This window comes from Dipodomys merriami, unplaced genomic scaffold, assembly GCF_024711535.1.
Source record: "Dipodomys merriami isolate MVZ:Mamm:240054 unplaced genomic scaffold, mDipMer1.0.p SCAF_6, whole genome shotgun sequence".
NCBI lineage: Eukaryota > Metazoa > Chordata > Mammalia > Rodentia > Heteromyidae > Dipodomys > Dipodomys merriami.
In genome coordinates, this window is record NW_027206179.1 from 50,434,623 (window position 1) to 50,578,801 (window position 144,179).

Genomic DNA, 144,179 nt, shown 5'->3' on the forward strand with positions numbered 1-144,179 from the left:
ACCCCAAATTTTTTTTCTAAGAAATTATAAATATATATTTTTCAGGAATACCATCTTTTTGGGGTGAACTTAGAGTAGCAACATATCTGCAGGCAATCAGAAGAGTACTTTGCATGATGATTGAGTCACAAAAGAACTCTATGCACCAATATAAAGCCTTTTTTCTGTTCATTTGGCAAATTCTGTGTATAAAGTTTTCTGGCTATTAATTATACTGGAAGTTAACACAGTCTGAAACATGACTCACTTGTCTTAGAAGACCACTTTCTAATAAAAATAAATGTCTGCAGCAGGCACTTGACTGGAAGTTGGCAAAGTCATAAAGATGAGCTTCTCTCTTCTTTTATGATTCCTGATGACTCTCCTTCCTGTTCGGGCACTTGCTTCTCTCTCATTCTAATGCTACAAATGTTATCTGTAATCAGGAGTGAAGGGATGGATGCACACCACAGGCTGTCACCTGAATAATTGCAGCATTTAGACAGAATAATAGTACTTGGAAGCAGTCAAAAGGGGAAAAAAAACCCTATAATATTTTCTTCCAAAATACATATATAATATACAAAATCATTAATGCATTGATTTTTCTTCACCCTCCATCAAAATATCCCTTTCGAAGGTCATCTTAGGTGAGCCATTTAATTCAGACAATCTTTTAACCTTCCATCGCTAGTAGACCATTTGGCGATGTAATTCTCAAGACTGTCATGTTCAGCAATTGGACTGGACAGAGCCTTATTAGAGACGGGCTTTTCCCTGATTAATCACAATCAGTTCCCAGGTTCTGAAGAGCACTAGAAATTCGTGGAACTAGTTTTCAGAGATACTCAAGCTAGATGTTCTTATCAGAAGTGCTGCTTTTTATACCTACAAAATTAGATCCTGAAATTCATTGCATTATTGTTCCATGAAACCAAGCTTTTATGCTATCAATTTAAAAGTCCCAAAGAAGCATAGTGAGTTGTTTTTTTTTCTGATTGACATCCTAAATAGTTACTTGTGACTTTATATACCTCCATAGTTTATACATCTGTGAGTCAGATTTTTTCTGAAAAATTGCTTCCTTGACTAATAAAACAATGCATTTTAAGAGAAAACATTTTAGTGAATGTGAATCTAATTTAGAATTATTTGGGAAACCACAATAATATTGAATTTTTATGCATATGTTTTTGTTTTATGTTGGAATGAATCTATAATACAAATTTGATATTATGTTGCTCCAATCTTTATAATGACCACTCAGCTTCATTCTAAAACAGCACTCAATGTCAACTGCAATATTTTTGTTTTTTGAAGCTATTAGGAATTTAGACAATTTATAATCACAGTTATTAGGTACCACCTAGAGTAGCACTTATGAAACATGAAATGCAAAATATACTGCAAATATTGATATCATTGTTTTCACTGGCCAAATTTAAGATGAAATCTAAAACCATAATAATATTTAAATACAAGAGATTTTTAAAAACTATTTTGTTAATTTATACATGTATAAATTTACTAATATTATATATATATATATATATAGTTTAAATATCTAATGTAAGTAGAAGTTCTCTTTTCTTTTTTGTCTCCATACATTTGGATGCTTTCCTTTCCCTCAAACTTAACTACTTTTGTTTGTTTGGAGATTCTTTCAGAGTTTACATATGGACAAATATATGCATACTTTTTGCATCCTTCATTCCATATTAAAGAAATTCAAGCTTCCTTCTCCATCTTCTGCTGCTCCCATTGTTTATTGTACAATATATCTCTGACCTTTTTACACACATAGACTTCTCAATTTTTATTGCTAATATTCTATTCCATTGATAGACTGAACATATACTTCATACATATGCATAATTAGTGTTTTATTTGTTATTATCTAGGCTATTTTACTTATTTGGCTTTAATTAACACTGCTACTCTTAGTAAAATATTCACATACAACTTCACTAATTAATATATCTATAGGACATATACACTGAGATGACTGATTTACAGTATGCATGTAATTGAAATTTAGTGATAATAACACCATAGAATTAGTTCCCTTGTAAAATCATACTAAAAGCATATGAAAGGTCTTATTGTATAAGTATAAATGGTGTATTTCTGGAGGTTTTGATTCAACATTATTCTAGACCTTATCCTCAAAAGTCAATTTGTCTTGCAAGCAAATGTGCATGATTTCCACCATGCACAAGATGAAAATCCAAGAAAAGCTTGGGGTCAATGCTAGGAAATAAAGTTATTATATCTTTTCTTTCTCTTTCTCCTTATCCTCCTCCTCTCCTCCTCTTCTTCATTCTCCTTCTTCTCTTTCCCTTTCTTCTCCCCCATAGTCGTTCCCCCTCCTCCTCACCTCCCTCCTGATTCCCCTTCTCACTCCTGTCCCTCCTCCTCCCCTTACCCTCTACCTCCTGCTTCCTCTCCTCTTCCTTCTTTCCCTCCTTTTCCCTCTCCTCTTTCTCTTCCCCTTCCCCTTCCTTCTTCTTCTTAGAGTACTGGGGCTTGAACTGGTGTCTGGAGCTCAAAAAGAAATTCATTTACCACTTGAGACAAAGTCTGTGGTTCCTTTGTGCATTACCTATTTTTATTTTTTTTTTAATTTTTAAGTAGAGTCTCACTTTATGTTTCAGTTGGCCTCAGCTTCATCCCTCCTAATTGTTGTTTGGGATGACAAGCCTGCACCAGCCTTTGGGCTGCCTCTGTAGTTGGGATAGCAACAGTGAACCCTGCCCTGTCCCTCCTCCCCTGTCACCTGGTGTCCATTGAGATGAAATCTCTTCAAAGGTTTAAGGTTGCCCTTAAGCCATGTTCTCAAAATTTCTGTCTCCTAAGTAGCTAGTGGTACAGGCTTGAGCCACCAGGCTGGACATTCTGAGATTTCTCTTCCCTAATGTATGTAGGGATAGGATAGTCTCCCATGAGTCACAGCTATCAGCTTCAGCAGTTATTCGTTAAGTACAGAAAGACAAAACAGCTGGCTGTAGGGGCCGCAGCTTGCTTTAGTGAAAGCACTTAGCAAACATGCAGTGTATCAACCAAGAATAGACATGCCCTTCCTTAACCTGTGAACTTATGTGACTATCTAATATGAATATCAATGCTTAGGGAAATATCTTTTAATATAGTAACCATTTGCCCATATTAACCTGGAAAGCACTGTAGTAAACAGTAACACATTTGAGAACCTTAACAGATCTGTTAATCAAATATTAAGACTATGAACCTCAACTAGTGGAAAACAACAACAACAACAACAACAAAACTACTTCTTTGAAATTTTCTTAAACCCAGGCACCTGTGGCTGACCTGCTAGGTCTTAGGAGGGTAAGATCTAAAAGACTGACCTCAAAAAAGTCCGTAAGACTCTTCCAATTTACTCCCAAAAAGCCAGACTGGTTCAAGTGACCGAGAACCAGTGAGAGAGAGAAAGCAAACTAAGTAAATGAATGAGACCCTGAGTTCAAGCTCTGGTATTGACACAGAAAGCCAGGTACACCAAACAATGCTGTCTCCTGCCATGTTAATTCAATCAGGTAAAAGCAAATGAGCAACATCAACACTAGTTTTCTTGTTTGTTTTTTTTTGGGGAAACAAATGAACCATTATTTGGGTTTACTACTTTTCTGAAAGGTTGTGGGACAGAGATTTACCTTCTTAACTGGTCTAGTGGTTTTCACATTAGTTTCCACTGTGTTTAACCTTCTGAGGTCTTCTTAACTATTTTTACATGTTGTAAGTCTTGGATACTCTTAGACACAAGAGGATACTGACTCAGATGTATTTTGGGAAAGAATCTTGATTTTCCTAGAAGTTCTGAGATGCTTTACAAATCCTAATCTTATCTCAAAAGTAAATACCACACATTTTTAAGCTTATTCCCAATCTCCCAAAGCTAAAGAAATTAAATATCAAAATTATATTTAACTGAGGTTAAGGCTTCAATACATATCAGTGCATGCTAGCAAATTTGCTTACTGACCTAACTCTTGCCTAAGTTTTTAAAAATCACATTTAAAATGCCTATAAATCTGAAATATTCCATCAGTTGTAATTTTCCCCTAAACTTAATATAGTTGATTTTACTATGTGAAACTTATAATTTTCTTTGTATAATTATATATAAGATGTTCAATAAAATTTTAGAGAGATTAGTGAGAAAGCACACAGAGAATGATAATAATAATAATAAAGTATCTTGGTAAGGAGAATATACACCAAAGTTAAACCAAGTAACTATGATAAATCTAGGTGCTTACCTGAGATACTCAAGCAAAAAGAAAGTAGGAGAACTAAAGATAATTATTTTTGTTTCAAGACATTTTCTGATTTGGCTCGGGAGATAGGATTTTAGACAATGTAAGAATGTAGACAAGGAAGTGATGCTGTGGCTCAAGTGGTAGAGTGCTCACCTTGAGCTGAAGAGCTCAGTGACAGCACCCAAGCCCAAAGTTCAAGCCCCATGACCAAAAAACAAAAAATAAGTTTCAAAAAAGAATATAGAAATGATATATGAAAGAATGAACACAAAAGTCTTTTGACTCTGTGTAGTATGCTTTATTCTCATTTTGTGTAAAGAAAAACAGATTTTTCATTGAAAGTTTTTAAAATGACAATCATGTGACTTATGAATAATAAGATACACAAGTCTATCCTTGTTCCATTTTCCTTGTTTGAAAACCCGTCTTCTGAGACCATCTCTAATTTTGAGTCAATTTTAAGTATCACTAGTGACTCAATCAATTAACAAAAATTTTCTGCTGTTTTGTTCCTGGCTGCTATCCCACAGAAAACTCTTCTTCTCCTTCTTCTCCTTTTGGATTCCCTCTTGATATGCACTTAATCAAATTAACTCTAAATAGAAAAAAACTGAATAGTGAGACCAAAGGAAAATGTTTAACTATAAATTACTTGCCTGTCTCATGAGAAAGAATTCTCTCTCTTTAGATTAGTAACGAAGTGTTGCCTTCCTTTATGCCCACTTTAACTCCATTCAGTGGCATTTTTTCAGAGAATATGGAAAAGATAATATAAAAAGTCCAGTCAGAAGGCTGTGTGCTTGTTACTGATTTTCTCCAGCATTAGTCATTAAGCTTCAGGAGCTCATTTGGGAAATAATAAAGAAAAAGAAAAAAGAAAAAGAAATATAATGCCTATGTTATAGTTTCAACAATAAACTCACAGACATGTCTGATGTTTATTTTTGATAGCTTTTATTAATGCAGACTAAAATATTTGTAAACAATGGATATTGTGAGATTACATTTCAGAATATATGTATTCATGACAATGCACATAATAAATTAATAAAACTATTAATGATGATTTGGGGTTGTTCTTATTTTCCTAGAAATGTGCTAATGCTTATGGAAAATATGCTTCTGGCTTAGATGCCCACATTCCCACATCATCATGTGGCAGACACTAATTTTCAAGTCTTCTGGCAGTTACATCAAGGAGGCAAATGACCACTGGACATGAAACCCATAGAACATCTTCCAGTCTGTGAGAATTAAAGGGCAGACAATCAGAGTCTATGTTACCATTACACCTCCTTCCATTCAGGGGTTTAGAAATGAGTATCTAGAACTTGTAGGCCTGTCAAGTTTTTCCATACATATTATTCAAAATACATGTTTATCAAATGGTAGCTTTCCTGTGAAGCAACTAGAACTAAGAGCATCAATTAAAATTCACAACATCATGACTATTATAAATACATGAAGTATATGAGTGCCACTGTCATGAATGTATCTCTTAGATATGCACTTGTAAGTAGGACAGATTGTTACTGTGGATGCTGTGGGTAGTTTCAAGAAGAAATATTCAGATAGTTTGTCTCTACAAGCTTAGGCATTTACTCCCTGGGAAGTGTTATAAAACTGAACTCTTGCAAATGATTAAAGAATATTCGTCCCCCTCACCTTGTGGTTTACCTTAAAGGCACTCTGGAAAAGTTAATATTAAAGTTGAAAAGACACAATATGCAAGCAAAGGAAAATAGAGATTTTGTTTGCATATATGAGGTATTTGAGTTTTTCTTCATTTGTAGTTTATCTGCTAGTCTTCATTTGTAAATATCATTCAGAATAAAATATTCTTGGTAGAATATGGTACCCCATGAAGCAGAAATACTAATGATGGAGATGAACACTGAAGTTAAAGGAAACCTAGTGCATCTTTGGGTTGATTCTTGAGATCTCTGTCTGGCTTGACTTATTTTTTTTCCAGAGAAACAGAATTGAAAATTCACTCCAGTAATCTCATTTCTGTGTAGAAAACCAGAGGAAATTAAACCAATATATTGAAGTCAAATGTGTAACTTCCTTGAAGTATTAATCACAGTAGGCAATACCTATAATTAGCCTACGTGTTCCTCAACAAATGAATGAATAAAGAAAATGTGGTAAACATACACATTGGAATCCCATTCAGCCTTCACATAGATGAAAAAGGCTAGAAAGTTCTGAAATTTTCACCAGCATAGATAAAATATAGATTACTATGTAAAGAAAATTTTTCCAGGCATAGAAATATTAATACTGCATTATTACTTTATAGGTAGAAACTATAATACATATACTAATTATGTAGATGTACTCATTCCATAATGTATATCCATTTTAAAATATCAAGTTACAATAATAAATGGATGCAATTGAATCAAGTTTGTATTTGGAAACGTAAACAGATATGGACAGGCTTTGTAAATATCTCAGCCACCTTAATGCTGAATTGAAATAAATAATGTACCAATTCCAAATTTTGAATTTTCAGGCTTGTATATAGTGGTAATGTCATCTCATGATTTTTATTAGGACAAAATAAGAAAGAGAACTAGTTGAAAAAAATAAAACCTGTTGTGTTGGAAATGATCAATAATTTGCAGTCAACTTTATTAATTAGAAAACTTTAAAAATGCATGTAGCATTCTTTTTCCTCACTACCATATTGCTCATGCCACATAAATGGTATGACTTCAGAACTGACACTTGAAGAAGGCTAGAAACACATAAGCCTTCTCACACTCCAGAAAAGTACAAAATTGCTATTAGAAATCCTTAGAGATGTACAATTTGTTCATCTCTTGCAGATTTTACATTTAATAAAAGTCATAAATCTTAATCTGATAAATTTATATTTAAATTATATATTCAAATAAGTGCAGATATTTGATTTATACGTATAATTTATAGGTTCAGGTTTATATTCACATATATACGTACATATATATATATATTTAACTAATAAAGCTTAACATAGGACAATAACATGATTGCTTTTCTACGAGCACATAATTTTTGAAGAACAATGTTGACCTTACAGAAGTTCAGTTTGAAAATGTACACACTGATATTCTAATGGTTTTGTCCTTCAAATTTTAAGATTGTTTATATATGGGGCAAAAATTCAACAAATTCATCTGACTAATTCATTTGCTATAGACTGTATTACAAAAATAAAACAAGAATGCTAGGGCAAAAAGAGAGACACATGAACAGGGATTTTTTTGGGGGGGGGGTTATACTGTTTTTGTATATACTTGAAATGTACTACAAAGTTTCCCAGACTATCGTTCTTTTAACCTTCTTCCTTTCCCTAAATAACTGGATTTTAAACAGAGTATTTCGTATAGTGTTTTATAATTCACAGACATTTTAAAAAATAATGTTTGATGGAACGATTTTGCTTCAAAACTATGCATCCTCACCCATTAACTATGTATCTTACTTAAATAAATTTGAGTTACTAACATTTTTATCAAGTAAACCAAATTAGCCTCTCATATATGTCTAATTGTTAATAAATTATGAATATATGCATTACACTGTATCAATAGATTATGTGTGTTTGTAAGATTTTGTAAAAAAAATACAAAGAAATGATAAGAAACTATAACTAAAAATGTCTGAGAAAGTACAAGTAGAAATTTTAATAATTGGGAGTGGCTCTGTGGCTCAAAATGGTAGAGCACTAGCCTTGAGCAGAAGAGCTCAAAGACAATACCCAGGCTCTGAGTTCTCAAGATCCAAGATCAACAATAAATAAATAAATAAACAAGAATTGTTAATAATCTCTTCAGTTTCCCCATTGTATCTTAACTGTGTATTTGGACACAATCATTTGTCAATAAGTTTGTATACTGTATGTTGGCTAGCTATATATGTTTCCCTAAGTTCAAAAATTCTTAATGTGGTTGTTTTTCCAAAATGCCTCTGCAGATAAATGACATTATTCAAGTAATATGAACTAAAAGATAATAAAATAATCAATTTGGAAGTCGCCTTAAGGACAAGTTTATATACTACACAGATATTGATGGTTTTATATGTGCTCTAATATAATGTTTAAAAATAAATATCAAAATACAGTCTTTATATTTTCTCTAAATGGTCATGAATACTCATTGATTTATGTAATTTAGTGGCTATAATTTATGAACAGGTATATTATACTTTGATTGCGAATGAATGTCAACAGTAGCCTTTACTAATTATTATTAATAATTACTTGTATTAATATTCTAATAAGTGTTGCAAATAGGTGAATAAGCACATGATTATATAATTATCTAAATATATTATTAATTAATACAATAATTTTATTAATTATACTAATAAAAATAACAGATAATATTTCTGTTAGAGCAATATCAAAAACTGCTCTATCATTGGACTATAGGGGCTTAGAAAAGCGAGAAATTAAATGACTTTTTACTATTGGGGAATAATCTGATTTAATTCTAATGGACTTTACACATTCACACAGTAGCCTGTACTTATCACATGATTTCTGCATGTTTCATATGTTGACAGTCAGGAATAAATGAAGACTAGAGCAGCCAATTCAGGAACTTGACTGACAAAGGTGATCTGCTTCTCAGAAAGACTTGATAGTGTTTAAATTTTAAATGGCTAACAAACTGTTAATATTTCAAGTATTATAGGAGCTTTTATTTCTACAGGCTGCTGATGCAGTATATTTGTAGTGTACAAAAAATTACCTCGCAGTTATTAGAAGGTCTTTTTGAGTTTCAGGAATGAGACTGTCTTGGCAAAGCACAACATAGCATGCTTGAATGTGTTTCTTTTTATGTTTTCTTTTCAATGCCTTTTATTAGGATGAAGAATGATGCTAGAAAACCAATGTTGCTTGTTTTGATCTGAACGTAATGCATTGCTCATTTTGCATGCTTTTTTTCTTTACATAATTTTATTTATTTCCAGATGAAATCATATTACTCTATGATAAAGAAAAGGAATGAAATCTTTCAATGTGTTAGACTTTTACTTGCTGGGAAATGCCATTGGGAACAAGATTGTTTAGAGCCGAAAATTGCACTTTGAGTTTTTCATACTGTCCATATTTAAGTGACATATCCAGTTCAATCACTTCCTTCCATGAATAACACTTCGGTAATAACAGTTGGAAATATCAGGCTAACCACAGGTCTGTGACCTATTTTCTCCCTTTTCAGTGACTTGTAGTAAATAAAGAGTACTACTCAATTTCCTTGTCTACAAAAGTCCTGGTAAATGCATGCATAATATTTACCCACCGAAACATGATGGCAAATTTTATCCCTTTAAAATACCATTTTCAGGATATAATTGGTCTATGATGTAAAAGAGCTTAGAGTTTATGGATTTAGGGAGCATGGCTCACTGATAAATGAATCATAAATTACAAATCTCAATATAAAGAAATATGCTCTGAAACTACTTGCCTCTCTTTCTGTCTCTACGTCTCTGTGTCTATCTGTAAGTCCATCTGTCTCTGCAAAAAATGACCTGCTTGTCATACTTACAACTCAAGCAATTTCTTTGTGGGAGATACATTATATTTGGGATATTACTCAATTATATTGGAGGTAAAATAATATCTCTCTATACATCAGTCTATACATACATTCACACACATTTGGACAAGGTCTTTATATAAAAATATATATTTCCCAATGGTTGACATTACAGGAATATAATCATGTCACTCATTTTAGTGGGGAAGTATTCCTTGCCAGTATGTTACTATGCTTCTGATGCCTCTGCCCTTGAGTCATTAGTAAATTAATTATGTGTACAATTTGTCATTTACAATAGGGATAATTGGGTAATTCATTTTTAGAAGTTAACAGGTAACATGATTTTCCTCGTCCTAATAATCTATAAAATTTATCTTTGGTGTGTGTGTGTGTGTGTGTGTGTGTGTGTGTGTGTGTGTGTGTGTGTGTGTGTGTGTGTGTGTGTGTGTGTGTACAATATATCCCCACTCTTAATGCTACTGATGCTATTTTAGCTTATCAACTATTTTATATTGATTTCCTGTTTCTTCACCCACACTGATATCTTTTCAGGCTGAAATTGAGCATGCATTAGAGATTGAAATATGACATAAGAAATTAATTAAATTTAGTTAATAAATATAGGAAATCCTATAAACCACTCTTTCAGAACTTAACTAAATTATATGAATTTTACATGAGCACATAGGAGCAACAGAAATGGGAAGTTAAATAGCTCTAGAAAACTTCATGCTCTTATCCCAGAGAATGGTAAATGTGATAATACAAAACACCCAGAATGAAATACCCTCCGCAGAACAGTGATTAATGTAAGGACCTCAATTTCTTCATCTAATCATTAGTTCCATTGTGGGTATCAAAATGAAAACATTGGTTGAATAAACATGGATATAATAAACACACAATAACTAGGAGGATCTACTGTGTGTCATTTAATGTAGGTGCAAGTAGTTCTATTTTTGCAGATTTTTAGAACATAATCAGTATGCAGAGTTTAAGTTCAAAATTTTGGTTCTGTTCAATAAATCAGCATTCAATTATCTTTCTTTTTGCTTTGTTGTGGGGCTTGAGGGCACTGCCCTTGAGCTATTTTTGATCAAGGCTAGTGCTTTACCATTTTGGGCCACGGTGCCAGTTCTGTTTTTTGAGTGGTGAATGGGAGATAAGAGTCTCATGGCCTAGCTGGATTTGAACCATGATCCTCAAGTCTCAGCTCCTGAGTAGGATTACAGATATGATATGAACCACTAGTGGCCAATATCAATTATCTTCTAATAAATATAAAGATGAAGCTTTTATACAACTCAGATAAAATAAGGGTAGTATATTTTGTTAAAAATTGAACAACAACTATTCTTACCATTTATTTTACTCCATTGCAATTTGTGATACAATTTTTTTGTGAAAATACTGTACAGAGGGATTACAATTACATGGGCAAGATACTGAGTACATTTCTTATCAAACATTGTAGCCTCCTCCTTTGTTTACCCTTCCCATCCCTTCCCATCCTCCTTCCCCCCTAGCCAATCCTCCCTCCTCCAAGTTGTAAAGTTCGTTTTCAACATGACAACTTGTACTTCTCATTGTTGCAACAGGTCCACCTGTATCCTTATTTAAATGACTTGTTTTTCCCCTTCCCCTCCACAAATTATACTGACATCAAATACAGTGAAAGCAGGGGTTATACTGTGGGGGAGGGACATACAAAGCAACGAAGAAATAATCTTATAATTGCGTTAGAAACAAATGCATGAAAGAAAAAAAAACCATTTAAAATACATATCTTAGGGTACATATTCCTAACATCACCTTTTCTGCTTCACTCATACATATACTAGATATTGCAAATAAGGGAAATCATGGGACCTTTGTTTCTTTGGGCTTGGCTTACTTCACTTAATATAATTTTTTCCAAGTCTTTCTATGTAATGTCATTCTTTCTGATGGAGACATAGAATTCCATTGGGTATATATACCACATTTTCTTGATCTATTCATCTACTGAGGGGCATCTGGGTTGGTTCCATATCTAGCTATGGTAAATAATGCTGCAATAAACATAGTTGTGCTGGTAGCTTTAGTGTGGTCTTGTTTGTAAACATTTGGATAAATGCCCAAAAGTGGGACTGCTGGGTCATAGGGGAGCTCTATGTGGAGTCTTTTGAGGAAACTCCATACTACTTTCCAAAGTGGTTGAACAAGTTTACACTCCCATCAACAATGAAGTAAGGTTCCCTTCTGTCAACATCCCCTCCAGCACCTGTTGTTATTAGAGTTCTTGATTTTTGCCATTCTAACAGGAGTGAGGTGGTATCTCAATGTTGTTTTGATTTTTATTTCTTTATGGCTAGGGATGTTGAGCATTTCTTCATGTGTCTATTGGCCATCCTTCTTTCCTCTTTAGAGAAGTTTCTCTTTAAGTCTTTAGCCTTAAGTCTCTTTAAGTCTTATTTATTGGGCAGTTGTTTCTTTGAGGATGTGTTGTTGGGGGATTTAATTTTTGAGTTCCAGGTATATTTTAGATATGAGACCCTTGTCCATTGTATGGCTAGTGAAGATCTTCTCCCAATCCATGGGCTTTCTATTGATCTTGCTAGCTCTGCAACTTCATGCAATCCCATTTGTCCAACCTTTCTTTGATTTGTTGTGTTTCCGGGTCTCTATTCAGAAAATTTTGGCCTGAGCCAAGGAGACCTAGGGTTTCTCCTATTCCATCATGTACTGTTTTCAGAGTGTCTGCTTTGACTCCGAGGTCTTTGATCCATTTGGAGTTGGTTCTGGTGCAGGGTGATACATAAGGATCTAGCTTTAGTTTTCTACAGGTAGTTAACCAATTTTGACAGCACCATTTACTGAAGAGGCTGTTTTTCTTCCATTCTATTTTTTAACTCCCTTATCAAAGATTAGATGGCTATAGGTTCATTTCTGTAGGTTCATTTCTGGGTTTTCAATTCTATTCCATTGGTCATGAAGTCTGTTCTTGTGCCAGTACCAAGCTGTTTTGATTACTATGCCTTTATAGTAGAGTTTGAAATTTGGTATTGATATTCCTCCAGTACTGTTCTTTCCATTGAGGAGCGTTTTTGCTATTCGGGGTCTTTTATTGTCCATACAAATTTTTGGATTGCCTCTTCTATTTCCTTTAAGAATAAGGTTGGAATTTTGATAGGTATCGCATTGAATTTGTAGAAAGCCTTAGGAAGTATTGCCATTTTCACGATGTTAATCTTTCCAATCCAGGAGCATGAGAGTTTTGTCCATTTTCTAAGTTCTGTTTTGATTTCTTTTTTCAAGTTTTTAAAGTTTTCATCATAGAGGTCCTTCACTTCTTTAGTTAAGTTAATTCCTAGGTATTTTATTTTTTGTGGGGCTATTACAAATGGAGTTGCTTGCCTAATTTCGGCCACACTTTTCCCATTGTTGGCATACAGAAAAACCATTGATTTGGGGCGATTAATTTTATACCCTGCTACTTTGCCAAAATTTTGAATCAGCTTGAGTAATTTAGGAGTGGAGTCTATGGGATTCTTTAAATACAAGATCATGTCATCTGCAAAGAGGGAGAGTTTTATTTCTTCTTTCCCTATTTGGATCCCCTTTATGTCTGCATCTTGTCTTATTGCTGTAGCTAGGCATTCTAATACTAGGTTGAAGAGAAGTGGAGAGAGTGGTCATCCTTGTCTTGTTCCTGAGTTAAGAGAAAATTGCTTTAGTTTTTCACCATTAAGTATAATGCTGGTGTAGGTTTGTCATATACAGCCTTTATTGTATTGAGGAATGTTCCATGGATTCCTAATTTTTCCAAAACCATCATAAAGGGGTATTGGATCTTGTCGAATGCTTTTTATGCATGTATTGAGATAACCATGTGGATATTATCCATGCTCCTGTTGATGTGATGAATAATATTAATTGATTTGCGTATATGGAACCAGATTTGCATCCCTGAAATGAATCCTGTTTGATCATGGTGTATGATTTTTGGTATGAATTGTTGAAGTCGGTTGGCCAAAATTTTGTTGAGAAGTTTTGCATCAATGTTCATCAAAGAAATGGGTCTATAGTTCTCTTTCTTTGATGAGTCCCTGCCTGATTTTGGGATGAGGGTTATGATGGTTTCATAGAATGTGTTCAGTAGTGAACTTTCTCTTTCAATTTCATTGAAGAATTGGAGGAGTATTGGTGTGAGCTCTGCTTTGAACGCATATTGAATTCTGCTGTAAAACCATCTGGTCCTGGACTTTTCTTAGCTGGGAGGTCTCTTATTGCTGTTTCTATTTCAGTGCTTGATATGGGCCTGTTAAGATGGTTTACCTCTTCTTGGTTTAATTTTGGAATATCAATATTTGCTAGGAAAAGGTCCATTTCTGCCAAGTTCTCAAACTTATTAGCATAAAGTTTTGAGAAGTATTCCCTTATAATGTTCTGAATCTTGGTTGTTTCTGTGGTGATGTTTCCATTCTCATCTCTGAGTTTATTAATTTGGGTGTGTTCTCTTCTTTTTCTGATAAGATTTGCTAAGGGTCTGTCAATTTTGTTAATTTTTTCGAAGAACCAACTCTTTGTTTTGTTGATTTTTTCCATGGTTTTTTTGGATTCTAAGTCATTTTATTCTGATTTAATTTTAATTATTTCTTTCTGTCTACTGGATTGGGGTTTATCTTGCTGCTCTTTTTCAAGGAGGTTCAGATGTCTCATTAAATTGTTGGTTTCAGATCTCTCCAATTTGTTGATGTAGGAATTCAGAGCTATAAACTTGCCTCTGACTACTGCCTTTGCTGTGTTCCAGAGGAGGTGGTAATTTGTGTGCTCATTTTTGTTGAATAGCATGAACATTTGAATTTCCTTTCTAATCTTTCCCTTGACCCACTCGTGATTCAGCAGTGTGTTGTTCAGGCTCCATGTGTTACTGGACTTTCTTTGGTGGCTTTTGGTGTTGAGTTCTAATTTTATTCTCTTGTGGTCAGAGAGAATGCAAGGCATAACTTCAATGTTTCTGAATTTGGACAAGTTTGCTTTGTGGCCTAAAATGTGGTCTATTTTAGAAAATGTTCCATGTGCTGCTGAGAAAAACGTGTATTCTGATGCTCTTGGGTGAAATATTCCATAGATGTCTATTAAATCTAGTTGATCTATGCAGTTGTTTAGATCTGTGGTTTCTCTGTTGAGTTTTTGCCGAGTTGATCTATCTAGTGGGGAGAGTGGTGTGTTAAAATCCCCAACAATTAATGTCTTTGGGTCTATGTGGGATTTGAGGGAAAGTAGTGTTTCTTGGATAAATTAGGGTGCTCCATTGTTTGGCGAATATATATTTAGAATTGTAATATCCTCCTGAAGGAGAGATCCTTTAATTAGTATGTAGCGACCTTCTTTATCTCTTCTCACGAATTTTAGTTTGAAGTCTATTTTATCTGATATTAGGATTGCAACTCCCGCCTGTTTATGGGGGCTGTTTGCTTAGTAGATTTTGTTCCAGCCTTTAACATTGAAAATGTGTTTGTTTTTACAGGCAAGATGTGACTCCTGGAGGCAGCAGATAGAAGGATCTTGTTTTTTAATCCAAGTAGACAGTGCATATCACTTAATTGGAGAGTTAAGTCCATTAATGTTAAGAGATAGTACTGAGAGGTATTTGGGAGTTCCTGCCATGTTATCCACCTTGTTGGGGGCTGTGAAAACTGGGTTCGTCCTATGGTTATTGGATTCTCAGTTTGGGTGCAGTTTGTTGGCCTTTATTGTGGTCTTGTTGGTTTTCTATGTGTGGGACATCTTTAAGAAACTTTTGTAGGGCTGGTTTGGTGGAGATGTATTGTTTCAATTTTTCTTTGCTATGGAAGGTTTTTATTTGGCCTTCAGTTATGAAGGAGAGTTTAGCTGGGTACAGTATTCTTGGTTGATAGTTGTTTGTTTTTAGGGCATGGCATACATCATTCCAGACTCTTCTTGATTTGATTGTCTCTGCTGAGAAATCTGAGGTGATTCTAATTGGTTCTCTTTATAAGTGATTAATCTTTTCTCCTTGACAGCTTTAAGGATCTTTTCCTTGGTCTGAATTGATCCTGTGCGGATTATAATGTGACAGTGGAATGTCCTATTCTGGTCTGGTCTATTTGGGGTTCTAAAAGCTTCTTGTATTTGAATAGGCCTATCTTTTTGCATGTTTGGGAAGTTCTCTGCTAGGATCTTGTTAAACAAATTTCCTAGACCATTAACTTCTGTTTCTTGATGCTCCTCTACACCCATTATCCTTAGATTAAGACTTCTGATGGTGTCTTCCAAGTGTTGGATAGATCTCTCATATTTCTTGGACTTGTCTTGGATGGTTGTATGTTCTTTCTCTGTAATATTTAGGCTGTCTTCAATCCCTGAGATTCGATCTTCTGCATGGTCTAACCTGCTGTCGAGAATTTCAACTTTGTTTTTTATTTCTTTTCCTTCTAATTGGTCATCTTTGATGGCTTCAAATTCTTTGTTGAAGCTTTGTTTTAGATCTTGTATGAACTTCTTTACTTCCTTAATTTGGTGTTCAGTGTTTATTCTCAATTGACTTAGTTTATTGGTTTTGGTTACCTTGGACTCCCATTCCTTCTGTTGGGTTCCATTCAGCATTCCCTTTGTGGTCTCCCTGACTTCCTTCAACTCTTTGTTAATGGATTCCATGAATGCCTTTAGTGATCTTTGTGTATTCTCTTCGTGCTCTCTCAATTCCTGTATTACTCTTTGATTAGCTTCCTCCCGCTCCGGTTCATGCCATTCCTGTAGTTCTCTTTGAGTTTTCTCAGCCTGCTCATGCCATTCCTTCCTTTTTCTTTGAGTATTCTCAAGCTGCTCACACAAATCCTGTATCAGTTTTTGAGTAGCTTCCTCACGCTCATGATATTCCTGTATAAACTTGGATCGCTTCCTCTCTCTCCCTATCACACTCATACAGAGTCTTTTGTATGTTTTCAATCTTTTCATTTATCATGTTTGCCAGCAGTGTTTGTAGAGCTATTTGGGATCTCTCCTCTGGATTATTCATTATCCGTTCTGTCCTCTGATTATCATGAGTTGGAGTTGAGATACCTGGACTTGCCATTTTTCTTGTGGTTTTCCCTCTTACTCTGCGCATTTGGGATGAAATTAACACCAGTTTTGTGCTAGAACACTATCTTAAGGCAAGCATCAACAAAAGTCTGTATTTTCACAGTCAATAGTCTGCAGATACAATCTAGTTCAACAGATACGTCTATTCAACATCAAACAACTATATATCAATGGGCTATCAACCGCAAAGAAGAATTTGGTAAACTAGAAATTATTAGGTTTAGGAAGAGCTGTGTGTAAAAAATAGTAATAGAGTGATTTGGGAAGGCACAGGGAGTGTTAACTTAACTAAGTCCTAATCTCAAATCAGGAAATAGGTTGGATAGGATGAAAGTAGAGAGAGAGAAAAAAAGTAGAAAGAGAAAGGGAACAAAAAGAGACTAGAAAAATAGAAAGGTAAAAATTAAAAATATAAAAATAAAAATACTTAAAATATTATATAGGTATAAAGAGGTAGTACTGCTATTAAGGAATTTAAGTCTCAGAGGTTTTGAATTGAGTAATAAATTTGTGGATTAAGTGTGTACACAATGGGGGATAATGTCTAATAATCGACTATAGGTTTATCTGAGGATGTGCAGAAGAGCAATTAAGTCACATAAAGAAGAACGAAAGAGAAGAAAAGGTGAAAAGGATAAGAAAGAAACAAGATCAGAAGTTCAGTAGAGGTAAACACAAAACAAAACAAAACAAAACAAAAACAAAGAAAAAAAAGAAAGAAAGAAAAGCGTAAACACACTTATACCCCTAAAATAAAATTCTAAGAGGAAAAAAATTGCTAAAAAACAATTTTTTTTCAAAAAAGGTAAAAATTAAAGATTAAAAAAATTTTAGAAAAAAAAATTTTTATATAAAAGGTACAGCAACAACAACAAAAAAGTTCTTTGATTTTTTTGGGAGGGGTGGGAAAAATCCTGTATCTCCCTTGTCCTTAACCAGCCTCTTGTTGGAGTCTCTGGTCTGCTTGTGTTCCTGTGGCCTGGTTGGTCACTTACGTCAGTTTCTTTGAACAGGCAGAAAAATGCTCTGCTTTCCCCAATGTTTTGTGATCCTCCTCCCAGGTTAGTTCAATTGGAGGCAGATCTAATTTGAGTATCACAAAAGAGGGAGATGGCTTTTTCCTGGAGTCTGGAGATGCTGTGATGAGGCTGGGTTCTGGGTAGAGTTGAGGCCTTTCAGTAAACAGTAGCTTTTCCCAGGGGGCTGGTTTGTGAGAAACTCACAGAGCCCAGCCTGGAGTCACTCTCAGGGTTTCTGTTTACTGAATTTCAGTTGATTGTCGAAGCTGCTCAAGGGAGGGGCAGTCTCTGGCTCTGATTACCTGGTGAAGAAAGCCACTCCTGGGGCTGGCCCCAAGCTGGGTGACTTTTCCCTGGGTGGAGCTGAGTCTGGCAGGTCAGATTAGTCACCTGTGACCTGCTAGATGACTCTAGATTTCTTCCTAGGCCTGAGTTGGAGATAGCAACTCTGCTGAGCTTTGTTGGTATCCAAGATGGAGATCTCCAGTACTGTTGGGTGAAGGGAGGGGTGGCCTTCCCTCCTCTGCTCCCTGAGAAGGAGTGAGGACGTCAGGCTTCTACTCATGCCGAGTCTTGGTTCCTGGGTCGTCTCTGGTCTGTGAACTGAAGGATGAAGATGTCTGCTCCTTGTTGGTTCTTGCTGGTGTTGAGTAGAATCCGCTCTCCCACTGTGTCTGGCTTCTTCGTCCTGGACTCTCTGTGATTCAGGTATGGTGGCTGCAGTGGCCGCTGCCACCGCTGCCGCCACTGTGGCAGCTCCTGGCAAGTGCTTAGGGCTGTCTCCTTGCCTGTATTTTCTCTCTCTTGTCTAACTCTCTGTCCTGTGAAGGCACACTTGGTGTGATTCTCTGGCTTAGGACTGTTCACTGGAACTCTAAAACTGCTTTCTATGGGAGAGCTTGTTTAGCCTCCAGCTTCTCCTCAGTCATCTTCAATCTCCTCAATTTTTATCTTGTGCGATACAATTTTTTTAACCTACATTGTCAACTGTTTTAGCCATATCATTCCAGTTGTTTATCTTCTCAATAGCAAAACTTCTTATTCACTATAGTCACTCAAATAACATTCAAAGTTCCTTTTTGTGAATGCAATAAAAATGAGTATTTTTTTAGTGTTTTGCAGTGCTATTTTTGAAGTTTGGTATTTACTGGAGTGGGTGGAATCAGTGTCAGAATCCAAGATTTTATTATAGCATTAGTAAAGTATTTAGAATAGAAACTAAATTAAACTGGTCACTCTAAATATACTTTAAGATATCTAATTATTTTTGGATATCACAGAAATCACTGCCCATCATGTACTTTCAGGAGTACAAATAGTTACAGCGTTTTGCTTTATTAGGCATAAACTTGTAGCTGTAGTTTGGGTGGTTATAGCTTGTTATAGTTTAGATTTTTACCTATCTCTAATAGGTTATGTGTTGAAGGTTTGGTTCTTATGTGGCATCTTTGGAGAGAAATTGGGCCATGGGAACTATGTCATCACAAATGGATTTTCTAGTTGTAGATCCATATTTTGAATGGCTTGTGAGAGAAGCTTTGTTTAAAAGAAAACAACACAACACGGAGTGTATGCTGCTTTTCCTAACTCCCCAAGGTGAATGGCTTTGCCCTCCCTACCCTCCTGAACCTGCCATAATGTTCTTTCTTATCATAGACTCAGAAATAACCAATACTAGTGCCTATTGACCGAATCCACTGAGACAAATTTCCTATTTTAAGGTGATTTTCTCAGCTATCTTGTTGTGGCAACAGAAAGCAAACTATCACACTACTGAATACCAAATTCACTTGTGTAAAATTTTCACTTTGTTTACAAATTGAAGCTTGTAATTTTTATTCACCTGCCATTTATTCTATTCACGACAACATGCAGGTTTCATAATTTATTTATTGTTATTTATTTTTGTTGATCCTGGTGCTTGAACTCTGGGCCTGGGTGCTGTTTCTAAGCTCTTCATCTCAAAGCAAGCGCTCTACCACTTGAGCCACAGCTCCACTTCCTGGTTTCAGAATTTAGTATCTGTGAATTTATTTATTTTTATGAAATCAGAGAAAAGGGAAACACGCTGGTTCACTCTTATAATCCTAGATACTCAGGAAACTATCTCAGGAAACTGAGATCTGAGGATCACTGTTTAAAGTTAGCCATGGCAGAAAAGTCCCCAGGAGACGCTTATCTCCAATTAGCCACTCAAAAACCGGAAGTGGCACTGTGGCTCAAGTTGGGAGAGCGCTAGCTAGCCTTGAGCACAAAGAGGCTCATGGACAGTGTCCAGGCCCTAAGTTCAAGCCCCACGACCCCCCCCCAAAAAAAGAAACAAATTCTACTTATCTTTTGGAGGTCCAAATTAGTAGGTGATTTAAGAGGATTAGAAATTTGGAGAGTAGAATTGGAGACAAGATGTAACAATGCTTTTCTTATTTCATACATTTCTCTTGTGCTAGTCTCTTTCCTGCTTCCAGCCCAATTCAAATGAACACTAGATTTTTAATATGATTGGGTATAATATATTCTAGCTTCTAAAAGTATATGAAAAGTAGTGAAGTTTTTACAGTGAAAAATTGTAATGGCCTCTTATAGAACATGCTGCTGAAGTTTAGGAATGAAAAAGAGCCTTAGGCATTGCCAGTTTTTTTAATTCTTTCATACTTTCCTATGGCAAACATAGTTATTGAGAATTGAGATTGCAGGCATCATCTAAAAAGTAAGCTGGAACAAGATCTCTGGCATGGGAGCACACCTCTTAGCTTGTACAGCAAATTGTTTATTCTACAATTGTTAAAAATGCATGTGCTAGGAAGAAAGTGGCTATGCATGAATGGCATTTGTTGCACATCGGTCCTAAAGCCAATGTGCAACAAGTGCACCAAATCAGCTACAAAATTTAGACACTTCTGATCTATCTAACACATGCAAAAACATTAAATAGTTGAACCTATTGTAAAATGCTCTCAGTGTCTTTAAACATAGAAGTCCTCATTTTAAAATACTCATGGAATAGTCAATAGGAAGCTAATAATGGAGCAATATTACTAAAGCATCTATGATAAGAAAGAGAAAGTTGAAATTTTTATTTGTCTTTATTTACTGTGGATTGGTTCATAACTAATAGGACTATCATAGAAAATTTTATCCTGCAAACCCTGGAAAATCTCATCTGCAACACAGTACTTATATTCATTGCTTATTTAATTCTACCACTGCTACTTGACATATAGTCAAGTGTTTTTTTTTTAATGTAAATTGCATTCAACTAATGAAGCAAGGTTTTTCTTTGCCAAGATGGTCTTCCAAAGGAATATTTTTTTCTTTAGAAATTTAATACTATTATATATACCAACTTGGGAAAACATGGAAAGGACTGAGACTTTTAGAGATAAGATTGTCATGGTTAATGAAATTTCTTGGGTAGATGTAAAGTTTTCTGGCCCTCTGTTGCTGAGTATACTGTGTACAATCTGCTTTGCTTCAAATCCCAAGTTATTCTTTCTGTCTTTTGATAGCCCCTTTGGGTTCACTTTTTGTTTCATGAGATTCTCTACTAGACACTAATTTTTCTTTTAACATCCTTTCAGTTCCAGAAACTATTGCTGTGGGGAAAAAATATACTCAAGGGAGACAGTCCTTGGATTAGTAACTTGTAGATGGAGCATGAGAAAGGAAGTAAGGAAAAGAAATAAAGTTAAAAGAAGAGAATTTTTTTGTTACTTGATTGAAATCGGCCAACATACACTTGCTAATTCTCCTTTTATTGACATGTTTGTGCGAAGCTTTTCAGAATTGTAGGAATTTCAGTTTAAGTAAATTTGTCTCAAAATTTGCATTCTTGCTTCCCATTTTATAAAGTGATTTTGTTTCATGATAAATGGTAATAATGACAATAATTTGCAACTTTATGCATAATTATATTGATATTTATAGGACTTTACAGTTCTTAAAGTAAATTAAAAAATAATTTTATTTGATATTTAGAAGTATTGCTTAGGACTAATTATTTGTAGAGAATAGGTCAGCATCACAAAAGGAATATCCTAAAATCTAAAGGACTTTATGCCTAGAAAAATAAACTGTATAGTTTTCTTCCAAACTGTGATTTTTTTTTCTCTTTCAATATTGGCCCATAGAACTGAAGCCAAGAGCGTTATCAAACTCTAACTGACAGAAAGATATCCCTTCACCTGCACAAGGAGATTATACTCAACACACTTAAACCATGGCTACTTCTGAATTCCACAGTATCTATAATTTAATCCATAGTCCTTACAGTTGAATTTTCACTTTTTGGTATGGAGATAGTTGTGAGAAATGAATAGTGAGAAATCCTGGTTAGTTCTACAAAAACCAAATTGATTTTTAGAGGCAAATGTAGTGAGCACTAGATTGGTTGACTTTATGTCAATTGTATGTTGAATTTCTGGATCCAGTGTGAAAGATCCTTCCCCATTCTCCTAGAGTAACCTAGCAAAATAACATAAGATCACTTAACTTCAGTAACTCAAATAACTTATAATTAATAGTTCAAAGTAATATAAGCCAACAGACATATTTTATAATTTAATTCCATGGGGATTGTGTTGGACCTACTGGGACTATTTTAATTTATTTTTTAAATTTTGGAGCAGATGGTGAAATGATTTTATTTTTAAAAATCATTTCCACAGCATTAATTCCGTAGGATTTGCTTTGAATTTGAAAGCATTTGACCCTGGAAGAACTACTCAGTAACGATTTCCTTTATAGGTTTAAGCATGTAGTGCAATTCTTAAAACATTTCAACTAAGAAAATTAAATAGCAGAAGGCGTGATTGGCTTCTTTTGAAGCCAAAATAAGTTCCCCAAACTTGGTCAAATATCAGTTTCATTACATTATTAAAGATCAACCAATTGTCATTATTACTCTCATTACTTTACCTTGCTAACTAAAAAAGGGAGGGAGGAGCTAATACATTTGTTTTCATTCTTTTTCACCTTTAAAGTGATCCAAGATGAAATGATACTTTACAAAGGAGAATTATCAATTCTCAGACTTTTGATTGAACTGTATCTTCTTAACATAGAATATTTTATCATTGTTCTTTCACCATTATACAATGCATTTCCACTACACTGCTTTCTTTTTTCTTTAATTGGTGTAGTCTAATAGAAAAAAAGTTGACATTTTTTTTTTGTTTGAAGAAGAGATGAAGCCATTGAATTTGTCTGACATATGATAGTTCTAAACTCTATATTTTAACAATTCTGAAATTTTTATAGTGAATCTATCATATCTAGATTAGACAGTCTTTGATCTAATAGTGTCATTTTAATCACTTTCTAATGAGTGAGATATTTTTCTAACTTAAGTAAATATTAAGGTACAAAAGTTATTTAAAGATATAACTAGTAATGGGTCAATAGTTATGTGCATCTGATCAGATAAAATGGTGCTTATCAAAATGAACTCCAAGAAATGGAAGCAAGAAGTTTTATTTTTTATTGTACTGTTTGTGGTTCTTTTTTAAAAAATTCTTCTTTCCTTTTTTCTTTGGTTTATTCCCTTCTGTCACTGTTTTTTTTTTTTCTGCATGCTTTGTCTTGTATGTAAGTTTACCTGTTTTGGGGTGGGGAAGCTGAAGCACAGAAATGGGTAGGGCAAATGATGAATCAATTCATCAGTGAAATGCATTAGACACTATGTTGCAAATGAACAACTCTGAGGTGTGTGTGGGTGAGTTAGGAGGGGGAAAACTGGGAGAGAATGAGGGAGGAGATGATTCTGTTCAAAAGGAAAGATACTCATTACCTGACTTAGGAACCTCTTTGTATATCCCCTTACAATAAAATTTGAAAATCAATCAGTTAGGTTTACTATAAACCTCACTTTACCTCAAAGCTACACAATCAAATATAGTCTCTAAGGATGATGAACACAGATATTTTACACAAGTTCCTGGGTAATTCTGGTACAAACCAGTGGTTTCAAAGATACCCCTTCAACTTTAGAGTAATCAGCTTCTTGGCACTAGAAAGTAGAGTAGTGGTAGGGAGAAGCTAGGGAGGAAGTAAAGGCATGGAGAGCTGAAAAAGAACAGTAGTGAGAGTTCTGCACAGCCATGCACATGCATAGTTACACACTTAAAAATAATAAAACTGAAGCCGTTGCTGGTGGCTCACGCCTGTAATCCTAGCTACTCAGGAGGCTGAGATCTGAGGATTGAAGTTCAAAGCTAACCCAGTTAGGAAAGTATGTGAAATTCTTATCTCCAATAAGCCATTAGAAAACCAGAAGTGGTGCTGTAGCTCAAGTGCTAGCCTTGAGCTGAAGAGTGCAGGGAGAACACCCAGGCCCAGAGTTCAAACCTCACCACCGACAAAAAAAAAAAAAAGAGTGGAATGATTTTTTTTCACAGTCTAAATCTCATTCCATTCATTTGCTATAGAGTATGTTCTCCAAATGGTCACAGGAACAGTGGCACTCAGAACAGCACCTTCAATCTGGTTAGAGAGATAAAATTAGCAAAAACTGTTGTTCACTTTTGTTTTGCAAGGGTAGAAAAGGAATTCTGATATAAATGTTTATTTCAATTTCCTTCAGCAGCCTTACGAACTCTTTCTTTAGGTCCCTCCCAATAAAAAAAAAGGATGTATCTAGAGTGGAAGGAAGGAAGGAAGGAAGGGAGGAAGGAAGGAAGGAAGGAAGGAAGGAAGGAAGGAAGCAAGAAAAGAAGGAAGGGAGGGAGGGAGGAAGGAAGGAAGAAAGGAAGAAAGAAAGAAAGAACAAAAGAAAGAAAAACTAATATGGAGATAAAAAGTATATCCATTTGGGTACCTGAAAGCATACATGAAAGTAGAAACTTGAATGGCAACTGTCCTGAAATATAGTCATCTCATGTTCTATCTTCAACTGTGTTCTTAAATGCTATTATATTTCCTTGAAGGGAGAATCTGTTGCATACAATAGTAGCTATGTCTGATGGTATCCTAAAGAGAGATTTTCTGTTTCATAGTCCGGGCAGTAAAAGTACAAAATTGAAACATCAAGGCTGATGGTATTTGAGTAATTGAATCAAATACTGAGAAACCAGGAAAATGTGACAGAATTGAAAAGTTGATAAGAAGTGATTCCAAGAATGTTCTGAGAAGACTATGCAGAGATACACTGAAGAATTTCTTCAAAACCTCTCCCAGTAGTAACCACTGTAAATCTACAGAGGAACCATCATACTCATGCTTAGAAGTTCCTTTGATCTAAAATGATAACATAACTATAACTATAAATTCTGGGCACTGAGAGCAGACAGTGTGTGTGTGAACCTGTGTGTGGGTGTGTGTGTGTGTGTGTGTACGTTTGTGTGTGTGTGTCTGTGACTGTGAATGTGCACATTTGCTATCTGAATACAGAATTATCTATCATACTTCATTTCATCTGTTATAAAGGATTCATCCACTTATTTATTTTGTATGGAACAAAATTTACTAAAAAATTCCTTGAATATAATGAAGCTCGGTACTCAAATACACTATCTTATAGGTGTAACAATATTTGCAGTCATTAATATTGAATCTGTTTTGAATTCCTGTTATTATGAAAATACCTTGGCTATTGCTTGAGCACATGTCTAACATGCATGTATATGCTGCTCTAAACCATCCTAGGCTGATCCTCTGGATAGGTCAAAGTTTTGACCATTTTTATGGTCCTTTAGGTAAATTGTTAAATGACCTAAAAGGATGGAAGGAATGCATGCTCCTGGTAGACTTTTATTGTGAATTGGAAACACAGTCTTAGAGAACAATCATTTGCCAACTAGATGGGTCAAAATGGATCATTCTCCATTGCGTTTACTTAATTAGGTCACCTCCTCTTGTCTCGCATCCTCAGTTCTTTCCTAAGGTTTTGCTCACATTCTTGTCCCCTTAATATCCATGACTTTTTAATGGAGTTGGGTAATTTTGTCTTTGAGTACGCACTTTTCCATTTACTATATAAAGTAGTGTTGTACCCCTGCTAGCCTCAGATTCATTTTAGATCCATAAACAAAGGAGATTAATGAGCAGCATTGACATTTTTGCTCTTTCCATTTTACCACAATAATTCTGGGAATAATCTGTCTTTAACCATAGGAAAAAAATCTCAAAGGAGCAAATGAGTAAAACAGTATCACAATAATATTTCTGGCTACCTCATTACAGCCTAATTTATTATTTAAGTATTTTCTTTTGTGAAGTATCTCTTTATCTCTCTTGTCCTTTATTTTTATTGGTGCAGACAAAGCCAGTTTTAAAGGGTCATTAGTTGGTTTTAACTGGGATTTCCTTTTTTTTTTTTTTTTTTTTTTTTGGTTTGGTCTTGGCAAGAATACCTGTATCCCAAAGAAGAGAAATATTGTTAATAAGTCCAAATTCTATGAAATATTACTGTTATCCATCAAGATCAGAACAGAAACAGAATTCCTGAAAGATTTTGAACAATTTATTTATTAATTGACAGATATTTTGTATACAAATGCCAAAAATTGTAGTAAATATAATTGCTTTGGTCAGCATAGTAAACAGTATTGGAAATAATCTTATGTGTTAAATCGTTGTTTGTTCTATGAACTTAACCTAAACTTATAAAGCAAGGGTAAATTAGTTAGATTACATTTAAAATTTCCAGAATACATTTCAAGGTGTATTTAAGAGCATTAAAAAGACATCTTAGACACAGGATATATTAATTTTTACTTTAGAGAATGTAGGTTTCTTGTGTGAAATAACAACAGAAAGTGCCTGAGGAAGAAATCATAATTTCTTTGTCATCCAGGTAATAATTAATAAATGGATTAGTTCCGTGGAGTGCTAATTTCATCACTAATGAGAAACAGTGAAACAAAACCTTGTAGGTGAAAGCAAGAAGTTGCAATTATAGTCCCAGAACATTAAGAACACTTGGAAAATGTGAAGAATAAAATGAAGAATAGGAAGAATAAAATAGGAAGAATAAAATTAGATTTATATCAACCTCTTGAGTTTGTGATTCTAGGCTATCTCTTATCAGTACAAATCTTAAGACAAAATTGAGTGAAAATAGTTTTATAGATGACATTATATTAGATTTATTCTTTTAATAATTAAATTCCTAATTTAGTAGGAACTAGATTTGGTTTTATGTCCTTGTAGTCCCAGCTTCATGGGTGCTAGAAGAGGATTACAAATTTAAAATAAAATTAGGAAGATCTAGTCAGACTTTATCTTGTAAACAGAAAAAAAGTAAAAGTGCTTGGGTTGTGGTTGAAATGAAAGAGTCCTTACTTGGCATATGTGTGACTCTGGCTTCAATCCTGAGTAAGGCAACTCACACACACACACACACACACACACACACACACACACACACACACACACACACACACACACACACACAGAATTCAAAATCAATTCAGAGACTGGTACAGTTATATATATATATATATATATATATATATATATATATATATATACATACATATATATACATATATATATAGTCTACATTTATATATTCAGAGTTTTCATTAACATTAAAACTCTTTCATTAACATGAAAACATTTCTGAATTTCCCAGGAAATATGATGAACATTACCAGAATGAATTCCGATAATAATTATAAGACAGTTGAATACTGGTGGCTCATGGTTCAAAGCCATCCAATGAAGTAAAGTCCATGATACTCTTATATCCAATAAATTGCCAAAATATCAGAAGTGGAGATGTGGCTCAAATTGTAGAGTGCTAGGCTTGAGAGAAAAAAAATCTCAAGGACAGTGCCCAGCTCCTGCTTTCAATCCCCAGGATTGGGAAACACACACACACACACACACACACACACACACACACACACACACACACACATTTTATATATTTATATATATATTTTACATATACATATACATACATATATATGTGTATATATACATATATATTATATATGTATGTGAAATTAAATTCGGATATTTATTTTATGCATATGTTATTTGGATAAACATAGGACCAAATTAAAACATTAGTCAATCAAGTAACATTTTGCATATTCAATGGCTTTCATCTTCCACAATTTTTGCAATATTCACATTACCCACTTATTTCCTAAATTCATTAGAAAATACTGTGAAGGGAAACTAAGGTGTTGCTACTGTGTTTGAATATAATGTGAAGAATATAATGCTGGAAAAACATGTTCTTTATTTTATCATTTATTAATCAAAAGTTTGACTGTCTCAAAAAGGCTAAATAAATTTATGTTGTTGAATTAGTCATCAGTGAAATCAAATTGTCAACCAAATTAGTGGGAGAAAGGTCAGCTGAGTTTGACTAGAATAGTGTTTTAATAGGGTTGGATATTTTTCCAATTAATCTACACATACTTAAATATAAAACTGGCATTGATATTAAAATAACTTATTTAATAAAATAGGAATCATTTTATACACAGAATATCTGTATTTTTTCTACATAAAATAAAATATATTTCAAATTCAATAGTTCCTATATCAGGTTTCTTTTCATATACAAGGAAAAACATTATTAATTTCATGAATAATTTCCATCTGATTTTATTTTGACTAATTTTTTTTTATCATTCTGCCTATTCCTTCACAGAATTCTGAACCGTGTGTCTTGCTGACTAGCTGCACTAGACTGATCAGTTGTAGGGAATGGTTGGTACTAAGATGCCTCAGAAGTTACCTAATAGAGGAAACTTGTTTCCAGTCAGGAAATGTGTTTCCAAGGCAAATAAGAGAACAATTTTTTAGAGTATTAACTTAAGAGTATTAATGCTAATGTTAGTACTGAGAAAACTGCAACCTGCAATACTTTCACTTATTTGGGGAAGCTGTCATGCTGACTGTGGGACCCAGTTATGGGATACTAATAATTGAATGCTTTGCAGGAAATAAACACTGACATGATTAAACACTGTTATCTATGATTGAAGAAACTTAATGATACAACAAATATGAAATGAGATATAAACCAAGCATATAACTTCTATTGTAATCCTGATATAACTACTTTTCAAACATGTGTATTATATCTAAGAACATGTGATTCAAAATATGTAAAATGAACATATAAGTGAGACAATAAAGTTCACTGTATAAAATTAGTTTCATAGTATTCTGTGGGGGGAACTTTGAGACTCGGCAAAGAGAATATCAAGAGAGTAAATGGTCAAAAAGTTCAAGAAAAATATTGATCCCAATTTACAGCTACAGATAAAATAGATGTTTATGCTAATTACATTATCAAGTTTTGCTTGCATAATGCCAGTTCTTAAGGCAAAACAAAAGAGCAAGAAATTGGTTAAAAGTAGGGATAGAATGAACCTGTAAAAGAAGGTTAATATTTCCAGAAGGAAGACATAAAGAAACTCACTAACTCCTCCTGAAGGATTCAAGGCCCACAATGATAAGAGACAAGTTATTTTTCCAGGGAAGTTACATGATACATCTCATTGCAATCATTTCTGACAATATATTTTCAAGTTTGCATTGTCAGATATTGTTGTTCATGCAGTCTTCTCAGTCAGAAATTCCCTGTATTCTGTCATTAGTTATTGAAATTCTTCCCAGATATGCAGGCAACATTTCTGTTTCACAAAGGCACATTTCAAAATATTTTAGTCTTCTTGATGCCACAAAGAGTAACTCATACAAAGATGATATAAAAAGTTGATTAAAATGGAAACTACCAAAAGAAACTAATACAAGAAAATGCAGTGAGGAAATATAAATATAATAACAAAGTCTTTGTAGTCTACTGATAATTATCTAGAAAAGAAAAATGAAAAATAAAACTTCATTCAACATATGAGTGTCTTTCAAGTATGATAATGACCAAAGATGTTGGTTAAAGAATAGAGCTTCAATAAGATAAAAGGTAAAGCCAAGAGATTTTTTTCTATAACATGGTAAATATAGTTAACAATTTTTTCCTGAAAAGAGCTAAGATAATGGATGATGTAAAGTTTTGCCACAAACAAACTACATAGGTGAAGTAGTACTTACACTGATTAGGTATATTTAATAATTTCAGAGTCAGTATATACTTTAAAAGCTATGTTTTTACATAATGAATTCATAAAGTTTCCCCTGCCAATGAAATATCTCTTTTCAAACAAGAACAACCAAACCAGATACACAATAGTCTATATTGTTGACTCCATTTAAATAAAACATAAAAATATGCAAGAGTTTAATTTCTTATTTACAGTGAGGGAGATTGAACCCATATGTTAGCCAAATAACCTACAATTTAGCTACACCTCCTGCACAAAAATGAGTATCAGTATTGGCATATACTGTAGGGTTGTGACTAAAACAAAGCAGAAAGGATTGATTGCCATTTTCATTCTATATTTACATATTGGTCAAAGGAAAATCATTGTGTAAAAGAAATTCATTCATTGAGTTATAATTTGAAGTGCTTTTCTGAATGCATCCTTTTTCCTCCGAACTTGTATATGTGTGTGTGTGTGCGTGTGTGTGTGTGTGTGTGTGTGTGTGTGTGTGTGTGTGTGTGTGTGTGTGTGTGTGTGTGTGTGTATACCTATCCTGGGGCTTGAACTTAGAATCTATGGGCCATCCTTGAGCTTTTGTGCTCAAGGCTGGCACTCTACCACTTGTGCCATAGCTCTATTTCTGACCTCCACATTTTTAAGTACCATCGTTTACTTGCATTAGGGGTTTTTATCTTGACATGTCAATCGATATATACAATTCATCTTAATAAGACTTAGCACCTCTGTGCATCTTGTATTCAGATAAAAATCTCTGAGAAAGGAAGCTCAGTCCAAAGTCTATGTGGGAAACTCATGTAGAAGCAATGATGACAGAAGATGAAGAAGAATCATGGATATGAAACTCAGTTCAAGATGTAATGAACCCGCTAGGTCTGGTGGTACATACCTATAACTCAGCATTTGGGATATGGAGGCAAGGAGGATAGTACTTTAATAAAAATGTGGACAACATGGGGAGGCCTTGTCTCAATTGAATACACGACCGCACAGGCAACTAGAGAAGGTGAAAGATGTAGAACTGAAATTGTGTGTGTGTGTTTTCTTTGCTATAGTAAAAGTTGTGTAATGTTATACACTGATGTATTCCTTAGGCCTTACACTAGGCATCCTCTACCATAAATGGTAATTAATGCAACAAGCTGCCATTGAACAACACAAAATAATTGTGATCAATTGTTGATCAATTTCCTAGCAAAGATTTGAAATAACTTTCAAGTTTGTCATAATTATGTAAGTAGCAATTAAAAATAAAACAAAAAAGTAATAATAACATCTTTCACAAAACACTAGAGTTAGTGACTCCAAGCAGACATGGATTGTGAGTTACCAGCAACATTCGTCATATTGATCCTTAAGATCAGATAGCATGTCATATGGGAGCTGAACACAGTATTTAAGCTTGTTTGCAATATACTGGAAATTTAATTTTATTTTCTCCATCTGTTGTTATTTTTTAATTTCTGAATCACAGTTTAAAGCTAAAATGTCATTTTGTGTGTGTGTGTGTGTGTGTGTGTGTGTATTCTAAACTAAAAAGATAATATGTGTGTTAAAATTCCCCAGTCTTGGCAGAGGATAGAGTAAGTCCAATGGCTTTCATTTGAACATTCCCTCCATTCAAATAAAAAACATTAGGTGAGCTGAAAAGGCACAACTCATCTCTGAGTACTTATGCTTGAAGTGGAAATGTATTTTTGAAGAATTGAATACGTCTCTAGCTAACTCCCTTGTGCATAGTTATTCTACTTCTATTTTTCTGAAATGAGAAACTGCTACCGTAGAATGCATCTGGAGGTCATTAAAATGAAAGTTAGTAATTTTGGGGCATGGTGCTGGTAATAAGATTTACTTTGTTTTATGGAGAAGTTTTGATATAATTGCCCTGTTATTTTAGATGAATTTTCCAAAAACTGACAATAAATGGTGGCCTTTGCCAGCCAGGCTAATATAGCATTGACAAAAGTGGTAATGTTTCCATCTCCAGTGTTGTGGCTATGAGAGAAAAGTAAGAGCTTTCCATCTGCAGTACATGTAGAACCACTGTGGATTATCAAGGAATACTTTATACAAATTTGCTTTATATTGGAATTCTCACTGAACCAGACAGTTTATCTGAACTTTTAATGACCTTCCAGAATTTATTAGTATGCGAACAATAATGACTATGATTTTCAGATCTGCAATTTGGAGATTTACTTGGCACACACCTTCACATATCTGGGGAGAAAAAAAAACAGGATTGAGAAATGTAATCATTTCAATCACCTGGTAATAGAAAAGGTAAAAGAGTTGAAAAGAGTGTTCAAGAACTTTTCGTCTCCTCATGTCTACTCAGTGATAGTACTCCAGGGATTGGGAAAGTTCTGTTAAGGGTGTGATGCTGAGTGTCACAGGCTTTGCTAGCTCTCGTCTCTGTCAAAACTCCTCACAGCTATGATCATTGTTCACAAGCAGCCACAGGAAGTAGATATATCAATAAGCTTATCTTTGTTCTAATAAGACTTTATTTGACAAATCAGGTGTTAGGCTGGATTTGGTTTGCAAGTAAGTTTGCTGATACGTGTGCTAGACAAATGAAAAAATTGAGAAGAGAGACATAAGGTTTCTTTGTTGATATTGATCTTTGTTACTTTTATATAATTCCTTTTTTATTCACTTTTTCAAAGAAGGAAGACAAAGAAGGAGGAGGAGGAAGAGGAGGAGGAGGAGGAGGAGGAGGAGGAGGAGGAGGAGGAGGAGGAGGAGAAGAAGAAGAAGAAGAAGAAGGAGAAGAAGAAGAAGGAGAAGGAGAAGAAGAAGGAGAAGAAGAAGAAGAAGAAGAAGAAGAAGAAGAAGAAGAAGAAGAAGAAGAAGAAGAAGAAGAAGAAGAAGAAGAAGAAGAAGAAGAAGAAGAAGAAAAGGAGGAAGAGGAGGATGTGGAGGAGGAGGAGGAGGAGGAGAATGTGGAGGAGAAGGAGGAGGAGGAAGGTGTTATATGAGGGGTTGGATACTTAGGTTGTTTCTGTAGTTAAACATATTTTCACAATAGGAAAAGTGGTAAACCTTAGAATTTTTGAGATTTTTTTGTCTTGGTTCTGGGGATTAAACTAAAAGACTCTACCCAGCCTTTTCTAGTTATTAGTAGAGATGTTTGAGATGGATTATTTTTCTCCAGATTTGCTTTGAACCTCAGTCCTCTAGATCACAAAACAGCTAGGAATATAGGCACAAACCACTGGTGCTTGACTTGAAATCACTAATATATATATATATATATATATATATATATATATATATATATATATATATATTGGCGGGGGTCCAGTTGTGGGGCCTGAACTCTGGGCCTGGGCACTGTCCCTCAGCTCTTCAGCTCAAGGCTAGTGCTCTACCCCTTGAGCCACAGCGCCACTTCCAGCTTTTTTCTTTTTGCTTATGTGGTGCTGAGGAATCGAACCCAGGGCCTCAAGCATGCAAAGCAAGCGCTCTACCACTGAGCCACCTTCCCAGCCCCTTAATCACTATTATTTTTTTAAACAAGGATTTTTTTTTCATTTTTGCACTAGTCCTACAAATGACATAATAAGCAGTCCTGGTATATAACACCCAGGTATAATTTGATGTGTGACTGCCATCATTAGGGTTTTTATAAAACTCTTCCTTGGAAAACTATTTTGTGTAGAATGCCAGTGTTTGAGATTTCCAAATCAAAATGCATGTTTTTGATTAGATCTAAACTTTCCATCTCTCTATACCACCAGTGGTATTAATACTAATTGTTGTCATTCTTTTATGAGGTATTCAATGTGCAACTCAACGTATCTCTCTAAAGAAGAAACTCTACACCTCATAATTCAAAATCTATCAAGCATTTGTTCTGATGGGGAATCTAGAGCCATTGTTGGGAGGATGTGATACCAAGAAGAAGTCAGACCATATTAGAGGACTGAAAAAGCAAAAACATGATGTGAAGGAATCACAAATATTAGTGACCCCAAAACGCAATGACCACCTTTAGGGATTGGAGAAGGAGGGGAGACACCAGAGCATGGGGAGTAATCAGATGGGTGCTGGTCCCTCTGATGTGGAAAGCATCAGGGCTGGGGGGTGGTGCTGGGATTCAGGAGGGTGCATGACAGCTGATCATGAGAATGGAAAGCAGGCTGGAGGCAGAAGCTCCACCTATCCTCCATTATTGTAAGAAAGAAATCCTTTATTTCTTTGTTCTGGCTTCTTAACTACTCCAAGCATCCAGGCCAGATGCTATCAGAAAGTAAAATGAGAAGAGGTTTGAAGAACTCAGCTTGTAGCCTGTGTCTCAGGGTCACAAAACAGAAATAGAAAGTTGAACTTGGGATTAAAAGGTAACACACAGGGTAAATAAAATGAATGTAATCTGATTACTTAAGAGAAATTGGGGGGGGGTAGGAAGGGGGGAACCCTGTTCTTCATTTGTCCTTAATGTATGATGTAGTTAAAAACATCTTCACAGTGCATGCATTTTATCTTACTTTTGAAATTATATTCTCTAATCTAGATGACCAAAAATGAAAATTCTAGGAATCCTAGGTGAGAAATATAGACAAAACTATCTTAATCCTGTGAGGTTTTAGCACAAAAAAGGATTATTCATCATTTTATATCAATGTCTTCCAAAATTTTGCGTATATATATGCATATATGTATAAAATATAGTCTTTAAAGAAAATGCTAACAAAAAAATCTTTGTACAAGTGCATATTTTCTTCAAAGACAGGATTTTTTGAACAAGTTCATATTTTGTATTTATTTTAAAATGCCACTTCATCTGAAGTTCATTCATGAACCTCACTTCCACACCCTCTAGATATAAAGTAAATGATGGCATCATTTTATATCCCTCACTAGAGTTTCATGTAAGTATCATGTATCATTATATTAGCTGGGGCAAAAAGATAACCCTAAGCAGAATTGTCCACTATTTGTTTTTCTTTTTGGCAGGAGTAGGGTACGTACTCAGAGTCTCACATTTTCCAGGTAGATGCTTTATCATTTGAGCCATGCACTGGATCTTCTTTACTTTAGTTTGTTTGACATATAGGATTTCTTTAATTTTCTTTTTGGTTGTGCAGCCTGAACTCTGGGCTTGGGTGCTGAGCTCTTCAGTTCAAGGCTAGCACTCTACCACTTGAGCCACAGTACCACTTCCAGCTTTTTTCTGCTTATGTGGTACTGAGGAATTGAACCCAGGGCCTCATGCATGTGAGGCAAGCACTCTACCACTGAGCCATCTTCCCAGTCTCTGTCATATAGGATCTCTTGTGGTTTCAGATAGGGGTTTTGAGGGCTGCCCTGGACAGCTACTCATGTTTTCTAATACCTACTATGACAGCAATGAATTCACCATACCATGCTTGTTTGTTCAGATGGGAGTTATATTAAATTTCCCCATGCTTTTGCCTTCCTAATCTCTACCTACTGACCAAACACAAATAAATAAATTACTCTTTGTGACTCTTTAAAGAATCAGAGTAATGTTTATGTATGAATGAAAATCAGTACCTACATACATATATATGCATATTTGTGTATATAATAAGTATAAACTAGACACATACAGCTTCATATATGTATCATTACAGAGAGACAGAGAAGGAAGGAGGGAGAGATGGAGAAGGAAGCTTGTTTGTGTTATTTTACTAATGTATCAGAGATACAGGTAGATGTGGTGACATTTCAGGATGTGTTCAATAATGGCCATAATGGGCTCTGCATGAAAGATGAAATACTCATGTTACTATTTACATCTCTATCCCTAATTAAAAAAAAAGAATAACTCTCTTGATGGCAAAAAAATCAATCATTAGCAAAGAAGGTTTACTTTGAAGAATGTAATGCCCTGTCTTTAGAAGCAGTGTTTAGCTTATGTGTGTGCAACCTTCAGGAATGGTAGAACCTGAATCTATATGCACATGTTTCAAGGACTAACATAGATTCAAGTGAAGGAAAAATTACATTTTCAGATTGTATTTTACTCTGCAGTAGGTCAGTACACATTGGTTTAGCTGTTAACCTTTCAGTTTCAGGAGTAGCTATTTTTATATTTTAAAGATTCAACACTTTTTTGTTTCTGGTTGGTTATGGGGCTTGAACTCAAGACGGATGACATCGAACTTTTTTTTTCTTGACTAGTGCTGTACTACTTGAAGATACAGCTCTTCTTCTGGTTTTCTGATGGTGAATTAGAGATAAGAGTCTCATGAACTTTACTGTCTGTTCTGGTTTCAAACTGGATCCTTTAATCTCAGCATTCTGAGTAGCTAGGATTATAGGTGAGAACCATCAGAGAACAACTTTTTTATTTTTTATTTTTAGAGAAAAAGGCAATTTGTTTGTGACTCCTTCAGCACCTAGGAAGCCATTTTTACCTTAAGTTGCATTTGATTAGGACTTTTTCAACTTAGATACATATAAGAGTCATCTGAAAGTTTTAAAACATAAAGATATGGATTTATTCCTAGAAACTCTTGTTTAATTGAACTGAAGCGTGTACTGTGTGTAAGTATTTTTTTTTAATATTCTTTCTGTGGATTCTCATGAAAGCCCATGTTTGAAAATCACTATTCCTAGTTAATTCTTGCAATCCTCATATGGGATGTAAGAATGCCTCATGAGTCTTTCACTTTGCTTTATTCCAACGTCAACTCTTCTGTTAGGTTAACTGTTGGTAGAATTGTTTCGTTATTGCAATTCTTAAGTCTTATTGAAAATCCTGTTTTTCATCTTCCTGTTACTGTTCTCCTAGAGCATCAGGCATGTGACAAAGAGTGAAATTTCAGAGGAAGGTGTGAGGCTTAGCACCGTGAAGGACACATAAACTATCCTTCCTCCACTGTTCTGAAAGCCCTTGCTTCAGAATATTGTTCAGGAAACATTTTCAATGCAAGAGAGCAAGTTACCTGAATGCATGTGATGTTTTCACTTGGTTTCCAGCACAAATCTCATCCCTTCTGTGCAGAGGAGTAGGACTTTACTCAGGGAGAGTTGCCAGACCACAGGCTCTCCTGCCAATTCAATTCTACAAGCTGGATCTGGTAGTCATTCCGGAATGACTTGTCCCTTAATTGTGAATGCTGATAAAAAAAAAAGACAATTCAAATTACTGTCCAGAATTCAGACCTGCACTTAAAAAATAATTTTATTGTTATGATCAATGTGTTGTACAAAGGGGTTAACATTTCACAAGCCAGGTAATGGGTTCCTGTTTTGGACAACATACCCCTTCCTTCACTTTATCCCAGTGATCCCCTCTTGTCCCTGCCTACTTGCTACATAATTCATTTTCTACATAGTGTATGTGCAATAGTGTGCTTGCATTTGTTCATCCTTCCTCCCTCCTTTTGTGTGCCCCTTCTTTAGGACTTGCACTTTTCAAACTGATGTGTTCACTATTTCCTCAGAACACATTGAAAGAGGAATAGAGTCTCCCCTTTGTTTTGAAGGTGAATGAAATGAGACACAGATGATCCAGGAATCAGTTGGTGTTATTAAAAGTCAGCAGTAGAGCCAAGAACTAGACTCCAGGTTTTTCTGGCACCAGGTAATGCACTATCCACTAGATCATTGCTTACTTTCTGGTAGCAGAAATATTGAAATCAGACAGCTGTTAAACATTATATGTGACACATGTTCATACAAGTACTCTGTGGCTTACTAGGAATATTTTTAACACTAATATATTTCTATATGAAATGTGAAAGAAGTACAGTAAAATATATATTATAGAGCTGTAGTATAAATTTTCAATTATTTTTATCATTGTTACTAAGAATATATATGTATATATATGTGTGTGTGTGTGTGTGTGTATGTGTTTTCTAGAGAACAGTCTAGGGAATACATACCTTTTTCCATAATTTCTATCCAGATTTTTAGATATAAAGAGTCAGCATGCTGATTTTTATGCGTAGAAAAGTCAGTCTTTATAACTAAATAGAATTATATTACTTAATATAGGATTAAGCTCATTAACAAATTTGGACAATAATTATATATGCTGTAATGTATATTGAACATGAATTTTAGTTTTCTTAGCCCACAAATAAGTAGATATAATAAAACATTCCTTTATGGTAAAGGGAGAACTCAGTTTAGTGAGGAGGGTATGTAGATAAATTTCCACAAGTTTGTTGCCAGGAATGAGAAGAAAGTGAGCTATTGAGTTCAATTAATATGATTTTCTTGTATGAATTAATATTTTTAAAAGAGAACAATTTATGCTCTTATAGTGCCTCTCTTTTATACAGTATTTGGAGAGACTAGTTTTATTTTTTTATAATATTTGTTTGCATCAAATGCTCTACCACTTAACTCTACCCCTGATTCATAGAATAGTCTTTATTAATTGTGTAATACTGTTACATTTTGCATTTTTATATCTTCATATCAAATATATTTACATTTTTATGTGTTTTACTTTAAAATGTTTTCATTTTGTTTCTTTTTGTGTTTTAGACAGAGTGAATTGTAAATCTGTAAGATAAAATTAGAAAAATGAGAAGATGACAAGACATTATTAGTTTATTCACTAATTTAATAAATACTCAGTACCTGCAGTTGAATAATAACGCTGCTAGGAGATCAAAGCACTAAACAGGGTCTCACTGCTGGTTTAATAAAGAAATCAGGCATTAGTCAAATTATTATAAATTGTGTAATAATTGACTACATAACTAATTTTAGAGCAAGCTAGTACAGCAAACAGTGGGTTTAGGAGTTTGGGTGGATTAAAATAAGGTGAGGAAAGAAGAGTCCATGAAACAACTTCTGGTTGATGTTTTGTCTTTTTGAATATGATTTTTTTTTTTGTTGGTCGTGGAATCTGAACTCTGGGCCTGGGTACTGCCCCTCAACTTTTCAGCTCAAGGCCAGTGCTCTACTATTTAAGCCACAGCCCCATTTCTGGCTTTTTCTGCTTATGTGGTGCCAAGGAATCGAACCCAGGGCCTCATGCATGTAAGGCAAGCACTCTCCCACTGAGCCACCTTCCCAGCCTGAATATGAATTATTCATACAGTTTGTATTATAAAAATACTGTACAGAAGGGTTACAGTTAGGAAAGGTAATGAGAACATTTCCTATCAAGCATTGTTATCTCCTCCTTGTTTTACCCTACCATCCCTTCTCTCCTACATCCACAACTATACCTCCCCTCCCCCCTTCCCACCTAAATTGTAAGTTCGTTTTTCAACATAGTGTCTTGTGCATCTCATTGTTACAATGGGTCAACCTGTATCCCTATTTAAGGATTTTGTTTTTTCCCTTCCTCTCCCCAGATTAGAAAAGTGTATATGCAAGATGCAGGGCACCCACATCAAATACAGTGAAAACAGGGCTATTCCTTGGGGTGGAACATACAAACCAACAAAAAAAAATCACATGGTACATTATAGATACATTATAAACAATAGCAAAAAAGAAAAAAGATATTTGTGTCCCTATCTTGGGGTTCATTTTGCTTAACATCATCTTATCTGGTCATATGTATATAGTTTTTGACCTTATATGCTTGTCCTAGACATTTATACTACAATGCTGAAAATATGCACACATATAGAAAACTGGTCGAAGATACATAAAGCTACAATAAAAGAGAAAGGGTATGTATTCTGTACGTGCTGAGGCCGTAAAAGCTGGATGTTAACATTTTCCTCACAATACCATTCTACTGCTACAGATGCATAAACAATAGAAATTTAAATTTTATTAAAAATAAAATAATGTAATAAAATTTAGGAGTAATAATATTAAGATTGTAAATGAAAATTCTATTGTCAAATGATTCTTATATTTATTTAAAAAACAAGAGCAAAGTCGGGTGCTGGTGGCTCATGCATGCCTGTAATCCTATGTACTCAAGAAGTTGATATCTGAGGATCGCAGTTCAAAGCCAGCCTGGGCACAAAAGGTCTGTGAGACTCTTATCTCTAAGAAACCACCAGAAAACTGGAAGTGGTTCTGAGGCTCAAGTGGTAGAGCTTTGGCCTTGAGCTGAAAAGCTGAGGGACAGTGCCCAGGCCCAGAGTTCGATCCCCATGTCCAAAAAAAAAAAAAAAAAAAAGCAGTAATTTTAAAATCAAATTTTGTTTACAATTGAGGGCAATGAGTAGCTATTGTACTGTAATTTGAAGGATTTCACTTTGACAATTTAATAATTATTAAGAATATACTAAATCTATTTCATTTTGAATAAGCTTATTCCCTAAATACAAGATGGTTTTATGTCTCAAAGTGGATATTAAACCAGTTTTAGAAATAAGAACCCTTGGAATGAGAGAAATTCTACCAACAAAGCCTCCAACGTTCATGTGCAGAGTTCATGAAATAATTGCTTAATTGGAAACTGATGGTCAAAGTTGGAATAACATAATCCAGGTCAGATTTCTGGAATTGCCCTATACATTGTTTTCATGCTTGTGAATATCAATAGCATATTCCTCTTCTTCGTTTTGACTTTGAGCCCTTTTTAAAAATTCTATAATACCTACCATGAAGTATTTATTGAACTTCTTCCCACTGCTGGATCATTTTCTTAAAGCATGGGTAATCTTATATTTCCTTTTTCACATCTTTCCAGTGTTCTTTCCTAGAGCTTCGGAATAAAGCTCAACTTCTCATTGTAGTCAGCATGGTTTCATATGGTCTGGCTCTGCGTACCTCATTTACAATCCAATTTCTTCTCTGTCTCTGTCACTTCACATTCTGTCTTCCAGCCATATTGAGTTGTAGTTCTAAGTCTCCTATGAGGCCATCTTCTCTCAGGCTGCCAACCATTCCACATGTTGTGGTTGTTTAAAAAAAGCCACATTGCTTCTTTCTTCAAAATCCCTCAATTTTGATTACAAGGTCAACTTCAATATTTTGCTTTCTAAATTCTCTTTGAACACAAACTTCCAATTTGTTTCCTTTATTATTATTTTATTTATTTATTTATTGCTAGTCCTGGGGCTTGAAATCAGGGCTTGGTGCTAATAAGAGAATCATGGACTTTCCTGCCCAGGCTGGCTTTGAACTGTGATCCTCAGATCTTAGCCTCCTGAGTAGGAGGGATTACATGCATGAGCCACTGGCACCCAGCTTCAATTTTTGTTTTCTTAGCGTTCAAATTGTTTTGTGTCCCCTTTCCCCTTTCTCTTTAAGTGTGGCATATTGAATTGGCAATGAGGTAACATATCATGGCTATTTTACTTCTCCATGCTCCACATTCCTCTAACATAGAGTAAAACGCCAAAACGTTGCTGTTTTGGAATCAGCCAGGTCTGATTTCAAAATCCACTTCTAACTTCAACTCTATGACAGAAACATAGTAGTTATTAATTTTTAAATCCCCCTCAATTTCCTCTGCTATAAAATTGGGACAATGAAATCCAACTTCTAGTAAGTTATTATTTTAAATTTAAATAATTTGTTGTTAGTCTATTTATCTCTGGGTTCAGTACACATGACTGAATAGTTTAAAGAGATGAAATTTTTCCCCTGTTACTGGGGCTTAAATTCAGGAGACTTTTTACCCTTACAGTGGTACTCTACCACTTCAGCCATTCCTCCACATCTGTTTTTTGCTGGTGAATTAGAGACAAGAGTATCTTGAAATTGTGTGCTTAGACTGGCTCCAAGCCAAGATTCTCATATCTCAGCTTCTTGAGAAGCTACGAATATATCCCCAGCAAGGGGATAAATTATTTATTTCACCTCACCATTTCTGAGGATTGTGCAGAGGGCTGACCACCCCAGTTCACATCATAGTAGACAGAAAGCAGAGGGATAAAAAGAGAGACAGGAAAGAGCAGGGAAAGGATATCCTCAAGTACCTGTCCCTAATGACCTACTTTTTCTAGCTAGGTTCTACCTCTGAAATTTTCCAAAAACTTCCAAATTAGTACCATTAGCTGGGGACTTCGGCTTTAACACATAAACCTATGGGAGATATGTTAGATTCAAATCATAACATTCCTCCCCTAGCCTACAAGGAAATGACCATCTTGTAATGCACAAAGCATTTAGTTCCTCTCCAAGACACCCCAAAGCTATAACAGTTAAGTTTTCAAAAGTCAAATTTAATGTCTCTTCTCAGATGCAGAGCAAACAGTTAGATGGGAACTCTTGTAACCCGCTCCCACCAATAAGTTACATGTATTTAAGATACAAGGACAAATAGTAAACATTCCTATCTCAAAAAGGAGAAATTGGGAGACATGGGGACAAAAAACAAAGCCAGAACATAGCACTGCAAACTTTAAATTCTGTAGGTGCCTGTCCAGCACTTGGGGCACATAATATGTCATGATGTGAGCTCCAAAGGTTTTGGGATTTCTCATTCCTATGGGCTTGCCATTTGCAGCCCATATGGCCTCTCTCTTTGGCTAGTTCTTTGGTCTATAGCTTTCCTCAGCAGACATTTTGTGTTCCTCTCATATCCAATAGCATGCATTCTCCACCGTACATTCAGAATCACTCTCATAGTGTCATGCATTTCCCTGTCACAGGCTCTCCATAGGAGCCCTGACCCTGTAACCCATTGGCTGTCTTCCAAGGTCTTACTTTGAAATCTCCCTGGAAGCTTCCATGACCCTATAACTCTTGGATTCCGCTCGCTTGCAAAACCAGCATCATTTAGATGATGCCAAGGGCTGCTGCCAGCTGGAGAAGAATCCAGGTCTCTTCGACTTGGCTGTTAACAGTTCAATCTGGGTGGATGAACTCAGAAAAATACTCCTCCCAGGTGGCTTTTAGGAAGCAGTGTACCCAGCATCTCTCTGTTCTCAAGGAAAACCTTTTGAAATGATTTTTTATAATTTTACACCCTGGCCAAGTCCTGAGAAGAATCAAAGCATCTTTCCTATAACACTATAGGAAACACTGTAAACACTATAAAGTACCTTTCTTCTTTTCAAAGGAACTAATCTCTTTAACAAGCAAACACTCCTTGTTCCCTGTTTCCAACTCTCTTTTATGGCCAGAGTGGCATGTTTTCAAATCCTTCTTCTGTACTTTTGACTTCCTAGTCTCACTGGAAAGCTGGCTAAAATCACCTAGCAAAAACCACATCTCTGCCTAAATAGCATGCTTTCTTGAAAATGCTTCTCCCAGATTAATTAGCTGATTACTTTAAAATTCAGCTCCTTCAAAGTATAAGGATACAGACAAAATGTAGATAGATTCTTTGCCAGAAATGCATGGCTGCTTATCCAAATAAAGTCCTTGTTCTCATCTAAAACCACAAGAGTCTGACCTTCATTGTTCAAATTCCTTGTGGTATTGTGGACTTCTAAGATCTGACCAGACTACTCATTAAGCTCTGCTTACAGCATTTTGTGCCATCTAGCCTACACATCTATGTACTTTTTTCAAGTTCCTCCCACAAACCAGTTTAAAGTCTTAAAACCTGAGCAAGGACTCCACATATCTGGACCCAAATTTTCATGTTAGACTTTTGATCACTCTGGTCCACATAGCTGACAAAACAATGTAAGAGGAGGTTTAGTTACCTTAGCTAGTGGCTCCAATAGATCACATTGGTTATGAGGTGGAAGATAGGGAGGAGGAGAAAGCAGAAAGCAGAAAGAAGACTGTGTTTTATGTCTTTTGTCTGTGTTAATCTATATTTGTAATTATGTTATTAAAACCAAATACAAAGACTTTTTTCTTTTTCCCAAGACATTGAGTGAGTTGTCTTGGTGTAACAAATATAAGAACAACTTCTCTCATTTTGAAATTCAGATGAAAATTTTTTGTTTGTTTAGGACTTTCTGGGAGACACAATGGCACAAAGAGATAAAACAACGAATTTTGGGATCCTACAGTGAGCATACTGCTCTGGCATTCCCAGGCATGCCCTGGGAAGAATACCCACCCTGGTCTGGTTTCCATAAAGCTATCACCCTTAAGTCAAACTAGTTAGAATGATGACAGATGAGTATTTAATAAAACAGGCTTTGTTAAATATTCATAATCAGAACATCTGAACATCTCAGAATATCTCTGTGAGCTTTTATGTTGTCAAGATGTTTAGTGTACAAAGAGTGAGGATTTATTTTTAAAAGATTATGACAAAGGGCAGTGGGTATTACAAGCTTTGTTATCCCAAAGGTTGGGATTTGACAAAAGATTTAAAATTCTATATCAAAAATACCTTTATTGTTTTTCACCATTAAATGTCTAGTTTAACAAAAGAGTAATTGAATGGTGTTGATGCAAACAAAGGCACTAAAATGTTGTGCAAAACTTGGCCCTTTGAATGTTACTTCTGATGGCTTACATGTTTATATTCTACTTTTACTATCTGTGATGAATTCAAATTTCACTTTATTGTTCATGAGACAAACTACCAAGACACCTCTGAGGATTTTTATATCTTTTGTTTAAAAAATATCTAGAGAAAATGTAGATTTTAATTTACTTAAAATAATTTTTCATGTTCTCATAAGGCTATCAGTTATAATAAATGAAATCCTATTTATGTACTGTGCACAGGTATGGGACTTCTAAACATATGGAAGAAAATTAAGCCGATGTGTTAACTCTTTGTGATCAACATATTCTCTAGTTTCCTGAAAAGGTGAAAGGAATTCTGACTTCCTGCCAGGAAGTAAATTAAACACTTGGAGATTCTTCATTTAATGATCTCATGAATCCTCATAATATTCTTTATGAAATAGGTGACAAGTTGTATTAGCCCCATTTGTATTACAAGAAAAATTAGGATTGAGAAATAGTTACAAAATTTCAGTACATAGGCTGAAAAAAATGTATTCTACTGCAATGTGGTTCAGGCTAGTAAACTGCCATTGGTATGTTGTAATTGTCCCTGAAACTTCCTTCTGTTATATTTGTTAATTTTCTTTCTATTTTTTTGTCAGTTGTGGGGCTTGAACTCTGGGCTGGGCACTGTCTCTGTGCTCTTCAGCTCAAGGCTGGCATTCTACCATTTGAGCCACAGTGCCAGGTCCAGTTTTCTGATGGTTACTTGGAGAGAAAATCTCACAGCCTTTCCTGCCCTGTATGGTTTTGAATTGTGATCCTCAGATCTCAGCCTTCTTAGTAGCTAGTATTACAGATGCAAGCCACTGGTACCCAGCTATTTTTTTAACCTCTCTAGCTATATCAATTCTACTGATCTCAAAGGCCTTAACTCAAATTCTTGTTTTGCATTTGTTTGAGGATAAAGGTTTTTACCATTTGTGGAAATAGCTGTTAAAATCTCCCTGGAGATAGTCCACGCAATACAGAAGATGAAACATGGTTGTCTTGAACACTCATAAACCCTACTTTGAAGCATCAATATTGTTAGGAATACAAAAACATCATTAAAGTAATTCTGTAGGTAGTAGTAATATTATTATTTATAAAAACATTTATTTAGCTATCCAGCAGCAATAAAGACCATAAATCTTAGACATTAAAAGCTTGTTAATGTAATTCTACTTAGCAAAGCACTGAAAAATCAAGAAAAAACACTGTGATTAAATGAGGAAAACAAAACAAATATTAATTCATTTTAGACTTCTTTGGTATTTGCTTTTAGTTAATGATAAACTCTTCTTACTCAAGACAAATGTTTTCATGAAATCTCTCTTTGATCAGAGTGAAGATATAAAATACTTGCATTTATCATTGGTCTTATCTTTACCATTTGAGCAGAATTACTTAAGATAAGCAAGTCCATAAAGCTTAATTGTACATGTTCCTTTATGCATTTGATGCACTATAAAATGGGACTTGGCATGAATTTGATGGTGTATTCAGGGATACATTTCTTAAAAATGATCTGAGCAATATTTTGATCATTTTGGAGTGAGAATATAACCAAGTATGTATGATTTAGCTTTACAAGTAGGTAATTGTCTTTCAATTGTTTCCATTGAAGCCATCACTAGTCTAAAGGATGCTGCCAGTACAGTATAATCTAGTTTGACACATTGCTTCTCTTGGTCTCACTCTGAGAGTTTTTCACTAACTACAAGATATTTGCTCCATTAATAATTCAATAAAGAGAAAAATCAAAATTCAATATGAGAAAAAAATGGAACCACTCTCAAACATAGTAAGAGCCAACTGCCTTCAGCCCACACTTGCAATCCTAGCTATTCAGGAGGCTGAGATCTGATGTTTGCATTCTATCATTGGAGGCACAGTTCCACTTTGGTCCTTTTGGTGATTAGAAATAAGTCTCACCACTTTCCTTTCCTATCTAGCTTTGAACAATGATCTTTAGATTTCAACCTCTTGATTAGTTAGGATTTTCAACCTCTTGATTAGTTAGGATTACAGGCATGACCCACCAGCACCTTGCAAAATGTCTTGATTCATCAAGATTCAATCTCTTCTTCCTTAAATGGCAAAATAAACTATCAATCTATATTGTAATAGGACGCAATGAAAGAAAATCCCTATTAAACATTTATTGCTGGACATGTCAATTCAAAAGCTCTTGTAAAATTATTTGTAGTTTGTGATAAAATAGAAGGATATTTAAAAAATTAAAAATCTTCTATATTCTTATTTATTTATTTATTTAGTGAGTCATGATACTTGAACTCAGGGCCTGGGCCCTGTCCCTGAACTCTTTTTGCTCAAAGCCACAGAAAAACTTCTGGTTTTCTGGTGTTTAATTGGAGATAAAATGTTTGTGGACTTTCCTGCCCTGTCTGGCTTTGAACTGAAATCCTGAGATCTCAACCTCCTGAAAAGCTAAGATTATATGTGTGAGCTATCAACACCCAACAAATTTTCTATATTCTAATCAATGGATCGATGGTCTTTTAACACTTCATATATTTTTAGTTTTATTATTTCCTGCTAAAAAATCAAAACAGAGGGTGGAATGTGCCTAGTAAACACAGAACCACTGAGTTATACCCTATAGTTTTTTTAAAGACAAGGTCCTAATAACTCTCTAACTCTAGTAAGTTTAATAACTATTTCATATATTAGGTGAGTGATTTGCTTGCATGAACATAAAATATAAATTATGAGTAATTTGAAGCAGAATATGAAAGTGTTATGTAGAAAAGATTCCTTGTAAGAATATGATTAATTTGGATCATGAAGTATTTGCATTCTGAGTTAGGTTAATTCATGGAACAAAACACAGAAGCTTGGGGTCAAGAACTCAAAATCATGTGATACTTGTAGTTATATGCTCTAAATGACTGTCAAATTGTATTAGAGTCTTTTTTTAAATTTAATTTTATTTTTTTTGTGAACATACTGTACAGAGGGGTTACAATTACATGGGCAGGATAACGCGTACATTTCTTATCAAGCATTGCAGCCTCCTCCTTTGTTTACCCTTCACATCCCTTCATAGCCTCCCCCCCCACCCCCCCACCCAATCCTCCCCCCCCACCGACGTTGTAAAGCTCGTTTTCGACATGACAACTTGTACTTCTCATTGTTACAACAGGTCCACCTGTATCCTTAAACGACTTGTTTTTCCCCATCTCCTCCACAAGTTATACTGACATCAAATATAGTCAAAGCAGGGGTTATACTGTGGGGCAGGGACATACAAAGCAACAAGGAGATAATCTTATAAATGTGCTAGAAACAAATGCATGAAAGAAAAAAACATTAAAATACATATCTTAGGGTTCATTTTCGTAACATCACATTATCTGACCTTTTCCACTTGACTCATACATATACTAGATATTGCAAATAAGAGAAACCATGGGACGGACCTATGCTGCTTTGGGCCTGGCTTACTTCACTTAATATAATTTTTTCCAAGCATTTCCATTTCCTATCAAATGGGGCAATGCCATTCTTTCTGATGGAGGCATAGAATTCCATTGTGTATATGTACCACATTTTCTTGATCCATTCATTTACTGAGGGGCATCTGGGTTGGTTCCATATCTTAGCTATGGTAAATAATGCTGCAATAAACATAGTTGTGCTGGTAGCTTTAGTGTGGTCTTGTTTTTAAACATTTGGGTAAATGCCCAAAAGTGGGATTGCTGGGTCATAGGGGAGCTCTATGTGAAGTCTTTTGAGGAACCTCCATACTGCTTTCCAAAGTGGTTGAACAAGTTTACATTCCCACCAACAATGAAGTAAGGTCCCCTTCTGTCCGCATCCCCTCCAGCATCTGTTGTTGTTAGAGTTCTTGATTTTTGCCATTCTAACAGGAGTGAGGTGGTATCTCAATGTTGTTTTGATTTGCATTTCTTTTATGGCTAGGGATGTTGAGCATTTCTTCATGTGTCTATTGGCCATCCTTCTTTCTTCTTCAGAGAAGTTTCTCTTTAAGTCTTTAGCCCACTTATTTATTGGGCAGTTGTTTCTTTGAGGATTTGTTGTTGGGGGATTTAATTTTGTATTAGAGTCTTTAGAATATATATGTATATATATTTGTCCTCATGTTCTTTCTATGTCATGTTATTAATCTTAGCCTTTGCTTTTAAATCATGTGCTATTTTTTCTACAAGATTTTAAAGAAAAAGGAGAAAGTGACATAGTATCAGATTCAAGAAAATTTCATCTTCCATTTTTAGTATAGGTACAAAATACAAAGAAGTAATTTTTCCCATTATAAGAAACTTTCACTGTATTTGATGTTGTCAAATTTGTGGAGGGTAAGGGAAAAAACAAATTGTTTAAATATGGATACAGGTGGACCCATTGCAACAATGAGATGTACAAGTTGTTATGTCAAAAACGAACTTTACAACTTTGGTGGAGGGGGGAGGGTTGTGTTGGGGGGCCGGGGGAGAATGGGAAGGGATGGGAAGGGGAAACAAAGGACGGGGCTACAATGATTGAGAAGAAATGTACTCATTATCTTGCCCATGTAATTGTAACCCCTCTGTACAGTATTTTCCCAATAATAAAAAAAGTAAGTAAAAAAAGAAACATTGACTTGGTACTCAGTGAAAAATAAATCATCATAATATATGTAGTGCCTAGATTGCTTGGAGAACTACTCTATTCTGGTGTGAATATTGTTGGAAGATGTGTACATCTTGTCTCGTTTGCTACAATGGTTAATTTAAGAAGGTCACAAGTGCCTTCTACAAGGGAAAAAATAAATCTAGTGATTTCAATACATATGTGAATGCTGAGGAATACACAATAAATTGTAACTTTTTTCTATTTTTATGTATAACATACTCCATCTTTTTAACATACTCCATCTTTTCTTTTCTGAAAAAATATTGTAAAGTTGATGCACAGAGGGGATCAGTTACATAAGTCAAGTAATGACTACATTTTCTATTGAGCAGGGTCACATCCTCCCTCATTCTCTCCTAGTTTTAACCCTCCTGGCTTCCCTCTTCCCCCAACCCACTTCAAGTTGTGTTGTTATTTTCAACATACGATCTAGTGGGTTTCACTACTGAAACCCTTTGTCCTACCATTTTGTGATTCACCATCCCCTCTCCAAATCACATTAACTTATATACAAGACAAAGGTTACAGAAATCATAAACAGTGAAAGGAGGAATAAGCCAAAGAAAAAAGGAAAGTAAAAAGAAAAAGACAAAAGAAAGAACAGAACCCACTCCTTTGTTTCCACTTGTTTGAGTTCATTTCTATTAATTTCATTTCTATTATCTTTTATTTCTTTCAAAAGACATTTTTTGTCTTTGTTGTTTTTAAAGCCATTAATGTTATACCTGGATTATGTTTGCTCTTTTTCCTCAATACCATTACTAGTAGAATTAGTATCACTTCAACTTCTTTAGAAAAAAGCTCACTTAATATTTCTTTAATGGTGTCATTTTTACATCTCTTTGATCCTATATAAGCCATGTCAGCTTTTGGTCTTCTTGAAGTTCCATTTTGGCATCAAAATCACAGCTATATATCACAGCTGAGTAGAAAAAGGAAGCTGTTGTAATAAGATTATATCATATCATTCTCCTTAAGACATCAGAAAACACTATCAAATATATTTTGAATTTGTTACTGCATTAGCTTGACACTTAAAACTTTGTGAATGTGTAGTATGTTGTTTTTATTTAACATTTGCTTCATAAGCATTATCAGGTAAATATAATAAATCTCTTAGTAAAAGAAATAAAGTAAACTAAGAAAATGTCTGCTACAAAATTTACCAACATGTAGAATTTTATAAGTTCAATATGGTACCCAAAATATATGAAAGAGAAAGAAAAGGAAATAGATATAAAGTAAAATAATGCATATTTCTTTAGTTTAATGGTACATACCTTTGTCTCAGCTCCATAGTAGGTAGACTCAGTCCCACAAATTACATTTGATAGCTACCAACACCGATACATATTGGTGAATGATTAACAATCCAAATACCATTCATGGCATTACTATTGGTGATATGACTTTTTGGTATTATGAACAACATTTAGGAAAAGCTCCTAGAAAATATGTTTAGTCCTTTTGGTGTTTACATTATTTGGAGATTCTTAGAAAACTCAGGGTATCCAAAATTTATGAAATAAAATAATATGTTAATATGTGAAATGTAATGATTCTAGTTTCAGAAATTTTTTATTTATTTATTTATTTTATTTTATTTTTTTTATTTTTGGTAGGTCATGGGGCTTGAACTCTGGGCCTAGGCATAGTTTCAGAAATTTTTAATATATTTTTTACTGTAAAGATACTGGACAGAGGGGTTACAGTTACATGAGTAAGGTTATGAGTACATTTCCTCTTAAGCATTGTTACCCCTTCCTTTGTTTTTCCCCAACAATCCCTTCTCTCTTCACCTCCCCAGCCCCTCCCTTACCCCCATCCCCAAAGTTGTAGAGTTCCTTTTTAACATAGTGTCTTGTATATCTCACTGTTCCAATGGGTAAGCCTGTATTCTTATTTCAGCATTTTGTTATTTCCCTTCCCCTCCCCAAATTAGAAAAATGTGTATATAAGTATATACAGTGAAAATAGGGTTTATACCATGGGAGAAGAACTTATAATCTAGTTCCAGAAATTTTTAAAAGGATATTTTGGTTGGTTTTGCATTTGGAAAAGAGAATATTCACATTTGGGACTCTTGGGGAGATATATTCTCCTATAACAAATTTGGGTTGACATAGCAAGCTAGGGAGTTGGGTTTTACACAGACAAGTTTTTGTGGAAAGTTGACATTTCCTGTCAGTGGCAAAGAGCACATGCATGCAAATGCAATTTAACTTTACCACTCTGTCCAAATTTAGTGCCAAAGTAGAAAGGAAGGGAAAGCTTTTGACAGAAATTGGAGTCTTCATGAAATTGTGGATAACAAAACTATAGAAAAACAGAGAAGGAAGTAGGAAATTGTGGGGGGTGGGGAATGCAGGCAATAATTCATTGCATATACCTCATAATTGAGATATATAAGGGAAGGGGTGGTTTGTAGTAGGGTAAAGATTTTGAAGTGATGACATTGATCAAGATGCATTATACTCATACACATTTTTGTTAAAAGACAGAAAAAAATATAACCTAAAAGGTTTATATAAACAAAGATTTGTATACAATACATTGTACTCAAAATACTTAGAACTTTGAAGGTGAAGTGTAGCTAAAGTGATAGAGTGCTGGTCTTGAGCAGAAAAAGTCAGGCAAGAACATGAATTCCTAATTTCAAACCCCATCATCAACACACACACACACACACACACACACACACACACACACACACACACACACACACACATTCTTAGAACTAATCAGTAAATAATAATGCATATTTTACTTTGTGCAGTTTCTTCACAGCTTTGTATAGATTTTATAACTCTAAAATTCAATTGTTTGGCTCTTTCTTGAATAGACAGGTCTTACATCTGGATAAATATTGTGAGTGACATTAGAAGTCTGTATGGAAAATTCCCAACAGGAAGGACACTCTCTCCTCTTAACTATCAATAATGTCCCTCAATTACTATGACAGCAAAAGTCTGAAAAGACTCTGCAACATACACCACAATTACTCTTCTTCAAAGAATGATTCTCAAAGAAAAAATTATGCTTAAGAAATGTTTATGTTAAATAATTCCTGATAAATTTGTAAGAAAAATTGTTTCTATGGTTGTCTTTAGAGGGCTATCCTAAAACTGTAAATTTCATGAATTTCCTTTTCTTCTCACAGTTTTTAAATGAATGAAGTCACTGTAATTTACTCATGTGCTAGGTATATGTTACACAAATGGAGAGAAATGACAATAAAAACAATAATACACCTTCTTAGAATGATTATTTAAAGGAGTTTGAGAATTCAATATTTTTTTTGATGCCTGGTAGAATTTAAACTCCCTACCTCACTTTCAACATATCTTTTCATATTTTTTTACTGGAAGTATCTTTGGAAATGTTTTCCCTCTGGTGCTTCACAGTTAGGTGGGGGTTACAATTATGGATATCCTTCTGCTCACCATTTTGAGCCACAGTATAGTTTTCTATAAAGTATACTATCACTGCATCTAAGGGTCTATAAATTAATCTGTATACCAATCAAGATGGTAGTTTTAACATCTGTTTTTATTTGCACAAAAGGTTTACCATTTAACAAAGCAGCGTATGAATACAGTGCATCCCAATCAATGTCACTCCCTTCAACATTCTCACCTACCCATCTCCTACCAAACACTTTCCTTACTCTACTTCTTTTTTGTTAGGCTATACATTTTAGCTCTTGAATGCATTTCCCCCACTTTTCCTTTAACTTCATCTACCCTTTTCCCTTGATGCCATCCCTCCACTTTTTTGTATTTACTTTGTTGAACATGGGCTTTGCCTTTCTAAGGAATTAAACTATTTAAATTCTCCCTTGAATCTATTATGTATCAGTCATTAAGTAAAATATTAACTGAAATTTATGTGCCATCTAGAGTATATACTTATAAGTTTATAAGCTAAACACATAAGCTTCTACATATAAGGGAAAACAAGTGTCCTTTGACTCTCTGAGCTTGACACACTTAAATTAAGAAATTCTTTTCCCACATTTTTCTTTACAAATGGTACAATATCATTCTTTCTAATGGTCTAACCGAACCCCATTGCATATATATGTACATATGCATATATACATATACATATGTATATGTATATATATGTATACATATGCATATATATGTATATATGTATATATATATATATATATATATATATATATATATACACCATATTTTCTTGATGCATTCATCCTTTGAGAGACAGTGGGGCTGATTCCATACCTGGTTTGGTGAATAAACATGATAGTGCTGGTGGCTTTACTGTATACTGGTTTGTAATTTTTGGATAATAAGGTATGGAATTTCTGGATCATAGAGGAGTTCTACATTTCATTCTTTTGAAGAACCTTCATGCTGCTTTCCAGAGGGCTTGAGGCCTGGATTGGGTGATAGACTAGCATTAAAAAAACAAAACCAAGTGTCAGATACCAGTGTGATTCCTGTTCTAAGACAAGAGAGAGAAAGAAAGAAGGAAAGAAAAAGAAAGAAAGAAAGAAAGAAAGAAAGAAAGAAAGAAAGAAAGAAAGAAAGAAAGAAAGAAAGAGAGAGAAAGGAAGGAAGGAAGGAAGGAAGGAAGGAAGGAAGAAAGAAAGAAAGAAAGAAAGATGAATGAGAGAAAGGGAAAAAGCAAGAGAGAAAAAGAGGAAGGAAGGAAGAAAGGAAGAAAGGAAAGAAGGAATGAAGGAAGGATGATGTGATTTTTAAAATAGACATATTAAGATAATAATAAAGTGGAATATGAAGGGGAAGCAAGGAAGATACATTTTGGTAGACTAACACAAAGATAGTCACACACAGACAGTTTAGAAGACAATGGATGGTGGAAAAGTTGAGGTGATGGTAGATCCTACTAGTTGATAGGGAAAAGTCTGGAAGTAAAAAGCAGGTAACAAATAGATAATGAATGGCTATGTAAGTAAGAATTATGTTTTGTGTAACTTTTTATTGAAAAATACTGTTTTATATGTTTAGTACCTCTGGGTATGTGAACAATTACAGTATTTTTTGACTATGGGAAAAATAGGGAAAAAGATCATTAACAATATTGTAAATAATTATGGCCTCTTTCTTACATATATATGTATATACATATATATAGTATTTTATCTCTGTAAATATTAAATTTGAATAACTAATGCCATTAGCCATTAATGTTTTAATATTGTGAACAAAGTATTTGTTATATTCATTTTCAGAAAAGGAATGAAAATATGAAAAGTTTTCTTTTTACCAAGAGTTTTTGAAAAATATAACTAGTTTGTTCAAAAATAATTTCTCTGGCAGCATAATTCTTCTTATCTCCTCATACCTATGCACAGAGGCATAACATTAATATATTTAGACCTTTTGATTGGAGACTTAACATTTACACTGGCATAAAACATTAATACTATCATTCAAGCATGAAAATTCCAAATTAACAGAAACCGAGGCTGCTATTCAGGCAAAGTGGGAGTTAGTGTGAGAAATGGAAGCAATTCTATAAAACATGCTTCAGCAGGATATTAGAAATCTAGATTTAAGCTTTGTTCTTCGTGTATGGTAGGACAAGGTATTAATCCACTAACCATCTCTGCTTTGAATTATACACCTTTGCCTTATGAATTTAATATTAATACCTGATGAGGGATTGCAAGCAATGAATCCCGATTGCTTAGTTCCCAGTATGGCTCTACTGTACAACACTGGGCCAATCTCCTAAAGGCTATGCCTCACTTCCTCTTGCAAGTGGAATCACATTTCTGCTGGTGATATGGAGACAAGGTATTTGAAATATGATAGGCATTGAAATATGATGGGAAAAACACTTGTTCCTTTTTTCTTAATCACGTGATTTATTTGAAAAGCCCAAATTATTCAGCCCAATCTGCAAAAATATCTGCATAGGAAAGCACCTATATTAATGACTAGAAATGTCACTTTGTGTATCAAGTTAATACTTCATGTTGTTCTGTGGTAAATGCTGTCACTGTTATATTTAAAGCCTATCCTTCCTTCCTTCCCTTTATCCTTGCTTCCTTCCTTCTTTCCTGCCTTCCTTTTTTTTCCTAGTATATGTTTCAATCTCAGCAAATTTCACCAAAAATAACTTGAACAGAAAGTTTTAATTTTTTGTTAAGTATTAGTATTTGAACTTGACGCCTCTGATTTGCTATGCTAATCCTATAGCATTGTTCCATACATCCAGTCCTGAATTTAGGTGCTTGATTTTAGGATAGGATCCCCACCTAGGGATGATCCTAGATGACAATCCACCTACTTTATTATTCCCAACATGCCACCGTGTTCAGCTTTGCTCTATTGAAATGGAGTATTCTGGACTTTTATCACTGGGGGTGTCCTGAAACCAGAGTCTTCCAATCAAAGCCTCTCATGTAGATTTGGGGTGACAGGCACTCACCACATTGCGTAGCTATGTGTTCGAAGGGGTCTTGTAAGATTTTGTTTTCCTTGCTTGACCTTCAACTTCAGTCCTTTCGATCTCAGACTTCTAAGTAGCTAGATTTACAGGCAGGAACCACTTGTACCTGGATAACAGAACATACTTTTATGAAAGCCAAGTACAGTCAGCTATCACCTACACTATTTATTATCCACTGTATAACCTACTCATTAGATATTTTTGTTTGCAATTCTTTATATCTCTGTGAACTCCTACAAAAGTAAAGAACAGCTTAAATGTCTTCTTTCCTCCTAAACTTGACTTGGCAATGATGGAATTGCTCCCAAGCTAGGCATCCAGTCTACAGGAAAGGAAGACACTAATGGAGATTAGCATTCCAAAGGAATCTACTGCAGCTGTCATCATAAAAAGAAACTGATTAGTGGTTTGGACGGTACTAACTCTGTAAATTATCAAACAAAATACTGCAGAAGCATCCATTTACGGATATGAAAATTACAATTTGAACATCACACTTAGAGCACATTAATCAACTTCATTCTTTGTTTTTATGGGTAATGAAGCTTCACAGAAAGGTAAACAGCCAGCTAAATAAAGTTGCTTTGGTAAGAATGGATTAAATATATTCATATTTTAAAAGAAACATGGAAAGATGTGTTTAAATGAAGGAAAAGACCCTTCCCCGACCCCCACTTACCCCATCCACAGTCATTTATTTCCATTTTAGTGGAAGTCTTTGTTTTTTTTCTTTTTCCCCCTTCTGGTTTCTTCAATTAGTATTACTTTTTAGTCTTTGTTGTTACTCTCAGATACCCTGAAATGCAAATGATAAGACTTTTAAAACATATAAACATACTATCCTTCTACATTTTATTGAGTATCTAACAATACAAAATTCATTACAGTTTGCTGGATTTTCACAGGCTATTCAGGACTTATACAAATTGTGGTAATGCTATAGCAATAAGTATTTTCTATGAGGGAAGTGGAGTGATTTATTTTAATAATTTCTTCTGTTTTTGTATCTAATAATTCTTATAAAGAAAACTCTTATGGGAGATGAAGTTTCAGAAGATGAAACATATATTGAATATGGCTAAAATTGTCAGTGGGAAAAAGGATTGGAAAGAGAAACCAAACATCCCACTAATTTAAGATACCAGTATTAGTCATACCAACCACAACAATTATCATCTAGTGGACCCAGAGTAAAGGCAGACTGACTGACAGTACTTATTTTAATCTCTGAACCAACAGTATTTCTTTATAAACAAAGTTATCATTAGCTTCTAGATACTGAAATGCAGTGTAGAAAAATATGCATTTAGGTCCTTGACACACTTTACCCCAATTTTTTCTCAGTATCAATTAGTTGTGAAAGGGAAAATTTTGTTTGTGCCAGTCCTGGGGCTTGAACTCAGGGCCTAGGCACTGTCCCTGAGCTTCTTTTGCTCAAGGCTAGCACTTTAACACTTGAGCCAAAGTGCCAATTCTGGCTTTTTCTGTTTAAGTGGTAGTGAGGAATTAAAGCTAGGACTTCACCCATGCTAGGCAAGCACTCGACCAATAACCCACATTCTTGGCCCATGGGAGATTCATTTTTGATGAGCTCATACATCCATACAGTCAGTGTGCCTTGATCAGACTCTGTCCCTCTGTAACTCTTCCTTGATCCTCCTATCCTCCTTGCCTAATCAATCTCAACAGCTTTCATAGTTCTATCCTCATACATGGACATAAAGTATTATAACATATTCCTTCTCCTTTTCCATTCTCTCTCCCTACCCCCACTAATGCCCACATCTCAGTGGAATAGGAACTGCCTTACACCACTTTCGACTAACATATTCTCATATATATATATATATATATATATATATATATATATATATATATATAAATAACCCATACATCAATTTTTACAATATTTTTTCTTCACCAAGTTTCTGTTTCTAAAATTATTTGTTATACTTTGTCATGCCATTAATGAATGATGATTCATCCAGGAAGCTTAAGTTAGAAACTGTATTCTAGCTTGATTTTCTGATGTTACATTTTGTCAGTGCCAAAATGAATAACTGAGTTGCTGTGGGTTCATTCTGCAATTCACATTGTACATACATTCATATATGGCAGAAGGACTTTTTATTATATCATTTTATACACTCTCTCTTGCTTCCACATATTGGCTTATTTAAAAAATTCTTTATTACACTTAATAGAATAGGATACACCTGATTTTTTCTTTATATATATATATATATATATATATATATTTTTTTTTTTTTTTTTTGGTCGGCCGTGGGGCTTGATCTCTGGGCCTGGGCGCTGTCCTTCAGCTCTTCAGCTCAAGGCGAGCGCTCTACCACTTGAGCTACAGCACTGCTTCTGGTTTTCTGGTGGTTTATTGGAGATAGAAGTCTCACGGTCTCTCTTGCCGGGCTGGCTTTGAACCGCGATCCTCAGATCTCAGCCTCCTGAGTAGCTAGGATTACAGGCGTGAGCCACCAGCGCCCGGCGTGATTTTTTTCTTTAATTCCATTGTTAAAGGTTAATATTTTGAAGGAACTGGGGATTTCATCTGAAGTCTCTCTGTAAGCACTCTCTTGTTGAAGCATGCTTCCATTCTGGTTGGCTTGAGTTTATTTTCCAGATAAGGTCTCCTTGCTTTTACCCTGGCCAGATTCAAACTGTTATTCTCCTACTTCTGCTTCACAAGTATATGGGATTACCAGAGTGTACCACCATACTTAGTAGTGCTTTTCTTTTCTTTTCTCTTTTCTATTCTTTGTTTCTTTTATTTTCTCCCTTCTTTCCTTTCTTTCTTTTTTTTCCCTTTCCTTTTGCAATGATATGGAGTTTTAACTCAGAGTTTCAAGCTTCATTAGCTTGCTTGCTTGGCTGGTATTCTATTAACTGAACTTGCTTCCAGCTTTGCTTTTTGCTAGTTATTTTGGAGACTTTGTCACATGGATTTTTTAGTGCTATCCTTGAATTATGATCCTCTACAGTTCATCCTCTTGAGTAGTTAGGAGTACAGGTATAAGCTACTGCACCTGGCCTTATAGGTTGATATTGATGCCATAAATAGAATTCCAATGTCTCCTGTGACAGGACAGGGTCATGTTGCTACTAAGCTGACAGTAATATAGTTGCTCTGGCTTAGTCTCCATTCTGTGGTAGCTGAACATTTAATCTGGACAATGAAAATAAATTTACTTCTGTAAATTTCATATTCTTGTAAACTAAGTCATGAATCTAAATTCCATATAAGAAGTTCGTATTATTCTATATATGACTTCTACCTTGGGAGTGGAAAGTACTTTCTGAAGTTTTTTGAGTTTTTTTCCTTTTTTTACCTCTACTTTGCCTATTCTTACACGTATTGAAAATACGTTTTCAATATTTAAGATGTTTTAAGTTAAATTCTAGCATTTGTAGTAAAGCCTATAATATAAGAAGCACAGTAACTTTGGGGAACATTCTGTATATATTATGTTTTGAATTGCTTTGGTTTGGCCCTTATCTAGCTAGATATTTGCTGCCACTATTCTACTATTTTATAATTCACAATTTAGATTTTAAATGTCCACCTAATACTCATTTACTTTACTAGCCTATTTGATCATTTTTCCCATGAAAAATGAGGTGTCAGTTAGTTTCATCAATGTTTTACTATGCAGGATGTAGTAGCAAGCTAATCTCAAGTTGCTGGAACTTAAAGTACCATGTTTTCACCAATATTCTAGATCTTCCATGGGGTGACTGCCTTTCTGTCCCCCATCTTCCTTTAGAAGCATAGGCTGTGATGTCACAAGCTCTAGCTAGAACATTGAAAATCTCAAGGAAAAGGGAAATTAGTGCACAGGGAAATTACATAATGTTTCTTAAATCTTCAGTTCAAAGAGGCTTTTATCACTCCTGTTCATGTTTATTGGACAATTCAAGTCAAGTAGAAGAATATTTCCAATGAGAAGGAATATGAAATGTAATATATCTTACTATAAAACATTAAAAGAAGCTGGGTGCCAGTGGCTCACGCCTGTAATCCTAGTTACTCAGGAGGCTGAGCTCTGAGGATCATGGTTCAAAGTCAGCCCAGGCAGGAAAGGACATGAGACTCTTATTTCCAATAAACCACTTAGAAAACCGGAAATGGCGCTCTGGCTCAAGTGGCAGAGTGCTTACCTTGAGCTGAAGAGCTGAAGGACAGAGCCCAGGCCCAGAGTTCAAGACCCACGACCCTACCACACACACACACACACACACACACACACACACACACACACACACACACACACACACACACACACACACACACACACACACACACATTAAAAGAAATGAACAACAACAACAAAATAAAACCCCCAAAAATGTAACTGTGCACAACCTGAGAGCAAAATTTTACAGGATATTTGTGATTGAATGTTCCTCCTGAATCTCTTCTCCACTAACAAGGGTGGTTCCATGGCTTTCTAGAATTAGAAGAAATATTATTCTTGTTTAGACAACATGGACATGTGCTTACTTGATCTCAGCCTCTGATGATATCTGCATTTATCAGGGAAGAAATATAGGGATCAGCTGTTCTTTGGATTGTTTCAGTGAGTATCTTGGTCATTTTTACAAGGGGTAAAACATGATATTTCCTGCATTAATATCCTATCTCATTTATTTAGTGGATTGTGACTGATTAAAAGCACGCTTGTTGCCAATTATTTAGAACTTACACCATTGGTGTAAAAATTCCCCCCCCCCAGTGTCACTTTTTAAAGGTCATGTTATATTGTTCAGCTAACACTAATTCACAATGCTTGTCAAAAATAGACTTACCTCCTTGGACTAGGATTCTTTTACACAGCTCAAAGGTGAAGCCAACTAAAGCAGGCATCCTTATAGCTCTCCTGCTGAAATATGTCCCAGCAGGTGGTCTTTCTTTGAGCTGCAATACACCTGCTTCAAGGAACTCCTTCTTGTCTATTGATATTGACTCCAGGTTTAAGCCTGAACTTAAGATGTGTTTGTTGTCATTGCTGTTTACCTGATTTTAACTAATTAACTCAGCAGGAAAGATAACTTTTTTAAAAGTTTAATGTCATTGTAAAGCACCTTGAGATACCACAGCATGACAAGATGACATAAAGTTAGCATGTATATGCCTCTACCTTCTCTTAGAGTTAGGCACCCTGGTGCTTTAGACAAGTGCATTGGTTGTTCAAATGGAAACTTGATACTAAAAGCCATGAGGAGAAAGACTGGATTCTAATTTAATGTTTCTAGTCTGTTAGGAACATGAAGAAATGAAAGAATAACTTATAAAATTCCTACAGAATCCTTTGTGATCAGACAGAAAATACTGGATGTAGAGTAATCCTTTCTTACCTAGTTTTACAAACTGTGGTGTATCATTTCCATTTAACATTTGTATAAAATTAATATTTGAAATTTTCTTTCATATAAATTATTTTTAAATTTCCTCTAAATATGTGGTATTTTTATATCTATGTGATAAAAACAAATTGACTAAAATTATCTGAATACACAGGAATTGAAAAACAAGTATTAGTATTCCTTTAAGCCATTTAGAAATGTCATCTGTGTTTTAACAAGTAAGATTTGTAAATTATACAATAGAAAACTGATCTTAGAAATAAAACTATGTCTATAAAACTAAACTAATCCAAGGTCAGCCCCAAAAAATGGCCAATCACTGTTCTTTACACAGTGATTGCATGATTTATTGTAAGGTTGGAAGTAAGCTAATCATGAAATAAAATAATTAGATCATTTAGAAGAAATAGTTATAGTTGTTAGACTATTGTGAACCTAGGCATATGTCAATTATATATATCTATATATTATATTCTAGGCATATACTAATTAATACAAATGAGGGAAAACATTGGGCCTATGATTTGTTGGGTCTGGTTTACATCACTTAATATTTTTTTTCAAAGACTTTCCATTTCCTTATGAATAGGGTTATATCATTCTTTCTAATTGAATCATTGTATTCCATTATGTATATGTACCACATTTTCTTGATCCATTCATTTACTGAGGGGCATCTGGGTTGATTCTGTATCTTGGCTATGGTAAATAATGCTGCAATGCACATAGATGTGTTAGTAGCTTTAGTGTGGGTTTAAGTAGTTCTGTAAATATGACCATATAAAATGATGCTAATCAAAATTATTTCCATGATATGGATACAATAATTTTGTTTTGTTTTGCAGTTGTTTTCTTTTTTAGTGTACTCTTTGTAGTTATTTCTTTTGTCTTTTTTTCCCCTCTGGATTATTCCTTTGGTCACTTTTCTTTGTCTTGTATATACTTATCTGATTTGGGGCAGGAAAGTGGACTCACAGAAACTGTGGGACAAAGGGTGAACCAATACAACCAATATATTCACTGGATACTATGTTGGAAATGAATTTAACAACATGTGGGGAGGAGAGGGAAAGAGGGAGAAAACAAAGGAGTGTTCAAAAAGAAATGTACTCATTATCTTACCTATGTAATTTTAACCCCCTGTACATCACTTTTACAATGAATGTTTGTTAAAGGAGTAGTTCAGAAAGACAGAAGCTTTCATGAACATGGCAGAAGTTTAAATGTGCAAGAGCAGACAGGATTTACAATGCATCATTATTAGGAAACTTAGACAGGATACAGCAATTTTTAACTTGTCCAATTTATATAACTTTATCTCCATTTCTAGTTGAACTTCTCTCTTTCTGGATTCTTAAATTATTTTTGACTTTTATTCATTCCTGATATATTCTATATAGATAGATACACAAATAGATATATAGATCTAAAGGATGGAACACAGAGTAACAGAAGGCTTTGGGCAAGAAATAGTATGCAAAGCCGGGTGCAGGTGGATCACGCCTGTAATCTCAGCTACTCAGAGGCTGAGATCTGATGATAGTGGTTCAAAGCCATCCTGGATAGAAAGGTCCCAATGAGATTCTTATCTCTAATTAACCATTCAAAAACTGGAAGTAGAGCTGCAGCTCGTAGTGTTAAAGTGCTAGCCTTGAGTGAAAGAGCTCAGGGACAGCTCCCAGGCCCTGAGTTCAAGCTCCATGAACCACTGACAAACATATATATATAATAGATATATAATTATATATTATATATCTATTGTATATATTATAAATATATATTATGCAGTGAAAAGTGCATAGAAAGCAAGAAGGTTTAACTTATTGGAAAACTAAAGGAGTATAGGCCCAATAGATAGGGAGTTTCCATTTGGTATTTAAAATAACTGGAATGTAATTTAAGAAATAATGGAGATGAGTATATTTGTCCAAATAAAAATTTTAAACTTGACATTTAGATTAGATGCTAGTGTGAAAACAATAATGTCTAGGATATTTTATTGTTATTCAATGATAGAGTAGAGATCATTGGATTGGGGAATAAAGTAGAAATAAAAATTCAGTTGTCATTCCCAAACCCAAACCAGAATGATTATGCCTTCTTAAGGTAATCTATAATAGGAAGAATGTCTTTTGCTTCTCAACTTGATTTCTCTATAAATGAGCACCCAAGATGGTAGAGATGGTAAGATTTGATCTGGATATGTACAATAACCTGCTATTTATAAAATTCAAATTTAATAAATGAAATCATTTATCAATAATATTGTGAATAATATTAATTCTTATCTGAACCATTTAAGGAAATGCATTTAGGAAATGAATTTTAACAGTTTGTTGTGAAAGTGAAAATACTCAATTTTCACTTTCAAAAAGATAAGTTATATGTAGATTATCTAATTCTTTATAAGTATTTTTAACTGGACAACTTGAATTAAATGCATATATGATAAAGCTTCCTTTAAGAAAGTTGCTTAACTTTTATAACATACACATTTGTATTTATGAATAATACATTCTAAAGGTCAGTGGTTGATTTATTTTCTGCTCTTCAAAACCTGAGAGAGCTGCCAGAATGTCATTTTGCAAGAGAAAGTATATATTGTCAGTGATTGGGCATTGCCTTTGAGAAACTTTTTCAATAAGCATATACAATTTCTTAGGGATATCCATGCAGTAATAGGTTCATGATCATTTACTATCAGTAAGATGTGAAAAGACCAATTCTATAAAATGGATTTTATATGGTTGAAATACCAATAAGTGATTATGTCAACAAAGAGTCAATTTAATTGGATCACTCAAAAGATATGGTGGAAATGGCCACTCATTTTAGTCATCTTCATGAGTAAATAAAGTATCAGCACTTAGGAGCTATTATCTATCATTTACTGAATGTTTCCCCAGTACCCAGACAACTCTGAGGCAAAGATCTACTCTAAATATATTAAGAAAGTTCAAGTGAAAGTCTGATGAATGAATAGACATACACATGAATGACCTAAGGGATTTTTTTAATCAAATGGAGAAAAACACCCTTTAAGATTCTTAGAACAAGGGTACAGTATGATTATAAACTGAAGAAATGTTACTTGGCAAAAGCATATATTGGAATGTGAAAGATGTATTTGACAATGAAAAGATTAAAAAAATCAAAATATGAGTTATGACATGTATTCTTTCTATTTCTGTATAACAATATGCCACAAAGTTAGTTGAAAGAACACTTATTTTTGATCTTATACTTTCCATTTGTCAGTACTTCTTGGTATAGCTCAACTGGGTCACCTCCTCAGCATCTTCACAGGTTGAGGTAAAAGCATTAACCAGGATATTTGGGGTTGGAGATTTTTCTAAGCTCCTTCAAGTTGATGGTAAAAATTAGCTCTTCAAAGTAGGAATGCTGAACTTCCAATTCTTGATGACTATAACCTTGGGTTGCTCTCAGTTTCTTCAGAGAATTCTCTGCTGCCAAGTGTGCAATATTATTTTATACAATTTGAGAACTTACATTTTCAAATATTCTTTTGAGCCAAACACCAGTGACTCATGATTGTAATACTATTCAAAAGCTGGTTTCAGGAGGATCTCTGTTTGAGGCCCATATGGGCATATACTAGATTCCATATCCTAGATTACATGTTCATATAACCAGCAAACTTAGTTTTTTATGTGTTTTTGTTAGTTTTATTGGGGTAATTATATTATTTATTTATTGCAAAGTCTAGGCTTTGGGATTCTCAGAAATAGTCTAAGAATCTTTTTTGTATTTTTGTTTTTATTCTTCCAGAAATTTGGGTCAAACTTTCAGTATTTTTCAGGTAATCATCTGTTAGAAATGTAATATTGTAGCTATTACATTATGGAAAATATATCTACTTATGTCCCCATGTGGTTACAGTTGATGATTTTTTACATTTATTTTCTTCTTGCATATAGACTATGGTTATACTGGCTATTATTATCTATTTTTTTAACTTATCTACGTTTTAAAATTTTCTATGTATTTAAAACACTTGTCTTACTGTATTTATATTTTACTTTTATCTCACTAGAATGAGGACTAGAGAATAATTAATTATTGGGTAAGTAATAATGATGAGTTTCTATTTTTGACAAATAACCTTAGTAATTGTATGTTCTTGTACTTACAAACTAGGAACGATGATTTAAGTAATTTCTGGGAAAGTTGTCAGTATATTAATTAACATGGAAAAAAGCAATTCATGCTTCCTAATAAATTCCCCAGTGAAGGTTATATAGATACTATCACCATGACCTTCCAAACACTAAAGAAAAATAATGTAATGCCTATGTACTTTTCTCCATTCTTTTTTTTCTTGCTGATAAATGAATTTCCCCTTATGCTGTGTATTTGTCAACAATTCAGTTATTATTAACTATTTTTATGTTATAGGCTTTTGTTATTTTATTAATTTCAAAAATGTGTTTGATTACTAAGTTGTTAGGATCATCAATGTATTTATTATTTTAGCCACTATATAAGCATAACCAAGATCTAAAAAGTCAAATGAGTAAAATACTAACAATTTTATATAATGATCAAAAATATTTCTGTTTTCTTGAAATAATTTTGGCTAACATAAGGAATCAAAACTTTAGAGCCAACTGACTTTCCAAGTCTCTACAGTAAGATATAGTTTCATAAGATAAAAATTTATTTGTTAATATAGCTGCTGATTACACTTTTGATAGTTTTTCTCTGTGGTCATAGATGCTGTCATATGAAAATGTTAACCAGTTAAATCATACATAGGTTGTAAATTCAAACATACTTGATAACAAGATAATTTTTATTAATGGAACGCATATGTGTCCAACACAAAGTTAGGCAAATAGTAATGTAAAAATAATAATGAAAAGATACATTTACTGTACTTTTCCATGGATCTATATAACTAGTATATATATATTCATCAGATCACAACAAATGTATAAGTATCAAGAAAATTTCATATAATAATTATGCATAAAGAAATTGAGAATATTTTGCTTTGCTTAACTCAAAATGTATTAATTCAACAAAATATCTTTTATTTTTGTGTTTCTGAAAGACAATTTTACTAAGTATATACATTTTACATGTATAGTAATTTGCATGATCCAAGGCTGATCTTTGTTAGGAAAGATGTAGAAATTAAGGTAGAATTTAATGTCTCACTGAAACCTTTGTTGAGATGCCCCAGGTGATTCTCTTTCATTATCATAAGACACTATGCATCTTCATACACTTCAAAGTGTTTTATGTACATCATAACATTTGTGTTTATTGCTTCCTGAAATGAACTTTGCCATAAGTATTGATTTATTTAAGACATGTTTATAAGAACCAGAGACTTGCTGGAAAAGTGGTATGGTTTTGTCTTTTACTGTTACTATTTTTATATTATTTCTGTGTGTGTGTATGTATATATCCAAGGGGTGTGTTTTATAAACTCTATATATTATAATAAAAATTTCAGACACATACATTATAGAAGATAACATCAATGTAAGAATGCAGTTTGGGGATTTATTAAATTTTGCATTGAGAATTTCTTATGTTAGAACAAAACATAAGCACATCTATGATTTATTAATATTTTGACATGATGTAATGATTGTTAATGGAAAAATACAACTCTAAGAAGAGAAAAATCTCTTGAATTTTAGACAGACATTAGAGTCAGTGTCTGTACCTCTAAGGTTAATAGGCTTTAAGACTCTGGGCAATGTATTTTTGTCCTGTTTCTAAGAAAATCTCTGAAATCCTTTTGGTCTTTGATAGGCCTTCTATACTAGATCTGGAGATTCCATCTTCTATACTAGATCAGGAGATTCCATTATACTACTTTGGTTTTCCATAGGAGAGGAAGCTAAATGCCAGATGATTTTTGATCATTTTAAAGTAGATAATACTAACCTTTGATTTGGAAATTAGAAGGTCCAAGGGGGGTGGAAATCTTAAAATTTCCCCAAGTAGTAGAAATTGGGTTTGTAAATTAATTATTAACTCTTCCTTTCCCTGCATGCCCAACGTTGTTGTAATTCCTCTCTCAAACCATAGTTGAGGGTATTGAACCTCCAAGTGACAATTTTGCACTAGGCACTATCATCTGGCAGATGTAGGGCAATTCTATCAACACCATCTACCTTCCTGAGTTTATGTTGAAGTAGCAGTATATTTGCTTTTGTTTTGTTTCTTTTAGTAGTCTTGACACATTGTCCTTTCTTTTGAGTTTTAGTCTCCACTCCTAATAAAAGATAGTTCTACCTATATTTGTAAGAATGTAAACTTCCTAATATTAACAGAACTTTTCATCTTTCCCTAATTAAGTTGCTTTGAAGGAAAGTTGACTTTATTAGAGCATAAAGAGCCCCACATAATATTTATCATGATTGACTTTAATTTGAACCTCAGATGTACAAATATTCCATTGCAGAATATGTAATTCAAGAAATACCTGACTGATAGGCAAAAATATAAAATATGTGGTTTTTTTATTGTGGAAATACTGTACAGAGGAGTTACAATTACATGGGCAAGGTAATGAGTAATTTTTTATCAAGCATTGTTGCCTCTTTCTTTGTTTTCCCTTCCCATCCCTTCCCATCTCCCCTCCCCTCCCCCTGTATAACCCCTCATGGTTTAACTCCTGTTTTCACTGTATTTGATGTTGGTATAAAACATGAGTTTTATTCAGGAAAAAATCTTCCAAAGTCTCTCTGTCTCTGTCTCTCTCCCTCTGTCTCTCTCTGTCTCTCTCTATGCCCCCCTCTTTCTCTCACCATTTAGGCATTGTGGTTGCCTAGAAACCAGTACTAAGATCATAATTTCAGGAAGAACAATTTTATGTCTTTCTCTAATGCAAGGAGAGGACCACACTGAATGTCACTCAGAATTATCAGCAACTCATCAGAACTTTAACTTTCCTTTCTTGGAGACATACAGAATGGATCACTGCTTATGGTACTTAAAACTAAAATATACACTTGTTTATTGAATGGCAGGGGTAGCCAATTTCTTGAGCCCTCCTAAACCTGAGATTGACTGTGTCATATTTTCAGGGCCCTGTCTCTGATATTTTGAGCATAATAGCTTTGTAGAATCTACCTTTATCACTGTAACCTATATGTCGAAATATTGCAAATGACTTTTTAAATAGTTTCTACAGTATAAAAGGAAATGTGACACAAACATTGTAAAGATCAATACAGTGAAAGTGTAAATCTCATTTTTTCCCTATATACCTGACTTTTTAGACAAAATGAACTAAGGACACTTTGCTCAGAAAACTCTGAAGTCCAAATGTGCCATTTGTGAAGGGCTAAACAGAATAACATTGATAACAATTCCAGGGAAGATGCAGTATCCACATTCATGTGTGGGACACATGATTTGTCATTTAGTTCTATTGTGTTCAAGTACTTTTCCTTCCTTTTTTAGATGATTTTTTTTAAAAGAAAAGAACTTTAACCCTGCTTTAGCTCTACCCCAAAGGAAAAAACAATTTGTATTTGAAATGGACTACAGGATGAGGTACTGGAAGGGTCCAATCTTGATTTGCTAGTTAGGAAGGTATGTTTCAAATCAAATGGGACTTGATAAAGCCATTTGACAAAGAGAGATTAGCATGAAATCCCAATGTAAACATCTTAGGCTAAGAGTTAGGCTGAGTGTAGGGGCAGAAGGAAGCTGATTAGTAATTCCGATTTTATCTTGACTGAAAAGAGACTGATATCTGGAATCCTGACAATTTTCACCTTTTGTTGGCCATCTGTACAGTGAGTTCCCCAGCAGAGCTCAAGCTCATTTGGGGACAGGAGAGCAGAAGGGCATAGCTTCTCCTAGGAGAGAGGAAGCAAAAGCCACGCTAAACACCATCAATTAAAACGCATTAGTCCAGGAGGAGCTGCCCATTAGAGTGTTGAGCATGGACAGATGCAGCTGTTGCAAGCATGACACCAGTAATTAGGTATCACAAGTAAGAGGATTCCATACACTATTTAGCAAAAGCATCACCCTCTTGTTGCATAAACTTTTGCCATAACTTTAATTCCAGTGGGTTTCGCCAGTATTGGTCAAAAGAAATATTGCCATTTTAAAACAAACAGGCAGATGCTTTCCAATTAGTTTCAAGACACATAGCTAAATAGATGAGAATAACAAATAGAAAAGCAAAAAAAAAAAGAGTATTCTGCTATAGTAAGTATGCTAGTTATGATAAATGTCTATACTTAGTCAAGAAAAATTAAAGCTCAATTTATTCTTATACATTTTCATGTTCCCTGTCACTGCTGACTGATAGCTTGTCTTTTGAGTGCATCTGTAATGCTTTAAAATAAATACAACAGGACTTGAATCTGCATCTCAATTGCTGTAGTATATTATCCCTCACACTGTAACTTGTGCTAAAGTTAGCTTTTCTATGTAAGAAAGTCTCCTTGTTTTCCTCAATCTTAATGTCTCTTCCTGATTTTCTGTTTGGCCCTCTAAAATAGTATTCTTTTTGCAAAATTCAGGACATTAAAAATAAAACAATAAAATGATTAAAAATAAAACAATAAAACAATAAAATGGTACACAATCTATAGAATGCAGACTAGGGAACCCAGAATAAAATAATGTCAACAGGTCTTTGAGGATCCCAGTCACTTTTCTAACTAAGAAACATCCTGCATACAAAAGACCTTTTTGTTTCTTCAGACTCAGGATCTCAGGGCAAAGATAATGAAAGTGTAGAGTCCTGCCCTACCTTTCTATCCAGGGCGATACAAATACAAAACTGATAGTCTCATATACTAACATCATAACTCTGCATCCTCTCTAGGGAATGGGGTGTGCAGCTTGAAGATTAATGGGAAAGACCGATTAAACAAGTCATTTTGACATCCCTGATGCTTCTCTCTGCTTCCCACACATCTTCTTTGTAAGATCGCTGTACATTACCCTCATTAGAGCAATCTGTACAAGCCCCTGTGTCTCCCAGGAAGAGCATCACAGTAAGGAAATGGGGAATCAATGGTGAAAGCTTCAAGAGGACAATCAAGCAGTCCCCAGGACAATGAGGAGGCAAAGAAAACAACAGCTTGGAAAGCTTGACAAGCTAGAGTCAGATGCTGCTGCAGGACTCCTGTTGCTTGGCGTCTGCATCCTGAAATAAGAACATTGTTCTTAGGGGATGCAGGCAGCCCTGCTGTCTTCATTTAGAATGCATAAAGCTGCCCAAGGTACAGGTCCAGAGTGATTTGCAGAGTACATTTCATACAGAAATGAGAAGCAGACCATTGGGAAGACTAAAAATAGAATAAAATAAAACATCTCAGAATGTGCTAGTGTTCATATGTGTATGGATATTATGTGTCTGGGTGTTTATGGCTGGAGCCGCTGGTGATATGAGTAATTCACAATCTCAAAGCCTTGTACAGAGCTATTTGCCTACTAATCCATGCTAAAGTGTGGGCTCTCTTTCTCTCTCTCTTTCCATATATATTATATATATATATATATACATATATTTATAGTATTTTTCTCCATTCTTCCTAATAAAGAAAAGATTATTTTGTTCAAAATAATATCTTACAATCTTTACACTGGAGTCTATTTTCAGAAATTAGATATCTAGAAATTTAACTATATGACTTTCCTGATATGTGTGTGTGTGTGTGTGTGTGTGTGTGTGTGTGTGTGTATATAAATGCACATATAGTCTTTAAAATTTTCAAAAATGCTCTAAATGTGTCCAACTAATTAGAAGTCTAATAAAAATAAAAGATCACAAATAACATTTGGGGATTTCTTCTTGCAATTTATGAGTACAAAAAGAAATTGAAATGGAATTGCTTTGAATACAAACATCGTATTATTTCATGGAATTCTTATTTGCATAAGATGATTAGTCCTCTCACTAGTTGAAAGAAGCTATCAGTGCTAAAGAAACAATTAAAAGTATTTCTGATCCTATGAGGCTCAGGCTAGTAAAACTCACTTCCTCTTGGGAGGAAAGCACTTGTCCATATGAGGTAAATTATCTCTCCAAGGGAGCCAAATGATGATAATGATTTTCAGAGGCCAAGTAATAATTCAGCAACGAGTAAAATCTTCTCATGGCAAGTGTGAGTTTAGAGTATTTATAGATTCTCCTGAGTCTTTCATATTAGAAATATAGCAAATGGCTTAATAATTTTATATTTCTATACCTAAATGCATTTACCCTACATGCAGTTAGGTATTAGAGACCATAGCAATATTTACAGTGTGAGTTTTCTGCCTCTGTGGATGTGCATCATATTGAGGCTTTCTGATATCATTTAAAGCTCTAAAACCTAATATAGTAATAATTATATATGTGTATAAATAATATATTAACATATGAGCTCCTTCAAACTACCCACAAAAAATAATTAAGTAATTAGGCATATGGCACATCTATATCTATTCTTTCTCAAGTGTATGGCTAAAAGTCTACTACCATAATGCTGTTAGAAATTTTGCAATTTGTCATAAAATATTTATCCCTTATTTTCATTATGGCACTAACTATTCTGGATAGTGAAGTGATAATAGAAGGGTATTTGTGCCAGTGATTTCTCCTGCTTTATTACTTAAAGGTATTTTATTATTAGCCCAATCTCATTTTCAGGCCTTGAATATAAATTTATCATTCTTTCCAGGCTTGATGGCCAATTGTGCCTATGGGCTGTGTGTACTTCAAATGGTAGAAGGCAGTGAGTTTTCTCTGCTATCATATTTAGTTTTCGTGCAGTCAGTGAAAAAAGAAAACACAGCCTAGTCTTCAATAAAACTTAAGACACAGTCTTCCTTCAAAATTACAGTTTGATTGAAGTGCAAAGGTTCAAAGCCAAAACAGCTAAATATATAGGAGAGAAAATAGTGCACGTCCTCAAGTAATGAAAAATATATCAATTTATCACACACTGTATATTCTTCTAGTTTGACTTCCATTTTTTATAAAAGCAGAAAGAAATTGTAGGTATTTTTCAAAGCAACTTGGAAAACTATTGAAAATTCATTTCAAGAACTGGTCCTACATGTAAAATGGAAGAAAACTGGGAGCTTGGTTTAAAACATAGTAATTAGCAAAAGTATAATTTTTCTATTAACTTGATAGGATACCCTAATATCATTATCTATCTTTGCAGTTTATTATAACTAATTCACAGTGGATTAATTAATTTGTAATTAATTATTTCCATATTATATACCTTTGTTGGTCCTTTTTCTTGGGGAATGAAAAGTGTGTCTTCTCTATTTGTCAAACATTTCAGAGCTTACAGTAGAGCCTCATGAAATTGTAGCATTTGAAATGATTCTGAAACTTCTTAAAAGCTCTGATTGGATCTGGGTACCAGTGGCTTATACCTGAATTGCTAACTAGTCAGGAGGCTGAGATCTGAGGATTGTAGTTCAAAGCCAGCCCAGGCAGAAAACTCCCTGAAAGTCTTATTTCCAATAAAATAATCAGTTAAAAAACAAAAACAAAAACAAAAACAAGGGCTGGGAAGGTGGCTCAGTGGTAGAGCGCTTGCCTTGCATGCCTGACACCCTGGGTTCGATTCCCCAGCACCACATAAGCAAAAAGGAAAAAGCCAGAAGTGGCGCTGTGGCTCAAGTGGTAGAGTGCTAGCCTTGAGCTGAAGAGCTGAGGGACAGCGCCCATGCCCAGAGTTCAGGCCCCACAACCGGACCCAAAAAACAAAACAAAAACAAAAACAAAAACAAAAACAAAACAAAACAAAGACTAAAAACAAGCCAGAAGTAATGCTGCGGCTCAAGTGGTAGAGTGCTAGCATTAAGCAAAAGAAGTTCAGGGACAGGGCCCAGGCCTTGAGTTCAAGCCCCAGGACTGGTTTAAAAAGACTCTGACTGGGAGAGAATGATGGAAAGAGTAACACTGCTTTAGATTCACTGCACACAGAATTAACATGTTGAATTTAAATTCCCTTGCCCAACTCCTTAAAGACAGCAAAAACAAAAGAATTGTAGGAAAGTTCTCAAAACCTCCTATAATATCTCCTTTCTTAGACTCTTCTTGATTTAATATATTATTTCCACTAATTTGGGGAACATGAGAACAGCATCACTTTCATCTACCTTTTAGTCTCCAAATAGCAATGCTTGTTAAATAAGTCATTCATTAGTCAAATGAGGTATTGGCTTTTATTCAATGCTTAAATAAGTTATTAGATAGAATAATTCAGAATGCTCTTGAAATACTCTGTTCTTGATAAAATGATAACAGATTATCATCCTGAAGGGTAAGATTTTGTAACCACCAGAAGAATTCTGTAAAAGTAGTGTAGAAATCTAGGGACTGATGACTCACACCTGGAATCCTAACTACCAAAGAGGCTGAGATATGAGGATCACAGGTTGAAGCTTGCTCAGTTATAATTACCAAAAAGCCAGAAAAGTAGAGTTGTAGCTCAAATGGTAGGTTTCTAGCCTTGAGTATAAAAAGCCCAGGGACAGTGCCCAGTACTTCAGAGGCTAAGTTCTTGTGTGCGTGAATGCATACACACACACACACACACACACACACACACACACACACACACTGTAGTGAAGAATGAATGACATTAATACATTTACTTACTTATTTATTTATTTATTGGTTGGCTGGTTGGTCATGGGGCCTGAACTCTGGGCGTGGGAGCTGTAAGTCAGCTCTTCAGCTCAAGCGTAACACTCTACCCCTTGAAACACAGTGTCACTTCCAGTTTTTTTCTGCTTATCTGGTGCTGAGGAATCAAATCCAGGGCCTCATGCATGCGAGGCAAGCACTCTACTACTGAGCCAACTTCCCAACCCCTATTTAATACTTTTAAAAGCATTATGAATCTATAATAGAAATATTGCAGTCTTATTACTGTGTCATGTAAATTTAAAATTTATAGAGGACAATGTGGCATTAAACTTAATAACCTTTACCATGGATAGCAATATTAATAACAATTGTGACAGCTACTTAACTATTGAGAAAACAACCAGTTTCCTTACTGTGATTTACATGAGCTTATCAAAAAAGAAAGAGTATTAGAGGGAGATATTTTTGTTGTTTTTGATAATCCTGAGATTTGAACTCAGGGCCTTGAAGTTTGCAAGGCTAGGTTCTACCACTTGAGCTACATATTCAGGCTTGCTTTATGCTAATTATTTTGGAGAAAATAAGTCTAAGTGAACTTTTCTACCTGAACTGGCTTTGAACTGTGATCCTCTAGAGAGCAAGGAGTTACTCCTGACACATAGAATCTCCACATGAACATGTTTGTCTAAACATGACAATCTACTTACTGTGTAATTATGTTTATCTCCTTCCTGAGTTCTGTTTTCAATGTGATATGGTAATTAAAACAATATGATTGAAATATCTCTGAACATTCATTTCCTTTTTACAGCTTCTCCAGTCAAATGCAGCTTGTTTTTTTTTTTTTTTTTTTTTTTTTTTTGTCAGTCCTGAAGTTTGAACTCTGGGTCTGGACACTGTTCCTGATCATTCTACACTTTAGCCACAGTGTCACTTATGGGTTTTTCTATGATTTAATTGGAAATAAGGGTCTCACAGACTTTCCTGCTGGCATGGTTTGGAACCCCAAACAGTTTAGCCTCCTAAACTGCTATGATTATAGGAGTGAACCACCAGTGCCCTGATTGAAACAGTTTTTACACTAGTTTGGAGGAGCCTTGCTACTCCCTTAATCTGCCCCACCCCACTTCTGGTTTTTTATTGTGAAAATACTGTACAGAAGAGTTACAATTACATGGGCAAGATAATGAGTACATTTCTTATCAAGCATTGTAGCCTCCTCCTTTGTTTCCCCTTCCCATCCCTTCCCATCCTCCCCCCACATCCTCCCCGCTCCCCCCGCCCGCCCTCCTGCACCGAAGTTGTAAAGTTCGTTTTGGACATAACGACTTGTACATCTTATTGTTGCAATGGGTCCACCTGTATCCCTATTTAAACGATTTGTTTTTCCCTTCCCCTCCACAAATTATACCAACATCAAATACAGTGAAAGCAGGGGTTATACTGTGGGGGAGGGACATACAAAGCAACAAAGAAATACTCTTATAAATATGTTAGAAACAATTGCATGACAGAAAAAACATTTGAATGAATATCTTAGGATTCATTTCCCTAACATCAACTTATCTGACCTTTTCTGTATATTTATTGTTCACTAGCCTCCTTATGCTTTCAGACCAAAGACTACCTCAAGGGACATTTTCCTGATGTTTTCTACCTTGGATATTTATCTCTATACTCAATCCTTTTCTGTAAGATTCTGTTCAAATCCATCATTTTCCAGAGAGGCCTTTCAAAGAGACATACTTGTAAGGAAAATTCAACCTGTCCCTCAGAGGATAGCTGTTTTTCAGGTTTCTGTTGATAATTGTTTAAATGGGGATATTTTAGCATCTATTTCACCTCCTATGTTTTAAAGTAAGACTATGAAAATGAATTATTTTGTTTTTACCAGTTCTAAGTTTTAAAGTCAGAACCTTGTGATTGCTAGGCAGGTGCTTTAACCCTTGAACCATCTGTGCAGCCAACTTTCCTTTTTTTAGTTATTATTCTGATAGAGTATCACATTTTGTCTGGGGCTGGTCTCATACTGTGATCCTCCTATCTATAGCCTTCTGAGTAGTAGAGGTGACAGATGTATTACAAAGCCCAGTTTACTGATTGAGATAGGAGCTTTCTAAAATTTTTCCTAGGCTGTCTTCAAACTGCAGTCACCCAGCTGAGTCCTGTGTAGCTAGGATTATAGTTCAGCCACAGCACCTGACAAAGTGGATAATATTTTACTTCCACAGCTTTTGTTGAAGAGCTGAGTATCACTTATAAGTCCAATAGATCTGGTTGCTTACTGGAGATAAAGAAACATGTCTGTAATAGTTGGTAATTAGGCATTAGGAAGACAAATTTGAGACAAGTAGTACCAGGTTAGTGGGTATAGAATCTATTCCTTGGTAAGTAAGCTACAGATGCAGACTAGAGGTTAGGTGATATGTCTTTATCTTAGAAGACATAAACTGTTACATTAGAAGAAAATAGAGTATTTTAAAATTTTGACATTAATCATTGCAAGGTGTGGGATGAATGTTCATACATTTAATTGCAAGTTATCTAATTTACTTAGATTTTGCCCATCATTTTGAATGTATTGATGACAAAAGATGCTAAAAATATACCTCTAATGTCTACTAAGAAGAAAGAACAAAGGATCTAATACAGAAAATTTATTCCACATCACATAGGCACTGTGTTCTAAAGATTATTTCACCTATCTATTTAAAATTATTTTTCAACTTCTGGTTTTAATAAATTACTCAGACTGGGGGTAAAAATGCCCAATAAGAAATGTACTCATTACCTTACTCATGTAACTGTAACCCCTCTGTACAGTATCATTACAATAAAATATATATTAATAATAAATAGAAAGAGAGGGAGAAAAAAGAAAGATGGATGAAAACCACAAGCTATGAAAGGTCATTAAAGTTCATTAAAGGAAACTAAAAAAAATCACACAAGTACATATTATTTATTAGAATATCTCAAATGACAACTTATTCATTCAAGAGTCAACTAGTCTGACTTTGCAACATATGTTTTATCTTCATAATTAATTTCAGTTTATCAATCTCTTGCTCTTTCAAGTAAATGTCTGAAATTTATTTTAAAGTAAGCTTTCTAATGATAATATATTCTATAACAGACCACATAATTTGTAAAAATTTAGGAATAGATAACCTTTCTGAATACCTATACAAGTTTAATAATCTCATAAACAAGCAGAGTCGAGACAATGTGAGAAAACTGGCATTAGCTGGCTATTTTTATCCAATATAAGGACTAAATTAAAATCATTCTGTAGTCAATGGAATTGGTTTTATGGCTGTAGAAAATAAGTGAAAGAACACAATAGAGAAGCTAGAATCATATATATATATATATATATATATATATAGAAGCTAGAATCATATATATATATATATATAATCATATATATATATATATTCCTAAGATTCTCTTTTATAATTAGCAATTTGTTTTCTTCGTGATTTATGACCCAATTTTTCAGAATACTCACACTAAAATAAAGTAGATTGTCAGCTAGCAGATGAGATTTGAATAATATCTCACCTATACTGGGCTGAAAACTGCCACTTGACATCTACTCTGACTGATTCATCATTTGGCTTAATGTTTTTCCCTTTCACACTCCATGTGCAAGAGAGACATGTTAGGCATTATACAACTATTCATTGTATCTCATATTTCGGTAAAATATTGGAAATTAGCATAGGTAATTTTATAAGTTTTCTGAGCCTAGAGTGACTAGTAAATAAAGTAAAATTGTTTAGTTTTTTGAAGGGAAGCTAGACACTAACCAAACTGGGTCACCCTGGAAAATTGACATGGATCCAGCATGGCAGTAAGAGGGTATCAGTGCCCAGAGGCACACAGGAGAGAAAAATGATCAGGAGTAATGGTGGCAGTTGGTTGTACAGACAGACAGCTGAAAATATGGGTTAAAAGGTGGAGGAGAGGATGCTAAAAGTTACTGTGACATATTTAATTATTTAATCTTGTACTACACCTGGCCAGCTGCCAACCAGGAATCTTCTAGAAATAATAAATATAATTATTAATATTATTTATATTCTGCTACTCTCCCTGAGAAATTTGTAGATTTGCAAATGACTTCTAGCAAGAAAACATAACCATTAGAAAAGCTAATTAAAATCTGTGATTTTTATTTGGCTTGAAACCTTCACAGGTGTCAATCTTTCTTAATTAAGAATACAGTGAAAAAAATACCATCCATATTATTCTAAGCCATTTTGTACACTATGAAATTGCTTTTTTCTCTCAAGAAAGTGTAAAGTCATTTTTCATCCACACATACCACACATTTTAAAAGGGTATTTCCTTGAAGAGCCTCAGAACTCACAGAGGATTTCCTTGAAGTATTTTCACTTTTATAAGCAAGCCAATAAACAAAAAGGCACAGCTAGGTATATTTGTGTGTGCTAAGTTTATGTGTATGTAAGCTTAAATATAAGTGTATTTGAATAAGTTACACACATATATAGAAAATAAATCAATGCATTTATTTATGTATTTATTGTTAAATAAGTTTTTTATTGTGAAAATACTGTACAGAGGGGTTACAATCACATGAGCAAGGTAATGAGTGCATTTCTTATCAAGCATTGTTGCCTCCTCCTTTGTTTTCCCCCTACAATCTCTTTCCTCCCACCTCCAAGTATTTAATATATGCATGCTATGTGTACTTTGACTCTTCTTATTAAAGTATTATTTATTATTGCATTTTATCCAAAGAATCCAGACTACTTCATATACATGCAATTAATTCTCAGTACTTCTTCAATGTAAGAAATAATATACCATTAGTTCCATGTTAAGGATAATTAGAATCAAATATATTACAGTAGAACAAGCTCTTTTTATTATATAAGGCAGCTATATTTTATACAGCAAACATTCAACTCCAAAAAACAAAGGGCAGTAGGCACATTTGTTAGTAATGTGTGTGTGTGTGTGTATGTGTGTGTGTGTGTGTGTGTGTGTGTATGAATATAGTAGCTTTCAGTACTCAAATATATCTGTGTCATGAAATATAAATCTTATAGTTAATAATTTGAAAAATTTGAAAAATTATTAATCATAAGAAATAAAACACTTACTTTACTGATAGAACATTTACCTTCTATTACTTATGTAGCTGTCTCTTGGAATTTCTTTAGGGCCAGAATCATATTTTTTGATTATCATCAACTGTTCTTTATCAAAGGAGCAGTGCTCAATTGATTAGTGAGAAGGTCTCAGTGGCTAAGGAGAGCTTAAACATTTACCTAGAAGTTGCCAAAAGCAATTTGCAATCCACTAATAAAATATCATAGGTGTGGACATCAGTTTAGAATTACAAATGGTCAAATCAAGAAAAGTGGACATTAGGCTAGAATTCCTACAAAGGCAAGGGGAATTTCTCACAAGCTTAATCTTCCTCCAGCTTCCAAGCCTACATCAACACTTGCTGACTTGCCTTGAAACATGGCATTCTCAGACTTCACTGTCTCATCCTACAGGAAATCACAGTCTGGAGTACATTGATTTTTTGTAGTACTATAGGAAATATGAATTATTTTCATAATATCTCTAAGTACAATAATACAACAGAAATGATCTGAAATGTAGTATTGTTTCCTGAAAGAAAAAGAATACATCAATTTTGTATAGATTCCTTGCCATATTCCTGAGATACTTAATATATAGAAGGTTATGTATAGGTGCTAGAAAGAGGTGTAGATATAGATGTAGATGTAGAAGGAGAACTAATTCTTCAGAAGATAATGTATATACTAGCTTATGGGCAGCAGTAAAGTCTTTATCTTAAGTGAATGTAATGTATAGTAATTAAGAAATACAGTATGAGACCTGACAAATGACTTCAACTCCCCCAAATGCCACACTACATTTCAGTTGCACTGAAGGTCTCTTCTACCACTAGGTACTAAGAGTAGACTTTGTGAACACAAGTAAGTAGGAGAAAAGAAGGAAATCACCTTTGCTAATGTCCTAACAGATGACAATCAAGGTGCCCCTTGTGTTTCTCACATTCAACATTTATATATCTAATGGCTGTGTTTTATAAACATCCAAAAATTTGTGAAGTCACATGTCTGGAATGCATTAGTAACATTACAATCTGTGACTTCAAAGTCTTTGAATTTTTCAATATGAGTAGCTTTTCTTAAATGTACACTGCAGAGGACTTTATTTCTATCATACAATTCTACATCATATATTTACATTTTCAGCTATAGAATTATATAAATGTATTTCAAAGATTTCATTGTTGATTCTCATGCATCATTATTTCTTTCAGATACACAAATTATATAGTAAACAGAACTCTACATACCAAAAATATCAGAAATACTGATTTAATTTGTATTAGAAGTAATAGCAAAGAGGTAATGGTGCATACTTATCATATGGCCACATGGAGATTTACTGAGCAGAACATTTAGAATATTGTGCAGGCATAATCTTGAATTTGAGTTAGACATTTCTGCATTGTTTATAATGTGATTAACCAAAAATAGATAAGAAACTACAAAATTCAATTTAGATGTTTTATCACTAATGATTTAATAATACTGATTAAAATTAAAATTAAAATTGGATCATTTAAAATATTTGGAAAGACAATGAATTTAGGCTACTAGCATGTTTCTATGATAATTTGGTTAAAAATAATTATGTTAAGTCTCTGGATCAATATATATTTGCTCATTTTTATGAGTCCAGTAGGAAATATGAAATTTTCTAAGGTGAGTAATGTAAACTACATTTCATCTCAATTGCAAACTTGAGTTACTGGTAAAAGGATTCTGAGAGGATGTCTTAGATAAGCTGGATTATAGTGATTAATTAATAATGCCTATTATAAGTGGTAATACCCTAAAGCCTAACCTATTTTCCATGTTTAATAGTCCAAACTACTTTTATGTGCATGAGGTTCCTGTGTCAAACAATGATAAAAAAAGAGATTATATAACCTTCCCTCATGGACAAGTAAAAGGTACTTTATTTTACCTTGCAAATAACACACAAAATCATGACTAAATGTAAACAAATTTGTTCAAGTTTGATGGAATATAGTTAATAGAACAGCAACAATAGATAAGACAGTAGAGAACTGATAGCTACATAGTGGCTAGAAAAACATATTAGCAATTACAGAAGCATTTCCATCTACCAACTATTCTGATAAATGCAAATCATTTTCTTTAATAATTGTGTGGACTCCTTGATCACTAGCTATACTTATTTCTGAATTGAGAAGCTAGGATTTTGGCAAGTTTAAGTTAGTTGCCTAAGGTTACATACTGCATTTAAATTTGAAACCAGAGCCTTTTTCCAAATTTCCAGTTTATTTCTAATTTAATTTGAATGAAAAAGTCCAGTATTCAAAGGTTTGGGATATGATTTACAGAAAGTATTTCAGAGGTTTACACTAAACAGGTAAGCTCTAGTTCTGAGATTGGGATAAATTTATTCAACATCTGAAGGCTTGTGACTCTGTCTACAAGAAGTTGGTTTTCATAATGTTCATTTTACAAGACTGAAGTGGAAGTGTTTAAAATGTGTAGCACAATTCTTGTTATTCCACAAACACCTGAAAGGTAATGAATGTTTACTCATACCAACACAATAGATTGTGTATAACTTAACTAGCTTACTCTACTAGTTTCAATTAAATTTTGTATATGCTCATAAAATTAGTATTGACCATAATATTCATATCATAAACCTATTTAAACTTCAATACCACAATTGTCAAACAGTTCTTTTTTATTTTTTTTTTAAAGAAAAACACTTCCTGATTTTCTGGGTACCAGTAACTCATACCCATCATAATACTTGCTACTCAGGAGGCTAAGATCTGTGGATCTCAGTTTGAAGCCCAGGCAGGAAAATCCATGATACTTACATTTCCAACTAACCACCTAATAACCAGAGCTTTGGCTCAGTAACTTGAGCCATGACTGAAGGGGTAGACTACTAGTCCTGAGCAAAAAAGCTCAGAGACAGTACCCATTCTTGAGTTCAAGCTCCATAACCAACAAAAAGTAAATAAATAATTAAAAAAAATCTTCCTGTTACAATATTCCAATAAGAATGTTTCTTGAAGTTCCACATCTTAGCTATGGTAAATAATGTTGCAATAAACATGGTTGTTTGTGATCATTTGGGTAAATGTCCAAAAGTGGGATTGCTGGGTCATAGGGGAGATCTCTGTGAAGTCTTTTTATTTTATTTTATTTTATTTGAGAACATACTGTACAGAGGGGCTACAATTACATGGGCAGGATAATGCATACATTTCTTACCGAGCTTTGCAGCCTCCTCCTTTGTTTACCCTTCACCTCCCTTCCCAGCCTCCCCCCTCCCCCCACCCAATTATACCCCCCCCCACACCGACATTGTAAAGCTGGTTTTGACATGACATTTTGTACTTCTCATTGTTGCAACAGGTCCACCTGAATCCTTAAACGACTTGTTTGTCCCCATCTCCTCCACATGTTATACTGACATCAAATATAGTGAAAGCGGGGGTTACACTGTGGGGGAGGGACATACAAAGCAACAAAGAAATAATCTTATAAATGCGTTAGAAACACATGCATGAAAGAAACGAAAACATTAAAATACATATTTAAGGGTTCATTTTCCTAACATCACATTATCTGACCTTTTCCGCTTGACTCATACCTATACTAGATATTGCAAATAAGGGAAACCATGGGACCTATGCTTCTTTGGGCCTGGCTTACTTCACTTAATATAATTTTTTCCAAACCTTTCCATTTCCTAACAAATGGGGAAATGTCATTCTTTGTGATGGAGGCATAGAATTCCATTGTGTATATATACCACATTTTCTTGATCCATTCATCTAGTGAGGGGCATCTGGGTTGGTTCCATATCTTAGCTATGGTAAATAATGCTGCAATAAACATAGTTGTGCTGGTAGCTTTAGTGTGGTCTTGTTTGTAAACATTTGGGTAAATGCCCAATGGTGAAAAACTAAAGCCATTTCCTCTGTGAAGTCTTATGGGGAACCTCCATACTACTTTACAAAGTGGTTGAAAAAGTTTACACTCCCACCAACAATGCCCCTCAGAAGATGAATGGATCAAGAAAATGTGGTCTACATACACAATGGAATTCTATGCCTCCATCAGAAAGAGTGGCATTGTCCCATTTATTAGGAAATGGCAAGACTTGGAAAAAAAATATTAAGTGAAGTAAGCCAGGCCCAAAGGTTTCCCTTATTTGCAATAACTGGTATATGTCTGAGACAAGCAGAAACAGTCAGATAAGTTGATGTTAGGCGAAATGAATGCCAAGATAAAGACTCAAATGTTTTTTCTTTCTTGCTATTGCTTCTAATATATTTTTAAGATGATTTCTTTGTTGCTTTGTATGTTCCTCCCCCATGGTATAACCCCTGTTTTCATTGTATTTGATGTTGGTATAATTTGTGGAGGGGAAGGGAAAAAAAATGTTTAACTAGGGATACAGGTGGACCCATTGCAACAATGAGATATACAAGATGTTATGTTAAAAAATGAGCTTTACAACTTTGATAGGGAGGGGCGGGATGGGAAGGGATATGAAGGGGAAACAAAGGAGGAGGCAACAATGCTTGATAAGAAATGTACTCATTACCTTGCTCATGTAATTTTAACCCCTCTGTATTTTCACAATAAAGAAGAATGTTTCTTGAAATAAACACTGTTGAAAGATCAGAGAATTTTTATGGAAGCTTTCAAATTATTTAAATTCCAATAATTTAATTTTGTTATAAAATAATGTCTTTTTGGTCTTACCTGACATATATTTGTTTTATATTTGGTGGTGAAATCATCATTTATTTCCAGACAATAGTCACTGGGACTCCTTGATCCCTAATTATGCTTAGTTCTGAGATGAAGTAGCTGAGATTAGCCTTCAGTAATCTACTCACTAATCTTTGTTAAATTATAATGTATTTAAATATGTAAAAATATTGCCATTAATTTTTACTATCTTCCTGAAGACATGACATCACCAGACATTTCAGAAACAGGGGCTGCAAGATTTCCTTGTTTATGTTCAAAATGTGCAATTCTCATGCCTTTCCTCTGAGGTTCGTTGACAGTATTGTTATGAAAATTAACTGTATGACTGGTATCTCTTTTAGTTCCTTAAAATACTTGTTACATATCAACAGTCAAATTACAAATTGATTACCCACCCATTGAAACCTACATAATAGCAGGGTTTTATTTCTGTAGCCCCATTCAATAAAGATTACCAATTGACTAATAGGGGATTTTAAAGAAGATAGTTACTATAAACTAACCAGATAGAATTTTTAATTTTTCTTATTTCATTGATTGATTTGGTTGTAGATTATTTTAGTGGAACCCCTAAGTGTTTTCAGCATGTTATAAAAGATTTAAATATGCAGCATTTACATGAGATGTCAATATAGCATAAGAATAGATGTTAGAACTTGTGATAATAACATCCTGACCCATAAACCTATCTTCAATCTATAGATGGTAAGTTGCTCCCCATGAAAATCAACCTGAGTTTCACCCCAATGGATTAATTCAGATGACCCACAGACACCTGGGTCTAAACCAATCACAAACAACCTGATCTCTCCTCATTTCTTTTTTTTTTTTTCTTTTTTTTTTTATTGTGAAAATACTGTACAGAGGGGTTACAATTACATGGGCAAGATAGTGAGTACATTTCTTATCAAGAATTGCAGCCTCCTCCTTTTTTTACCCTTCCCATCCTCCCTTACCCCCCCCCCTCCCCCGCCAGGTTGTAAAGTTCACTTTTGACATGACAACTTGTACTTCTCATTGTTGCAACAGGTCCACTTGTATCCTTATTTAAACGACTTGTTTTGCCCCTTTCCCTCCACAACTTATACCGACATTAAATACAGTGAAAGCAGGGGGGAGGGACATACAAAGCAACAAAGAAATAATTTTATAATTGCGTTAGAAACAAATGCATGAAAGAAAAAAAACATTTAAAATACATATCTTAGGGTTCATTTTCCTAACATCACCTTATCTGACCTTTTCTGCTTGACTCATACATAGATATTGCAAATAAGGGAAATCATGGGACCAATGTTTCTTTGGGCTTGGCTTACTTTACTTAATATAATTTTTTCCAAGTTTTTCCATTTCCTAACAAATGGGGCAATGTCGTTCTTTCTGATGGAGGCATAGAATTCCATTGTGTATATATACCACATTTTCTTGATCCATTTATCTAGTGAGGGGCATCTGGGTTGGTTCCAGATCTTAGCTATGGTAAATAATGCTGCAATAAACATAGTTGTGCTGGTAGCTTTAGTGTGGTCTTGTTTGTAAACATTTGGGTAAATGCCCAAAAGTGGGACTGCTGGGTCATAGGGGAGCTCTATGTGGAGTCTTTTAAGGAACCTCCATACTACTTTCCAAAGTGGTTGAACAAGTTTACACTCCCACCAACAATGAAGTAAGGTTCCCTTCTGTTCACATCCCCTCCAGCATCTGTTGTTATTAGAGTTCTTGATTATAGCCATTCTAACTGGGGTGAGGTGATATCTCAATGTTGTTTTGATTTGCATTTCTTTTATGACTAGGGAGGTTGAGCATTTCTTCATGTGTCTATTGGCCATCCTCCCCTCATTTCTAAACTTGCTTCTTCTCTCCTCTGGCTCTTTTCAGTTGATAACAGTCCACAATCCAGAAACTATGTACTATCTCTTTGAGTACTCCTAGTTCCTTCTTTCCTCTATCCAATTAACAAATCATTTTGATTCTATTTACAAACCATCACTTGAATTATGAGTCTGTCTAGTTTTAATATCTTAACTGTTGCAACCTTAATTTAGGCTCTTGCCCTCTCCTGTTTGGATTCCTGTAATAGCCTCCTGGCCAGATTCCTTCCTTCTAGTTTTACTTGCTTCTAATCCATTATTTACACTGCTGCCAGAGTGTGCTTTCTAAAATGCAAATCTAATCATGTCTTTTTCCCTGCTTCAGAATCTTATAATGACTCCCATAGCTTTGAAGATAAAGTCCAAACTCCTTAGCACTGCATGTAAGTTGTTTTATGACCTGGAATCTGCTTACTACAAGTGTACTTCTTTTTATTCACTGACTTATCTGATATTGAGCAAAAGGTCATTCACAAAAAAGATCTGTCCATTCTAGACTTTGTATTGCTATCACTCCATGCTTCCCAACCCCTCCATTTTATGATAAATTTCAGTCTTCTTTGAAAACTGAATTCAGAAGACATTTCATCAAGAAAACCAAAGTATCTTGGCTCTAGCACACTGTAGAAATTTCCCCTTCTGTACTTCCATTGTATAATGCATGCTGATATTTTACATTATGTTTCTATTATTCAGTTTGCTCACTGGAATACAAGATAAGGTGGCTTGTTACCGTGGCTTACTTTTCTTTCCTATACAATAAATGAACAAATGAAAAAAATGTAAAAAGAAGAGTAGGTAGGGTAGGTCCATTTATAAGATGGGGGGGCAGTTATAAAAGACATTATAAAACTTAGTTCTGACATATAATAGTTCTAGGATCTTAGATCATTACAAAATCTCCTGAAGTTCCAGTTATTTCAAGAGATAGCTCACAGTTCCTAACACATAATGGAAGATAAAACGAGGTAATTCTGAGAAAGTACTTATGACAGTTCTTAAAAAATGCTAGCTCCTATTATCTTCACTGTTGAGTGGCCAAATGGACAGGTATGTATAATCCTGCTCAAAAGTGAAATAGGATAAATGGTTGGTACAGAATGACATTTTCCTTGGCATAAGAAAAAAACTGAAAATTTTAACTGCCTTATGATAGAGAGCTGTTTTGTGAAGTAGAACAGATGTATAGAAAGCAAAAAAGCTTAGCTTAGTAACCCAATGTACTTAAAATATGATAAAAATTACAGTTAGTGGGATGCTTCATATAAATCAAAATTTGAATAACCTTAAAAAATCTGAATTGTGACTGATAAAGAGCAAACATAGTTCTATGTATTCCACGATTGTCATATTTTCATCTAGGGTTTATAATCAATTTGAAATATTGTTTAGCTGAGAGGAGGAGCAGAAACATTAGAATGGGAAGAAGCATTAAAACTGCAACTTGGGAAATAGTATGAGACTTTAGAGTTTAGCCTGGAGAGAGAAAACCTAAAACATAAGTCAGTGTGTAGCCTTAGAAGGTGGAGTTTCACTCTAGCTTTCTAAGGTATAAGCAACTTAAACTTGGAGAAGTATTTAGGATAACTGAATTTCAATTTACCTTTATGTAAGAAAACTATCTCTAAGGTTGTTAGGAAGATAGAATTAATCAATTGTATGTTAGTAGCTTGAAGATTGACATTTGAAGGGTGGATTAAGAATAGAAATTACTATTTTTAAATTTATTTTATTGTACTAGTTGTACAAAGGTGTTTTAATTCAATGCTAATCTATGAATACCATGTATCTTGATCAGAAGGATAAAAAAATTTTGAATATTGAAGTTTAATAATGGGAAGGAAGATAGCACTTTGAAACATGAGGACCACCACTGATTGGCAAGGGAATACAACATAAACTGTAGATGTTAGGGATAGAGATAATTTAGAAATATCAAACTAGATTTATAAAAGGAATCATGGTTCTTAATATAGGATGTTAAGCAAGCAAAGAGAAGCTCTCAGGTCAACAAGTCAATAAAAAACAGAAAGACTCAGGAAGCACCACAATCACAAAAGTTGAAAAAAAATTGACAGGATTTATGCATCCTGCACATTAAACATACACTTGAAATAGGCCTCTCACATTCCTTGCTTGCTCATCGGTGTCGTGGAGTAGAATCTACTTAGTAGACCTATTTTCGAGTTGGGATCTTGAAGAACTTCTGCCTTGATTGGCTTTGAACTGAGATTTCTCAGCCTTCTGAGGGGCTGGGATTCCAGTTGTAAAACCACCAGTAAACTATTAGAGGAGTCAAAGGTCTTACAGTGTTTTAAAATAATCATATCCTAAAGACATCTCCTTTTCTATTAGCTCAGCAAGCAACCTGAGAATAAGAGTAAGAACTCATAATAATAGTGTAATGTGCACTCTTATTCATGAACCCAGATCTATTCAGATGGAAAGTACAAACTGTATCACAGAGGGAAGCTGAGGGTGAAAACATGGGGAGAGGAATAACCCAAATTCCAGAGACCAGCTGCCCTGAGAAACAGCAAGAACTGTGAGGCCAGGACACACAAGGTCACTCAGCCATGATGTGTCAGCCAGTGCAGGTGCAGAGTATTTTTTATTTTTTTTCAGTTGGTCGTGGGGCTTGAACTCTGGACTTGGGCGCTGTCACTGCGCTCTTCAGCTCTAGGCAAGCGCTCTATCGCTTGAGCCACAGTGCCACTTCCGGTTTTCTAGTAGTTTATTAGAGATAAGAGTCTCATGGACTTTCCTGCCCGGGCTGGCTTTGAACTGTGATCCTCAGGTCTCAGCCTCCTGAGTAGCTAGGATTTACAGGCGTGAGCCACCTGCACAAGGCCCAATAGCTTTGCTAATTTAAATTATTTCGACTGCAGAGAAAGAAAAGCTGCCACATTTCCAACCTATTCTCTCTCTTCCCACATATACAACAAAAGAACTGCAAAAGAAAAGTCTGAGGGGGTTTTCTCATCAGAGAATAAATATTGAGTGGTATTGGGTGTTTTTTTCCCCTTGTCTTTTCATTTTCCTTTTTAGGTTTTTTTTTTTAATTTTAAATTAAGTTGGTTTGCTTACCTTATTTTATTTTGTTCTTTCATATAAGTTCATCCTATACATTTTTTTCTCTTGCTTCTCCACTCTGTTTTCTGTTTTTCATTCCCTATCTCTTTATGATTGATTTAATTATTAATACCTTTAGACTTAACCATTTTTAAACTACTAATTTATTATATAAGCATCTTTTCTAATCTTGTTGATAGTAGTTGATGCTTCCAATTGATGTACCAATTTGGTTTGTTTTTGCATTGTTGTATTTGTTTCTTCTATCAGCTTTCCCTCTTCTGAGTGTTAGTGGAGATCATGACCCAAATAAAAGGGAGCCCACTAAGAAAATTCCCCAGCATAAATTAAAAAAACAAGCTTGAAAGACATATCTATTTGGAGAATTTATTCTTCTAAAATAGACCATAACTCCTTAATAACCAAATTAGTAGTTCAAGAGGTAGATAAAGAACAGACATTTTAGATATAATCTAAGTCTTAAAAGAAGACTCAAACAAATAGAAGAATGAATTAAAGTAAATTTAATATCTAGATTAGGAATTTAACAAGAAAAGAATTATGAAAAAAGGAAAACCAGAATATTAGAAATGGAAAAGGACAATAAATCAATGAAAAACACAATGGGAAACCTTGTCAGTAGGCTAAATCAAGCTCTAGAAAGAAAATTAGGGCTTGAAGGCAAAGTTGAAAATGTATTCCATTACATAGCAACAGAGATAAATGAGCAAATACAGATATAACTTTCAAGAACTCAGAATTATGATCAAGACACCTAATCTAAGAATTGATAGGGCAGAAGACAAAACTAAGGTACAAAATAATAGTATAGAAATCTATTATTGGGCTGGGAATGTGGCTCAGTGGGAGAGCACTTGCCTTGCATGTATGAGGCCCTGGGTTCAATTCCTCACACCACATAAGCAAAAAGAAAAAAGCCAGAAGTGGCACTGTGGCTCAAGTGGTAGAGCGCTAGCCTTGAGCTGAAGAGCTGAGGGACAGCGCCCAGGCCCAGAGTTCAGGCCCCACGACTGGGGAAAAAAAAAAAAGAAATCTATTATTGAAATCACAGCAGAAAAATGCCTAGCTCTAGACAAAAGTACGGTATGGACATTAAAGTACAGGAAAAAGTAAGAACTCCAAATAAACATGACCATTGTTTGTTTGTTTATTCATTTGTTTGTTTTGGTGAATAAAAAGAAATATCAAGACTGAGACATTCAGCTGTTTGAATAGCTAACAGATCATTCCTTCCTTTGTCAATGTCTTGAGAGGGGAGTTGATTCAACTCATCTATTCATACTATAGACTTCAGTAATCCCAGGAAAGGCATAAAAGTTAACATTGTATTTGCTACTTTACAAATACAGTTAGCTTCAAAGTTCTCGACACTTGGCATTTCTCAATGAATCATGATTTCTAGAAGGTGCATATATGGGTTCTCCTTGCATTAAGTTCAAATCTTGTGTTGATAGAAAGATTAGAAACAGTGCATGAAAATGAATTGAAAGACAACTACTGGGCAGCCATAAAAATAATTGCATGGATAATTGCATAATTTCCTGGAATAAATACCTTAGATTCATGACTTACATTCCATGTGGCTTCTTTGACATGGCTCTACCGTTCTGGAAGTCAGAACTGTAGGAAACTCTCTGTGGGACATAGAGTAATGAGCAATTGTAGTAGCTTCTACCAACTAGATGCTAACAATGTCTTCCCTTAGCTACAACAGCTCATGACATCCCTCATCCTTGTCGTGTTACCTAGGGGTCCAAATCCAGTAACATGTGTGAACTCCTGAATGAGAGTGAGATAAGAAATTTCCTGGTACCAGAGAATTTTCTATCATTAAAGAGATTAAGAATTAAACAGGATCTTACACATGGGTGTAAAAAGTGCCTCAAGTCTTCATTTTTGGTTGATAGGTCAGAAGTCAAATAGTTAAGCCTATTTCTACTTGGAATCAAATCCAAAGATTAAATTATGAATAGGTATGATAAAATTTGATAATAGTTTTCTTTTTTGACATCATTCTCCCTTTCCAAAGACAAATCTGCATGTAAATGTTTAAACATTGTGACTGTGTGTATGTGTGTGTGTGTGCGTGTGTATGTGAGTGTGAGCCAGTCCTGTGGCTTGATCTCAAGGCTTCAGCACTGTCCCTGAGCATTTGTAGCTCATGGTAGTACTCTATCACTTGAGCTACAGCTCTATTTCTGATTTCTTTTTTCCAGTTTCCTATTAGGACTTGTCCACTGAGTTAGTGGAAACTTTGATGAGTTTAGTTAATTTTCAGAACCTGTATTTGCCTCTTTTTCAGATAATAAAGAAAACTTTCTTAAAGGGAATTTGTAACCATTCTATATAGGAAAAAAAAGATCCACTATAAGCATTTTGCAATGCAATTTATTCCACATACTTCACTATTCCACATGTGCTTTATTACTCTCTCAAGGAGCTCAATACTAGACATGAATTTTCAGCAAAAGGCTAACCAGCAAGGAAGATAAACCTGACAAACAAAGGTTTTAAAGCATTAAACAATCAGAAGAGTTTAGGATTCTTTTTTCTAGTGAGATTTATAAATGCCTTTACCTTTCTTCATCCAATTTCCCATGGAAGTTTCCTTCACACAATAACTTACACAATAACTAGTATAAAATTCTCTATATAATATTCTTTTATGCACTCATGATATCCATTTACTAATGATATACATATATATGTATATGCATGCATATATATGCTATTACTAATGTATTCTCTCTATTTCAATAGATTCTGGCTATCGCTATGATTTGGGAAGAGACTATTACCTGAGAAGTAATTAGTCTAATCTGTGTTGATTATATATTTTGTAAGTGCATAATCTACAATTCATACTTTCTAATTTACCAATTATCAATAAAATACATTTTATTGTTATGAAAGAAAGAAATATCTAAATCCTATTCCCCTCTGATGGCATTTTCGTCTTTGGCCACTTGGAAGGAGAAGGTAAATTGCTCCAGCATTTTTCCATTCTGACCTGGAGTGGCATAAGCAATTGACCCTCTTAAATGTAAGAGGCACAGGAGCATGCTTGGTGAATTCTTCTTTTGCGTATTATTGGTTCAGTATTTTTCTGCAAAGTTCAATGAGGTTCATTAGCTTATCTGAAAAGAATGGGACTGGTACTTTTGAGACAGCTTCTTTCTGTGACTTTTCTAATTAAATCCCTTCCATCAGATGAAGAGCTGCCCTTTTTACTTGACAAACATTTGTTCTAATTTGGCCTGGCTTGATTTTTTTCAGAGCTTTTACGTCCCTCTCCCCCCTCTATACCCACTAGCATCTGTTAGTCAGAAGATGGCTCTGGCTGACATTTACTTTGAATGTGCTTGCTTATTAAAATATTGCAATGCTAGACAAGCTTATCAGTTGAAAAATACAATATAGTTCTGGGGCACTGGTGCAGCTCAACTTATAGGAATACTCTCATATTAAGGAGCCTTTTATGAAGTAAGACTGAAGAGTCTAAGCGAAATGCAGAGGGATATATAAACTAGAATATCATCTAGTTTCCTTTGAATTATGTGTTGCTTAGGAAAACACAAGGAGTGAAGTTATCAGTACTATCAAAATTACTAAAAACACTAGGACGAGGCATATTTGAAACTAAATGCTTCATGATGACATGTCTGATTTTAGACAGGCTATAAACCATGGACAAAGCTGATGAATCAAAAACACTTAAATTTCAAGAAAATTTTTAATAAGCCTCAAAAATTGTAGTAAAGGCTCCTGGGTACCTGGCTGGGTAACAAATCCCTGCAAAAGTCTCTTTTTCCTACAGAGAATGATGATGTGTAAGGCTAAGTGCTCACCTAGGAGCATGAGAATGGTCAGGGCTTTGAGTGTTTACCCTGGACTTCAGAAACGCATGCTCTGTCAGTGACAAGCCTTGCTACATTCAGTTTATTCTCCTATTTTCTTTAACACTATCCAGTGCTATTAGCTTGCCAACCATGTAGTCTGTAAGTAATAGGTTGCAATAGCAGCTGAAATTGACAAGTGCTTAGCCCAGAGCATGGATTGAATGTAATTCATAGGGTTCCCAAGTTAATTTCCAATACCTATTTCATCAAGGCAGACTGATAGATGGCTGCCAGCATCTTTTGGCTTTATCTGTAAATCCCTATGTCTTTTACTGCCATCATTTTGTTTTTTAATATACTACATCCCTTGCATTTGCTCCTCCCCATTTCCATAACTTCAGACGGAACTTCTCTCTTAGGCACATCAGTCATTTAGGTTAGAGGCCCTTGCAGAAAAATGCAAGACCTTCAAATGTTATTGAAGTGCATTTTTCCATGTGGCCCTGTTTAAAGTGATGTTTCTTTAGGGACTGCAGGGTGAAATATGAAGTTATCTGGGAGAGTAAATCTAAGATGTTGGACAGATGGTGAAGCGTCAGTGCATCCACAGAAATGCATTTCATTTTTATACAGGGGACTCTCTCAATCAATTTTGGCTTGAGAAAACAGTTGCTTGTATTGCATCAGTGACTTTTTTTCCTTGGTGTTTAACAGATCAATAGTAAAGCTTTACCATTCACTAATAGATTTTAAATAAATGCATGAAGAAAATAAGCCCAGAAATAAGGTAAAATTCAGGATAAAGGAAAAATTTCTGAAAGATTAAGAGCTTCTTGAAAATGGTACAGGGGTTGTCACTGATCTAAAGAAAACGACTGTTGGTAAAACATGAAAGTCATTTTCTCTATGGGACATAAGAAGTACCATTTTTCTCCTTAACTGTATTTTAGGAACAGCAATGTTTATAAGAGTTCTTATTTAAACTTTGAAAAATGACTTTAAAAAAAAATGCAGGTCCTGGGGCTGGGAAGGTGGCTCAGTGGTAGAGCGCTTGCCTTGCATGCATGAGGCCCTGGGTTCGATTCCTCAGCACCACATAAGCAAAAAGAAAAAAGCCGGAAGTGGCACTGTGGCTCAAGCGATAGAGCACTAGCCTTGAGCTGAAATTCTGAGTGACAGCGCCCAGGCCCAGAGTTCAGGCCCCACGACCAGACCCCCCCCAAAAAGTGCAGATCGTGGGTGGGCCTCGGTGCTATCTCTGAGCTTCTTTGTGCTCAAAGCTAGTGCTCTACTACTAGAGCCCCAGCACTACTTCTGGGATTTTTTTTTTGTAGTTATTGGACATTAGTCTCACACAAAGACTTTTCTACCCAGGCTGGCTTTGAACCATGAACCTCAAATCTCAGTCTCTTGAGTAACAAGGATTACAGCCAGGAGCCACCAGCACCCAACAAATGACTGTTTTGTTTTTTCGTTGAAGGTATACAGCTTCCATTTATACTACATATATATAACAGTCTCTTCTGCTACCTTGTGTCAGACACCAGCTGTCACCACCTTCAAATCACTGCTTCCAGCTAGCATTTCCAAACAAACAAGTCAATTGTAGACATTCTGCAAATTGTGAAACTGCTCCTTGAAAAGCATTAAATGATACTCTAGCAATATTTTAGTATAAATTACTCATATATATGAAAATATGTATGGCATTCACATATGTATATAGTACACATATATGCATTGCAGACACTGTCTTCTCCAGTAAGGATGACTTCTGTTAAAACTGATTTATTCTGTTAATATCATGTATAATCAAACTAAAAAATGTACTTAAAAATGAAAAGCAAACTAATTGATTTGGATAACTTCAAGGAGATTACATATTCATTTCTTCAAAAGCACAAGCTTTCTACAAACTTATGGAAATCTTCCCAGAGTGCTGTTTCTTTGTTTCATAAATGAATCTCTTCACAATTGGTTGCTTGGAAATGCTGGAATTCGAGTCAGAGGTGTACTCTTGCTGGTGAGAAAACTATTCTGATAGTATTGGATACTAGAGGAGAGATGCTAGTGTTGTAGACTCTAGAGCAGGAACTACTGCTTTCTGGCTGTAAGAAGTCCACCATGCAGTAACTATCTTTTGGCTTTGTGGATCATATGGTCTCTTTTGCTACCACTCATATCTGCCATTGTAATGTAAAAGCATGTATAAAAATAGATAAATAAGTAGGCCTAGATGTGTTTCAAAAAAACTTTATAAAGGAAAACAGATGAGATATGCTTTGTCATTGTCACAATGGGCCTAAATTCTACCTCTTTCCAACTGTATCACAAAAGAGAAAGTATTTAATTCTTCTGTGTTTCATCTTCTTTCTCAGTAATATGAGAATAAGAATAACATCTTTTAAATGAGATAGCATCTTGCTAGTTAGTGTTGTATATTGAAGGATTGGTGTGAGTGATTTAAGGATATCAGAGGTTTCAGGGTAAGGAGGCTTGGTTCATGGGTCAGAATAGGACGTACAGGATGGATCATTTGGGTTGGCAAGACATATAAAAGAGGGCAAGATGTTTTCACAGAATTCATTCAGCAGCGGTAGTTAATGTAATTTAGAACTATTCCCTGAGGGGCGTGTTTAGGGACAACATTGGTAGGAAAAGAGTATAGAAAAATTTTACACATACAAAGGGATTGAAGTAGAACTCCTTCATTGAAAAGTTTGAATTATATGATGCTTTTTATAGAAAGCAGTTTTGTTGTTTTCAAGTACATACAGTAATTGGCAAAACATCCAAGAAAGTATTGCCAAGTAGACTTCCTGCTGGCATGTTTAAGTGAAAAGTTGAGACTACTTTAGAATTAGCATATTATTATGTGCATATGAAAATGGCCAAAGTAAAGCTCTTGAAAAGAGTTTCTTTTCTTAGGTAGGCTATATATTTCTAATCTATTATATTAAAAAAGGCCATTTTCCGTCCTTATGCTTCCTTGATGGAATTGTATTCTCTAAGCTTTTATGGCATAATACCTCAGATGGAAAATTTGTAGTTTTTTGAACACCAACATTACTTTGACCTTCCCATTAGTATGCCGAATCTTCCTACATAGTTCAAGATAGACTGTTACACTTAATTATTTTAAGTGAGGAACTAGTTCATTGCTTAGTATAAGGCTTAGTTTACAAGGATGAGGTATAAGTAGGGTGAATTTATGGTCACAGTTTATTATATGCAGATGTGGAAAGATCATAGTGAAACACCTTTATACAACTAATATATACTAATAGAAAAGACTTGGGTAAGTTCATATTTAAAACAGCATATAATTCTTTATTGACCAACATTCTTGCTATCTCTTTATTCCTAATCTCCTTTTATGGGCATTCAGATTTAGAGTAATAAGTCTATTTAAAAACTCGTTTTTGTAAGCCTGACTAGATACTATTCCATGTGTTTTAAATACCATAATACTTGTATCCCCATTCATTTCAATTTTATTTAGTCAGTAAAATTTTGTGGTGTCTTTATTATGTCTAGCATCATCCTAGGTACTTTAAATATAAGGATGACAAAATATGACAAGACAGGATTTAACAGAATTGAACATACTCATGTTCATAGAAGCTATTCATAGGGATGAAGTTATGGAATTAGACCACATGCCTTACAATGGATGAAGAGATCAAGAAATTTTGAGGTTAAACAAACAAATGTTCTCTAGATTATATTTCCAAAATAACCAGCAAAAAGTAGTGCTTGAAGTTTAGCTGGGATGATAAAGCAGCAGCGTAGAGATTATAGAGCCCTGAATTAAAACCCTTTTGAGGAGAGGCCTCCCCAAAAAGTAAACATACATATATATATATATAGAGAGAGAGAGAGAGAGAGAAAGAAAGAAAGGAAGGAAAAAAGAAAGAAGAAAGAAAAAACAAGAGATAAAAAGAGAAAAAATAAGAAAAGTGAGTTCATGCCATTCCTTTGTTCCCAAATAGTAAATGCTCATTAGAAGAAAACTGGCTATAAATCCAGTAGTTCTAACTATGTCTTATCAAACACAATAAATGAATAACTTTGTCAGGGTACTTAACCCTTCTGAACCTTAATATTTTCCAGTCTTAAATCTGATAATGGGCATTTGGTTGCTTGTATTTTCTAATGAAATCAGTAAGACAATATAAATATTTACTTATTGATGCAAACTAATTTCCTATTAATACTTTCAAGATAAAGGAAATAATTGATTTTTAGGAAAGGAGGAAAATTCCCATCAGCATTGGCTTCCTGGAGGTCCAGTTCAGAGGCAAAGCAGTGCTTTGAAGCTCAGCCTTACATTTTTTCTGGTGCTCAGTAGAGGATGTTGGATTCTTGACTAAAATTAGTTTATAGAGAAGAAGGTAGCAATATTTTTTTTACATTTGCCTTGAGAGAGAACTAATGTGAATCTGCATTTTTTACCACTCTTATTTATGATAGAGTTCCTTCAGTACCTAATTCAGTATACTTGATAAGGTATAATATTTTCCCTGGGAAGTTACATATTGCCTTCCATTAATGTTTAAAAATATTTACAAATATAACCTGAATTTAGATTCTTTCTGGCATATTCTGTATTTTGTGGGAAGGTACAGGGAATATTATTGCAACACACATACAGTAAAAAAAAACTTAATGAAACCTTTCTTTATCTCTCTTCCTCTCCTTCTCTCTCTTTCTTCACACACACACACACACACACACACACACACACACACACACACACACTTCAACCTGGAGAAAAATATTCAGACATCAATTTCACATTAAAAAAACATCAAATTGAAATGAACACAGTTTTTAAGTAACAAGACAAGAGAAAATTAGATTCTTTTTTATTTTTTATTTATTTTTTATTGTGAAAATACTGTACAGAGGGGTTACAATTACATGGACAAGATAATGAGTACATTTCTTATCAAGCATTGTAGCCTCCTCCTTTTTTTCCCCTTCCCATCCCTTCCCAGCCTCCCCCACCCCCCCACCCAATCCTTCCCCCTCCCCCACCAAAGTTGTAAATTTCGTTTTCGACATGACAACTTGTACTTCTCATTGTTGCCACAGGTCCACCTGTTTCCTTATTTAAACGACTTGTTTTTCCCCTTCCCATCCACAAATTATACAGACATAAAATACAGTGAAAGCAGGGGTTATACTGTGGGGCAGGGACATACAAAGCAAGAAAGAAATAATCTTATAAATGCGTTAGAAACAAATGCATGAAAGAAAAAAAAAAGGCTGGGAAGGTGGCTCAGTGGTAGAACACTTGCCTTGCATGCATGAGGCCCTGGGTTCGATTCCTCCGCACCACATAAGCAAAAAGAAAAAAAGCCGGAAGTGGTGCTGTGGCTCAAGTGGTAGAACGCTAGCCTTGAGCTGAAGAGCTGAGGGACAGTGCCCAGGCCCAGAGTTCAGGCCCCACGACCGGACCCCCCCCCAAAAAAATTAGATTATTATAACCTGTCTGTTGCTTTATTGTGTCACTTGGTATGTGGGCTTGAACTCAGGGCCTGTGTATTGACCCTTGACTTTTATGTTCATGGCTGGCAATCTACTAAGTTAGCCCTAGTTCCACTTCTGACTTTTTCTTGGTTAATTGGAGATAAGAGTCTTTTGAACCTTCCTTTTTAGTTTGGTTTAGGACTGTAATCCTTAGATCTCAGCTTCCTGAGTAATTATGAACCACCAGCACCTGGATTTACAATTTATTTAAGTAAGTTGCAATTTATGAACTACTCAAGTATACAGCTAACTGGTTTTCATATTGTAGATTGCTCTTTTTGTAAAATAGGAACTTTAAGGCCCTATTTTCCTACTGGCCAAGAATACTGCATTTCCACAAGAAAGAAATCCAATAATATGTTAAAACCTATACCAATATTTGGTTTGTAACCTTAGGATGAGTCATTACACATTTTAACACTTCAGACTTCTTATTTTGAAAACTGTTATGATAGTACTTGCAACCAGCTTTTTAACATATGTAACAGGAATACTCTAGAGGTTAATTACATTTAAAAATCTGCAAATTGCCTTGAGTTTCTTGAGGTTGGAGGCCACATAAATATAGCTGTCATTCTTTTTCCTGGGCCTTGACCAAATTTCTTTTAAAAGCAAAAGGTTTTCATCTTGTTTTCCTGAAGCGTGACCTATGTTAGCAGTCCTGATGCTTTATAGCATTGATGCAGCTGCCTACTGAACCATTGAGAGCACCTTTCGATCTGGAAACGTTGATTACATTTTATGATCACTCTTCTAAGGTCAAGGAATTTGATTTGCATCCATCAGACAAGTCGCTAGGGAAAGTCCCTTTTGGAGCATTATCAACAGCTTCTTGGGTGAATACTTTCCCCCAATGTAGTTCAGATACATTGAGCTTTTTAGATTCATCTTGGTTGCAGACACTTTGTGGTTTTGTTCTAAGGTTTTCAAGATGTTTGCAAACATAAAATCATTGGCATTACAGAATCTGGTATAAATGCTGCATTTCAATTTATAGAGTTGTCTTGGGTCCAAAAGACCTATGCCGTTTTATCAAGTTCCAGAAAGCAGAAATACTTGTTTAAATTTTTTAATGCAAAAAAAAACTAGTATCCATGCATCAGATAATTATTTTGTAAAGGGCATGAAGCTGATAAAGCCAACATAATTTAGACCACAGATGCTGCACTACCTTCCTCCTGGGATTTGCAGAATCAGCCCTGGAGCTGCCATTTCAGAAGCTGTCTACTAAGCCACATGTGGGAAACCTTAAAACAAATTAAGTTGCAGACACACTTAATCCTAATGCTCTTTGCTAACTTTATTAGACCTAAGTATTCGTTATATGAGGACCACCAAGATGAGTCTAGGGAGATGTGAATGTCAGAAGAGACCAGTCCAGCATGCAGTCTCACACAGAAAGTCGCCAGTTGCAGGAGCTAGTCAGGTATTACATGCCCAAGGCAGGAATAAAAGATGGAATTTAATGTTTGAAGGATGGCTATTCACATCATTTCGTTTGACTTCATGCAACTCAGTGTCGAATGGCGCCAAACACAAACAATGTACTGATACTTGAATTTTATCCAATGGCTTAGGTAGCCTGCAAGGTCACCTTTGGTTTCACTACAGATCTACTAAGATTTCCTATTTTGTCAGAATACAATTACCACATCATATGCTATCTATAACTTTTTTTGTAATAAAACAATTTTCTTGGGAGTGTTTATGCCACATACCTCTGTATTTAATAAAGTTGTCTCAGTAAACTTCAAGGCATTTCCCAACTCTTCATTTCTGTTGGCTTATTCTACAGTTAATTGGTAATCAATCTCTGTCAAGATAAGCAATTTGATCTAACTTAATGGAGTAAAGAGTTCAGTGGGGAAGTGATAAAAACTCATTTCATTTTAATATGACCTAAACTGCAGGTATTGCATGAGTTACTATAGGCATTGTTTATTTCTAAGGCATAGAGAAGGAAATTTCCAGACTTATAAATGTACTGATGCTCCACATATGCACATGAAATTATATAGAGTATGATGAAATTTTATATTAGTGTGATGTTATATTACATATTAATTGCACATCATAGGTCAATTATTTGTTAGTACTTAGCACCATGCTATAATATAGTTATTGTCTAGAATTTTAACAAATAAATAAGGCAATTTTTTAGTTGTCAAATCAGAAGTCTCCATAGAAAACCAATTTTGGGGTGGATTGGTGTTGAATCTACTACAATTTGGTTTCCTACTTCTCAGTACATTATTCACAAGCGATTAGACATACCTCTTTTCCCCATCTTTCACTTGCACTGATTTCACTATAGGATTTTTGAATTACTTCATTGATTATGAGGAGAAACTATACAGGTGATGGTCCATAGTGATGTGGACATAACTCATATGCTGATACAAAAAGATAAGAATGATAGTTAAGAAAAGTTTGTTACTGGCATAAGGTTGAAGCAAAAATCAGAAGAGAGGCAAAGGTTCTGAATCAATAGGTTACTTAGAAATATGCATGTGCTTCTAGAGAAAACATATTAAAACAGTGTTGGCTGCATTGCCAGGAATTCAGAAGCAGACCTATAATAAATTTGTCGATGCCAGGGAAAATATTGTAATATTAGTTTGTGTATCAGTGTACATATGTAAAATCCATATGTGATCTTTTACACAGTGAGTTATGAAATATCAGAGTTTATAGTTTTATTTTGGAATTTTATTGTATACTCGATAATCAATGTAAAATATTTACTGTCAAGTCTATGGTCAGGGAAACAATTCATACTGGGACTTTTTAAATTTTTTTGAATATTTCTTTTTTCTTTTATATATTTTTACTGCAAAAGTACTGTACAGAGGGGTTATAGTTAGATGAGTAAGGTAATGAGTACATTTCCTATTGAGCATTGATGCTTCCTCCTTTGTTTTCCTCTACCATACCTTTCCTTCCACCTCCACAACTACCGCCCGCCCCCTGCACCAAAGATGTAAAGTTCATTTTTTTTTTTTGGAAGCAAGAGGTCTTTTTTTTTAACGTACTGTGTGAAGTTATTTCTTATTTTTTCTTTTTTTTTAAATTTAATTTAATTTTATTTGTGAACATACTGTATAGAGGGGTTACAATTACATGGACAGGATAATGCGTACATTTCTTACCAAGCATTGCAGCCTCCTCCTTTGGTTTACCCTTCATATCCCTTCCCAGCCTCCCCCCTCCCCCCCAATACCAATCCTTCTCCTTCCCCCTCCTCCCTCCCCCCCCACCCCCGCACCGACGTTCTAAAGCTCGTTTTGGACATGACAACTTGTACTTCTCATTGTTGCAACAGGTCCACCTGTATCCTTAAACAACTGGTTTTTCCCCATCTCCTCCACAAGTTATACTGACATCAAATATAGTGAAAGCAGGGGTTATACTGTGGGGGAGGGACATACAAAGCAACAAAGAGATAATCTTATAAATGCCTTAGAAACACATGCATGAAAGAAAAAAACATTCAAATACACATCTAAGGGTTCATTTTCCTGACATCACATTATCTGACCTTTTCCGCTTGACTCATACATATACTAGATATTGCAAATAAGGGAAACCATGGGACCTATGTTTCTTTGGGCCTGGTTTACTTCACTTAATATAATTTTTTCCAAGTTTTTCCATTTCCTAACAAATGGGGCAATGTCATTCTTTGTGATGGAGGCATAGAATTCCATTGTGTATATATACCACATTTTCTTGATCCATTCATCTAGTGAGGGGCATCTGGGTTGGTTCCATATCTTAGCTATGGTAAATAATGCTGCAAAAAACATTGTTGTGCTGGTAGCTTTAGTGTGGTCTTGTTTGTAAACATTTGGGTAAATGCCCAAAAGTGGGATTGCTGGGTCATAGGGGATTTCTATGTGAAGTCTTTTGAAGAACCTCCATACTGCTTTCCAAAGTGGTTGAACAAGTTTACATTCCCACCAACAATGAAGTAAGGTTCCTTTCTGTCCACATCCCCTCCAGCATCTGTTGTTGTTAAGTTCTTGATTTTTGCCGTTCTAACTGGGGTGAGGTGATATCTCAATGTCGTTTTGATTTGCATTTCTTTTATGGCTAGGGATGTTGAACATTTCTTCATGTGTCTATTGGCCATCCTTCTTTCTTCTTCAGAGAAGTTTCTCTTTAAGTCATTCGCCCACTTATTTATTGGGCAGTTGTTTCTTTGAGGATTTGTTGTTGGGGGGTTTAATTTTTTGAGTTCCAAGTATATTTTAGATATGAGACCCTTGTCCGTTGTATGGCTAGTAAAGATCTTCTCCCAATCCATGGGCTTTCTATTGATCTTGCTAGCTATGTCATTTGCCCTGCAGAAGCTCTGCAACCGTATGCAATCCCATTTGTCCAACCTTTCTTTGATTTGTTGTGCTTCCAGGTCTCTATTCAGAAAATTTCGGCCTGAGCCAAGGAGACCTAAGATTTCTCCTATTCCATCCTGTAATGTTTTCAGAGTGTCTGCTTTGACTTCGAGGTCTTTGATCCATTTGGAGTTGATTCTGGTGCAGGGTGATATATAAGGATCTAGCTTTAGTTTTCTACATGTAGTTAACCAATTTTGCCAGCACCATTTACTGAAGAGGCTGTCTTTCTTCCATTCTATTGTTTTAGCTCCCTTATCGAAGATTAGATGGCTATAGGTCTGTAGGTTCATTTCTGGGTTTTCAATTCTATTCCATTGGTCCTGAGGTCTGTTCTTATGCCAATACCAAGCTGTTTCGATTACTATGGCTTTATAGTAGAGTTTGAAATTTGGTATTGATATTCCTCCAGCAGTGTTCTTTCCGTTGAGGAGCGTTTTTGCTATTTGGGATCTTTTATTGTTCCATATGAATTTTTGAATTGCCTCTTCTATTTCCTTGAAGAATGAGGTTGGAATTTTGATAGGTATTGCGTTGAATTTGTAGATAGCTTTGGGAAGTATTGCCATTTTCACGATGTTAATCTTTCCAATCCAGGAGCATGGGAGGCTTTGCCATTTTTTTAGTTCTGTGTTGATTTCCTTTTTCAAGATTTTAAAGTTTTCATCATAGAGGTCCTTCACTTCTTTAGTTAAGTTAATTCCTAGGTATTTTATTTTTTGTGGGGCTATTACAAATGGAGTTGCTTTCCTAATTTCAGCCACACTTTTCTCATTGTTGGCATACAGAAAAGCCATTGATTTTGGGGGATTAATTTTATAACCTGCTACTTTGCCAAAGTTTTGAATCAGCTTGAGTAATTTGGGAGTGGAGTCTATGGGATTCTTTAAATACAAGATCATGTCATCTGCAAAGAGGGAGATTTTTATTTCTTCTTTCCCTATTTGGATCCCCTTTATGTCTGCATCTTATCTTATTGCTGTAGCTAGGTGTAAATTTCATTTTCAACATAGTGTTTTGAACATCTCATCGTTACAATGGGTCAACTTGTATCCTTATTTAAGCATTTTGTTTTTTCCCTTCTCCTCCCTGAATTAGAGAATTGTATATACAAGGTGCAGTGCACTGACATCAAGTACAGTGAAAACAGGGGTTATTCCATGGGGGAGGAACATACAAAGCAACAAAAAAATCACATGGTACATTATAAATATGTTAGAAACAATAGCAAGAGAGAACAAGGATATTTGTGTCCCTATCTTGGGGTTCATTTCGCTTAACATCATCTTATATGATCATGTGTATATAGCTTTTGGCCTTTTCTGCTTGTCTATAAACAAGGCCATACTAATGCTACCAGCACAACTATGTTTATCACAACATTATTTACAATAGCTAAGATATGGAACCATCCCAGATGTCCTCAGTAGATGAATGGATCAAGAAAATGTGATATATACATATATATATGTATATATCACATTTTCTTATATATATATATATATATATATATATATAATGGAATTCATCAGAAAGAATGACACAGCTACATTTGTTAGGAAATATAAGGACTTGGAAAAAATTATATTAAGTGAAGTAAGCCAGGCCCAAAGAAACATAGGCCCCATGGTTTCCCTTATTTGTAATAACTTTATCCCTATTTAAACATTTTGTTTTTTCCCTTCTCCTCCCCAAATGTATATACAAGAAAATGTATATACAAGATGCAGAGCTCCAAAATCAAATACAGTGAAAACTGGGGTTATACCATGGGGGGGAGGAATGTATCAATGAAACAAAAAAAATCATCTAATACATTATAAATCATTAAAATAATAGCAAGAAACAAAAAAAACATTTGTGTCCCTATCTGGGGGTTCATTTCACTTACCATCATCTTATAAAGGTCTTATGGGACTTATTTTTTAATTAGAACTTACAATGTTAGTTAAGACTAAATAGTAATTGTAAAGGTACTAAGGAAAGTTTTTCTTCATTGACTCTACATATGTGTGTGTTTGTGTATGTGTACTGCATACATTTTTTGCATTATTTCTATTTGAAACTAATAGAAGATAATTGCAAGTGCTGCACATATAGAATTTCAAATATTGAGATATAGATAAAGCAATGAAAATAAATTACCTTGTTTGCAACCAGCCAAAATAAGACACAGATGATTTTGAATTTTGTATTAGTTAGAACGAAACAATCAGTAAGGATCCTGTGATGGTGAATATTGTTGTTGGCTTCTCAAATCAATAATATAATTCTCAGTTATACAGTTGTTCCTGTCTATTAAGTGTGTAACGTTCAGTATACTAGCTCTTAGCTCATGAAGTCTGAGGAAAGTTTCTACATTCCCTGTGCCAGGCACTATGCTAAGATCTTAACTAATTATAAAATATTTCTATGGTTTTACATTATCACTACTATTTAAATAATAAGGAAGAAGGAAATTTAAGCAAGAGAATTACTTGCCCAATTTAACAGTTTGCAATTAACACAACTGAAATTCAGCTTCAGATATTCTGGTCATCCGGTAATACATTGTGAGTGTGTGTGTGTGTGTGTGTGTGTGTGTGTGTGTGTGTGTGTGTGTGTGTGTGTGTGTGTGTGTGTGCTAAAATATTTTGTCAAACCATTATATTTGTTGTGCATATATGCACCCATATGAGTAAATAAATTCATTAAAAATGATGTATTTTAAACATTGAAGAAGATTTTATATAAAATGTTTTTCAATATGACATGTATCTCCCTAGAATTGCTTTAAAAATCAAATTTAAATAAGCTTAATTTTTAGAAAGTAGTTTTTAATGTAATTCAATATGAATAGAATTTATAATACTGCTTTACACGTTGCCTTTGATCATTTTGTATCTTAAATATCCCTTAGAGTCTGTCTTTTACTATTATGAGAATTCTGCTGTACAGACAGATATATGTGCTCTTTCTATCATCTGTCCTATTCAATTTAATCTCTAATACTTTCATCTAATTGACTTGCCAATATGGTATTAGAAAGCAATACAATTCAGAAAAAGGAATTAGACTTGTACCAGAACACTTAAATCTCCACCATAAGCTTGAGGTGGTTATTAGATGGAGACCACAGTTAACTCATTGAACTGATGAGTTCACTGCCTTGTGAATTCTATCCTCCTGTCTGAATATGCTTCTTGACTCATCTGCCTATACAGCACAAGAAGACCTTCTTTGTCTCTGCCCTCACAAGAATTCCACATCTCCATCCTGTAGGTGTTCACTTTCATCCTCATTCAGGTGAAAAATATCCTTAAGATGAAATATACCTTTTTGTTCTACACTATATCCCAGGAGGCAAAACATCTTTTGTGTAATTTTTGTCCAAATAAGTAATGTTGATAACGTATAATATAAAGCAATAAAAGAGACTTTCTCTACGTATCTCTGGCAGTAATACTTCTTTAAAAAGTCATTCACATGCTGCACTTTGGAAAGGAAAGGCAACATTTCTACACAGACAGGTGAAGAATTTAATGAGGACAAAGGTGATAGCTGAAGAGAAAGATGGACAATCTGACACCTGAAGACTATGTCTTTCTGTAATCTCAAGTTTGCACTCGCCCACAGGGAAATTAGAAAGGAATGGCAATAAACCACTGCTTGCTGACAAAGCAGACTGCTTTGTGAAGGCATTCCAACCTATTGACAAATACATGGCAAAGTGTTTAATTTATCAGAGTAAATGGTAGTTCACTTTCCATTCAAGGGTCAGTCTGACTATTTGTCTAGATCTGAAGATAGACACAGAGATCAAACTTAGGAGATTGAATAAAAAGGTTTGACAGTTAGGTGATTCATAGCAGTTAGCTATAATATTTAATACCAAATGTATATGTCCTACATGTATTTTTTCTTTATTCATGGTATTATGTTCATTGTATTTCATTCATTTACTTTTTGCTTTGCAAGTAAAAACAATCCTGAGTTTTATCCAATTTATCTCTAGAAAGCCAAAGACAGAGTCAAAAATTTGAGAATAGCACAGATATGAGTGATACTTGAGTTTTCCTATTATATATTTCTTCTGTTTTTACTTTCACTGTAAAGCACAACTTCTAAGCTTATACCACCTCAAGGAAAATATTGAATATAAGTTTACCCAGCTATTCCTTCTCTTATGTATCTCCAGTGTCATATTCTAATGTGGAATAGAAGACCCAATGAATAATAAATAAAATAATACTTCTTTCCTTTTATATATTCTGATATACAGTACATGGGTTTGAAAAAAGAGATTAGCTAAGAACATTCTGAGAGGTAGGTTATCATCTGAGAGATTCCCCCCCCCCCCGCCCCAACACACACATTTTACTAGGGCTTAAACCCCAAGCCTCATACTGGCTCAGTTTTTTTGCTCAGGGCTGGAGTTCAGATAATTGAGCCATCCAGTTCAGTGTTCTCTGGCATAATTGGAGATGTAGTGTTAAGGACTTTACAGCTTGGGCTGGCCTTGAACCACAATCTTCCAGATCTCAATGTTCTGAGTTGCTAGGGTCACAGATGCAAGTGATGTGAGTTTAATAAAACTCTTTTCCATTTTGGTTTCCTTGAGTGATAAATGTATGCATTTTTTCTTATTAATAATTCTAGGTGCTTCTAAATTTAATGTAGTTATTTGAATGGAGGTATCATTCTAAATTGAGAGGATAGAAAAATATTTGGTTTCTAATGCTTCATTTTGTCAATAATGCATAAGTTTTTGATATGGTTAATCAGGTAATAATATTACTTTGGTTAGCCTCGTTACCTGCATTAGAGAATTATCTATTATTTTTGGAATACTTAGATGCATAGGAATCTTTTGGTATGCTTAAAATACAGTAAGAAACTTAAATATAGAATTTAAATTGAATATGTGAGTCTGGAGGGGACACATATATACTAAAGTATCAGAACTGTCAGAAAATGCTGTTGAGCCTCTGATCCTAGCACTCACATTCAGGAGTCTGGTAGAGTAAGATGGTAAATTTGAGGCCAGCCTGGGCTAGATAGAGAGCCCTTGCTTAAAACGAAACAAAAAAGCAAACAAGAAAAAAAATGCTGTGTGAGCTGTTTTGAATAATGAACAATTACTTATTAGTTTGAAGATTTGAGGGTTGGGTTAAGAAAGAAACTGAAGCAGAAACACAAAGACAGGGCAGGCATAATTCTGCAACAACCTGCCACAATAGGGCACCAGCAAGGATGTGGCATGAACGAAGAGAGAAATACAAAGGAAGAAGAAAGTGGAGTTGAAGAGGAGTGCCCAGATCAAGGGGAGCCTCCTGTATCATACTAAGGAGTTTTTATTTATTCCATGGTAAACAGGGAACCATTAAAAGGTTTTAATCAGAAGCAAACGTGATTAGATTTGCATTTTAGGAAAATCAATCTGGCAGTAAAAGCCAGATGGATTGTGCAAGACTGGAGGGAAAAAAACAATTTAGGAGCTTGTTATTATAAATCAGGCCGTGGCTAGGGTTTTCACTAAGGTAATAGGAGTAACAATTAGAGAAAAGACACCAGATATAAGAAATCTTAAGGAGATTCAATTGAGAGAATCTGACAAGTGATCTGTTTGTGTTATGGTGGCAAGATGGTTGACACAATGAAGAGTTCATCACATTCCAGTTTCTGTTAGCTTATGGACTTGATGATAGGACTGAATTTCATTGGAAATTGGAAGCACAATTCTATTGTATATGTAAGTATTGATTATATGAGAACAGTAGAAATTATTCAGAGGTCTATGACTGAAGAGAGAAGGAAGCCAACAATAAAAATCCTTTGGTTTATTCCCTGTTGTCACTGTTTTTGATTTCTGTACTCTTTGTATATGTTTTTCTGATTGGAGAAAGAAAGAGGAATCACAGAAATGGTTCACCAAAGGATGAACCAATGCAAAAGTGTTATTCACAAGACAATATGTTAGAAATGAACTTTGTAACTTGGGAGCTGGAGAAGGAGGTAGGGAAGAGGAAAGGCAGGGGGAGGTGGGGGAGGAGGCAACACTGTACAAAAGTAAATGTGCTTGTTACCTACTTATGTAACCCCTTTGTACATCACCTTTACAATAAAAAATAAATTTAAAAAAAGAAAAAGAAAGAAAAGTCTTGGAGAGAAAAGCTAATATAATTCGGACATACAGAGAAACAAGCCTGTAAAGGAAGACCATGAAGCTATGGATACCCATTCTCTCTTGGACATAGCAATACCATTAAAATTAACAAAGAGCAGGGTTTGGGGCTGGGAATGTGGCTTAGTGGTAGAGCGCTTGCCTAGCATACATGAACCTCTGTGTTTGATTCCTCAGTACCACATAGAAAAAGCCAGAAGTAGCACGGTGGCTCAAGTGGTATAGTGCTAGCCTTGAGCAAAAGAAGCTCAGGGATAGTGTCCAGGCCCTGAGTTCAAGCCCCAGAACTGGCAAAAGAAAAAAAAAGAGAGAAAAAAAAGAAAAAGAAAAACAAGCAGGGTTTCAAAATAAAACAAAGAATCAAATGACTTCAAATAGGCAAGTAAGAGAAAGATCAAACATGACCTCTGGATTTACTACTATAGGTTATTGTCAATAGCCTTTTTAATGTTTTTATTCCTTTTTAAATTTTAAATTTGTTTTTTAATATTATCTTTAATTAGGTGCACAAAGCCTTTCAACAGAAGAGTTTATAAATATAATGCATCTTGATCAATTCTATTTTGAGACAAGATTTCACTACATTGCTCAGGCTAGCCTGAGCCTACCTCTTCCTCTCAAACATCTGAGATTACAGGGTGGTGTTATCATACCTAAATATTACTCTTTATAAAATAGATACATATAGTTAAGGCATTTTCATCTTATAACCATAGATAATGAACACAATTATCTGTAACATAATGTAGAGTAATGATTTACTAAGAACTGAACAATGCAATTAGAGGAAGATGTGAAAACACAGGGAGTATGTGGTAAAATCGCAACAACTTAAAAATGTTTACTGAGTGAGATAAGGAAGGGATTGAGAGGGAAAGGTTAAGCAAAGACTAATAATTAGAGTTTATAAATAGAGCATGTAACAATAAAGTAGTAGATTATGTTGATGTTTTGCTTGAATTTGACAATTCAATTTCTTACGAAAAATGTCATATGAAAGTAAGTTTAAGATTGTTCATCTTATTTTCATGTGAAAGAATTTAAAGAAAATATTCTATTAAGATACACTAAATAAAATACAGTATCTTACTGGATTTGGACAAATTATAATACCAAAGTCCTGAATGGTATTTCTTGTGGCTTTTTATTGTATTGTATTGTATTGTATTGTATTGTATTGTTAGATATTTGGTTTGGATTGCTATGGATCAAATCCTGTACCTTGTGTATCTAAATTAGTATTCTATTACTGAGACTTAAGCTCACCCCAGAACTTCTGGCCTGGACTCAGAAGCATGTTGAAAAAGTTAGTTTGTTGGTATTAGTGAAGGCTATATTGCCTTCATATTGACTGCACAGTGATCAGTAGACCTCTGGGGCAAAAGAAGCTGCTCAATGATGGCGGTGTGCTGCTTCTATAATTGGTGGGGTGAAAACCAACACAGAAGCTCACTGCCAGTAGCTCCTACTTTGTCAGAAAAATTCATCTTGGCTTTTAACAATTTCCATTTTAATTTTTTCTCCATTCACTTTTTTCCATCATTTCTTTTATTTCACTAATTTTCCTTTTTTTCTCTTCCCTTACATTCTTTGCTCTTTTATAAATATATTTTTTATTCTTTCCAACTATATTCTGCCTTCTCTTTTTTTTAGTTTAAACTGAAATTTAATTTACATATTTTGATTTAACAAATAAAAAATATATAATTATCTTGTATAATGTTCTTTTGAGATAGGCATACAATGTGGAATGGTTAAATTGAACTAATGAACGTATGTGCTACTTCACATGCATGCCATTTTTTGTGTGTGATGAGAACAGTTAAAATCTTTTCTTTTATCATTTGTTAGAATTACTATATGGTTATTAATTCCAATTACCATATTGCACAATATCTCCCAGCCTGTAGTGACAACCATTCTGTTTTCTGTTTGTATGATTTAAACATTTAGATTTCACTTGTAAGGGAGACTTTCTTCTTTTCTAACAGGTGTTCTACAGAAATACTAATGCCTACTAAATGACTTATCCTTGGATTGCTAACAAAAAACTATACTTTTATTTACTTTAATAAAATCTGAGGTCAATATTTCTGACACAGATGATCTTCCACAGCCAGGATGGCAATAGTTCACCTCGTGAGCATTCTCTTTCACACTGGTTGCTCAGTGAACATCCATCTATGTTGTTTTTGCATTTGTTCAAGGGGATTAACTATTGAGATAGAGGAGTTTTCAAATTTTAGTGAGATGTATATGATTGTTTTCCAAGACAAAAGAGTTGAACGTTTACAGCCCTTTCTCTGCCTGCCCCAATTATCACAATACCCATTACTATCACACTCTACCACCACTAAAGAAAAGTGCTAATTAGATGGATCAAAGGACACTAATTAAGCTAATTCTTGTGCAGGGGGATCTTTAACTGCAGGGATAGTACATATTGGGGTGCAGGTTGCCTTTTTGTCTCTAGAAATTTTTAATAAATTCATAGTGATGAAGTGGTGGGATTCTCTCTTATTGTTAAAAACATTTTCATTCTATTTTTGGTGTTTGTCAGTACGTCTTTTGTCTTTTTTCTTTCTGTCCTATCTTATCACTCTTTTTTCTGTCATGAAGCTAAATAAATACTTCATAGTTGATTCTTTTGTTCATGTGAGCAACCAGAAAAAACTATACTTTGAGGTCACAACCATGATTAGTCTCTTGTCTCGAAAAATCTTCAAATCTAAGAGTTTAGACAACTCAGGAAGTCTTTTATTTATTTATTTTTTGGGTCTGGTCGTGGGGCCTGAACTCTGGGCCTGGGCACTGTCCCTCAGCTCTTCATCTTAAGGCTAGCGCTCTGGCTTTTTTCTTTTGCTTATGTGGTGCTGAGGAATCGAACTCAGGGCCTCATGCATGCAAGGCAAGCGCTCTACCACTGAGCCACCTTCCCAGCCCCCAACTGGGGGGGGGGGGGAGAGTCTTAATCACCTTTCTTCTTCTTTGTGAGGATTGGAAGAGGAATGAGTAAGCACTGGGCGGAAGAGATAAAGAGACAGGTTTTGGTGCCACTGCAGTAGACTCAGTGACTACTTTGTATATAAAGAAAAAGGGATCTCCATGCTTACCTTAAAGCACATTACACTCTTATACATGAGTTTCAACCTTCACCCTAACAAAATATATCTTCTTTGGGAACTTCAAGGTAGAACTGGCCAATTAGTATGAGATAAAATCTACCCTTAATGTCTACATTAAACCCCCTATTTCTCTTCTTTTCCTAACATACACCCTCAGTAAGTATCCATACTACAATTCTTACTATACTGAAATTGATTAGAAAAAGAAAATTCTATGAAGGAAAAGATTGCATCTGTTGATCCATTATAAATATTACCTTTAAATCTTTTTCTTAAATAAAAATCCAATAAACCTGAACTTACAATTAATCAAAGTTGTTACATTCTCAGCTTTCAAGGGAAAAAATTCAAATGACCCCAGAAGAAATAATGAACTAGGTTGATACCAGGGCTTTGGTAAAATGCAATTTTCCAAGTTTTACTTCTATTCACTAGAGTCTCAGTGTGATCTATGCCCATAAAATGAGGATTGATGTTTAGAATGATATCCCTGCGGCATTGCTGGATTCTGAATCATGAAAGATTCAATTACCTTCAATAAACTGAACTTAACTGTCTCAGGAAAGGTGATGAATACAAATTAGAAGTATCATCAACAAGCAACTCAAATACAGAGGATTTTTTTTATTATTAAGTATTAGGTAGCTAGCATTTATAGCTTATTGGAGATAATTCTCCAAGTATCTTAGAAGAAATTCACTGTATACTCTTCTTTGTTGGGTATAGCTTACTATGGTACAGTACTAACAATATCTAGGTTTCTTGGGTAAAATAAAAAGACTCACTGAAGAATTTAGATATTTTGTATTAGTATTAATCCATCAGCTGTTCCTCCATTATTATTGTTTGCTTAGAACATGGAATTGTCCATTGAAGTAGGTCTCCTTTCTTTTAGGATTTCCTTCTGTATAAATTACATGCAACACTGATAGCTCAATTTATTTTTTAAGCTGAGTTAACTTCCTTACTTTTGATTTCTTTTAAAAACTCTTACACAATGCTCTGATCGATCATGCTTTAACTTTGTATCCAAGTTAACTGAATTTCACTATCTTGCTTCTCACTATGTTACTGACAAATGGGATTCAACTGTGTTTTGGGACAATCTATAAATAGATCCTTGCATATATGATTTAATGTGCAATAATTTTTCCAGTCCATAGTAATATGACAATGATCCAAAACTGATATCATCTGGAGGAAAACAAGATATATCTTATATTATATAAAATGTAAATTACAAAGGAAATTATATGATTAAATGCAAAAACTTAAGCTAATGTTTTGCGGTTATAAAACAATATATTTTTAAGTTTAAAAATAATGATTATAACACTATAGGAAATTCTGGTTGCTTAAATGTAAATTTAGGTTGGAAAAGTCCCCAAATTATGCCCAAAATGTAGAAAAAAAAGTAGAGAAGATTCCATCAATTACATCAATAGAGGAAAAAAAATAGATTTAGAAAAACACTGATCACCCGTTATCCATCATTCATGATCACATGGTACACTATGAATCATAAAGTATTTCAATATTTTGGAGGAATGTGCTGCCTAAAAAGTGAAAAAAATCAATTCTTAAAATTCACTTTTGAGTTTGATAGTTCATTTTAAAGTTATTATTTTAAAACAATTCAGTTATATGCTTAAGTGTTAATATAATTCAAAGACCCTGAGAAATGTAGTTCAGTTTCCTCAAAGATGAATGTTGAATATACCAAAACTTACCTCATAAGACAGTTTTGAGATTAAGTAATGATGCTGAAACTATACCTATTTTCAGAAGGGGATCAATAAATACTAACACATATTATTTTTAAAAATGAAATGTGGCACGTGAATCTCCAAAAGTTATGAAACTTGTATAGAACACAAGATCAAAATCAGACAGATAAAAAAACTGAATTATGTTTCTTATTAAAAATAATCTCATTGTTCTATTGTCTAACTTGACCTTTGAAAGTACTGTATTATTTAATGTATGCAGTATCTGCATGGTTAAAAGTGATTATTGTATCTCAATAAGATCATGGCTTCTGAAATCTATTTCTATTCCAGTCAAATAAAATCAGTGCTTAACAGTAGCTGGGCTTAAAGAAATAAGTATTCATAATAGTGATTGCAGTGGATCCTGAAGAATTTCATTACCAAATCTGTCAGAGCTAATTCTGTTTCATGAGGGTCACTAGTGTTGAGTCTCTGTTTGCAGTGATTGACAATCATGGGTATTATAAACTGGGGGTTATGTACCTCTCTGATCAGGGTTTCTGTAAACAAGAGTTGACAGTCTGGGACATCTGACAATACAGATGGAGGGTCAGTTGGAGCATCTGGACCTTAATTACTTGGGTTCACCAAACTTCAAATGACATTGATACTCATTTCTATTTGAGCAATGACAAAAGTATGATTTCTTTTCAAAAACAAAAACTTTTAACTAAAGTCTGTGCTTATTAAAACTAAAGCACATTATATTGCTCTATTGTATCAATTTATAGAGTTGATGTTATTCTTTATCATTGCAGGTGATTTTTATATCAATGCTATTCAACTTGTCCTAGGTGACTCTATTCTTTTCAGGACAATACAAACATAATTAAAATGTGACCCAAAGTATATATTCACAAGGATAGACCCAATCAAAAATAAGAAAAATCTCATGGAATGACTCATGATGTGAGAATTTATCTTTTTTTTATCTTTAAATACTCTGTCAATTGATTATAGTAGCTGTTTCAAACATATGCTGAGCATACAATTGAACAATTGGTGCGATATGAAAGTAAGGAGTCTACCAGTGTGCTATGCTTCTACAATGAACATTTGTCGTTAAGGAACTCCTCTCTTTCTTTCTGTAAAATCATTATCATGTATTAGCATCGTGCTTTTAATGGAGATCAATTCAAACTCTAGCTTATCAGGTCCAAAACTAAGTGAACTGAAAAAATCATTTTTGATATTTTTGAAGCTAAGAATGACTTTTAAAAGTGAACAACTATAAAAACAAGCGCCAAGCTTGCTCTGAGAGACTGCAAGAAGGATTGAGTTAAACAAGCTTATTCAAGTAAATATGGTTTACCAAGGCCCTAATAATTATCACCCTCTATGTCTGTCATAGCAAAATATTGAAGTTTTTGGCTGATCTATGTGAAGCCAGATGTCTTCAATCTGGATCTATCAGTTACAGTTAATGAAAAGGTCCTCGTTGCAATGATACTCACAAGACACTATGTCAGAAATGAACTTTACAACTTGGGGGGAGGCGGTTGTGGGGCAGGCAAGGGATAGTGGGAGAAAAGGGAGTGGGTAATAATGTTTGACAAGAAATGTACTTATTACCTTACTCATGTAAATGTACCCCTCTGTACTGCATCTTTACAATAAAAATAAATAATTTTTTTAAAAAAGGCCTATGTTGAACCAAGAAGATACAAATAACTTAAAAGATCAATAATGAGATGGGCTGGGAGGGTGGCTCAGTGGTAGAGTGCTTGCCTTGCATGCATGAGGCCCTGGGTTTGATTCCTCATCGTCATATAAGCAGAAAAGGCTGGAAGTGGTGCTGTGGCTCAAGTTGTAGAGCGCTAGCCTTGAGCTAAAGAGCTGAGGGACAGCGCCCAGTCCCAGAGTTCAGGACTCATGTCCCCACCCCCCCCCCGAAAAAAAGATCATTAATGAGCAATAATGTTGAAACTAATTTTTTTAAATCCATTCTTTAGGCACTGGGAAAGTGGCTCAGTGGTAGAGCGCTTGCCTTGCATGCATGAGGCCCTCCTCAGCACCACATGAGCAAAAAGAAAAAGGCCGGAAGTGGTGCTGTGGCTCTAGTGGTAGAGTGCTAGCCTTGAGCTGAAGAGCTGAGGGACAGCACCCAGGCCCAGAGTTCAGGCCCCATGACCGGACCCCCCCAAAAAATCCATTCTTTAAGATAATATAATTCTTTTACTTAAAGGATTCTAAGGGGAAAATATCAGGATACAAAGTCATTACACACACACATGCACGCTGTTTATACACAATGAACTAACTTAATGCAGTTATAAAAGCAATTCCATATACAACAGGCATAAACTCATTGAAAAATGCTCAGTGAGAACTCTTCAATGAAAATGAATGCTATAAAGCACTGAAGACAGATATAGTAGAAAATAATAGAAGAATTTTGAAGATGGAATGTCCTGACCTGTGCATTAATTAGCTTCATGAATTAGCTGCTAACATCACCATACTACCACAAGCAATATACAAATTCAATAAAATCTCCATCAAAATTCCAATGACATTTTTCATAGAATTAAATGTATTAATTTTAAAATTCATATGAAAATAGAAGAGACACCAAATAGTTAAAGAACTATTGAACTACAAGAGCAATACTGGAATTATAGTATCTGGCTTCAAATTATACTCTAGAGATAGTAACAAACTGGTACGTAGACAAAGAATAGAAGAACATAAGAACAAAATGGAACAGAATGGAATGGAATGGAACAGAACAGAACAGAGCAGAATAGAAGTTCTAGCTATAAGTCATTTAAGTACTGCCAGAATCTGTGAGAACTACCAAAGACATTGGAAAAGGTCCTCTTCAACATTTTACAGGAAAATCTGGATATCCACAGGTAGAAGCTGAAAGTACTTTCATCTATACAAACCCAACTCTAAATGGATCAAACACCTAATGAAACAAACACCAACTGAAACTTTTCAAAACAACTTGAGGAGAACACACGTGAATCATTTTAAGGTGTTACAGGCATAGATAGAATGGACTCTAATTGCAAGAATTAACCCAAGGGACTGCATCAAAGTACAAAGCTTCTGAATAGCAAAAGAGATATCATTGATGAGACAGCCTACAGAACAGGAGTAAATCTTTACCAAATAATCATCAACAGCTGATAAATATCCATAATGTATAAAGCAGTAAAAAATTAAACACTCAAACTGCGAATCAATTAATCAATAAACTGGCAAACCAACTGAGCAGGCACTCTTCAAATGAAAAAAAATGGCCAATAAATATATGAAAAGATGTTCAAGATCTTTAGCCATCAGAAAAATTAAAATCAAAGCTTTATTGAAATCCCGCCTCTGTCTAATAAGAATAGCTATCATCAAGTAAACAACCATAAATGCTGGCAAGGGTGTTGGAAATTGGGGTGAACACTTATTCATTGCTGCAGAATCTAAATTAGTTCTATCACTTTGGAAAGCTAATATTTAGTAAATACTACATTTATTACATTTTTGATAAATGGTAGATTGATAGATTGGTAGAGAGAGATAATTACGGATTTGATAGAAAACGATGCTGATTATAAAGAAAAAAGGACTTTCAATGAAATATGAATCGATCTTCTCCATATACATCATTACATATACATATACTTCTTCCCATATACATCTTTACACTCTTCAGATAATATATCCAAATCACGAATAAGTTACATGGTCAAGAAGTGGATGTATTTAAGTGTAGGATCGTCTGTTTTGTAAAATCACATTGCTGATTAATATTTTATTTAATGATCTGCTTAGTGTAATTAAGGCAACAACTTACATAAACATGTAAAAGCATCTTCGACAGTGCCATTGGAAAATGTTCAAAACATAAACATGAGAATCCCTGCAATGGGAAATATGTGAACAAGAGAAGGTAAGCAAACTTAATGTCGATTTTTTACAGTTTAATAATTTGTATATAATTGTGCTGTTATCTCAAGAGGGTAAGTTTTTCCCCGTTCAAGTATCTCAGCCAAGCAGGGAGGTCCAGCATAGTGCATTCATTTAGAATAGTCTGGAATCAGGCTGTTTGTAGGCCTCTGATGCATCATTTGACTGTGGGAATTTTGAGCCAGTTTATCATCTCAATGAGTACATTTTCTCTTCAACAAAAGAAAGACTGAAGTTTATCCTTGTTGATTTATTCATCAGGATTAAAAGAGTAAATGTTCTCTGAACCTAGGAAACCAGAAAGTATAAGGTAAATATTTCATTAGCACTTGGGCACTGGTTAAAACAGTAATTTTTTTTTTGTCAGTGGTGGGGATTGAACTCTTGGCCTGGGTGCTGTCTCTGAGCTCTTCAACTCATGGGTGAGCATTCTACCATGTGAACCACGGCACCATTACCAAAACAAAACTTTTATGTTTAAATTATATTATCATTAGATATATTAACTGAAATAAGTTAGCATCCTTCAATCTCTTTTAAGGAACTGATAAATCTGTTGAAATCTTCCCATGATAAAGATACAATTATACATTCACCTGCACCCTCAGCTGCCCAGCCCATTCCTGACAACTCTAGGCCTTCTTTGTAAACTTTCTTTTTTAATTTTTTTAATTAATGTTTTTTTAGTGTGAAAATGCCATACAGAGGGGTTACAATTACATGAGCAAGGCAATGAGTACATTTCCTATCAAGCATTGTTACCTCCTCCTTTGTTTCCCCTTATCATCCTACCCTCCCATCTCTCCCCCCTCTTGCCCCTCCCCACCAAAGTTGTAAAGTTTTTCTAAATAACGTCTTGTACATCTCATTGTTGCAATGAGTCCACCTGTATCCCTATTTAAACAATTTGTTTTTTCCCTTCCCCTCCAAAAATTATACCAACATCAAATACAGTGAAAACAGGGGCTATACCATGGGGAAGGGACAAACAAAGCAACAAAGAAATCATCTTATAAATATGTTAGAAACAATAGCAAGAAAGAAAAACCATTTGAATCCTTAACTTGGGGTTCATTTTGCCTAACATCAACTTATCTGACTGTTTCTGCTTGTCTCAGACATATATTAGTTATTGCAGATAAGGGAAACATGGGACCTATGTTTCTTTGGGCTTGGCTTACTTCACTTAATATAATTTTTTCCAAGTCTTTCCATTTCCTAACAAATGGGGCAATATCATTCTTTCTGATGGAGGCATAGAATTCCATTGTGAATATATCCCACATTTTCTCGATCCATTCATCTTCTGATGGGCATCTGGGTTGGTTCCATATCTCAGCTATGGTAAATAATGCTGCAATAAGCATAGTTGTGTAGTTTGTGATCATTTGGGTAAATGCCCAAAAATGGGATTGCTGGGTCATAAGGGACCTCTATTTGGAGTCTTTTGAGGAACCTCCATACTACTTCTGAAAGTGGTTGAACAAGTTTGCACTGCCACCAACAATGCAGTAGGGTTCCCTTCTGTCCACATCCCCTCCAGCATCTTTCCTTATTAGAGTTCTTGATTACAGCCATTCTAACTGGGGTGAGGTGGTATCTCAGTGTTGTTTTGATTTGCATTTCTTTTATATCTAGGGAGGTTGAGCATTTCTTCGTGTCTACTGGCCATCCTTCTTTCCTCTTCAGAGAATTTTCTCTGTAAGTCTTTAGCATACTTATTTATTGGGTACTTGTTTTTTTTTTGAGGATTTGTTGTTGGGGGATTTAATATTTTGAGTTCCAAGTATATTTTAGATATGAGACCCTTGTCCATTGTATGGCTAGTGAAGATCGTTGCTCAATCTGTGGGCTTTCTATTGATCTTAGCTGTGCAGCTGCTCTTCAATTTCATGCAATCCCATTTGTCCAACTTTTCATTTAATTGTTGTGTTTTTGGGTCTCTATTAAGAACATTTCAGCCTCACAGTATATGAATGGATCAAGAAAATGTGGTATGTATACACAATGGAATTCTATGCCTCCATTAGAAAGAATGACAGTATCCCATTTGTTAGGAAATGGTAAAACTTGGAAAAAATATATTAAGTGAAGTAAGCCAGGCCCAAAGAAGCATTGGTCCCATGTTTTCCCTTATTTTCAATAACTAGTACATGTCTGAGAGAAGCAGAAATGGTCAGATAAGTTGATGTTAGGCGAAATAACATATTTATAGGTTATTTCTTGTTGCTTTGTATGTCCCTCCCCCACAGTATAACCCCAGTTTTCACTGTATTTGATATTGGTATAATTTGTAGAGGGGAAGGGAAAAACAAATTGTTTAAATAGGGATACAAGTGGACCATTGCAACAATGAGATGTACAAAATGAACTTTAGAACTTTGGTGCAGGGGGAGAGGGATGGTAAGGGGAAACAAAGGAAGAGGCAACAATGCTTGATAAGAAATGTACTCATTACCTTGTTCATGTAATTGCAACCCCTCTATACAGTATTTTCATAATTAAAACAAAAAAAGAAAAGAAAATTATGGCCTGTGCCAAGGAGACCTAGGGTTTCTACTATTCCATCCTGTAATGTTTTCAGGGTGTCTGCTTTGACTCCGAGGTCTTTGATCCATTTGGAGTTGATTCTGGTACAGGGTGATATATAAGGATCTAGTTTAGTTTTCTACATGTGATTAACCAATTTTGCCAGCACCATTTACTGAAGAGGCTGTCTTTCTTCCATTCTATTGTTTAGCTCCCTTATCGAAGATTAGATGGCTATAGGTCTGTGGGTTCATTTCTAGGTATTCAATTCTATTCCATTGGTCCTCAAGTCTCTTCTTGTGCCAGTACCCAGCTGTTTTGATTACTATGGCTTTGTAATAAATCCTAAGCAAATCTTATCAGAAAAAGAAAACACATGCAAATAAACAAGCTCACAGATGAGAATGGAAACATCACCACAGAAACTACCAAGATTCAGAACACTATAAGGGAATACTTCTCCCCATTGTGTACATACTTAATCCAGAAATTTATTACTCAATTCACAACCTCTTAGGCTTAACTTCTTTAACAGCAGTTTTATCTCTTTATACCTGTATAATTTTCAAGTAGCCAATTTTAAGAATTTTTATTTTTTATTTTTTCATGTTTCCTTTCTATCCCTCCACTCTTTTCATCCTATCCTTTTCTTCTCTCAATATCATTTCTTTATCCTTACATAATTGTTAAGTGTTTCACTTTTTAAAGTTAAATTTTTGTTTTTCCATTTTTTCTTTTTTTTAATCTCTCTTCCATCATTCTGTCCAACCCATTTCCCTCTCTGAGATTAGGACTTGGTTAAATTCACTCTCCTTTTTCCTCTCCATATCCCTCTAATCTTATTTTTCCCCACATTTCTCCCTAAACCTAATAATTTCTGGTTTGCCAAGTAATTCTTTGCTGTTCTTAGCCCAATAATCCATAGTTGTTTGATGTTGAATAGGTTGTATGTGATGAATAAGATTGTATCTGCAGCTATTTTGACTGTGCATTTACAGGACTATGGTTGATGTTTGCCTTAAAATAGTGTTCTAGCACAAAATTTGAGTTACTTTCATACCAAAGGGGCAGAACAAGCCAGAAAAATACAAGAAAAATGGCAAGTCAGGATATCTCAACTCCTACTCATGATAATCAGGTGACAGGACAGTTAATGAATAATCCAGAGGAGAGTTCTCCAAAAGCTTTACAAACACTACTGGTAAACATGGTTAATGAAAAGATTGAAAACCTGCAAAGGACTCAGTGGGAGTGTGATAGGGACCCAGGCAAACCAAAGATTAATACAGGAATCTCATGAGTGTGAGAAAGCTACTCAAAGATTGATACAGTCAACTTTCTTGAAATGCGTTGATTTCAAGTTTCTTGAATCCTCAATCTGCTGCACAAAAGACTGGAAATCAAAAATCTCATTGACTCTGAGTATCTAAAAAACTACATTTCTTTATTCATAAACAGATCACACATTATTGTTAGTTAGAAATGCCAGAAATCCTGAAGGGTAGACTAAGACTAGAGGTAACTGAAGTAAGTGATTTTGTAAAAAATGAGAATTATTCAAAGAAGCCATCAGCTTTGATGAGTATGTGATACATATGTCAATTTTCAGGTTAATCTTGAGGCTGTGTCTATCCTGATTTAACGAACTTTGACGAACCATGATAACTACTTAACAGACTCATTTCTTCTATTCTGCTAAGGAGGTCTTTCTTTTCCATGTATTTCTTACACTGGAGTCTCTTTTCCTCACTATGTGATGGTCTTGTCTCTGCCCAGAGTAATAACTTCACTCCCTAAAACTAAATGTAATTTACAGGAATTCTTCATTTGCCAAAATGAACTCCAGGAGATATTTTCAAAGTCCCCCACAGTGTATTTGGCTAGTGAGCCTTTATTCTAGCTTTTTATACCCAACAAGCTCCTAAATAAATGTGAAAATTAACTTACCTCAGGATGTCAAAACTAATTACAAATAAGGCAAAATAAATTTTAAAATGAAGACTTTTGGAAATGAAGTTAAATATTTTAAATCAAACTTGGATCACTACTTTATTATTTTTTAAATATTAAATTAAATAAATGGAAGACAGTACAGTTATACATACATATATCCATTCATGGTATTTATGAAGACATTTATGAAATTTACACAAAAAATCAGTTAATAAACATCAACAAACATGATTTTCAAGATTATAATTCCAAACTAGTTGATAGTATCAAAAAGTAATAGATAACAACTTCATATCTCCATGTTCATTCCAGTGTATAAGTATTTTTTACATATATCCAATATTTTTGTGAATGATAAATTTAATTCTTATAAATGACACATTTAAGTACTAAATTTCAAAAATCAAGTACCCATAATAATAAAACCATATATGTTTTTAAATAATAGCTGAAAAATTTGGAAAGGTTAGAAGATAGGAGAGCAGAGTATTTTTTGTATGTTTTTATTGAGGGGTTACAGTTACATGAGCAAGGTAATGAGTACATTTCCTATTGAGCATTGTTGCCTCCTGCTTTGTTTTCCCCCTACTATCCCTTCCCTCCACCCTCTCCCTCACCGCCCACCCCTGCCAAAGTTGTAAAGTTCATTTTTCAACATAGTGTCTTGTACATCTCATTGTTACAATGGGTCAACCTGTATCCTTATTTAGGCATATTGTTTTTTTCCTTCTCCTCCCCAAATTAGAGAAGTGTATATAAAGATGCAGGGCACCAACATCAAATACAGTGAAAACAGCAGTTAGACTGTGCGGGAGGAACATACAAAGAAACAATAAAATATCACATGATACATCATAAATATGTTAGAAACAATAGCAAGAAAGAAATTGGAAAGCAGTATGGAGGTTCCTCAAAAGACTCCACATAGAGCTCCCCTATGACCCAGCAATCCTACTTTTGGGCATTCACCCAAATGATGACAAAGAAGGCCATATTAAGGCTATCGGTACAATTATGCTTATCACAGCATTTATATATATATATATATATATATATATATATACACACACACACACACATATGTGTGTGTGTGTGCGCACGTGCGTGTGTGTGATAAACATATATATATATATATACATATATATAGTTTATCCATCAGAAAGTATGACATTGCCCCATTTGTTAGGAAATGGAAAGACTTGAAAAAAATATATTAAGTGAAGTAAGCCAGGCCCAAAGAAACATAAGCCCTGTGGTTTCCCTTATTTGCAATAATTAGCACATGCATAGGACAAGGAGAAAAGGCCAAAAGCTATGTACATATGACCATATCAGTTGATGTTAAGCAAAATGAACCTCAAGATAGGGACACAGAGTATTTTTTTTTTGAGTTAGTTTCTTTGGAGCAGTGATACTAGACACTATTTTGGAAATGAACTAAACAATTTGTAATGTGGGTCTGGAAGAAAAACCTGGGAGGAAATGAGAGGAGAGGTATCCTGAAACATACTCTCCAATGCTTATGAGTTCTGGCTACATTTTAGAAAACTTGGGAATTTAAATTTTTCTCTGTAACTGTTTTCACCTTTCATTTCCCTAGTTTTGCTTCCTTTTTTCCCTCCTTCTTCCATCATTTCTTCCTTATTTTCTTCAAAAAGCACCTACTATATGACAAGAGTTTTTCAAAGGCTTTAGGAAATAGAGTACATAATACATAATGGTTGTTCTAAAAAAATGTATAAAGTAGAGGTGATAAATCAGAGCTTCATTCCAAATATACTTTGCTTATAGATGATTTATGTAAAGTAAATTATATTGGTTGTTAAATGTTTGCTTCTCCAAAATTGAATCCTCCTCTGTATGTTACTCCTCTTGATTTTAATGAAGTAATTCATATATCTACTTTCCTTTATTTTTAATGACTTTTTGTTAGCATCAATTAGTTTTTCCATGGGAGGTATTAAAGTTTGACATTTCAATATATGTTCATAATGTCTCCCAATCAAACTTACACCTTTATCTGCCTAACCCCTTCTAAAAATAATTTTAACAAGTTTCATTTTTATTAGTAAATAACTTCAACAAATTTTTTAGTATTTTTATTGTAAAGATAACAAAATGCTAAAACAAGGATACAGGTTGACCCATTGTAACAAGGAGATGTACAAGACACTATGTAGAAAACGAACTTTACAACTTGGAGGGAGGGAGGGAGAGTTGGAGAGGTGGGAAAAGAAGGGATGATAGGAAAAAAATAAAGGAGGAGGTAACAATGCTTGATAGGAAATGTACTCATTACCTTACTCTTATAACTGTAACCCCATGTAAAGATATTGTACCAGAGGGGTTACAGTTACACAAGTAAGGTAATGAGTACATTTCCTCATATGTATTTTTCCCCAGTCATTCCTTCCCTCCCTACCTTCTTAACTCCTCCCCTCCCCCACCGGAAGTTGTAAAAGTCTTTTTATTTTCCAGCTGTGGGGCTTGAACTCTGGGCCTGGGCACTGTCCCTCAGCTCTTCAGCTCAAGGCTAGCACTCTACCACAAGCCACACTTCCATTTCCTAAAGATGGCTTATAACATAGTGTCTTGTACATATTGTTATAATGGGTCAGCCTGTATCCTTGTTTCAGCATTTTGCTATTTTTATTTTCCTCCCCAATTAGAAAAATGTATATACAGGATGTAAGGTACTGGAATCAAATACAATGAAAATAGGGGTTATACCATGGGGGAAGAACATACGAAAGAAACAAAAGAATTCACATAGTACATTATAACTACATTAAAAACAACAGCAACAAAGATAAAACCTTTGTGTCTCTCTCTTGGGTTCCATTTTGCTTATTACCATCTTATATGGTCATATGTGCATAGCTTTGACCTTTTGTTTTTTTTATTTTTTTATTTATTTAGCTTTGACCTTTTATACTTGTCTAGTGAGATGATCCTGGACATATGCTAGTTATTGAAAATAACTATTTGTTTATAACTATTTATCCTCATTGACCCTTTCCATTGGCTCTATTCTTTCCTGCTAATATTGTTCCCTAGCAGACCCTGTTTTTTCTTCCTAACATTCATTTATTTAGTGAGTATTAATTGTAGCAAAGGTTTTCACTATGGAAACATGTAGAGATACAGATATATAGGTAGATAGGATATATATGGTATCTCTATATATCCATATCTATACTATATCTATACTATAATAACATTTCTATCTATCTAGTGACATTTCCATATACATCTTCCAAACATGCAGATATATAGATAGATATAAAATAATATATACAGATAATAGATATATACATAGATTTTCCTGAAAAAGACATAATTTGATTTTTTTCTTTTCTTCAGGTATGTTAGGTTTTTAAAAAGAGGTAGCCCAGTAAGAACAGCAGCACGCATGTGGTATTAAGGTAAGGGGTAGGTTTATTCAATAGACCTGCTGGAACTAGGCAAGGTTGGCACTCCATGTGGCTGGCAAAGACCTCGGAAAGAGAGCAGGGAAAGAGCTGGGAAAGGGAGAGAAAAGAGCTACAAAAGAGAGAAAAGAGCTAGAAAAGAGAGCATCTGGGAAAGATAGGAAAGAGAGAGCTAGGAAAGAGAAGGGAGCTGGGAAAGAGAAGAGATAATTTGATTTTTCTTATAACTGTATAATGTTTGATATCACACATACACACATACACACAATATTCTTTTATCCATTTTTTTTGTTTAGCATCTTGACTGTTTATGAAATATCTATGACATTCTGCCTGATTTTAATTGACTAAATCATGTATTCTTTTTTTTCATTTTTTATAGGAAGTTATATCTATTTCCCAAGTCTTCTTTAATCAAGTACTGAAAGAGAGTGGTGTAAAGGGACAGTAATTTATTCTCTCAAAATTCTAGAAGCCAAAAATTAAGGTGTCAACAGGGCCATGTGCTCCTGAAGACTCTTGTAGAATATTTTTGCCTCTGCCAAAGTTGTTGTGCTAGCAATTAATCCTTTATATTCTTTGGCTTGAGATAGATCAGTCCAATTCCTGCCTTTATTGTTGGAAGATGTTCTTTTGTCTTTTTCTTGCTTAGTTTATATGAACACACTTGCCTTAACGGATTAAGAGCTCACTCTATTTTGATATGACCTCATCTTAACTAATGATCCTACTAGTTAGAACAATGACCTCATTTCCAAGAAAGGAAATGTTGTGAGTTAGAACTTCAACGTATTTTTTAAGGGAACTTATTCCAAGTCATAGTATATGTGGACATCATTAGAACTACCTTTCATAAACAGCTGTCTAAGAAATCATATTTGCCTTTGGAACCACAATGTGGAAGCAGAATAGAGTTCTTCCTGAATTTATCTTGTTCCTAGAATAAAGGTTGCTATTCTTTAAGTAGATGCATTATATTCTGAATATATTTGTCCCATCAAATTCTAATGTTGTGACCTAACAACATGATGATGTTACAGAGCATGGTGATGATGTTACAGAGCATGGTGATTATGATACAGAGCAGAGTTTCTGGGGGTAAATTGTATTAGGACAATAGAAAGGGCCTGAGAGAGTTTGTTTTCTCCTTGCCCTTTCCTCACTGTGAGAACCAATGATAGGACACTGATGTACCAGCACTGTGGTCCTAAAGTTCCCAGCCTCCAGAACTGTGAAAAATACATTTCTATTGTTTATATTATTCATCCTATTGTTTATATTATTCATCCTATAGCCTTTCATTATACAAGTTTAAATAGATTAAGCCAGAAAGGTCCTTTGTCTACACACCTGTGTTATCACACAGTTTCTGCTCTTAGGAAAATATTTTACTTGCCTAAGTCTCACTCTATGAATATTATCTCTGGTATCAATTTGCTTCCAAAGCACAAGTAATGTAGACATAGAGTAGATATTGTACAATGTTAGAACAAAATTCTTCCCCAGTATAAACCACCATTCTTTAACATGTTTATAATCACCCTTAGTTACTTAAAATCTTGCAGTAGCTGGAAAGCTGTGATTATTTCAGAGTGGGAGGAGCACATATACAATATCCTCCATGAGTAGATGAGACTGATCTTTTTTACTCCCTTCTTATTTACTCTGTCCCTCATTTCCACAATGCAGAAACAGGCTGAGGGTACTATGTCCTAGCTGGTAAGGAGCAGAACTAGGATTTGAAATCCAAAAAAATCATCTGCCTGTCTACCAATCCTGGCTCCTTCCACAGTATTTCCTATCTTTCAAACTGTAAAGACAGAAACATATAAAGCAATAAAAAATATGTTCATTGAGACACATGGTAGGTGATGGCTAAGAAGAAAAATACTATTTTAGTGCCACAGTATAGGCTAGATCTTAACTTTTCCAATTCTTGAAGTAATGCAAAGTTGGGAAGAAAGAGGAATTGTTACTAATGTCTCAGAATAGGAGGATAATTAACCTTATGTAAACTTAAGATACATTTGTTATCTTTAAGCAGTTATATAAAGGGAGTTCAATTCAACATATTCATACAAGCATTTTCACATTTACACATTCTCTCCCATCTCTCCCAACTCCACTCATCCCCTCAAATTATCTAGTTCAATTTTCACATATGTACATTAAATATTATGACTGTATTCACCCACCCCTTCTGCATCTTCCCCCTTCTCTTGATCTAGTCTCATATTTTTAAAGGAATATAATTATCATTATTCGTAATGGTTGATAATTAAAAATAGAAAGACAAAGATAATATCTCTATGATTTAAACATAATAAAAGGCATTATTTTAATAAAGGCAGTCAGACAAATACATCTTTAATCAGAATTTTTTCTCTCTCACACTTCTAGAGTGAAGGATTAAAAAGGAATGTCGTTATGTTTATTTCTGCACCTAATTCATAAGAACCTTCAGGGCTTCTGCATGACCATAGGTTTTACTAACAAGGTACTTGAAAAAAATCTTCCCAACTAATTAATATTCATTTTTCAAGAGTTGAAACAGGCTTACTTATTTTAAATAAAAATAAAGGGCACTGCTGTTTGTAACTAATTGCTAATTGGGCAATTACTCTATCATGTAGCACTGGTAAAAAGCATTACTTGAGGTTTTCAGCAACTTCTGATTTTTACTTAATAATCATGTGAGTCAAAATTATTTAGGAAATTGAGCATTTCTTTACCAGGAGCTCTTTATACTTCAAGTAATTTCTAATTATGCTACCTAATGAAGTAATTATATCATTAGTTAGAAATTTGTCAGAGTAGTAAGTCTTTTTTTTTGAAAAGAATAATAAAGCACGGTGATGCTGTTTTCCAGGGAGAGAAATTATAATCAATAGAAGCCATTAGAACATTTTCCTAAATGTGTGTCTGGATCTAGCCAGTGGGTGGACAGCCAATTCAAAAGAACCATGTCTTCACCTTTGTCTAGGACCAATTCACTGCAGATTAACCAGACAGTTAAATGGGACCAGATACTCAGGCCTTACTACCTAACTTCCCAATTCTAGTTCCCATGCCATGTGCTGGAGACTCACTGTAGAATCTGTTATAAAATCTGTGGCCAAGGCCCACAGTCTGCCAAGGTCTCTTTTTGTACCCCCTGTGAAACCTTTGCATATGGTCAAACTATTAATGCTAAGGATGAAAAACCTGCCACACCTGATGTTAAGTACAGAAAAAAACTCTTGAAACTTTGCTAGGGATTCTCCTATTATTAAAACTTTTCAGCAAAGAGAAATACACCTTGGCAAACTGCTCTTAAGAAGCACTGAACAAAGGGCATTTCAAAATGGAGAGAGGAACTTTAAACCAATTTCCTCTGCTAAAGAAATTGTTGTATTAGTCTGCTCAGAAAATTGGCTCTTGCTATTCTTCCTGGTCCCTCTCCTATAAGGACTGCCAGTTCATTTAGCTCGTCAGACAGAGCTGAATTAGAAGCCACCATCATTTCTGCTCTCAGTTGTGCTTTATCCAATATCATTATTAAATAGCAGTGTGGTAGGCTGAGACATACACTAGACTTGGCAAAAGGATTCTAGGTTTGTGTGTGCCCCTCAGCCAATACCGACTCATTTTCTACATTCAGAAAGCCATGTTTTTATTTTTTGTCTCTGGATTTCTGGCTTTTGGTTTTAAAAGAGTTTTAAGCTGTAATAATTTAGTGTTCATGATAAGCCTTTTCAAAGATTTCTATTTCTATTAAGAAAACTTGGAGTTGTAAACATCAGATTATTATACCTTACAAATAATATGCAAATCACCTCTAAAAGTAAAGGAAACAGAAGATCAAATTATGTTTTCATTAATTTTCCCAATCCTGGTAAAGGCATCTAAAGGAAACATAATATAAAGGTATAAAGAATTCTGGCTCTTCCCTACATTTCATGTATTAGAATAAGCATTTAAGATGGACTCAACTAGTCAGTTAGACAGTAAGCACACTGGCTGACATCGGCTTCTACTAATGTGGTCTTCAATTGATTTTGCAATTCTTATTGATACTTTCTAGTCACTTATGCTTTTAAACCTAAAATTATTTAAATTATATGAGATAATTTATGTGGGATAATAATTGATAGTAAGGTCCAAATGTAGCTCTCATCTTCACCACTACAATATGTAAATGTATTAATTCAAATTGTATATGTAACATACCTATGAAGTCCTGGCTGCTGAGATCATCTAGTTCATTGTTTGAACATTTTTCACTCTATTGCGTAGAAACAATCTAGAATACCAATGATTACCTACAGTAGGACAGTCAGAAGAACCATTTCAGGAAACACAACAGGGTAATGTGTATACACAGGAGGCTAGTTTAGCCCGTGTGTTCAGGAAATGTGAATTCTGCTCTCCCAGTTGAAAGAGAAGAGCAGCCAGGCAAGGATCTGGGGCAAGCATTAGAAGTTAAGGGAAAGCGAAGGCAACGATCCTAAGAGGACAATGGACTTGCCACAGTTAGGTAAGTATAGAGGACAGTGTAATTGCAGCTGAGAAAAGGTTGAATGATGGGCTGGGGCGGGGACACTGCACGTACAACAAATAGAAGTAAAGGAAATATTGCTCCTAAAACAGTGTCATTTCAGACTCTATTCTGTTATGTTTAAAGGAAACACTATACTCGCTTTCCTTAAATGCCAATAAGAACAGGATTTAGGTTTAATTTGTTGCTTACATATGAAAAATACATGTTTACTCTTCATTCCTGTGGGTTAGCAATGGGCAAAATAAATAAAACCTGAATACAGGAACCTGATTGCTATCATGACAGGAGAGTGGTAGTCAAGGAAGGATGGCTTGCTTGGTTGTGAGAAATCCACCTTAAAATGACCAACAGTGTTTATATCCTGCTGCCTTGTTTATGTCTTGATAATTACATGTTTGTCTGACAAACAATATATGTTCTTGAATTTTCAAGAAGGATACAAACATATTTTATTTTCCCTTAACTCCAAAGTGAGAGTAAACATTCTAGTAAGAAATCACTTATATGGACAACCTTTACAAGAAATGTAGGAAAAGCTAATGCAATTGATTTTCTTTTACTGTTTTGGAAACTGTATTTCTCATGTTTATATGTACATGTATATATATATATATATATGCCTATATATATATATATATACATAATGTATGTATCATTATTACCCATAAAGTTCTGACAGTTGAACCAGACACAGGAGCAAAAGAATAAAAGGAGCTGGGACCAGTGGCTTATCCATCTAATTCTAGCCTCTCAGGCAACCAAGATCTGAGGACTGCAGCTGGAAAACAGCCTAGAGACGAAAGTTTATGAGACTCTTATCTGAAACAATCTTCCAAAAGGTCAGATGTGGAGCTGTGGCTCAAGTGGTGGAGCACTAACCTTGAACAAAAAGTGCTCAAGGACAGCACCAAGGCCCTGAGTTCAAGCCCCAGGACTGGCACATACACACACACACACACACACACACACACACACACACACACACACACACACACACACACACACACAAGCTTATTGGCACAATCTTGGCCATTTTAACTGGAGAGGTGAGATAATAATTTTTATCAATATTTTTAGAAAATAATATGGTTGGAAGATTATAGGGAATGATGACCAGAACAAATAAATGGATGCATGCATGTGTCCCTACATGTGTTTTCAAAGCCTTCTAATAATTCCAAAATAAATCTGTGCTGTAAACTCATCTCCACTGCAATTTCAGAGAGACTTCATCATTATCTCTCTGTCTTTTTTTTTTCTTTCTATTATGATTTCTCACTGCTTCACGGCAGCAAAGCTGAAAGTCTCTTAACTCGGAGTGCAGATATAAAGGCAAGGCTGCCACTTTGCTCCTCAAACTCCAGACTCAATCTGCCAATTTACAGATGTGGCTTACCAGTTTCATTGCTAATGATGAGATCAGAAGGTGCAGCAGTTTCCCTCAATCCAGTATGCAGTAGATATCCCTCTTCAAGGAGGCAGGTTAAAAAAAAATCTACTTCTCCTATTCTGCTTGTGTGCTTGTGGACAAGCAGAAAAGGTCAAAACTATGTGCATATGACCATATAAGATGATGTTAAGCGAAATGAACCCCAAGATAGGGACACAAATATCTTTTTCTTTCTTGCTACTGTTTCTAATGTATTTATAATGTACCATGTAATTTTTTTTTGTTTCTTTGTATGTTCCTCCCCCTACAGTATAACCCCTGTTTTCACTGTATTTGATGTTGGTGCCCTGCATCTTTATATACATTTCCCTAATTTGGGGAGGGGAAGGTAAAAAACAAAATGTTTAAATAAAGATACAGGTTGCCCCATTGTAACAATGAGATGTACAAAACACTGTGTTGAAAATGAACTTTACACCTAGGGCCAGGAGGTGAGAGAGAGGAGGTAGTTGTGGAGGGGGGAGGGAAGATATGGTGGGGGAAAACAAAGGGGGCAACAACAATACTCGATAGGAAATGTGCTCATTACCTTGCTTATATAACTGTAACCCCTCTGTACAACATTTTTACAATAAAAATCATACAAAACTTTCAAGGACCAAGGTGTTAAAGACTAGTATTAGAAAAAAATAAACCAAAAAAAAATTTGAATAGTTTTTTTTTCCACTCCCTAGAAAGAAATACTTCCATCAATTTATAACTTAAACATTTCAGGATAAATCCAGACACATTTGTAAGAAAATAAAGCTTGCATAATTTTAGAGCCATGTTTGCAAACACTAGAAATATTTCTACACAAAAACAAGACATACTTTTAAATCACCAGAGAAGTAAATCAGCACATGTATGAGGGCAGGGGTGGGGGCATGGGGGGGGGTCCTGTGATTTTCTTTCTTTCTGTCCCTCCCTCCCTCCCTCCTTTCCTCCCTCCCTCCCTCTCTGCCTCCCTCTCTCCCTTCCTTCCTTCTTTCTTTCTTTCTTCCTTTCTTTCTGTTGTGGGCTTAAACTTAGGGTCTGGGCACTGTCCCTGACCTTTTGGGCTCAAGGCTAGTGCTCTACCACTTTGAACCACAGCTCCACTTCCAGTTTTCTGGTAGTTAATTGGAGATATGAGTCTCATAGACTTTCCTGCCCTTGCTGGATTTGAACTGTAATCTTCAGATCTCAGCCTCCCAAGTAGCTAGGATTACAGGCAGATATGATCTAACAGGACCCAAGGGGGGGGGACCTACACTTTTCTTGTAGAAGACCTGAACTTACAAAAGGAAGCCAGTTACCTAATATTGTGGTAGGAGAGAGTGAAAAACATGTATATAGTTTAGTTCTGTTCTTAACCTCTGTGAGCCATTTACCTATCCTAGGAAAAGTCCAATGTGATGTGAGAATCCAGAGCAATCATGCAAGCAATCAAAAAAGATTTATTAAAAATAGGTAAATGTAATCAAATAGAGACAGTTTTGTTCCTGTAATATCACTTGTGAGTACAGAATCACCAGTATCCAAGTACACAGAGCAAGAAGGTTCCACATGGGCCTTTGTTCTTATCTACATTTTCTCCTTAAAAAATTTTCCCTAATAGGACCATTAAATTCTTCAGAGCATCCCATCATATATACATATATATATATATTCACATACATATATATGTGTGTGTGTAGTGTGTGTGTGTGTGTGTGTGTGTGTGTGTGTGTGTGTGTGTGTGTGTATATATATATATATATATATATATATATATATATATATGGTGAAAATTTTCTATGTTCCTGAAGGATTACTGATGTTACTGATGTAGGAGACATACCAAGAAACAAAAAATAAAATAAAACAAGAAATAAAACATAGAACAATATGACAATAATAAGAAACCTCCTCTTGTGAAGCTCTCGTTCAAGGGAGGAAAACTGATGTGCACACCGACATAACACAGTAAACTTGACAGTGATAGGTATACGAAATATAAAACCAAAACCAAACAAACAAAAAACAGAACAGCCCCAGAGTGATTTGAGGCATCAGGGAAATTGTAAATGGCCCAGAGGTCAAGACTGTTGTCCAGCAAAGTCATAATAATGCATTGAGGTGATTATTGTAAAGAAAATGCCTTCCTGACATAGTACATTATAAGTACATTAAGAAGAACAGCAACAAAGATAAACCCTCTTGTGTCCCTATCTTGGGGTTCATTTCACTTAGCATCAGGTTATATGGTCATAGCTTTTGACTTCTTCTGCTTGTCCTAGACAAATACTAGTTATTGCAGATAAGGGAAACCGTTGGACCTATATTTCTCTGAGTCTGGCTTACTTCACTTAATATAATTTTTTCCAAGTCTTTCCATTTCCTAACAGATGAGGCAGTGCCATTCTTTCTGATGGAAGCATAGAATTTATATATATATATATATATATATATATATATATATATATATATATGTCACATTTTCTTGATCCACTCATCTACTGAGGGGCATCTGGGTTGGTTCTATATCTTAGCTATTGTGAATAATGCTGCGATAAACAAAGTTGTGCTGGTAGCTTTAGTAAAGGCTTGTTTGTGATCATTTGGGTAAGTTGTTCTCCCATGGTCCAACCACTGTTGTTACTGTATTTGATTCTGGTGCCCTACATCTTGTATATACATTTTTCTAATTTGGCAAGGGGAAGGGAAATAACAAAATGCTGAAATAAGGATACAGGATGACCCATTGTAACAATGAGATATACAAGACAGTATGCTGAAAATGAGCTTTACAATTTTGTGGGGGGAGAGGGGAAGGAGGAGCTGGGGAAGTGGGGATAGTAGGGGAAATATAAAGGAGGGTGTAACAATGCTCAATAGGAAATGGACTCATTACCTTGCTCACTTAACTGTAACCCCTCTGTACAGAATCTTTACTATATTATATATATATATATATATATATATATATATATATATATATATATATATTTACAGAAAATGCCTTCCAGGAACATCCTGGGTCACCCCCTCCCCAATGGAAATGGATGAATCAGGCAAATAGAAAGAAAGGTCAGCCACCTTCCCTTACTGGAAATAGAAGCACAGGATATGAAGGGGTTGTTTAGTCCAGGTTCTGCTAGCAAGGGGAGCATGATACTACCTGTGGAACGGGCATCCCTGAGGAGCTTTTCCTTCAAGTCAGTCCATCCCCCTTTGCTCCCACTTTTCCTCTCTCCTCCCCCTTCTCTGTCAGAATTTCTGTCGATGTAACATACACACACAAATATACACACAAACACCATATACATGCCTACACAAACAGCACATACAAAGTTTTAAAAAATGGTAAAAAGAGAGATAATGTAGCTTGAAGAAAGAATAGATCAGGTATAAGTGAGTCCCTTTGAAACCGTGAAGGAGCTGGAGTTAAAGGAAAAAGGAATTAGGTGAAGTTAGCCTAGATTCCTACACAGTCAGGTTGTAAAACCAACTAGCACATTTACTTGTTAGTGTAAGAGTGAAAATTACACTACTGAACTAAAGTATTCCCTGTCAGTGATTTGAATTGTTTGCCTTTTTATGTTGCTTACCCGAAATTACACTTGTCAAAAACAATTGCCAATTTTAAAGTTTAATTATTCCCTTCTTTCCAAACATATGAGAAAAATGAGTGGCCTTGTTTATGTGCCAATGATTTTTAAGCCCAAATTGATATTAGAAATTTACTTGTGTCTGCTTGAGTAATTTTAATCAACCACAATAAACTATGGAATTTCAAACCATTGTAGTATGACTAGAATGATTCTGCAAAGTAATTAGAATTTGTGAGGTCAGAAGGAGACAAAAAAAAAGTTTTGGACAAGAATTTCCACTACTGTTTTCACATAGATCTATGCTTGGGAGAGTATTTTTTCCCTGGGGCTATGACTAAAAGATACACATAGTATTTCTTCCCCTGCAATGCCATGGCCACAAACATTAATAAAGAGGGCACTCAATTTAGGTATAAAATCTTTTTACATATTCTTGAATGTATCAACTCATATATTACTACTGAGTGATACTTTAAAAAATAATGTTATAGCAGGTGCTGGTGACTCATTGCTGTCAATTTTACCTACTTAGAAGTCTGAGGTCTGGAGTTCAAGTTCAAAACCAGTGAGGGCAGACAAATATGAGAGATTTGAACATCCAATACATTAGCGAACAGACAGAAGTGAGACTGTGGTTCTTGTGATAGAGTGCTAGCCTTGAGAGAAAAAGCTAAAAAAGAGTGCAAGGCCCTGAGTTCAAGCAGTGGCAATGGCACAAAAAAATCAATTAATTGAAGGCAGTGAGCCAGCCACCAGCACCTATCATAACATTATGTTTTAAAGTATCATTTATAGTTACATCTATAACCAAAGAATCTTAAAGGTGTTTGATAACTTGTTAAACTTTATAATAGAGAACTTAATTATCTACTTCCTTTCCCCCTTTTTTTTCTTTTATTGTAAAGGTGATATTCAGAGGGGTTACAATTACCAAAGTAAGGTAATGAGTACAGTATTTAGTTTTGTAGAGAAAATATATTAAACCAATATAGAAATACATACTTATGTTGAGCCACTACATTTTAAAGTTTGCTTTTCCTTCTTGGAATTAGTAAGCCACTTAATCAATCTGGTGCTCCTTACAAATCCTGCATGAAAAGCACATTCTATTTTGTCCTGCAATTCAGCATAGTTTGAATTCCTTTCATTAATAAGAAGGACTAAAAAATGACAGAAACCAAAATCCAATAAGAAGAAAACAAAATTAAGTGCAACTTTGATTACTGAATTGGACGAAGACATCGTCAAAAATTCTACTTCACTCCTCAGTGAAAAAAGGTGATGTTTCTTTTGTTCCTAAACTCACCCAATTGTGCATTGTCCTTATATTCAACTACACATCATTTAACATCTAGTTTTTCCTTAGAAGTATGGTCTCATTACTATGTTATTTGTTACAGAATACTCTTGATGCTAACAGCTGTATACAGAGTGGTGATGGAACGTGTTTCCTGTGTAGTGGGGAAAAAAGACATTAAAACAGTTTCATCCAAACTGGAGAACATGCTGTTTCTAAGCTTGGCAAAAAAATATGATGAGGAATCAGAGGAAGGAGTAATCGCATGCTTAAATTATGAAGGACGATGTAAGAGAAAAGCATACTGCTATGCTCTACAAAAATATGCTACTATTTCATAATTGCTCAAAAATCGATTCAGCACAATGAGGTTGAATTTCTGCAAAGATAGGGATTTCATATAGCCTATTCATCCTAGGGTAGCATAGAATTAACACTACAATCTGATCAATAAATATTTACTTAGTCATTTTTACTCATTTAGGAGAAATAAGTGTATACTTGCTGTGTTTTGGGACTATACTCATTAAAAAGTGATCATCTGTGAAAAAAAGCTTGTTGTGACCATATTATTATATATTTTTATAATATGATAACTAGACATATACAGCTGAGCAAATTGAAATGATTTAAGTTCATGAAAACATTCGATATTCCTAGATCTTTTCAAGATACCATAGAAACAAAGAGAGGAAAGGTGAGAAGCCAGTGCCACATCAAGGAACAGGATGCTGTGCACCATTCTCCGGGAGCAGGGGAGGAATGCATATAATTTTTTGAAACATTTTTATTATATTTTATCTTGTTGTCAAGGTGCTGTACAGAGGGGTTACAGTTATATATGTAAGGCAATGAGTATATTTCTTTTTATTTTTTTATAATTTTTATTGTGAAAATACTGTACAGAGGGGTTACAATTACATGAGCAAAGTAATAAGTACATTTCTTATCAAGTATTGCTGCCTCCTCCTTTGTTTTTCCTCTACCATCCCTGCCCTCCCATCTCCATGACTACACTCCCCTACTCCTCAAAAGTTGTAAAGTTAGTTTTTCAACATAGCATCTTCTACTTTTATTGTTGCAGTGGGTCCACCTGTATCCCTATTTAAACAATTTGTTTGTCCCCTTCCCCTCCACAAATTATATCAACGTCAAATACAGTGAAAACAGGGGTTATACCGTGGGGGAGGGGCATACAAATCAACAAAACAATCACCTTATAAATATGTTAGAAACAATAGCAGGGTTCATTTCACCTAACATCATGTTATCTGACCTTTTTTGCTTTTCTCAGACATATACTAGTTATTGCAAATATGGGAAACCATGGGACCTATGTTTTTTTGGGCCTGGGTTATTTCACTTAATATAATTTTTTCCAAGTCTGTCCATTTCCTAACAAATGGGGCAATGTCATTCTTTCTCTGAGGGAGGTGTAGAATTCCATTGTGAATATATACCACATTTTCTTGATCCATTCATCTACTGAGGGGCATCTGGGTTGGTTCCATATCTTAGCTATAGTAAATAATGCTGCAATAAACATAGTTGGACTGAAAGCAATTTCTACTAAGTCCATATTCTGCATGGTTGCAAATTACAGGCTTTCATGCTTTTCATGGTTTCCTAACATTCCACTGGGCATGCATACCATATTGTTTTCATCAATTGATAGACTGGCAGTTTCTGTTTATATTCTGCTGCCATAAGCATGGTATTACCTATTATTCTTGCATGTATTGATTTCACATCCTCTGGTTATATGAAAAAATTTGAAGGGGATATATCATTTGAGTATGTTTTACACAAAAATTATGAACTGAGTGTGTGGAGATGATTCAGTTGAACACAATGATGGAAGCAAGGCGTACACAGAATTTTTCTTGAATCCTATATATATGATCACCTTTTTTGCATAATGAATCAACTTATGTTTAGTTAAAGGTAGAAAGAGCATCCTTAACATAATATATATGATCATTTGGGGGATCATTCCTACAAAATAAGCTCAGACAGAAAGGTTTTAAACAAGACAATAATAAACACCAACACTTTAACAATGTTAACAAGCGTTAAGGATTTACTGCTTCCTGGTGATCAATGCCTCCTCAGTAGGGAGCCTTGGTAAATTCTTTGGTATATCATTAAAAGAAGGCCATTTAAAGTCCACAAAAAGGCTGGAATAGTAACAGGAACAAATGTCTTTTAGAGTGAACACTGGATTGAAACCTGAGCCTTATTTCTCTGTCATTTATGAAAACTTTCCAGGCTTTGCTCTAGTAGAATTCCTAAATAGCTTCACCTATGTTCTTTTTTCAGTGCAACTTAAGGTCCCAGATTTATTTAGCAGATAGACACTTAGTCATTAGAAGAAAAGTGACTTAGAAGAGTGTTAAGGAACCTGAAGAGATTAACCTGCAATGATTTTCAAATAGATGCAAATATAAATTTATCTTTCTAAACACAATAAATGTTTAGGTAATCTAGAGCTGCCCTTGTTAATTGTCTGATTTAAAATTAGAACTAATGCTACTTCATTTTATGTTATTAGAATGGCTATTTTCAAACCATGGTAAAAATAATAAATATCAAGATTCCCAGTTTTACATTTTTTATTTTAATTTGGAAAACAATTTCAAAAAGTAGATGGATGACTTGCTGCTATTAGTAACAGGGTAAGCAACTAATAAAACATGAAAGTTTATAAATAAAGAACATCTCCCTAAGTCTCTCATTCCTAGTTAATGCGAGATTGATTCTTACTTGGAAGTTAAGATGAGGCCTAAGAAATTCTGTACATCCAGTTTGACTTCAGCAAAAAAAAAAAAAAAAAAAAAAAAAAAAAAAAAAAAAAAAACATTAAACGAACTGCTTGACTATGAATGTGCCTCAAGTCACTAGTCATATGGCTTCAGTCTCTGAGATGTGAAATTTGGAGAGAGAGCAGACAGGGGTGGATGGAAAAGCAGTCTTTCCATATGGAGTCAGGTGCAATGAAGGATACCAGGCAATCCTGTGTCACGGACCAGATATGATCCATTCTCAGAGAAGACCTCCGGTAAATGGAAGAATTGGATTTGATTCTGGTGCTCTGCAACTTGTATATACATTTTTCTAATTTGGGAAGGGGAAGGGAAATTAAACAATGTTGAAATAAGGATACAGATTGACCCATTGTAACAATGAGATGTACAAGACACTATGTTGAAAATGAAATTTATAGCTTGTGGGTGGAGTTGGGGAGATAGGGAAGGAATGGATGGTAGGGGAAGACCAAAGAAGGGATAACAATGCTCAATAGGAAATGTACTCATTACCTTACTTGTGGAACTGTAACCCCTTTGTACAGTATCTTTATTACACACACACACACACACACACACACACACACACACACTCACATAACTCATGACATCTGAGACTCCTGTAGTAGGAGCCACTATCTGATGCTATCAGCTCTGCCACATTCTAGCTGTGGAATCTTAGAAAGAAAAATCAATTTTTAGTGGGGACCTTGTATAAATGAGAATAAATCATGCCATGCTTGGAGGATTTTTTTAAAAAGTAAAAATTTTCTCCACTGTTAGGGGAAAAAAGATCAAAAGATAAGAATTTGAATATCATGAGTAATTACAATTTGTAAAATCTAAAATTAAAAGGTAGTGATTCATTAATAAGAAGATTAGAACATATTGGTGTCTGTCTCCCACAAGGATCTGCTCACTTCCAAAGAATTTGTAATTATGAATGTACATTTCAAGTCAGTGGTCAGAAAGTTTGGCTTCTCTCTATCATCCCTTCTCCCTCATTTATGGTCACACATACTTACGTAGATCAAATTGTCTATGAGTGGCTTAGTTACAGGATAATTATTATTTATCTTAGTTGCTATTGTTTGTTCTAACTTGAAGAGACAAAGAAAGAAAGGTAAAGATAAAATCGATGAGAGAGGTAAAGACAGAGTATAGCTATGTTGATATAAATATATATCTTCATTTTAAACTTAACATTTCCACCATAGATATCTAGATATCTTCTGAACTTCTTCTTTTTTTCATGGTGTATCTTACCTTCAAAGCTTTTGCCTTTGGGCTGGGAATGTGGCTTAGGGGTTGAGTGCTTTTCTAGCATTCTTGAAGTCCTGGGTTCAATTCCTCAGTACCACATGAACAGAAAAAGCCAAAAGTGGTGCTGTGGCTCTAGTGGTAAAGTACTAGCATTGAGCAAAAGAAACTCAGCTACTGTGCCCAGGCGCTGGGTTAAAACTCCAGGACTGGCAAAAAGAAAAAAAGAAAAAAAAGAAGTTTCTGTCTTTGATTAGTCCTTATATTTTGGATATCCAGTCTTCTCTCAATTTTTAAATAGTTTGTTCTCACTTTCATAAATGCTAATATCACACACTATGTTTTTAGATTGTCATTTAGGTAATTTGTGGTGCCAACTACAAAAAAAAACTATAAACAGTTTTTGATTTCTCTCACTTTGTTAATATATAGTCCAGAAATTTATATGTGTCAATCTATATTCTATCTTGAATGTGTGAAAGCATACTTTACTTTCACTTGACTTAACATGTTTTTGTACCATTTATTAGTTAATCAGAAAATTTTAATTTTCAGGTCATTTGTAAGCAAAGCACATTTTGAAAAAAATGTCTTGCTAAAGCATCATGAAATATGGTAAATCCAAAGGAATACTTATTATTTTCAACCTACTTAGAAAATTGATCTAAGTTGATTAATGATTTCTTGATGACCCCACACACAAACAATTCCTAACATGCTATTTTTTATCCAGTTAAGGACTGAAAATATTAATTCATTTCCCTTTGTTGTTAGAACTTATCAAAAGAAGAAATTGTACATTGAGTAAAATATCCATTTTAAAAAACTGAAAGAATCTATCATTCTTGGTGGGTGATTTATTTTTTTAATGGTAATAAAGTACAATTTCAAACTTTTGATGTTCCAAATGTCTATTATTTAGAAACATATAACTAAAATCCAGTTATATATAAAAAATAATAGGATATAAGAATAGTCTTTAGGAAATACGGAGGAATTTAGATATTAATTTTAACCAAATATTCATACTTAAAGCCCTTTTTAAAATTTTTAAATATATATTTTATTGTAAAGCTAATGCACAGAGGGATTACAGTTACATGAGTAAGGTAATGAGTACATTTCCTATCCAGCATTGTTACCCCCTCCTTTGTTAACTTCCTACCCTCCCTTCCTTCCCCCCCAAAAATTGTAAAGTTCCTTTTCAACATAGTGTCTTGTACATCTCCTTGTAAAATGGGTCCACCTGTATCCTTATTTCAGCATTTTGTTTTATTGTCAAAGTGGTGTATAGAGGGGTTACAGTTACAAAAGTAAGGTAATAAGTATATTTCTTGTCAAACTTGTTCCCCCTTCCCTTATTTTTCTTCTACTTTTCCAATGATCCACACTTAAAACTCTTAATTTATTAAAATTAGTGAACTGAAAAAGAGGAAATTCCAAAGAGAAATGATGAAACTCATTGGAAAGTACATGAAAATGTTAATGCTTTTAAGCTCAGCATCTTGTGAAGAAGACCTGATTTTTTTTTAGTTCATCCATCTGAGGTTGCCACAGCATCAGTTCCAAATATCATGCACAGTATAAGCCACTTACAGTCAGAAATCAATTTCCATAAGGGGTGTGTGGAACAAATCCAAATCCAATTTAAAAATTAAGGAGTGCCAGGTCATGGCAACACTAGAGAAGGGAAGGGTGGTAGAAGGATAGGAGTGCTACATTGATTGTCTGACCTACCTTGGAAAAGTAACACATAAGTCATAATTCTACAAGGAACAAACATTGATCACTAGATTAAAAAAAAACAGTTCTTATAGTTATAGCACAGGCATGCCATGGAACATCTTGTGTTTCTTTTCCTCTGGCTTTTTATTTCTCAATGCATACCTCAATATTGATACAAAATAAATAAAATTTCCCTTTGGAGACAGAGCTCAGGCCTTCTCTGGTGACTGATTTGTTCAAAGTAGGAATTCAAACCACTGGAACATATGCAGATAGATATTATCCAGAAGAAAAGAATAAACTGTTCCAATAATATTAAAGGTGTTTTCCTTCATGTAGAACATATTGAATAGACTTTAAAAGCTCTTGGCAAATGAATATGTGTATACACTTATAGTTATTTATAGATACTGCATTAGTGTCTATCAGTGCTTGAGAAAATATATGTAATTCCATACATATACAAATACACACATATACCTATATGTATATATAATTATATGCATATTAGAGCATACTTACACATTACCTATTAATTGGAATACACATCATAATTATATATAAACAATCATATATAACTATCTATGCAAATCTATAATGTACTGAGACTTAAATTCAGAGACATGCCCCTACATATTCACAAAGTTAGCTCTGGTTTTCCATGGATTCAAATGTAAACATACATATGTATATAAAAATTTTAGAAAATATAGTCTGGCCGGGAACCAGTACCTCATGCTTGTAATCCTAGCTACTCAGGAAGCTGAGATCTGAGGATTGCAGTTCAAAGCCAACTTGGGCAGGAAAGTCCATGCGACTCTTATCTCCAATAAACCACTGGAAAACTGGAAGTGGCGCTGTGGCTCAAGTGGTAGAGTGCTTGCCTTGAATTGAGGAGCTGAGGGATAGTGCCCAGGCGCAGAGTTCAAGTCCCATGACCAAAATATTAAAAGAAAAGAAAAGAAAAAGTCTAAGAATATTTATTTCCCTCACTTTTATCTCTTTTTACAAAATAATATTAAAAAGTACAAACCTATGTCTTCTCCATGACTGTGTTTTTAAGGAGGACAATGACTTAAGATAATAACTTTTATTGAATACTGTTATGTCTTTAGGAAATCTCAATAAAACTCAATTGGACAGTGATTTGAAATGAGAAAGACTCAATCAATGTTAGTGTTTTATACTCTGTACTCTGAATATAATTGAACAACTAAATTCTTGTGTTCTGAGTATGCAATCATTTGCCTCAGCAATTTGTACATTGTACAGAATTAAAAGGAATAAATTCATTAATAGGTAAAATGTAACAGGCAAAATAAAAGGATTTTTAAATCAAACTACTAATCAAAATCATATGCATAAGAAATGTAGCTTTTCTTATCGTAAGATTGTACATTAAAATAACTGTGAAAATGGGTGATGACTATAATACAGATCATGACATGGGAATCATTTGTTGCTCTGAAAAGGTGATGAGAAAAATATATTTAAATCAGCAGAAAATATCATGTCCCAAATAGCACATTTTCTCTCTACATTTCTCAGGTTACTATCTGAGTATGTAAGAATTCACAGAACATTCAAATGAAATAAAATTTTAGAGCTTGGATTTTATCAAAAGGCAATTCCCTGAAATAGCTTTCTCATTCACTTTCCCTAACACCTGCTAGTCTATCATTAGTGATTCATTACTTTGAGGTTGATATTGCCTTCTTTGGATGGATTATTTTGATAACATATAATCTAAGCAATTGAGTAACTCACTGTATGACTAATCATCTAATGGGAACTGGTTTTTCAGAAATTTACTACTGATTTGAAGTACCCTCAGAGGATAAAAGTATTGAGATTACTGTAGTGTTACAGAAAGGTGAGGAAAGAGTTCTAATTTACAAAGTTATAGAAGTCAGTTCTCTGTTTGTGTGTGTGCAATTAAGTGGACATTTTATACAACTTGACTAGGGTTTTATGATGATAAATATCATCTATTAAATAGGTACATCTGTCACTGTTGATTTTAATTATCCTGGAAATAAGTTGGAATGTGACCAATAATTTGGCCCAGTTCTATTATTTCACTGCTTCTTACCATTCTTAACATTGAAAGTTCAATAGTAGCAGTATTTTTCCTCTTTTATTCTGAATTACTAGTTTCTTGTTGTTTGGCATAAAAGTAGTATTTTCAGATAATTTTCACACCAAGTTAACAGTCATTTTTGTTGGAGTACCAATTTTTATCTTTCTGAATTTGTTTTCAGGTTAATCTCAGATCCATCAAAAATGTACTAAAGTGAATAAAACTTCATTGCTACAGTGAGAATATTGTCTATATGTTAGCAGGGTCAATAGATAAAATACTGGTCTTTCTTAAAAGCTTCATGCCACTTCCTGTCAACATTTCAAAAGTCAGTAGAAAAAGTGTAGCACATTCTTTTCAGGCTTTTGAGAGCATAACCTCAATAGACTATTTTTTCCTCTCTGAAATCAAGAATTGTACGGTGACATTCTCCTACTGTCTCATTACATATGCTTCTGCTGTGTTCCCATCTGTTAGATCATAATGTAAAGTCAATGGAAGCTATAGGAGATTCTAAATTTTTGTAAGAACAGATAAATGAAAAATGACTGTGGAAATTGAAAATATAAGGATACATAGAAGACAGCTAGACTGAAACTGATTAATAAGTGGATTTAGCAGATAAACACTGCTTCATGAAATAAGTAGCTAAAATCCTAACAGGACTTAATGAGTATTTCTTAATTGCCAAATATATTCTCCTATTGAAGTACACTTATC